General features: G+C 39.4%; 1 long non-coding RNA gene across 1 annotated transcript; it reads right to left on the bottom strand.

The window, feature by feature from the left end:
• Positions 1 to 80,377: 80,377 nt before the first annotated feature.
• On the bottom strand, positions 80,378 to 140,298 carry LOC134476236 (uncharacterized). The gene is made up of 3 exons (XR_010047808.1): positions 140,005 to 140,298; positions 81,093 to 81,158; positions 80,378 to 80,483 (listed from the first exon to the last, which is right to left on the bottom strand). It is a non-coding gene; the product is annotated as an uncharacterized LOC134476236 (long non-coding RNA).
• Positions 140,299 to 144,179: the final 3,881 nt, after the last annotated feature.

The raw sequence follows: 144,179 nt of genomic DNA, 5'->3' as shown, positions 1-144,179 counted from the left end.
AAGCAGAAATTATCATGAGGTATCTACAAGAAATGGTAAACTCCTACTTCAGAGCTGCTAAACTCCTACTTCAACTCCTGTTGGAGGGGAGCTGCTGAGTTCAGTCTTTTATCCTTGGCACAATGCCTGGCATCTATGAGGTCTCAATAATTACTTTAGAACTGGGCTGGGGATTTAGCTCAGCAGCATAAGCACCTGCCTTGCAAGCAGGCGGTTGTGAGTTCGATCCTTGGTACCGATAAAAATGAAAAACACACAAAAAAATTACTTTAGAACTAATGAATAAATAACTTAGGCCTAACCTATTCCTTCTGTGCTCTGACACAGGGCTGACACTACCCCACTGACAAACTTTAAGCACCACAAAGATACCCACTGACATGGTGGGATTCACAGGACAGCAAGAGGTTGGGCTAAAAGTGCAGGATTTGGTAGAGAAAGCCCAATGCCTAACACAGGCAACAAATACAAGAGGCATGTTGTAGTCAGGGGTTACAAGGAGAGTAATTACATATAGGACACAGAATTTATGATACTATTTTATGATAGTCACCCAGACTAAAATACAAGGAAGTGCAAGAAATCTATTCACAACACTAAAAATAGAAAATGCAGCTGAGAGCCTAGGTCCCACAGTAATGTCTTGCACAAGTTCAGCTGAAGACCCAGAGCCCATGACAATGCCTCCCATAAGTTCAACTGGAGGCCTAGAGCCTACAACAATGACTCATGGAAGTCTTCACTGGGAAGTCCCAAAGGTCAGTGGTGGAAGCTAGAAAGTCTATGCCAGTGAGGAGAAGGATCTGTGCCAGTAGAGCCAAGAAGTGGCACTCAAGATAAGGACCAGAACTCCCTTGAAAAGTACCATGATGAGAACAGTTTAGTGCACATCAGGAGGCCGTCATGGCAAGCTTCTCCTGGAGATTAAACAGCACACATCTTCCCCTCTGGAGCCAGGAATTGAAGCTCATTTTAAGGACTGGAGCTCCTCTAAAGTGAATCACAGCCACTCTTCCAAGTTCCAAGGTCCTCTGATGATAATGGCTGAATTCCTATCAGAGAGCTAGCCAAGACAAGCTCCTCCAGGAGAAAAAATGGCTCCAAACAGCGACACCCAGGAGAACCCACAACGTCCAGCTCTTCCTCTCCACATCTCTTTTTATGCTGGCAACTTTCCTCAGGTGGGCCATCTACACTGAGTACCATGCTGAATTAATTCAGCTGGTGTTAAGTTGACCACCAGTTTTTAATCCATAACAAGGCACTAGCCACTTTTTAAGGGTACAGAAAAAGCACAGGAAACTTGTGAATTTCTGCAGGGAAGACCATGAACAAATGGAGGAAACAGTGATGAGGAGCTCCAGTTAAAAAGCAAACCGTGAACATTTACTGACAGAGAAGCTGACTGCTGCAACTGACTGTGGTGAAATATCTGAATGAGGAAACAAAGAAATTCAGACAGGACTCAGAGACACATGTCCTCATTCTTAGGAAGAGGAGTTGGAAGCTGAGGCCAGACCTACAATGTTTATTGGTTATAGAGTTCTTCTTTATTACCTGGCTTACATTAACTGAAAGGTGGATTTTACAGAAAGCGTTTAGTAACAACAGTCCAGTTGACTGAGTGTCAGAGAATACTCTTAATGCATTGTGCAACTGAATTCACAATTCAAAGGCCACAGGTTTCTTCACATTTCTTCCTGGCACCCAGTCAGTGCCTAAGTGGGCACAGGGTGTTCATCTCATAGCCCCACTGTGCCCTGTTGCTCTTTGAAAGCATTCCTTCACTGTCACAATGTGTTTGTTCTTTTTCTCCCTCTATTTTAAAAATGAGCTTTGGGACTTTTCACTCTAGGAAAACTTTCTGAAACTTTATTATTTAAATTGTTTATATTTAGGAGAATATTTTGATCATTTGACACACATCACATAACAATGCACAATGATCAAATGAAGACAGCTTTTCCATCTCTAAGTATTTCTAAACTTTTTATTAACATGTGATAAATGTACGTATATGTGAAGTACATTGTTATATTCCAATACATGTACACAATATGTGGAGCATATTAGGGTGACTGCACTTTAAAATAGCATATTATGCATTTTAGTAATAACTACAAGAGAAGGATTCGAAAAGACAAAGATAGAAATGTTAATCAGCCAGATGGGATCCTGTGGAAGTAGGTCAACAAAACAGAAGCAAGATGCAATTGTAAGCTACACCGCTCTGCAGGAGGAACCACCAGGAGGTGTAAGCAACACACTCCATCACCAGTCTGACCTTCTCCACTTTCCTCTACCTGCTCCTAAATCAGCAGCACAGCAGCCTCTGAAAGGCAGCCCTTGCTAGGTTTGTCCTCACAGCTCCCCCATACACAGGATATGGAGCATACTTAGAGATTTTTCATCCACTCTTGTGTCTTTCCAGGTGTCTACAGGCAAGATGTCTGACAACAAAAAGTCAACAACAATGTTCTCTACTGTTTCATTGTATGACCATGGTGGCACAGAGGATGAAAAGTTACTCAGAGTTGAAGTTCAGTTTGAACACCTAACAGTTTTCTTGGAGCATCACTCCAGCAGCGAATTTGTTAACATCCTGATTACCCGGAATATCACTTGGGAAGGTGTCATTTCAACCAATTGATTCTTGCACTGAATAAATTTGATAAATTTTTTGTTTTTATATTTCCTGTTATATTATCTTATAAAAATTAATGAGGGCTGGGGATATAGCTAAGTGGCATGGTGCCTGTCTAATAAGCATGAGGTCATGAGTTCAATTTCCAGTACATCCCCCTGCCAAAAGAAGAAAAAAACATATGATTTTTGGTCATCCTCTGATTAAATAGACTGGTAGGTGTCAAATTCTAAGAGGCCTAGAGGGACTGCTTCACCAGGGTTGAAGAACACAAGGAATGGAGCAAACATGCCTCAGAGTAGCTTGCTTTCTAATCTGCTGCCTGTTGTCATGCAGATCTTCCCTAACCCTGACCGTGCATTCCAGAAGCTCTGTGCTGTTATCCCACTCATTCCCATCACTCTTCTGGCCAGAGTCTCCCCTCACGCCACCTCCAAAGAATATCAGATCCTACCTGCTCTCCTAACAAGCTGGCTGCCAATAAAGTCTCTTCAATGTGCAGGAGTGCAAAATCATCCTCTCATTGAATTTGTCTTTCCTTATGGGCTGTGAGGAAAGAGACCTGGCATTCTCATTCCCACACTACAAGAATATAGACTGGAGTCCAAAGACTCTGCCAGTAGTTCTGCCCAATCTGAGAACCCTCTTTTGTAGCTTTTGGCATTCTTGGGACCTAACAGACTGTGTTGTTTGGATTGCTTTGTTGTTTGCTTGACTCTGCATTAAAGCAGTAAGTTTCTATTCCCACCCCACTACATACACCCTCCCTACCCTATTTCTCCCATCTTATACCCCTACCCTATGTGAGTAATGAACAAACAAAAACTACCAGTACCATATTTACTTCGTAACCCATTATCTGAATCAGTTCCCTTCATTTTCCAACTTAAGTGACTTTTCATAACACTGTTTTCCAAAAAATCCCACCTTTTACCATGTCTTTGATCTTGACTCTTTTCTGGGAGTTCTGAGTTCTAGACTCTCTTACGTCAAACTTGACTGATCTTAGTGGCAATGGTCTGACAACCTGCAGATCCCTCTCATGTGATGGGTTTTCATGTCCTGCAGGCAGTCCAAGTAACCCCCACGGCATATAGCTGTTCCAAAGGCCCCAGAAGTTCATGTGACTGGAACTTCTACTAGGGGTCAACATCTTCTAAGAGGACAACATATTTTCAAAAGCTCTGCTTCAGTCTTAAACCCTTCTAATGAATAAAAAGAATGAGATCACAAATATGTCACTTGAATTATTGTCATAGATAAGAATCTTCAGTAAAAACATAACTGCCCAGGAGAGAGGATGTTGGTCTTTTACTAATGAAATTTGTGTCTTCTTTTAATGAGCTAATAAAGCATTGTTTCTTATATATTGATTCACATCCTGCCTCAAAGTTTAAAGAATACTTCAAAGAAGCTTACAAGGATGCATCCAGTATATCTTGAAGAAATAATTTTAAATTAATAACACCAATGTTGCAAATAAAAGGCAAATGTGAAAACTTGACATAAAGTGTAAACAGAGTTTGCAGAGCATACACAGGGAAATTCTATGCACTTGATTAATGAGTTTCAAAGTTCACAAGAATCACAGTGTGGAAAAGGACAAGAAAAATCCTTTACAAAAATGACAAAAACCATAGAATGGGCATCTTTGCGATTGAAAAGATTATATCAGAAAATACTCATAAAGTACTAAGGTAGTTTCTTTATAAAGATAGTATACATTCAGCAAACGTTGGTTCATGTTAAAAATACACGGATGTTCTGATACTGATGCCAGAGGGAATGTAATCTTCAGATTCTCCCTAAAAGCATCAGCAGTATGTTGAATAATTCTTCCCAGCTTCCCAGGAAATAGATCAGTGAACTCCAAGGAGTCATTTCTTATGATGTCCTCAAGAAGCCCAGGTGCACTGCTCTACACTGTACTTCAAGGAAAATTCTCCTGGATCCCAAGAAAATCTCCTGGATCCAAGCCCTCTGATAGCCTCATCTATGTATTTTGAAGCTTTGCTATTAGAAACATACATAGTCAGAAATGTGGCCCTTTAAATGAATAAACCACTTTGTCAAGATGAAATAGCTGTTTATCTCTTTTGATTTATTTTGGATCTTAAATTTATGTTGTCTGTTTTATTCATGGCACACTTTAAAAATTTTTTTTAATTTTATGGAAAAAGATAAAACCAAATTTCATAACAAAGTATTAGGAGAAGAACAATAGTTAATACATTACATGTTGTTATCTTTAATATAGTCATTCAGGAACAAGATACAGGCAGAAAATTTTCTCTAATTGACATTAGCAAAAACCCCCCTTTTAATGAACAAAGACACACTAACAGCACAGCCCACTTCTATTTTTCCCTTTTCTCTGCTGTCCTTTCTCCATTCACCCTTCCCTGGTTCCTTTTTACTTTTGAACAATTTCTTCCCACTTCGTATCTATCATACATTTTAGATCTTATTTACACTTTCATTTTCTCACACAAGGAAGATAATACAGTGTATATGTGTGAGCTTGATTTATTTCACTTATTAGTATGGTCTCAAGTTGTGTCCACTTACCTATAAAATTCTCAAGCTTATCCTTCTTTATGTCTTAGCAGCCTTTCACTGTATAAAAATACCACAGAGTTTTAATTCATTCCTTAGTTGATGAGCATTTGGGATATTTGCACTTTTCAAAAATTAGTGCCAGTACACTATATAGTTCTGTATCCTTTCACTGTATTTATAAAAATTTAAAACAATATGCATCCATGTCTCCACTCGTACTTTTGCTGTCATATTTACTTCCATAAATGTTATAAAACTCGCAATATATTGACATTATTTTTGTTTGAAAATCAAATATCTTTTCATGATATTTGAATAAGAAAATGAATTTCTTTTACATTTACTCATATAATTAGGATTTCTGGGGCTTCTTCATTCCCTTGAATATGTCCAAACTTTTACCAAGTACTATGTCACTTCCTTCTCCATTAACATTATTTTTAAAACACTTTTTGTAATGAAGTTCTGCTATAGATTAAAAACTCCTCTCCTCCTCCTAATCCTTCTCCTCTTTCACCTACTCCTTTTCCTCCTTCTCCTCCTTCTCATTTTTCTCCTTCATTTGTTTTCCCTTCCTCTTCTTTTTCCTTTTGATAACAGGGTGTCATTCTGTTCACCAGGTTGCCTTCAAATTCTATGGATCAGATAATCCTTCTGTCTCAGCCTCCCAAGTAGCTGGGACTACAGTGTGTACCACAGAACCTAGCTTTTTTGTGGTGAATTCTTTTAAGGGGTCTATTTCTAAGAATGTTTTCCCTTTATCATCAGTTTTGAAAAATATTTTTTGCTGGCATGACATGTATTCGTTTTCTTTTAATACTTTAAAAGTGTTCTCTATTTCCTTCTCACTTGTGTTGCTTCTGATAAGAACCTACAGTCATTCTCATATTATTTCTCTGTACCCATTATGTCCTGGTTAGTTAGCTGCTTTTAGAGTTTTCATAATCAGTGGTTTTTAGTAATTCAACAGTGATGGAATTTAGTATAATTTTTTTCATGCTTTCTTTGTTTAGGATTTTTTGAGATTTTTTTAGAACTCTTTATTTAGAGTTCTCAAAATTTGGAAAATTTCAAGGGATTGTCTTTTCCAATATCTCTGATCTTTACGTCCATTTTTCTTCTCCAAATACATGCATATTATGTTAACTGAAGCTATCCAAAAGTTAACTAAATTTTTTCAGTCTTTTTCTTCCTATTTTATTTCAGATAGTTACTGTTGCTACATTTGCAAGTTCGTGAATATTTTATTCTCTGGCATCCAGTCTCTCGGTCACCCGGTCCAATGTATTTTGCACTTCATGCACTTTTGCTCTTCTAATACATTCTGTCATTACTTCTTATGTCCACTTTTTCTTCTAGCTTATTGAACATAAGTGACATAAAAATAACTGTTTATGCTTCATGGTAACCCTATCATCTGTGTTTTTCTGCAGCAGATTTTATGGATTGATTTTCTTCTCATTTATGAGTCATACTTTCCTGCTTATTTCCATGACTAGTAATTGACAGTGCAAGTCAAATGTCATAAATTTTGCTTCATTTGCTGGATATTTTTGTTTCTTTATAAATAATCTTGAAGTCTAACTTGATAAACAGTTATATACACATAGTTTGACCTTTTCATATCTTACTGTTCAGTTTTGGTACTTCAGAACAAAATTTAGGTTAGAGCGAAATGCCCCCCATTGTAAGACAAAATAGTTCTGAACACTGTACATTATATACCCGCTGAATTATGAGGTTTTCCATTCTGGATGGTAATAACACAAAAAATTCTTCTCCTTGTAGGAGTCCTGAGATATTTCTAATTATTCAGATCTCTCAGTTCAAAACTTTGGATATTTTACCCACAAACGCATGCTGACCAATCATTACTAAAGGCCAGGGAGATGAAGTACAAATGGCCAGAGTCTATTCCTCTCCTCTCCTGTCTTCTCCTCTCCTCTTCTTTCCTCTTTTCTCTTTTCCTCTTCTTTTTCTTCCCATACTCTGCTCTTTGAACTCCAGTTGCCTGCCCTCTATTAACTCCTACAAACTCTTAACACAACCCAAATTTCCCCTTTCAATACCACAGTGTGGAAAGTCTCTTTAGACAGCAAGTGGGAGGCAATTACATGATTCATCTAGTTTGTTTCCTTTGTCTCAGAGTATTAAAAAATGCCCAAATTTTAGTTGCATTTTTTTTAGTTGCAAGATTAACCCTACACTAAGTTGTTACAAAGTGAGAAGCCAACCAAGCAGACATACAGGACAAGAGACCTTCAAGGTCAGAGAGCATAAGGATGTGAGCTTGAGGCACTGTCATGGCCTGTCATAGCAATGAAAATACAGGTTTCAGTTTAAGCCATCACATTCTTCCCCTACACTCCATTGCTTTTACTTCCCCAGTGGGCCACCTCCTCTCACACCTTTACACTTTTGACCTTGCTACACACTCTGCCTGGAGTGTGCTTCTTCTTTCTTCTTAACTAACTGGGCACCTCTCTAAAGTTCAGGTACAAAATTAGCTGCTCAGAAAATCCTGAGTACCTCCACTCTTTCCCTCTGGGCTTGGTGAGGTTTTTCCAAAGCAGCAGGAACTTAATGTAGAAAAGAAAATAATAAGCAAAGACCGTTAAGGAAAATTTATTTTGTAGTTTAGTTCAGCTCATGTGAAAATCTGGCATGATACTGAGATGCAAATCACTAAAAGGATTGTGAACTGCAGAGATGTTTTTCATAGGATCAGAGTTCAGAGAGATGTTTTTCATAGGATCAGAGTCCAGTGTGTACTTAGCAGCCTCAGTATGGAGCAGTGGCTCAAAGGATGCAATGACATTTGAAATGCTGGGCATAGGAAACACACACAGGCAAAATATCATATAGTTATACATAATAAAATGGCCCACTGCCTGGTGCCATAGATAGACCAATGCACGCAAAAGCTCCTCTGACAACCCCCTTTAATAGGCATCACCTTGAGTCCCAGGAGCTGAACAAGTGCAAATTGAACCCCAGCACATAAGGAAACTTTGGAACATCGTTCCAGCCAGTCAGATCACGCATCACATCCCAAATCACCAAAGGATGCACAGGAGGTCCCCACAGGCCTAACTGGGCCACACCTAGCAAGCTCCAAGCAGTTAGTAGTTGTCAGTCAGCACCAGGAGTCCAAAGTGGGCCAGATGATTCCCAAAACATGGGGGAAACTTTGGAACATCACTCAAAACCTAGAAATATAGGGGCTGGGGATTTAGCTCAGCGGCATAAGCGCCTGCCCTGCAAGCAGGCAGTCGTGAGTTCGATCCCTGGTACTGATAAAAAGGAAAAAGACAAAAAAAAAAAAAAAAAAACAGGAAATATAGGAAAATGACAAAACAAAAGAGCAAAATGCAATCTCAAACTTCCAATCCAACCCAAGCAAGTCTAGGAGTCATGGACACAGAAGAAAATGTAAGCCACACACCTGAAATGATAACAACTGAAATAAAGAAACAAATCCAGGAAGCTATAAAAGAACTCAGATCAGAAATAATCTCCTAGGTAAAAGAAGAAATGATAAATGTAATGAAAGAAATATCGAACACACCTAAAGAACATAGTTAAAAAATTAGAGGAACAATACAAAAGATGGAAACCCTGAATGAACAATATAAGAAACAAACAATGCATGAAGCAGATTCAAAGAGATATACAGGGAATCAAAAATTCCCTAGAAAGTTGGCAAAACCACCTCAACAAAAGTGAAGATAATCGAATTTCAGACATTGAAGACAGGATTGCAGCTAGTGAACAGGAAAGGAAAGATCTTTCAAAAATGACAAGGAATCAGGAAATAACAATTCAACAGCTGTAAGATGATGCAAAGAAAAACAACATAAGATTGATAGGGATAAATGAAAAAGAAGGTGATAACACAAATGAGAGCAAGAGGCTATTTACAGAAGTGATAGCTGAAAATTTCCCAAACATGACAATAGAAACCGACATAGAGATCTGTGAAGCATATAGAAATCCAAATAACCATAACCAAAATAAAACAACACCCACACATGTAATAATCACCATCCCAGAAATCCAACATAAGGACAAAATATTAAAAGCTGCTAGACAGAAGAGAAGATCACCTATAAAGGAAAGCCTATCAGAATCACACCACACTTCTCAACACAAACAATGAAGTCAAGAAGAGCATGGAATGAAATATTTCAGACGCTAAAGGAAAACAACTTCCAATCCAGACTGATGTACCCTGCAAAACTGTCCTTCAAAATGTATGGAGAAATAAGATACTTCCATCACAAAAATAGCTAAAAAACTTCATGACCTCCAAACCAACCCTGCAAAGAATACTGAAAGACATTCTACATAGACATAGGGAAAAGCCACTAAACAAGGCATTAAACAGACTGGAAAGGTAAATAATCAACAGCAGAAAGATAACATATCAAAAGTAAACCAATATATATCAGTTATAATCATTAATTTAAATGGCTTCAATTCACCAATTAAAAGAAACAGAATGGCATAATGTATCAAGAAACAGCATCCAATTATATGCTGTACACAGAAAACCCATCTAACGCAAAATGAAACTCATAGACTGAAAGTCAAAGGATGGAAAACAATACTCCATGCAACAGGATTCCCCCAAAAAATCAGGAGTAGATATTCTGTTTGCAGACAATATGAACTTAAACCAAGCATGATCCAAAGAGATAAAGAAAGTTACTACATACCAGTTAGGGGAAAACTTCAAGAGGAAGAAATAACAATCTTAAACATATATGCACCAAATTTGGGAGCACCAAGCTATACAAAACAAATATTAACAGAAATGAAAAATCAAATAAGCAATAACACAATTATAACAGAAGGCCTTAAAATGCCATTGACACAAAGGGACAGATCAACTTGACAGAAAATCAGCCAAGAAATAACAGAACTGAATCACACTTGTGAACAAATGGACTTGGTGGATGCATACAGAATGTTCCACCCAACAACATCAGAATATACATTCTTCTTAGCAGCACTTGGAAAAATAGACCATATATTAACCCACAGAACATGCTTAAGTAAATGTAAAAAATTGAAATTATCCCATGCATGTTATTGGATCATAGTGCCATGAAAGTAGAAATTAATGACAAAAGAAACTTCAAAACCCCACAAACACATGGAAATTGAATAATATACAATTTTGAATAATATACACAATTTTGAATAATATACAAAATTGAATAATATACACAATCATTTGGTCACAGAGGAAATTAAAGAAGAAATTAAACAATATCTACAAGCAAACAAACACAAATACATTTTACCAGAACCTGTGGGAAGCAATGAGAACAGTCCTCCCAGCAAAATTTATTGTGGTGAATTCCCACATCAGGAAAACAGAATGAACACAAATAAACAACCTGAAGCTACACCTCAAACATCTAGGAAAAGAAGAGCAAGTCAAGCACAAAGCCAAAAAAACAGGGAGGAAATTATAAAAGAGCAGAAATCAATGCAATAGAGACTAAGAAAACAATGCAAAGAATCAATGAATCAAAGAGTTGGTTCTTTGAAAGAATAAATAAAATTGATAAATCCCTAGACAATTTAATTTTAAAAAATAAATAAAAAACTCAAATTCATGCAATAAGGAATGAAAAGAGTGAAATTACTACAGATCCTGTGGAAATACAGAAGATCATCAATACCTGTTTCAAAAACCTCTACTCTCATAGGTTAGATATCACAGAAGAAATGGACAGATTCCTAGAAATATATGAATTTCCAAACCTGGGTCAAGAAAATGTAAAACTGCTGAATGACCCAATTTCAATTAATGAAATTGAAAATGTAATTAAACCCTTACCAACAAAGAACATCCCAGATCCAGATGGATTCACTGCAGAATTCTACAAGAAATTCAAAGAAGATTTAATGTCAACACTCCTCAAATTTGTTAATGAAATTGAAAAGGAAACAATTCTCCCTAACTCATTCCTGGAAGCAAACATTACTCTCATAACAAAGCCTGAGGAAGAGCCAACCAAAAAATAGAACTGTACGCCAATCTCCCTAATAAATATAGATGCAAAAATTCTCAACAAAATATTAGCAAACAGAATGCAGCAAATCATCAAGAAGATTATACACCATGAGCAAGTGGGATTCATCCCAGGCATGCAGGGATGGTTCAACATATGCAAATCAATAAATGTAATCCTCCATATCAATAGAGCCAAAAACAAGAACCACATGATCATTACTATAGATGCAGAAAAACCTTTCGATAAGGTCCAACATTCATTCATGATAAGAACCTTACAGAAAATTGGAATATATGATCTTTACCTCAATATGATAAAAACCATCTATGAGAAACCAACAGCCAGCATCATATTAAATTGCCAAAAACTGAAAGCCTTTATCCTAAAATCAGGAACAAGACAAGGATATCCACTATTACCACTCCTATTCAGCATAGTGCTGGAAATACTACCCAGAGCAATTAGACAAGAGACAGAAATAAAAGTAATAAGTATAAGAAAAGAAGAAGTTAAATTATCATTATTTGCATATTATGACATGATACTCTACATAAAAGACCCCCAAAACTCCATTGAAAGACTCCTAGATATAATAAATAAATTCAGTAATGTAGCTGGATACAAAGTCAACACTCAAAAATCAATAGCATTCCTATACACTAACAACAAATTCACTAAGAGAGAAATAAGAGAAATCATATCCTTCACAATAGCATCCCCCAAAATGAAATACTTAGGAATCAATCTAACAAAAGAAGTAAAAGATCTATGCAGGAAAAATTTTAATACCCTGGAAAAGAAATCAAAGAGGACCTTTGCAAATGGAAAGACATCCCTTGTTCATGGATAGAAAGAACAAACATTGTGAAAATGGCCATTCTCCCAAAATTGTTATACAGATTCAATGCAATCCCAATCAAAATACCACTAGCATACCTCTCAGATCTAGAGAAATCACTCCTTAAATTCATCTGGAACCAGAAGAGACCTAGAGTAGCTTAGGCAATTCTAAGCAACAAAGGCAAGGCAGGAGGCATCACAATCCCTGACTTGAAGTTATACTACAAAGCTACTGTAATAAAATCAGCACGGTACTGGAATAAAAACAGACCTGAAGATCAATGGAACAGATTGGAAGATACAACTACAACTATAAGCACACTCTGCCACTTTATCTTTGATAAAGCGGCCAAACATGTCCACTGGAAGAATGATAGGCTCTTTAACAAATGGTGCTGGGAAAATTGGCTCTCCATATGATGAAAACTAAAACCAGACCCATGCCTATCACCATGTACTAAACTAAAGTCAAAATGGATCAAAGATCTAAATATTAAAATAGAAACACTAAATCTGTTGGAAGACAAAGTAGGTAGAAATCTTGAAGACATACTGGTAGGCAGAGAATTCATGAACAAGAATCAAACACATGCAAAACATTTCATGGAATCAATAACTGGGATCATGTTCTATTAGAGTTTCTGCATGTCAAAAGAAATCTCCAGCATAGTGAAAAGAAAACCCCAAAATTGGGGAAAAAATCTTTGTGAACTGTCCCTCAGACAAATGACTTCTGTCTAGAATATATAAAGAATTTTAAAATATCAGATCCCCAAAATTCAAAGACTCATTCCTAAAACTCATCTGAAATGAATAAATAGTCCTCAGATGAACAAATGCAAATGACAAATAAATATATGAAAAATGTTCAGCATCATTGGTCACTAGAGACATAGAAATTAAAACAACACTGAGGTTCCCTCTCACTCCAGAAAGAATGGCCAGGATCAAAAAAACTACCAACAACAAATGCTGGAGGAGCTGCAGGGTAAAAAGGAAGTCTCCTGCACTGTTGGTGGGAGTGTAGACTCGTGAAACCGCTGTGGAGGTCACTCTGGAGATACCTAGAAAGCTGGGATTTGAAGCCCCATTTGACCCAGCTATTCCACCTCTGGGCATATTCCCAGAAGAACTGAAAACATCATACCACAGTGATATATGTGCACCCATGTTTACAGCAGCACAATTTGTAATAGCCAAATCTTGAAAACAACCTAAGTTTCCAACAACTGAGGAATGGATAAAAAAAGTTGTGGTGTTTTTGTACAATGGAGTACTGCTCAGCTATAAAGAACGATCACATTGAGATATTTATAAGTAAATGGATGCAAATCGAGACCATACTCATAAGTGAAATAAATCAAACTCATATGTATAAATACCACATAGTCTCCCTAGTGTACAAAATGGTAAGAGTGCATAAGATACAAAAAACTCAGTAAACACAGTGAAAGGATAAGAATCTGCTTCAAGGGAAAAAATAATATCTAAGGGAAAATGAAAAAGTGAGGGAAAAGAAAAAATATCTAAAATTATATCAACACACTTAAGATAACTAAGATGATTATGCTATAAATTCTATAAATTTTTGGAACAAAACAGTTAACACTCATAGGATTGGGAGAATTGTGCATATTATTGAATGATGATCTGAGGAACTCTCAAAGATCATTATGTAAAATAGCAACCCTAGCTATGCTCCTACCACCTTGTTTGGAAGGCATATATTGTCAATGTTTGGGGCTCTTTGCTGTTGTTATTTATTTGTCTTTTTTGTTTCATGTTTTTCCAGGAATTTGTTTTGTTCTGTTTTTCCCTCTAATACAGAAAGGATAGGTATACACGTAGAGACTCATGCATGTGTAGAACTTTTCCTAAACAGTTTATGAGAATCGATTATATAATGCATGATGAAATGAACAGCTACTTTGAAGAAAAAGAGACACTAAGGCATCCAGTGCTGATTCCATAGCATCATGATGTGAAACCCAGCAATACTATTATTCTTTGTTCTGAGTGATTTTAGCCTGTTTTGTATTGTTTAATTTCAACATACATGAAGGTACGGACAGCTATTTTGAAGAGAATGTGAGACATTATGGCAGCCATTGTTGATTTCTCTATTGTCTGGTCTTAAAGACCTAAAATGCCTTATCATTTTGTTCTAATCAGTTTAATACTATTTTGTTTTCTATGAATTCATTGTGTGTGAAGATATGGACAACTATTTAGAAGAAAACAAAGATAATATGATAGACAGTGAAGATCGCCTGTTGTCTTGCTTTCAAATCTGTGGCTCTTACATTGTTTTCCTCTGACGTGTTTTGTTCTGTTTAATTTTACCTTCTTTAAAACAAAATTTTAAAAAACATTTTAAAATTTAAAAAAATAAAAAATCTAGGCAGCACCTCATCTCAATCCCTGCTCTTATGACAGGTCAACTAAAACGACTAGGAAACTACCTGACAATGTTGAAAGGAACATTAAAATTAAATGCCTTTTTTCTTTCTTTTTGTTATGAAGAAACTAAGACATCACTGCAGGAAAGTAAATGCTGTATGACTTGGTGCAAATTCTTACACATGCACACACTCACAGCATACAAATGTGGGAAAGAAGAGTCATGGGCGTGAGCTCAGTGTGCAGACAGATCATTTGCACATCCAATTAGGTGAGAGAAGAAATCAAAAAATCCAATTACTTCATCTCTGGTATCCTAAGTTGTTATTTCCTTCCTTACCTATTTTCAGAATAAAACCCACTCTGACCGCCTCTGTAATACAGTACTTTGGTGTGGGTATGAGAGGTTGTACAATTTGCATCTACAACTCCTCACTCACATTCTAAATTGGAGTCCTGTCTTCCTTCAAGAGCATGATATGCCTGAAAGTTAGATATCTTCTCAAATGAAAAAACAATTGTCAGAGATGGTTACATTGTCCTTATTTCAATAATAGTCAGGTGGGATCTTAAAACACTTAATTTGCCAAGTGTTTGTTTATGGTCCTAATTGGTACATCACTGTGCCAATATGACTAAAATAAATCAGCAATAAACAAGTAAAGCCAGTATTTTTTAAAACTTCCTTAATGAATTAAACAAATCTGTGTGCGATCAGGGGTGAAACTGGATGGACGCCCAATTCACATTTGTAGTTTGATTCCAACTCCTAAAACCTGGGTACTAATCAGCTCCCAAACGGCAGGCAGAAGTGACAACTGACCCTTTAGGATGGGGATAAACATAATCAGAGGCCTTGTTACTTCTCCATAATTTAACAGCCATTAGCCATGCTATAAACATGGCCACCAGAGGAATCCTTTGACTATATGAAGACCACATTTTTCACTCAAAAGACTCAATGCTGATGTAACATACAAGATATATCTGGCATCCAATTGAAGGCTTAATAAAAAGTAGATGAAAACAATAATTTTATAAACACACAAATTGAAATATAAATACATATTTTTTAAAAAATGTGTTAGCATAATATGTAATATGACACGGAGGGACCTCTACTGTAAGTCTTCCACTTTCACTGCAAAGGCAGTGTCTGTCACCAAAATGACTTCTCTTCCAACAATGTAGGCCTAGGTTAAAAGAAATTGATCTATCAATGGGATCTACTATATTACCAGACTATAGGAGAAAAGCATCTTAGCAGAGAAGAAACAAAAAGAAATAGAAGCTACTGAGAATGACAAAATGTATGTACCAACATCTATGGCAAACGTTATAATGAATGAGAAAATCAGACATTTCCTTCAGCTGGAAAATGACAAAAGTTGCCATGATTACTATTAGTGCTTCACATAGAGATCCCTGCCTATGTCTTAAGAAACTTATACACAAGAATTGTGAGGACAAAGTGTCAAATTGTTAATATCTGCAGGTGACATGCTCATTACCAATAAACTAGGGTTTTTTAAGAAACTTCCTAAATACAAAATGACTTACAAAAAAATAACTTTTTTTCTACACAAGCAATAATTAACTGGAGAATACAATTTTAGGGAAAAGTCACTTCTAAAATTTATAAAATGTTTAGAAATTAACAAGTTATATAGCAAAATTTCTATTTTTTAATACAGAAATATTTTTAAACTCTGACAAGAAATATAAAAGATCTTTGTTGTCTAGATAATGCCAAAGCAAGGGTACGGAAAATGCTGATGGTAAGATAAAGAGGAGTAGCTATTAGAAAGTTATCAGATTAAACAAGCAGTGTTGCTTCGGGGATAGATCCCCGACTGCTTCACAACAGCTTGCCAGAAGACAGAACTGGTAAGAATCCACACCATGACGCTGTTTGCAATCTGAGAAGCCCTAAGCAATCTATGTGTCCACTCACGCCCAGGTATCATAAAGCACATCCCAGGCAGAGCACACCGTGACAAACAGAGAAAGAACTGGAGATCCACTCTGCAGCACGACAGACCTCTAAAACACAGAGCTCAGTAGAAAAAATTAGAATACATTCCACAGCCTAATTTACATAAATTAGGAAACATGCTCATAAACAATAACATGGATTTTACAGCAATGCATTCTGAAAATCAGATATAATATAATAAAATACTTTATATGGTCCCAGTAAGGGACCATACAGAGAAGGCAAAGGAAGTAAGGAATGGAGGGAGGAGAATACCAAATTGGAGTCCAGCCTGGACTACCTGGAGATGCCCCATCTCATACTAAACAATAATAATAATAATAATAGATAGATAGATCCTAGTTTCTATTCCCAACGCTGCCAGTGACAGAGGAGGAGGAAGGGGGATGAATGAATACATGAATAACTGGGTGAGGGGATGGAGCATCTCTTAATTCTCTGACACTCACTGACACAGCAGGCACCGAGGAGCATAAACACAGCAGACCTCCACATCTGAGGTTAGCATATATCCTCTTGCTGCCTCTGTCCATGCGAGGATATGTTTTAGTTACCAAATCAATATATTGAGTATATCAGATTTCTTCCTAAATAAAAAAAGTACTTTCATTTCCTTTTATATTTCAGAGAAAAAGAATCAAGTTCATGTACTTCTCAAGAATGTTTTCAGCTTTTTAAAAAATGTATGCATTCAGTAGTATTTTATCCTGCTTTGAAAATGTATGATGGCTACAAAAAGAATTATAGATTGCTTGAAAAGAGGAAGAGAATAAGGGAAGAGAAGGAACGGATAAAGGGACCTACAGCAAGGTAGTGAAAATCAAAACTAAAATTAGAAATTGTATCATTTCCTCATCAAATTTAAAAAGCCTACACTGAAGTGTACAGCTGGGTGGAAAATCATTTGCTGAATTTGCCTGTGACTTGGACAGCCCAGTGTAACATGGATTCGGAAGCACATGTTTTCCGAGACTCAGCCTTTGGGAGATCCTTCTTTTCTTCCCTGCTGTATGATCAGTGCACACGTTCACGGATTTGGGGAGACACTTTCAGAACTGGCTGCCTGGCCAGTCCATCTGCGTGGCTCTACTCCCATCTACTGATAAAAGGCTGCTACTTCTCCTGCAGCTCTCAGGCAGCCCTGGGCACCCAGCATGCCCTGTCCTGCATCCACTCAGGCTGGAAGGTGAGGATTTGCTGGCAGCAAATTGGTCCTTCCCTCAGGTCAGTGTGTGTGTGTGTGTGTGTGTGTGTGTGTGTGTGTGTGTGTGTGTTTCAAGAATAATTAACAATATTCTGGCTTACTGCTGGGATGAATTACTGATTTCTTATTATTTGTTTTACTTTTGACAATCAAAGAAATGACAATTATCACTTGAAGCTGTTTCTTCTTTCTTTCTTTCTTTTCCTAAGGGGGTGTGAGTTTAATTAGGAAAGAATATCACACATCTTGTGGTAGTATTCAGAGCACATCTTAATCTAAATGTGTTATCTAACAGATTTTTTTTCTTTCTTTTCCTCACCAAGGATCATCTTTCACTGTCTAAAGACAGACCTAGTAGCAAATGTTGCTTAGAAAGTGGTCAGGATCCTTCTTGGGCAGGATTATCCAGCTAAGAACGGTGGTAAATGGACTTCCCATTGTGTTTTTGAGTGCTGGAGTAAGATTTAAGATTTGGTTCAAGAGATATCTCCACTGAATCACTTAGAAGTACTTATTTGATCAAATAGCAATCATCTGAGAAATTACAGCAACTTTTAATTGTGTTTCCTTGAGTATTTCCCTTGCCCCACAAATCAAAAAATAAGACAATCTGTTGTTTTTATTGTGGTTGTTGTTTTGTTTTGGGAGGGACTGTGGATTAAACTCACGTCGTTGTGCATGTTAGACAAGTATGCTACCACTGAGCTACATCCCCAGCCCAACAAGTCACTTTGTAGTTTTCTCTGCAAGATTAGTTTACTCTAAAAGAAATTAAATGTCAGTTTTATCTTCATTCATCACCACTCTTTAACCCAAGTCGATGCCTCACCTCCACTGATTGCCGCTCCATCAAACACTGACTTGAAAAGCTGACACCAAGCTTCCCCATGCAGCCTGGTTGGTTAGGAACTAGGTTGTCCCACCTACAGCCTCAGAGCAAAAGGGACAGCATAGATACTCCAAAGAGTATCTCTTTATGGACAAAGGTCCAGGAAAGAAGTCAGTGGTCATTACCATGAAGCTAAAGAGACCATATACTCTTTGGATATTATTGGTCCATAAAATATCTGGAGGTTTATATCAGAAAACAAAGATCTCATGTGTTGAATGTCAAACTGGATTAATTGTCCAGGCATTTCCTAAAATTACATATTATCTGGACTGCCCAGCATGGCAAGGGACAGAGAACCCTTTGGGGAAAATAAAGAAAAGCCTAGTAAACAACTTGGGTAAAGTAAGGTGTAATTCCCAGATTCCCCATTATAAAGCTGTGTGGCTCATTCAAATACAAACACTGGGTCACATCCCAAGCTAAATGAACTTCACAAGTTCAATTCTAAGAACATACAAAAGGGAAGGGGAGAATTTGGAGAGAAAGAATGCTGATGCCATTTCATTCAGAAAGTGACTGTCCCAGAGGAAGAAAGTGCTACAATAAAGGATTCTGTCATTCCCAACTCAGATGTCAGGACTTTCATACATCAAGACCTACTCGCCGAAAGTTGATAGCTTTTCCTGAAGCCCAGCTAAAGAAATAATGGTTTACTACAAGACAGGAAGAAAAATACGTTGTGCTGGATTTATGGGCACTTTATGTGTTGGCCTCAAAAGTAGCAATTCCCTGAAGGATTTAGGATGAGTGACTTGGTGGACTTTTCACTATTTATTCTGACATTAGAACCCAGCGCCATCCAACTGACTTCACTTCTACATTTAATCTTTCTGAGCCCAGCCTTTCTCTTCACCAGACACAGATCATAGAAGTACATTTCTGTTAAGGAAATTAGGAGAGGGAACCCACATAGAGCCTGACAAACACTGGGTGTCATTCACTCTTTTCCAAAGACAATCAGGAGACCTGGATGCAGATCAGGACTCTGTTAGCATGAAGAGTCTGCTTGCCCACCATCTGAGCCGGGGTCTTCTTGGGTAAAACTAGGTGATTGCATTTAATGGGCTCAAACTTCCAATGTTGTCCCCTTGCTTGACCTGAGAAGTCAGTCATCTGTTCTCTCACTTTTCAGATCACGTGTGAGATTCTTTGTTATAAGAATATCAAAGTTGATATAAGCAGCCTTTCATACCCTGCAGCTTTTCAAAAAACTATTGCAGAGTCCCCCCAGAAGAAGTTTAAAGCCCATGTATTTGTTGAAGCCTTGCTTTGTGCCAGGTACAAAGCCTTTTGCTAATTCTCACACCACTCATTGAAGGAAGAATTATTTTTATCCCCAGTCACATGGGTGGGGAAACTGAGGTGGAAAGTCTTTAAAAAAATGTGACTGTAGACTTCTTAACTTGGACAGTGAAGGGGCTGGAATTAAATATATTTTTTTAACTAATTTGACATAAGAATTTTCCCTGGGTTAAAATATCCAGCAAATCCACTTTTTCATTTTCTCATTCATAGGCTAAGAATGGTCAGACCTTTAATGCTACCTGATAATTAAGAGTAAATTAAAAGGTTTCTGGTTCCAGATGATGGAACAAATGCATTCAGTGACCGTCTTGTTTTTAAATATTCCCATTGGAAATGCCATAAGCAATATGAAAGTAAATACATCCAACACTTCAAATATGTTAAGAATATAAGGGTGGAATGGTAACACAGTCAGATAACATAGATAATTTAAGTTTAAAATTAAAACCAGGGGCTGGGGATTTAGCTCAGCAGCATAAGCACCTGCCTTGTAAGCAGGCAGTCATGAGTTCGATCCCTGGTACTGATAAAAATGTAAAAGAAAAAAAAAATTAAAACTAGAGAACGAAAATGCGATTAGTTGAGTGAGATACTTATTTTTCTAATTTTAGAATGGTGCTGCCAATGTCTTAATAAATACACACAGAGGATACTGTAGAGAATATGGAACTAATTTTCTTGACATGTAGAAACTCAAGGGACAGAAGGAAAGAGGATCCTGGGGAGGATTGGTGAATCAGTGCCCTCTCTTCAGCACTGAGATTTGTCTGTTCAATTTCTAGGCAATGGAATCGAGGCTCGTCACCTGCAAGAAGAGATTGCACCCTGAAAACAAGTGACTGACTGACCAAGAACGAAAGTGTGCTCTAGGGTAGATGATGCATCTCTACTCATATTGCAACATGGAGGGTGATGGGAGAGGGGGAGTGGCCAACCTGAACACCCCAAAGAGAAGCCAGGGCTTTGTCATACTGGCTTGTGCTATGGGCTGAATGTTTATTCCTTCACAACATTCATATGTTGAAACCAAACCTTCATTGTTATAGCAACATCCCTGGAAGGTGATTAGATTTTGTTTTTACTTTTCCAATTGTTTATTGGCACAATTTAGTTATACATATTGATCACATTCATCATAATTTGTACCTGTACATAATATATCTCGATTCTTCTTTGTTTCTCCATTCCTTTCTACTCTCTCTACATTTCTTTTATTTCTTTTTGTAATTTTTATTTTAAAGAGAATAAACCAAGCAAAACAAAACAGAATAACACCAATCAAAACAAAAGTGTAAATGATACAGAACTTCAAAACAAGATAACAGGAAATCAACAATGGTTACCATAATGCCTCTTGTTGTCTTCAAAATAACTACCCAGACAGAATAAAAATCAAACAAAAAAGAACAACAGAATCAATTAAAAACAAAACAATGAATGCAATAAAGGACTCTAAAACAAGATAAGAGTAAATCTGAAGCGGTTGCCATAATATATCTTGTTATCTTTGAAATAGCTTCCCATGCCATTGGATATAACAAAATGAAACAAGACAAAACAGAATAAAACCCAACCCAACAAAACAATGCAAATGATTCCAAACTTCAAAACAAGACAATAGGGAATCGACAATGGCTACCACCTTCAGAAGGAGAGTCTCAGAGAGGTTACATTGTGTACTGTTATCCTCTGAATAGATGGTCAGACACCAGCTTTAGGCCTGCAAGCTCTATGAACCACTAAACACTACCACGATTGAGCTGTATTTTACCTCAATAGCTATCATCGCAGCTTGTGTTTTTCCAGATCAGCTGGCAGCTTATGGTTAGGGCACTGGTGGGCACACTGGAAGGGACTGGCGTCTGGTTCTCCCCCAGTGGCCACACATGGCACAGACTTGCAGGGAGGGCTTGCTTCTTATTGATTTCCTGTTCTCCTCCCCCACAGTTCATGAATGAGGCAGACTCACAGGAAAAGGCTGGAGTCTGGCTCTCCCCCAGTGACCTGCACATGGTGCCGACTCATTTTTTATTTTTTACTCCAGGGAATTGAACTCATAACCTCTCACTTGCTGGGCAGGTGCTTGTGCCACTAAGCTAAACTCCTAGCCCCGAGGTGTAGTGTCCTACAAACAGGGAGTCCAGTTGTGCAACGTGAGGTGACAAGAAGGCACCATTCACAGGAGTGAACCCTCACTAGACACCAAGTCATCTGGCATCTTGATTTTAGGCTTCCCAGCCCCTGTAAAGTTGAGTAATAAATGCTGTCATTTGCAAATGACCCATTCTAAAGGTTTTTTACAGCAGCCTGAATATACTAAAACATCCATGTACAGATAGAGAAATGTTCAATATCACACGAAAAATGAGCCAGCTAACTACACCCAACAATTTATTTTTCGATCATATGCAGGAAAATTCAGCCAAGAAAAAAGTTAAAATGAACAAATATGGTTGCCCCAAGGGAAGATGATGTCAAGAAATAGAAGATAGCTCTCTATATCCCCACAAAAAGCCCCAGTTTGCGAAATCCGTTAAAATAAAAATAGGAACATTCAGGAATGAAATGAGTCCTTGGGAATTAAAAATATCATGGTTGAACTTAACAAAAGGATTGGAATATAAAATCAAAATAATCTGTATAGTATGGTACTTTATCACAAAGGGGAAAATTAAAAATGTAGGCAATCAATCCATGAAGCCCAATAGCCACCTCCTTTAAAAACTGGAAAGGAAGAAATTTACAAAGACTTAATTTTAACTTATCAAAGAAACATGAAACTTCTGATTGAATGCTTCCATTGACTTTTAAATATGATTTTTAAAGTATAAAGAAATATCAGGATTCCAGTATAAAGAAACTGTCTTTAAAGTTATTAAAGACATGGAAAAAAATCAATTTATTTACAAAGAAATGAGAATCAGATTGGCATCAGAATTATCATCAAAAACATAACTGCTAAGAAATAATGGAGTCACGTCTTAAGACGTACAAGGACATTATGTTAAATCTATATTCACTCAAACTATCAGTAAACAATGATCATTTTAATAAAGGCATTTTTAGATAGGCAGGAAATATAAAACTGTTTTTTAAATTACTTGAAAATACACTACAAAAAAGTGAGACATACACATAATGAGAGAAAACAGAGAATAACAAAATTACAGGAGCTAACTTAGGATAAAATAAATGAACTCCTGGCATCAATGCTATGCAGTAAGCTGGGAATCCATCCAAGGAAAACGGAAGTCATAGAGCACTGGGAAAAAACCTTTCAAAAAGTGATCGCACTCAACCATATGATTCAACAGCTTAAAGTAATACAAAATATAATAGAGAGGGCACAGTTCTTGTCTCAGTGAAGAAAAAAAATTATATGCTTCAGTAAACTAAAAACAATACATAAAAGGAAGTACTCAAATACAAGGTATTTTGAAAGCACGTACATCGTAGATAAGCAAGAGTCATTTCAGTGATTCAGAATGCCAGAAATACAAATTCAAATTGAATTCTGTTGCCAATTTTATCTGTTCACTTAGTTCTTATGATGATGCTTAGCTCCAAGCAATGACCAGGATGGTATTTTGTTCCTAAGTGAAAGGTGAAAGAAATTCAGAGACACCCAGACACTCAGGCATATGACAATCAAGCTTAGACTGTGTTCTTGACACCATCAACACTGCAAACTAAATATTATGCCTAAAGTCCCTTCTGAATTTAAATTAGTGCATGTACTTAGTTTTTATGTAGAATGTTCTTCTACAATTAGAGTTATCATTCATTTCCTACAACTCTTGTTGGACAACAGAGATTTAAATTTATCATTGTTTTCAACATAAAGTTGTTTCCAGCAGAGTTTACTGACAAAAATTTTTGAATATGTGAAATATTATTTTAAAGTGGGTTATGCGATGTGGAAATAACAGCCCCAAGTAAGTAACAATGGAAATGTCATTGGTTCGAGGTCTGATTGGTTGGAATTTGTGTCTAAACTTCTGTTCTGTTTCTGGCCAGATTCTAAATTTATGACCAGGTCCTTCTTTCTGTCACTCTGGTCCTGTGTGCCTTGGTCCCCAGCCCTGCCACATCTAGCTGCCTCCTCATATTCTCCTCATTTGGTGTTTGTTCCCATGTCTTCCTTTGACTTTTCAGTAGAATATAATCAAGAATTATATTTTAAACTCTTCATTCTTTGAGTAGTTTCATACCCACAATTATAAATTTTAATTGTGTTCCCAAAAATGTAAGTGAACAATTGAATACATAAATGAACCAAGCCTCTACGCTAAGTTGTACATCCACAATAATTTTTAGATTTCAAAATAGCTTAAATGTTTTAGAAAATTTATAGAAATTACAGAGTTCCTATGTACCTTATACCCAGTGACCCTTATTGTTAACCTCTTCCATTACTATAACACATTTAATATCTTAACTAGCCAATGATGATACTTTATTATTAGGTACAATCCACACTTAAGTCCAACTTCTTTAGCTTTTACCTGAAATCTATTTTCTGGCTTAGGGTACCACCAAGAAGCCCAATTACATTTAGTCAATGTCTCTTGCAGGTTCACTTGAATGTGACTGCTTCACAAGACTTATTTTAGAGACCTTGCAAGTTTAAGGAGCACTAGTTAGGGATTCAGTTGCCTCCTCAAGTAGAATTTGTGTACTGCTTTCCTTATAATTAGATGGAAGTTGTCAGTTTGCGAGGAGGACCACAAAGCTAAAACAACACTCTCCTCACATCGTGTCTATGGTACACACTGTCAACATAATTTAAAACCACCTGTATTGCTATTTGATGTTGACTTTGAAGTAGCATTTTCCTTAATGTAGATTTTTCCCTTTATGTACTGCACTCTTGGAAGGGAAGTCGCTACGTACAGGTTAAATACCCTGTATAAGTTGATTTTCTTTTCCACCGAGTCAGTGGCTATTAATACCAATTTTCCTGTATAGGTTCAAATGACACTGGAAATGTAAACAATCTGATCTCACAATCGCAGGCTGGAAACAATGTGGGACAACTAGAAGATAAGTACCCTTGGGGTGAAAAATAGCCCCAGTTCTCAGTCACCATAGGTGACTTCACTGACACTCTGAGGCCACTGGTGCCATTTGACCTCCAAAACATGGTCAGATGACAATCCACATGTGAAAAATGTGATCCCTTCCTTGAAGAGCCTCTGTCATGCATGCATTGGTTTAACAACAGCACCAGTCTCTGTCCTGCAACTATTTCCACTTTCTGGGAGTGGACAGGCCAGGGCTGAGCAGAGAGCAGCAGCAGAAAGATCCCTGAATAGAGAATCCTGACTTCATCCTTAAATGTCAAGCTCAGCACCTTTCACTGCATTGCAATAACTCAGGTCATCTGTCATAGGATTATCATAAGCAATAACTCAGATAACACAATCTGCTTCACAAACATGAATATCAGGGTAACACTAAAGTACCAAGGTGGAGCTATCCAGCAAAACACCATGAGGTGTTGTTGAGCACAATGAGATACTTGGTCATTACCAACATATCATGACATTTTCCTGTTTCCTGGAACCAACTGGCCCAAGAATTCAGAACACTCAGTAAACTTGTACCTTGGGATCAAAATCCTAGAGCTAAGATGTTAGTTCATTTGAATGCATCAAGGCACCTCTAAGCTAAAGCCGATCACAAAGTTCAACTAGAAAGGCCAGAGGTGATCTTACAAGCCCTTTGGCTCCTCTGTGTGACCGTCCCACAATGAACAGATATGGAGGGCTTCCCTTCTCCTGATCCAACAACCAATCCTAACCATCCCAGAGTGAGTCCCAGAGAAAGGCACTCTGAACGGTGTTAGGAAGCTGGCTCCAGGGTGGTCTTCATCCTGCTGGAGAGAAGTTCTCCAGACTCACCATCTCATTAACTAACATAGTTGTAAAATCTTGTGTCAATTCAACAAAAACATTTTTGGAGGGAAGCAGTATTGAAATCAGTTTATATATAAAATTCCTCAGAAAGATACTTGCCCTCTTCCTCTGTGGCATTCTCCTGACCCCCACTGTGGTTTCTGCTCACCCACTGTTCTTGAATACTTTTAGCCATTCTTCAAACAGCCATGCTTTGCTGCGTCACCATAACTTACACAGAATAACCAGATGTCTTTTCAGCCATTTGTCTGAAATTCAGGAATATTTTTTGAAGGGCAATGACAAGCAACATGTTTCAGAATTTCATTTAGCACATTGAGTTAAAACAGTGAGAACCAGAGGTCCAATTGTCCTGCAAGATAACCCAAGGGAAATGGAGAAAAGCAAAATATGCTGAGGACTTACTGAGTGCTGCGTACTGAAATAAACACTTTGTAGGTTATCCCTTCATTTGCTTGAAAAACCATTGATGGACATAATGGTATGCAAAAATACTCCTTTAAAATCTTAGGCAATTCCTTGAGGTAAGTTACACTCTCTGGGATAAGCATAGGCCATTTTAGGAAGTAAAAACTGGAGGAAAAACTAAGATATAGAGAATAATTCAAAGTAAGCAAAGCATAGGAACAAGATGCAACCTGGCCAGGCAATCAGAAGTAGAGAGAGGGTAAAAGCAAAAGTCCATCTATTTTTAAATACGTGAGTGTATGATATGATTGAACAACTTATAGCTGATCTATGACACTTGATTGACTTTGCATTGCCACTTCAATACAAAAACGTTGGTATATTTTTATATTGTGCTCAGTTTTTCTTTTATCTACAATTAGCAGAGCACTAATTAAATACATATATATAAACCAATTTGTATACATTTTCATATTCAATTTCATAGCTGCCTCTATGAGAGCAACAAAAAAGCATAAGATACTGTTTTCAATTTTGTGTCAACCACGTTGGGGCTTTGGAGACTACTGCATTTCACTCATTTATTCCTAAATTCAAATGTGAATAGGGATAATACTAAGTCCACTTTACAGAGGGAAAAACATACTTCACATTGTGAGCCCCACAGCCTGGTCACACACGGAGAGACCAGAGGACGAGACCAAGCTCCAGACACTCAGGCTCCCAGAAGTGATTACAGATGCTGTGCAAGGCCGGACTAGCCACCTTGAGAAGCAGGGAGGTCCCTGTCACCTGTAACCTCCAATCGTGTTAAGCGTGGCAGGAGAAAAGATCCGCATGCTATAGCAGAGTCGTAGCGCCCTAAGGAAGAAGTCTAGAAGCAATAGCTTCTCAAGTCCTTTACAGTGTTCCAGTTTATCTGATTATCAGTCACAGCGACCACGAATGCTATTCACAGCATTCCAGTTTTCTCTTCCTTCTGGGCACGTGGAAGGTAGGTGTGACATATGTCTAGTTTATGCCATGAAATATAACCCAAGTGCTATGTGTCACTTAGGGACAAGGACTTCAGAGTGAGACTCAACTCACCTTGCTCCACCTCCACTGCTGAGTGGTCATGATGGTGAGACTTGAGATGGGACCTCCTTCAGCTTTGGTCTCAGTAATTCAGTGAGCAAAAGCCCCTGCTCATGAGTGGTGTGATAGTTTATGGATTGTGTCAAATTGAGTAACAAATGGCCAACTAAATTGGATCAGCATATTTCTGGTATGAAAGACCCACCTGAATAATAGAATAATATAATCACTAGTCACTAGAAAAATATAAAAGGGAAATGAAGAAGTTAGTCTTTCTGCTTCTTCAGAGGCATTCCAGTCTTCACCTTGGACAGTGTCTCCTGCTCCAGTACAGACTCTTTAGCATCCAGCATAGACCCTTCAGCCTCCCATTATGGACCCTCAGGCCTCCTGTTATGGGCTCACACAGCATGGTCCAGTGGGGTCCAGGTCTTCAACCGGATATTTCAGATGTCCAGCATGCAGACAGACCTTTCCCACTCATCCACATCTCACTCTGTGGGCAGCCATTGTAAGCCAATCTTTTAAATTCTTATAGACTTGTATATCATGCATTAAATGTTTCCACTGTGAAGACTGACTGGTACAAGTGAATGTGTAATATAAGCATGAGTTAAACTTTGGGGTTTTAAGCAAGTATAATTGGGATTTTTGTTACATCAGCCCAACCCAGTGTTAGCTGATTGATGCACGGGTATTTTAGCTCTGAAATTTTCAGACAACTTACATAGTTAACAATCCATACTGCTGAATTTAAAGGTAGGGCAGGCTCTGCCAGCAAGTTCAGAAGACATACACCAGTGACACAGACCAAAGGAAACTCTCCCTAAATTGAGGAGTGAGATATGAGAAGACAGCAATGTAGCAGAGGGAGAATGTGTCCATTCGAGAAGTGCAGTTACCACTTGAAATAACCTGGGCACGAAATCTAGTAATTTACTACTGCAACATTCTCTTATCTCCCAAGAGGAAAGTACAGCACTTACTTTCCAGAAAAATATTGACCTTTTCTATCACAGACAGAGGAGCAGCAATTTAACTATGATTCCTGTAGCTCATCCCCCAGGACATGAGCCATGCAAGGGAGAATATTGATTTCTATCTTTTTAAAAAATAAACTTGCTAAAATAAGCACCATGGTAATGGTTTCATTTGGTTTGCTCTTGTTTTTAATGTGGGAGCAGGTTACATTTTTTTAAAAATAGACAGTGAATTATGGAATTAGAGTGATGTAAAAGGGATGGAAATGTTCAAGCTTTCAGACAGAAAACTCCCCAAGAATAACATATCACCACTGTACTTTGTATTGTGGGATGTGTGATGCTTTAAATATAAATGCAATTTAGTCTCTCTTAATCAACTTCAGATCTGCATCTCTGGACCATTCTAGCAAGGCAGAAGTTTTACTGGGAAAGCGGTCATCTGGGGGCTCTTTCCACGTGTCTGGTCCTACCGGCCCATTTATTTGTGTGTTCTCAAATGCACAGTCAGCCACAAGGGCAACAGAGTCCAAGATTGTTGTGGCAGAAGAACTCAAGCTAAATGGTTGCAGCCACTGGACAGAGTTCACAACAGGAGCATCTAAATGGGATCAATCCCTAACCACTTCATTTGTGCGTACCGTTTCTAGTAAAATCTGGGCTCCAACACTCGAGTTGCTTTCTGCCATCCCTCGACTCTTATGCTTCACTAGATTTTATTTTGGTTCACCCAAGCAAAAAATACAACAGTCACCAGACCACAAAATAATTAATTGGAATCCTTGAGACAGTTTAAGTGGTTGCTTGCTTACTTTTAACGTCTGTTCTCCAGCAAATGTCTGCACGTTCTATGTTGGAGCCCTATTACATAGCAGGTGAATCTCTTATACATTTGATCGATTTCAGACAAAACCAAGGAGTGCTTGGCTATCCCACAATTTTAGGAAGTATGTTCTATCACAAGTAGCTTCACCTTAAGATCCACGGGGTTCAACTGCAACATAACCATTCCCATCACCAGGCTAAAACTACTGCATAGAATTTACACTGTCTGTATATTTAAAGATGCTGCTACATCAGCCCCCTACTTAGATGAAAAAGTTGAGGACAGAGGGAAGCCACATGGAGACCATATAACTGCTTTATCCTAGAAAACAGGAGTATTTCATTCCACGGGGATTTTTATGTAATACAATTGTTTTCTTAAAGTGTAGGCTTGATCCAGTTTGGAGGCTCTTACAACTCCAAGCTTATTAATTTATTTTCGAGAGTTGCTGCTCTAGTCCACATCTCAATGACTTCCTTTATTAGAGTCCCAGGTCCCAGGACCAGCACCAGGCAGTGGACAACAGGCAACAGTCACTGTACCCTAGAGCCCACAAAGTCTTCAAGCCAAGCTAATCCTACAGAGCCCACATGAACTAGCTCTCCAGAGGGTTCTGCTTGGCAGCCTCCTTATTATGAGTAACAAAGAGCTTTCTTCATCTGAGGGTCAGTGTGTCATACCTTGCCATCCAGAGAACCATTCACATAATATAAAACACCACGAGGAACCAGGTAGATACATCTCTTCATGCCATCCTCTCCTGCATGACAAACTCTGGACACACAAGTCCATCCCAGCCCCACTGCCATTTGGGTATTCTTGACCAATTACAGTAGAAGGATTCAAAATTGCTTTCTGGGAACCAGCTAATCCACCTAAGTAAACACTAACCATATGCTACAACCATTCAAATTAATGACTTCCAATTACAGTAGTAACTTCAACCTTCAGTCTAGGGGCTTGTGGAAATTGTATCATTTTCCACCGACTTTATTATGTGCATTTCCATCCACCTCTTTAAAGTCAGTACATAGCACGACTCCTATCATAAGGCAGCAGCTCAATAAATGCATGCTGAATGAATGAACTGCAAGATAAGCAATTGAAAATCCTAGCCATTCATTTAGAGATTCAGTGCATGTATAACGGCTGTGGCTGCCCACTCTGTTCCAGGTGCTTGAGTTTCATAAATTACAATCACACTGTTACTTTCTTGTCTAAGAGGTTACTAGCAATGTGTGAGTTATTAATTAGTCCTTCACAGTAGGCCATTTGATGATTTCATTCAAAATGCTCTGAAGTACAAGGCTGACTTCGTGCATGAAGCATTTTGTGACTTCCCCAGCCGAGAAGATCATCCTTTCTCACGTCTCCACAGTAAACATCATTGTATTACTTCCATTTGCTGACTTTGGGTTCTCTAGGAGCCGGGACCATCTCCACTGCATCTTCATATCCCATATTCCTAGAAGCGTGTGGCTTAGGACTTGGCATTCTGGTGGAATGAATGGAAAATTAAAAAATGAAGAACTTTCCCATGTCCTCCTACCTGATAGAGTCTGAGAGAAGGTATGACTGGAGGAGAGAGAAAACTATTGTTAATGAGTTGTGGGAAGGGACACCTGGTAATCATAGCATTCTGGGAGACCGAGCCAAGAACATTGCAAGTTTCATCCAGCCTGAGCAGTTTAGCAATTGAACCAGACCCTGTCTCAAAACAAAAAGTAGAAAAGTCTGGGAATGGAGCTCAGTGCCAAGGCCCCCGTTCAGTACTCAGTGCTGAGAATAGAAGCATTTGTCTCATATTTGAGCAGGTATCAGAATTCACTTGGACTCATTAAGGCACGGTGCCGGGTTCCCGGCCTTTTCTCTGACTCTGAGGCCTAGAAGAAACCCGATATTGAGGTTTTTCTCACAAGTTCCCAGGTGATGCTGATGCTGCAGATCTACGGATCACGCTGTGAGAAATTCGGGTCTGAAAGAATTCGGTGCAAATTTCTTGATGTCAAGCCACTTTCAGCACGTGCTTACATGCAGAAAATAAAAAGAAAAACCTTGAGACCATGGACGATAGCAAACTTATTTAAAATATTCCACAATCAATGCAGTGGAGAAAATGAATCAGGGTGGGGGTCTCATTAACATCCTTCAAAAAGAGGAGAATAACTCCTGACACACTCGGTGATCTGTTAGGGGTCAAACTGTAAATTGACTGGACAGGTAAGGAAAAATGTGTGTGTTCCCAAATAGCTTCTAAAAATGTCCTTGCCTTTGTTCATAATGGGCCCAAACGGAATACAACCAAATTTCCAACAATACCAAAGTCATTCAATTAAGTACATATTCTTGCAAAGGAATATCGCACCTTAATTAAACAAAAAAAAAAAAAAAAAAAAAAAGAACTACATCCAAATGCAGCAGTGATGCATCGATGAATCTCACAAATGTGTAAAAGAAGTCAGACAGAGCGGTATGCATTCCACTTAGGTCTATTTATACAAAGTTTAATGACAGCCAAAATTAATCTAACCTAGGGGTCAAGATAGTTACTTTGGGAGAACACAGAAGGAAAATAATTGCAAGAGGACCCTGGGGAAGCTTCTCAGATGCTGTCATCTCCAGGTCTGGGCGGGAGTGGGGGTGGCTAAGCATGCTGGCTAGTAGTCTTGCATTTCTCTGCCTGTATAACATAGTTCACGATACAGATTTTTCTGTTAAAGGAAAAGAGATTTTTTTTAATATAGATGGAATGAAAAATAGAAGTGAAGCTTAAATTCATGAGTGAATTCGCTGGATGGAAGCTGGCAGAGGACCCTCTTTCAAAAGAGATGGTGGCAAGTGTGTCCAAGAACCGGAGGAACAGGGATCATTCCAGATGGCTTCTTCCAGGTCAGTCTGACAGGCCCCGCAATGATACCCCAGGTCACCTTAGGAGCATGATGTCTAAGCTAATCCTTTACACCACAATCATACAACTGGAACATGCCACAGAGATTATCGAAGTGTGGACGATTTTATAGCAATATTTCTTAGCACCTGCACAGGATTTGTTTCTGTTGAAAGATGGTGAGGGGCAAGAGGGGCCAATATGGGTCTTGGTATAATGTCTTTCCTCTAGAAATATTTCTCATTGGATTGTTCAGGAGCGCAAAGATTTACTTTGGTCTAACCTCAAAAGAGAATGCATTTGTAAACTGCATTGTTTTCATAGATATTCACAAACTGCAAGGGAACTTGAGCAACCCAGAGCTGTTGATGCCTACCTCCTTCTCGGCACATGGGGACTGTTTGTCCCAAATATTTCTGTAAGAAAAAAAAAAAAAAACAGCCCACCAGCTCTATGGGCCACTGTAGACATCTGGCTGGCTCGAATGCCAGCCTCCTGACTGCTCTATCATGGTAAATGGTCCTAATGGCACCACTAGAACCCTTCCCTTTGTACACTTCATAAAGCTGTATGTAAGTGCAGGTGAAGGCAGCCATAAATATAAAAGCCACCAGAATGGAATGGCCTTTGATTCTTGTTTATCACAAGCTAATTAAAACACGAGCTGAACATAACTCAGTTCTTTAATGGAGTTTACCAGATGTGTTATAACTAGACCTCTGCTCCGTATGAAGTCCGTGGATAATAACTATAATTTTTTATTTAGTGCAGCAGCTTGCAATAGTGGAGGGTGTGTCTGTTCTTTGATGACAAGGCCCACATTTTAAAGAGCGGGAAGGAGGATGGTTAACCACCGAGAACATGTTCTCTGGGCACTGAGTCTATGATTAATAGAAGTCCTGTCCAGCAGTGAATTCCTGGATGCCTTGAATACAATCATTGCACACAGTACCAGGGACACATTTTCCCTGCAAGTATAATTACTGATTTTAAAAGTCACCTTTCATCCCAAGGAGGCCCAGTGCTCTTGAAAGCATTAGAGAGCCATTACAAATTACACTTAGAGTAATAGCTTCAACCATTCAGCCGTCTCTTAAGGAACACTTTGGCTGCCAAGAGCAAGAAAGGTCAGCCATGCTAGGCTCTTCTTCCTTAGTCGGGAAACCACATGGTCTTTTTCCAGTGCAGTGGCCCTGCTGAATGGCCAAGGAATGCTAAGGATCTGGAATTGGCCATAGACTAATACAGACAGTGCCTAGCACCGTGCCACAATTTAAATGGGCACCGTGATGCACAGTTCTACAATGCTATTCGTGCGCCAGGAGGGAATTAGCTCAGCCTCCTGAAGCAATACAGCAGCCCTCAAATGCCAGTCTCTGTGTTAGAATATGTAAGAGCGGCTGAGCACTGGGCTCATTCCCTTTGGATAATTCTACTTGCATGCCGCGCAGGCAACAGAAACCCAGAATTCCTAAAATGGGACATGTCAAAGTCTCAGGAAAATCACCCACAGCTTTGTTTGGCAAATATTGAAACCCCATTTTCATCCTTGATTTCCCTTTCTTTCCCCATACTCACCTATTTCCCAAATCTGCCAATCTTCCCTTTTCTTCTGACCAAACCTTCTGTTATGTCCCCTATAGTTAAAATTATTGTTGTCTCATCCCCGAAAATAAGGGTTCTCAGAATAGTTCCAATTGTTTAATTTAGAGCCAACCACCAAAGCAAAACAAACCAAAACCTGTAAGTCGATTAAGCCCCAACTCTCTTTCCTATATGGTTCAAAGACAGCGAACTACTAAATTTCAGTAATATTTTTAATATGACTTTTAAGGATTAATAAAATATTCTGTATTCTATTATCATTTGTATCTAATTAACACTGGCTAGAAGAATAAGTTTTCTGACACCAACACACTATTAAAAATGGACCATCATTTAAACACTTCCCTCACACCCACAATCGTGATGATAAAACTTGACTTCCCTCACAAAGATGTAAGCAATGGTAGGGTGGATTCTGAAGGTGATTTATTAATATTAAATATATGATGTAAATTTATTAAAGGCATTTTTAAAGTTGAGCCACAATTATACTAAATCTCACCCAATGATAAAATTCCTAACACTTTCTTTTTATGGGATTATGAGACTGTTGGTGCACATGCACACGCGCACACACACAAACACACATGTATCCCTGATACCAACCTGGTGAGCCATAGAAAGCTTGACAATCTGAGCCTCCTTTCTTACTCCATCTTTGTATTATGGGCTTGCACCTTGTCTGTCCCAATTCAGATCTCAGTACCCATAAGGTCTTTGGAAAATCCATTCTCTTACACATAAAATAGTGGGAATTAATATTGAATTCTAGCTGAATTCAATAATCTTAAATTCCATGGTGTCTGATTTTATAATTGGTATATTTCTATAATCAACTCACATTGTGTCATTTTTGGAACAAGAGGTGAAACACGAAGCTGATGAATTTGTAACAGACAACAACGTATATGCTAGAATTCCGTTCCACAATATTATCTTTGTTTATGTTAAACTTTAACTTAATCATTTGTCAAACAACACAGAGTTCTAAAATCTAAATACTTAAACTATCCATCATTTTCTTTTCTCTTTTCTGAGATAAAAATTATTCTTTCCTCCCAGTAGGCTCAGACTTGTGTGTGTCTTCAAAAGGAATGTGTGAGAATGGAGAGAGAGAACAAAGTGTGGCTTGAGTTTTTCCCAAGCCCACAATCTGGCAGTGAAGTCAAAACTCTCCCACAAGCAGAATCTTTGCTACAGGCACGTGGGCTGTCTCTCCACATCTTTTATCTCCATCAGGATATCAGAAGGATGTTTAAATGTCTGTCTAATGATGTCTGTATTCCCCAAGCTTGGCACACAACAGTGCTCAAGATATGTTAGTAAACAAGTCAGAGAATAAGTGAATGAAGCATGTCATAGGAACACAAGCAAAATCCTCACACTCACACTGATCATGGAAACACCCTCACCGATTGAATTGGCCACTAGTTTGCTGCAAGTATGCAGGGAGAATAAAAATTGATCCGAATCTTCTAGTTTGATTCATATGTTAATGTAGAAGAACTAGGATTGAACAATCACATATGTTGTCTGCAAAACATCTCATCATTGTGAAAATCAACTTTGACTTTAAGCTTTAGCTTAAAATTTAGCTGAAACTTGGCCACACCCAGGTGCTTTAGCTGGTATGGATTTAGAGACTGGATTATTTTTCTAAAATATTCTCTAATATTTCTTCTGAGCCTTCTTAGATCACCTCATGACTCCAGCTATTGGAAAGAAATTGTTTAACCCACAGGTTGTGAAAAACATCATCTTATATAATCATTTGTCTCTCTGGGAAAAAGTCTTGCCAGCAGTCTAAGGGTTAAGCAGTATTCCTGTCATGTTTGCCCTGAACTTACCCAGTTAAATTGCACCAGCATGGGTCTCCATAATTATCTAATTGTTAGTGTTGTGCCTTTATGTAATTTATGATGTAGCATTAAAGTCTGACCCCGGGTTTGAAATGAAGTGCAGTAGTGCTGACATCCAAGCTCAAATTAGTAGGTAAGCACCCAATTAACGATTATGCTTCTGAGCTTTCATTTCCATCTGACCACGCTGCTACGCTAATCAGTTTTTCAAGCCTTTCACCTTCTCCATAACTAACAAGTATTTTTCCTGCTTTTTATATCTCTGGATGCCCTGTGTCCCCATAAATGTCTCTCCAAGACTGCTGCTTTTGTAACTACTGCTCAGAATGACTGTCCAGCCACTGTCCAGCTCTGATGCCCTTTGTTGGCAAAGCCAAAAGCTAGATTAATGGGTTTCTATTTCCCTCCTCTGAAAAGAGATCATCTCTGCAGGATACTTAGATTCTGTTGATGGCTTACATAGGCTGCTAGAATCACTCAAAGGGATGAATGAAGCCACTGGAATGTTTAACGTATGCTCTCAGGCAAGAGTTTGCCAAACTCACCATCATCCTCCTGACAGCTGTAGAAAGAAGAAATCAAGCACTGGAAGAGGAAAAATCAGGCTCAGTCCAATTTACTATTCCAAATTCACACTTCCTTCACTCTTCTCACACACATTCTGGACAACTCTGCCCTTTTTCCCACCCATCTGTATCTCTCTCTCTCTAAACAGCACCAACTAAGCGTAAAATATTAGAACACTGTTAGAGACCCAAAGCATTATTACTTTGACCTCAGTGTCTGCACAAGAAAGACTCTTAAAAAGTTGCATGTAAATGCTCAAATGAGTATTTTATGGGGAAATAATTGGGTAATTACCACACATGGCTATGATTTTTGTACTAGAACCCGTCTCCTGTCTTCCAAATCATTGTTATTTCTAGGACCTTTGGATTCCTAGGTTGCTAAGCGTTTTCTAGGCCCTCCTCCTAGTCAGATAAGAGCTTTAGAATTTATTCACAACCACCTTCCAAAACCACAAAATCAGAAGTACATTGAGAACTCCCAAACTATTTTCCCTAACCTGACCCCTAATAAATACCTGCACTGGTCTCATACTCCAGGTTCAACTTATGTACGTGACTGACTTTCTCCCTGTCCCCTCCCCCCCCCCAACAAAGTATCACTAAGAACCTTAGTGCCAAATTTTATTCTCATTTTCTTATTCTAAAAACACATATTCGTTACTCCCATAGAAAAAGCATATATGGAAAATAGACCTCTTCTAGTGGTGAGGTTTAACCCTTTCACCACTATGATACCATCTGAAAACATGTTTGAAACAAACAGTATGGAAACCTTTGTCGTCAGAGACCCTAGAACCACCAGGGTCCTTGGAAGTAAAGACTGAATTCTGTGTTTCCTTTCTTGTTTTGTTGTCCCATGTGCTGTCGTGTTTACTGAGCACAAAGATGGCTTTTATTAATCTTTTGAAGGAAGGAGAAAGAAGCATCTTTTTCTCAATTTGTGGACTTTCCAGCACCGGAGCCTGCTAAATTGGAGAGCTGGAATAAGGTCTCCAATCTCTGATTCTCACTCATTCCTCTTCCCGCTAAATTGTGTGTTTCACTTTAAATGTTTCCTATCACAGAGGTAGGTCGCACAGTCACACACTGACACTTGAGAAGGGCCTCTGGCGGTGACGTTAAGAATGATAACAGTCTTTTGGTCTTTTTATCGGTACCAGGGATAGACCAGACGACTGCCTGCTTGCAAGCCAGGCACTTGTGCTAAATCTCCAGCCCCTAAAAACACACACACACACAAAAGATTGATAACAGTAACAATAAGAGAAATCCTGTTGAATTTGGACTGAAAAGAACACACTAATATTCCAACATTTTAAAGTATATTACAAGCCAAATTATTGTGAAATGCCACAGTGCTATGCACTTTTAATGCCAGTTAACTCTTTATTATGTAAATAAATGAGAGGCTCTCATCTACCCCAATGACATTACATTAGCATATTTTCACCTTTGATTAGAATTTGATTAGAATTGCTTATGGTATACAGACATTTCAATGTGTGAAATAACCAGATTCTCTCAACAATTCAAGACTCCATATTACCACCTATAAGTTAGGAATAATCATAATTTTATTGCACAGTTTGAGGATTAAGGACATAATGCAGATAATACTTATGAGATCACAAGTATACAGTGATTACTCAACAAACACAAGTGATTTTTGTTGACCTCTGAGTCAATAAATAAGTGGTTCTCAGTCCTGCAATTCAAAAATGCTTTTCTACTAATAAAATTTTTAAAAAGTTAAAAGAACAGAAAATATTTTTTCTAAAAATAACTTCAAGAAGGCCACAGATATATGTTCTATGTTCATGGACTGGAAGAATTAATATTGTAAACTGATAATATTCTCAAAACACAGATTCAATGCAATCTCTAATAAAATTTCGGTTACATTTTTCACATAAACATAAAAATAACACTAACATTCATGTGGAACTATAAAAGACCCTGATTAGACAAAATAACCCTGAGCAAAAACAAAACAAAATAAAGAAGCTAGAGGTACAATCTTAAAATATATTATAAAATATGCTTTTAAATTATAATAATCAAAACAGCACGATGCTAACATAAAGACAGACATACAGACCAATTTAACAGAATAGAAATCCCAGAAATAAGCCCATGATAAATAACAAAGGATCAGCTGATTTTTGACAGATTTCCAAGAAACATAAAATGTTAGTCTCTTTAATAAATGATATTGCAACAACTAAATGTCCATGTACAGGAAAATAAAATTAGATCCCTACCTCACATCATAGGCAAAATTCAACTCGAAATGAATTAACATTTTAAACAAAGACCTACAACATAAATCTTCCAGAAGAAAATGCAGAGGTTGAGCTCCATGGCAGTGGCCTGGCAATTATTTTTTATTATAACACCAAATGCACCAGCAAACCAAAATAAAATAGACCTGTTGGATTGAGTCAAACTAAAAGCTTCTGTACAACAAAATTCAATCAACACAGTTAAGAGAAAGCCTACAGAATAAGAGAAATATTTACAAACCCTACCCCTAGGAGGTTAATAGCCAAAGTATATAAGGAAATCAGTAACGCTATGGACTGAAAATAAGTAAGCTGATTTAAAAGTAGGAAAATTACATGAACAGGTGTTTTTCAAAAGAAGACATACAAATGTCCAATAGTTTTATGAAAAATGTTCAATATCACTGATATCAGAGAAATGAAAAAAATAATCCATGATAAAATATCATCTCGTATTGGTCAGAATGGCTACTATCAAAAAGACAAAAAGATAAGTGTTCATAAGTATATGACTAGAAAACAATTTTGTATACTTTTGGTGAAAACATAAATTAGTACAATCATTATGGCAACCAATATGGAAACTCCTCCAAAACTGAAAAATACTTACTTTTGGATCTGGCAATGTCATTACTGAGTATATATCCAAAGTAAATTTATCAAAAAGATACATGCACTCCCATGTTCACTGCAGTACTATTTACAATAGCTAGATGATAAAATCCATGTAAGTGTTTCTCACTGGATGAACAGATAAGACCACCTTCTATTTTCAATAACATGGAAGAACCAGAAGGAATTTATATTAAAAAAAAATAAGTCAGACACCTAAAATCAAATACTGTATAACCTTATCTATCTGTAGATTCTAAAAATGTTGCACTCATAAAAGTATGATAAAAAGTGTTAGAACGTAGGGCATGGGAGATCTTCTAAAGATCAAACAGTTAATTGGATAGGAAAAATAAATTCTAGAAACCCACTTATAGCATGGTGATCATTGACAATAACAATGTATAATATTTGGAAAAACATTAGGAGTGTAGCTATTAAGTTTATGACTATAAAATTTACACTCATGTAAATTAATAGATATATTATCTAGTTCAATGGACTCCTTTCACAATGTGTATGTATTTAAAAATATTATATCGTACACAATAAATATTACACTTTTTGCCAATTAAAAACTGAAATAATTTCAAGTCTTGTACTCAGGAGTTTCTAGTCAAGGATTTATAGTTGATTTTCCATAAAATTCTGAAGGTGATCTTTGTTTTTCTAGATTAAGAAATTGCTTACCTGATTAACCCTTAAAAGCAAAATAAGGATGCCATTCTCAACTTTCAAGTGTTTTATAAATAAAAGGGCATTGATTTTGTTTATTGCAAAGCATACATGTCAAAGGTAACAACAGAAGAGATGAAATAGGCAAAGGAATTTCCATTTCTCCAGACTGAGTTTACAGGAATCTTTCCATTTTGGCAACCTTCATTGCTATATATGGTTTAACTCACATTTTCCTGACTCCTGAAACTAAAGGCAAACAAACATTTATGAGGGCAAAGACCTCCAACAATAAGGGTAATAATATTCCCAGGTGCCCGTCTACCATATAATACTACAGAGTAAGCGTATCAGTCTGACCCTGAGATTTGATTGGTCCAAGAAGCAGAACCACTCCTGATGATTTAAATAAGAAATGTATTTCTGAGATGAAACATGAAGTGAGAAGAGAATGAAGGTGAAGTCACTGCCTCTGTATTGGGTACCAAGATGTCAATCACCACTAGCGACAACCTCGGTAGGAAATAGTGAAGGAAAGGGTGTGACAATGATGAACCGGACCCCCACAGAGATAAGAGAGAATATACAAACACAGCCTATACCCTACACCTGTCTTTTCATCTCCTCTAACCTAAAACACATAGCTGATAAGAAAAAGTTGACATTGTCTGCCATTGAGTGGCACCAGGAAAAAGCCTATAGAAGCCAGAACTGCCATGAGCCATGCTACACCAGTTAGGTGAGCCAGCACCTCAGTGACACCGCAGTAGCTGGCACCCACCCACCCCATCTACCCCAATCTTAGGAGCATAAAATCAACCACTGTTTTACTTCTACTTTCTCATATCCCACACACATTTCTCCTATGGCCAACACAAACCTGAAATGAGACAAAGGAGTGAATTCTGGGAAATGTAGTTCCATATTAGCTAAATTTGTGCAGTACAGGGAGCACCAAAAAACAAGATTCAGTGATGAAACCATGCTTCCTTGTATGCTGGGCAACTGACACTTGGCAGAGCCTGCATCTTTACCCAGATATGCTCTCATAATTTACAACAGCTGCTTGTCCCAAATTCCAACATCCCTTGCTCCTGTCCCCTGTTGACCTGTGTTGGGCTCACCTGACAACGTATAACATCTTATGTCCTTTATTTCTATGGTCAGAAGAACAGTTTGAGCAAATGACCTCCGGTGCTCATGACTTTGCTGCCCCTTTTTTCCAGCTCCCGAATTACCAAGGAAGGACGTCCTAATGGAGAGGGTAATTTAATCTGAATTGCTCTTTAATCCCGGGGCATTTCTTGATTGCCTGCCTGTCAAAAGAAAGTGTGTTTTTTCAGCTGCATGGTCTATTGGCTTTCATTAATCTAGCATGTTTTAATATCCATTAGTGAGCATTAATCTAAAAGGATGGATTTTGGGCAGAGATCCCATTCCTCTTGTCTTTTCTAATTTTCTATCATCAGAGGGAGTTTACTTTTTCCCCTATGAAGCTCCAAAATAGATCAAATGAGCCAAAGAGTATTTGTCTCTTTTTCCATTGATAGTCGGCTATGTGGCATCCCGGCAGCAGTTAAAGTCTCTTCTTGGTTTCTTCACAGATCCTTCTCCAAAGATCACACTATAGATCATGCATCCTGTCCTTCACATTGACTACCAGCACCTTGCTTATTTGCATACAATCATATATAAAATGAAGCTACAAATTACTGTGTGTTAATTATATTCCATAATCTGCACTTCCCTCCTACACCATAGAGCTGGACAATGAATGGAATCATAAAATCCAGGTAACAGAGACAGCCCTGGAGTCTGAAATCACTCTGCAGTATGGAATAATCAAAATGTAATAATCAAAACCAGAGTGAGTCCAAGACAAAAAGACAAAAGCATTTCCCTGAATGTCTGACCACTGGCAGAACATGATTGATTTGCATTTCATCTGTATATTGCCTAGGACAAGCTACAGCTTTGCAATCTCGAGGAGGGGGAAATAGCCGTTCTTTTATGATGAAGGTTCAATTTCAAGGGTGGAAAACACATTCAGAAAACGTTGATTCTGATGTGATGTTGAGGTGGAAGTCATCTATCCAATATGCCCAAATTTACCGTACCCAAGAAACTCCAATGCCACTTATTCAGTCTTCAACTCTGGATACAAGAATTTAAGAAATTTTTTCACTGTGACAGAGTTGTCCATATTTACATTCACTTTAAAGGCGATTTAATTTGGCTTTACAGAGGCACCAGTGGAGGGTTTTCCAAACTTCACACCAAACCTCATGCCCATTGCTTAGATCTAGAATGTCACCAAAAGGTTTATATGTTCAAAGGTGTGGTTTTGAAGGTAAGTGGTTCACAAAGGTGTTAGGTGCATCACAGCTGCATGTGCCGGTAGGAGAAGAGATCTGGTCAGGAGAGGTGGTCACACGGGGCACGATCCAAAGGATATGTCTCTCCCTGGTCCCTTCCTTTGCGCTCTACTTCCTGGCCACCAAAATGTGAGCAGCTTTCATCCACCAAATCCTTCCACCAGGTCTTGCTGCTTGGAGCCAGCTGATCATACGCAGTGAATTCTGTAAAAATCATGAACCAAAGTGGACCTCTCCTCCTTTACATTGTGGTTATCAAATGTTTTGTCCCAATGAAGAAGAAATTCAGTAAGACATCCCACATCTATTTGCAAACACGTATGTTGCCTCAAGTGACTTTCTTCTTCACTCCAAGATAAATTTCTTGCTCCTTCTTCTTAACTTTGGAGCCCAAAACAACAATACTGATGAGTAAATCAAGAGGAGAAACCTGAAACTAATCAGCAGGATTCTTACCCACAGGTGGAGGAGCTATTTACTTCTGACCAACGGTATCTAACCAAATGGGATCATGGAATTCAAGGCCTCAATTTTACAGGGTTTCTAATTTTTCAAAGAAATCAGAAATCTAAAAGTTCCTATGAAATATTCTAGATCCAAAAATAAAATTAAAATACATTAAACCCCACGCAAGTCAGTATGATACATTTCAGGCAGAAGTACATAAACTCTCAGTTTGGGGGTCTCATTTATATGATCATGGTGAAAAGGCTGAGTCCCTACAAATCATCTGTGTTATTCTGAATCTACAATTTACTTTCATTTGAAGGCAGTGGAGAGAGGGAAAAGCAGGTAGAAACAACTGCCATGTTGGGTTCAATCTGTGTGTGTGTGTGTATGTGTATGGATTAGAGAGAAAGGGAGAGGCCTAAAAAATACCTGGAGAAGGTCTTTAAGCCAGAGCAAAATGAGACTAGGTAAAAACTTAGAGCCACAGGAAAAAAAATGAGCAACAGTGCACATGGTAACTGTGGGCAAATAGCACAGATTAATTTTCTTTACTGGTTAATTTCATTAAAAGACAACTGATTGTTTAAAGCAAGCACATATATGTATGTATTCCTATATACATATAAAATACATTCATACAGTTTTTAGATGTAAAGATATATGATAACAATACAAAAGGTGAGAAAGAAATAAAATCATACCATTATAAGGGCCTAATATTTAAATTAAATAGTACAATAATAACATTAAATAAGATGTGGCAAGTAATGTCACATATAGTAATCCAAAAATAAGAAAAGAGAAAACAAAACAAAAGAAGAAATAAAATCCAATTGAGAATAAAGAATATTTAGATATTAAAGAATGTTTGATAACATCAAGAAAGGAAGAAAAGGAATAAAAAGTAAATGCATGATTAAAAACCAAATAGCAAAATATTAAACTAAGCCCAATCACATGAAAACTTACATGAAACTAAATAGACTATGTAAACAGTTTCTCCCTGGAAAAGAGTTTCTGACAATTGAAAAATAAAAATTTTTAAATCCTAAAACCCACCTATGAGTTATCTTCTAGAAAAGAATTTTAAATATAAAGCCACACTTAGAGCTAAAGAAAACGGGGGCTGTAACCCAAATCCTACTGCTGCACGTAAGCAAACAGATGTGACTAAACGAGTATCAGACCAAATAAGCCTTGAGATAAAGAGTATTACCAAGTATTACCAGGTATTACCAAGTAATACCAAGTATTACCAAGAGTATTACCAAGATTTAAAAGGAGGGGCATTGTGTGATAAGTGAGCCCATTCCTCAAGAGGATATAACAGTTCTAAATGAGGACATAACACATCTAATAACAGTTTACACACACATGAAGCAGCAGCTGAAGAACCACAATAGGTCCATAATTCTAATGGAGGTTGTAACAGTAATGATCTTGTTAGTCATGAGTCTCCAGACAAACACAATCAGTGGAATATATGGAAAATGTTACTATGACAATTTGCATACACAATTAGAGTCTAAGAAGTACCATGATCTATCCTCTGCAATCTGCAAGCCCAAGAAAGTCAATGGCGTAGTTCTAGTATGAACTGAGAAGCACAGAGTTAAGAGTGTAAGCCACAGTCTAATTCCAAAGGCCCCAAACCCAGACTCACCTTTGTCTAACAGTGGAATAGATGGATGATTCACTCCATCTCAGCAGAAAGACTGAATTCACCTTTCCTCTATAGGTTTCATTTGTTTACCCTCTCAATGAGCAGGATGGTACCCAACAACTCTACAACTAACTAAGGAGCATGGTTCTTCTTTACTTTGGCTACCCAATCAAATGTTATTTTCTTCACAGATATACTCAGAAATGTTTTACCATGACTCTGCACATACTGTAACCAGCCAAAGTTGACCCACAAATTTAACTGTCACAGATGCAGATTATCTGAAAATAATAGGCACAACATCACTTTGTTCAGGAAAGATATTCCAAATATTTAACAACAGATGATACATGGCTTCTGAGAAATCAGGTAAGACACTGGCCATAACGCAAGAGAAAAATGTCGAAATCCTTAGCCTTAAAAGCATCAGTGCTTTAGAAGGTGGGCCACAGATGCCCCAGGTGTAGGAGCTTGCAATAATGCATCTTTTCCAATGGGTATACCAACTATCAATAGTGTTCCACAAGTTCAGCAAAGGAGAATTATTACCAACTCTTTTAAAAAAGAGAAAACACCATGTCCATCCTTTTCGAGAAAGTATTTTGTTTAGCTAAAAGTTTCTGGAAAACAAGATCTGGGATTCATCCATGAAGCTCACACAGGTTGGCTTTAAAAAAGCTTCCCTGTAATATAGAAATATCATAATATCAATTCAGTGAGAGGGAGTATAAATGACTCCCTTCTTTTCTCTTGGTTCAGGAGCCAACCTTTAGCAACATCTCCATCTGCATTCAAAGAATGACACTGCAGAACTTGAGTTCTTTCAACACGACAGTTAAGGCCCAAACTAAGCAAAACATATTGGAATGCTGGCATCTTCTGTTGAACAAGTTGCATATAAAATGCTGCTGAAAAGCAGCATATGTTTTTGATAACTGTAAAACACATTATATTTAAGAACCAGGAAGGAATGTAAATGCCGAATATTAATGCACTGAAGCCTCATTTAAACTAAAATTTGATTTTGATGTAATTTTTCTCAAAACATGATAACACTTTTCAGGGTCTCTTTTGTGAAAGTTGAAAAGATAAGAAGTAGTCATGTTTCGTTTTAGTGTCTCTGGGTCTGTGTTTCCAGTCCATCAACAAGGATTAGGATACTAGCACTTTGTTTTGGATGGGGAACTGAGTTTCAAAAGGTGTGAATCCAAGATGCAAGGCAGAGTGTGACAGGCTGGACTGCTAGCCATCGATCCACAGTGAGCTGTAGAGACCCAGCCTGATGCTCGGCACATGCGTTCTCTTAGTTCATCAACCTGCAAAGGAATAAGATGTAACCATACCTCAGGGCAGTTGATGAATGCAGAAAGGAAGGTGTGTGTCTGCATCTGCATGGCTTCCTCCCACCTCCTGTTTGTCATGGGCCAAAGTTTGTCCTGTACACAGCCAGCTGCTTAGCTTTCTGGGATGCATTATCCAGTCCTCCAGTGGCCACTCTGGGATTCACACTCCACGTCCTTTGCCTGTTATTTTTTCAGTGCCAATAATGGAGAGGTATGGGAGGGAGATCTGGAAACATGTCTGACCTTTAGCTCTAATGCATCCCAGTGCCTTCCAATCTCATGACCCAGTGGAGACACAACCCCAACAGCAGCACAGCATCATGGGATCCTGAAAACCTGACCACAGGCAAGGTACTTCTGGCAGTCACCATGGTGTGAAGGTGAGCACGTGGGTGCAAAGGAAGCAAGGTAAAGGCTGTGGGTGAGGAGTATGGACCGAGGAAGAAGGAAAAGGTGTCTCCTCAGAGACACACATGGGGATCCTGGGAAGAGTTCATATAATGAGCTAAAAATCTAATCTCCCAAAATTAGAAAGTATACAATGCTGGGTTTGTCACCAAATGTTTCTGAGTTAGGTTCTCCATCTTACACTGGTTTATAACCATTGGTCTACAGATATCACACCAGTGTCGCCCTTGGCATACCATCGCATGAATCACTGGATCAAACATTAGTCATCTGCATTCACTAGAGCATGAGCATTGACATCCAGTGAACCTCACATTGATTAATAAATAATACTGCCTGCAACTCACTGCCTGATAAGTTAAAAGCTTAGAAACAAAGTCACCATAGTCCAAAAAGCACAGCATTCCCTACAAACACCATGGCAACATGGCAATACACAGATATGATCAGAAATGCCATGGGTACGCCTGGCAAGTACTTGTCATTCTGTCCCCCAACACATATCAGCCCCTCAGGGCTCTAGAACTCAGCTCAAGGACAAGTTGCCTCTTTTTTTCTTTCCATTTTTGCAAGGACAAAGCTGACAGAAACACAGATGTGTTTAGATGTGTGTAGATGTTTAAAGAGCCCAGATGTCAGGCAGAGCCTTCAGCCTGACCATGAAGGATAGACTCTGTAAGAGCATCCACTATACAGATGGGCCCTCAAATTAGTACTGGAGCAGCAAGTCCTCAGGCTCCGAGGAAAGACACGTCCGGGGCTCTGCCTCTGCCACCAGCGGAGGAGCAGGGGCATCCATCACAGTAAGTACCACAAGGAGCACCACCTCTGATGCCTCTTCATCGGGCTGCCGGCAAATGAGGCACTAGATTAGGGCTGACATGGCCATAACACAAACCGAGGTTTGCCGCGTGTAATTAATTGGAACTTCGCCAGCTTGACAAATTGGGATGATGAATCTATCTTGTATGAATAGGGAAAAAATGCATAATCAGTCAAAGATTTAGTTAAGACAGCTTTTCTCTGACTCCCTGCCACAGCCAAATCCATTAGAGTAAGGAAACGTCACTTGAAAAGAGGGAATGTCCTTCATATGATCAATTTATAACTTTTTGTTCTTGAATTTATGGGTGAAGTCAACTCAGATTTGCTTGACTTGAAGAGGAGAAGGGGCTTCTCTTGTGAGAAGTTTAAAACATAATTCGTCTCTCGTGTCCTTTAGTTCAATTGGAAATATGGGTAAATAGACTTTGGGAGGATTTTATTATTATTAATGCTTTAAGGCATTTCATACAAGTTGAACCAGGAAAACTATCTGGCCTTTACGGATGTGGCATTATACTAAATGAAAGAAGGACATAAGAGCTTCCTCAGGAACTGGCCCCTGACCCCTCTGTTCTGCAGATCGCCTTCTTGCAGGAGGTGGGTAAGATGCTTCTATTTTTAACTGGCAGGGACAACAATTTTAATCTGTTCTACATTCTAGTTGGATCTGCTTGAGAAGTGAAATGTATCAATTAGGTGATTTTCGAGCTAATTCGACAAATGATAAAAAAGATAAATTAGCTCTCCCATTTAGAAAGTCTCTTGAATTATTGACCAGATTAATAAGCTAGTTACTTGACCAGAAGAGAAGACACTGCTTCCAAGAAGAAGAGTCACTACGCTAGGTTTCACCATGACCTCTAGGTATTAATTTGTTTATGGTCCTTACATCAACGGACTATTTAAATTAAATCTCTGCATCAATAATACTTATCCTTTCTTCTAAATAAGGAAATGATTTTGGTTAGTTGTTTATTTGTTCTTTGGAAGCTATCTCCAGCATTCTGATGCAAAACTTTGCAAGCATGAATGACAGTGGTCTGTATTTCAATCTGCAGATGATTCCTCTTCATTGGACAGAAAGCAACTGCTAAGACAGTGCTTAGACACAAGCGATATTAATGACAGGCCCTTAGCCTTGGTCCAACAGAAGTTGGACACAATCACTAAAACTGTCCCTGAAGCAGGCCTTTCTGGGGTATCCAACAGCTCTGTGCCCTGTGCATGAGTCTCTTGAAATGGGAGTTTATGTGGACAAGGGTTTGCAGCTCATTCAGGGGAAAGCACACTGAGGTTATTCAAACAAGCATCAAGAAAAAGGACTGAAAAGCAAAATCAGTCTGAGCTGCGTCAAGACCAAGGTTAGGGCAAAAGGACAGTGGCAGAGAGTTTCTAAACCTGTCACTTTTTCCTCACCGCTGCATCAGTAGAAATGTCCTATAAAAAATGCATCCTGGAAATATGTTAAATACCACTTTGGAAATGGACGGTGCTGTCCTGCAATTTGAATCACACCTTAACTTCAAGTGGCAAAATGCCTTTCCTTGATACTCATAAAAACTTTTATTGTTCAGTGAAACTTAAAAACTAGAAAAAGGAGGAGGAGTTGTTGCCACGTGCTCCATTTCCCCTTTGTGGGTGTCTTTTTACAGCTTTTTCAAAGGCTGCAGAGACAGCCATAGGCGTACTGTTTTACAGGGTATGGGAGAGAGATGATCCCGCGGGAGACTGCGAAGTTACAATTAACAAAGAGTACGATGTTTTGCTGGAGGCACCGGAATTTACACTTATGAAGATTATCACTAAGCAGATCACAGCCATTGTTAATAAAATTTCACTTTGCCTTGTTTAAAATCTCTACTTCTTAAAAAAATGTATAATAGTGTTGCAAAAGGACTGTGATCTTTTTATTTTTCCACCTTTTTCTCCCCTTAAATTTTTGCCCAAGCTAACCGCATCTTTCCAGCCATCACAAGTTAGGAAAATCCTACTCTAGGATAGGGCATTACACTTTTAATCAATGTATGATCATGTATCATCTCATTTTATCCTATCACCATATAGCAAGAACTGTTTTCTAAACAGGGCTCAGCAAACTTAAAATATCCAGTTTTTTGTAGCCAAGATTCTCAGATTCCAAAATGTGATGGCCCTTTCTTTATACTACAGATAACTACATTCTCATGGTAATTATTACACTGTTGTACAATTTTTAAATTTAGAGATAATATAATAAAAATAGTTCTCTGCATGTCAAGAACCTCACTTGGCTTTACCTTAGTTAATGTCACAGCAGCATCTCTACCAAACAAGTATTATCATCTCCCAATGACAGATAGGGACACTGATGCTGGGAGACTAAAAGAAATATAGCAAAGATTCGGACCAAGTCTATTCATATGTGGCTTCTTGCCACCAGGCACTGGTGACATTGACAATGCATTTCCAGATCATGTTCCTTATGATCTTACTTCCCAAAAAATCTCATGTGTTCAAACTTCGGGCTTTTGGAAGGAGACTGGATCATGGAAGCATTCAAAATCCACTGCTGAGTTTATAGCTAAATGTGCTTGTAGGAAGTTGGGTCTAGTTCACAAAGCTGGGTCATAAGGGATGATCTTGAAGGGTCCCCTGTTCCCTCATTCTCTGTTGGGGCTGCCATGGGTGGAGTAGATTTCTTCCATGGGGCCCCTCTGCCTTGTACTTCTGTCTTGGAATCAATCAACCCTGGGCTGAATTCGCTGAAATTGTAAGCCAAAATAAACCTCTGCTCCTTTAATTGAGAATGTCAGATATTTTGTTCCAGGTATGGAAGGGCTAATACATCAGCTTTCTTTGTCAAAAGATACTTATAACCCTTGTTCTTTTTCCATTCTCAAACCACACAAGAAACCTAAGTGATGCCCAAGTAGCCTGTTCCTTAATCAGTTGCCAGGATCATGGAATTGGCAACCAGTTCCACAATCTGAGAGGTGCTTCCATTACTGTTCAGGCTTCTATACATCCAGTGACCATGTTATGAGCAGCCGATGTATGCCAGGAACATGAGAGGCCCTGGGGACAAGAAGACATCCAATTCTTCCCCCAGTGGACTTGAAATTTAGTGGAACACACATATAGAAAACATACTGACAATTAAACAGCAGATTAGAACAGGTCCACTGCTATCTTTTCAAGTGCAGTTCTCCTGAAAGAGATGTGTTAAAACAAAGATTTCCTTAAAAGGGAGAGATAGGGAGGGGCCAGGTGACAGGGAGGCTTTTCCTTCAAATCATGAAGCGATTTCTGGATTAGAACTGGAAGTTCCTGGATTAGAACACTAGAAAGATGTGGGTGTGAACCCCAGTTCATACGATGAATATAATCTAGAACATTTTCAAGCCACTCCTGTGTCATGTATTAAACAAGGAAAAGAATGAGAAGGAGACACATCCACCATGCCTCTGCCTGAGCCCTTAGACCTGGCAGGCTCTGGGCTGTATCACACTGCCTGCTTTCCTCTCAGACCAAACCACTTGTCACCTGAGAATCTGGAATTGGAGCCTTACAGGTGCATCTGTCAGCTGTGAGTGGATGCATTTCTAGATTATACAGACTCAGTCTCCAGGGCCACCATTGGTGGGCAGCTCGAATGGGAAGATTTGTAGTAGGAAAGAAGGTAAGAGACTGTCTTTGTCTAGCATCAGTTCACTTGTGGCTATAATTGGGTTCTAAGTGGTATATGAGGTATGATCAAAATAGTCAGTAAAAGTTTAACTTTGGAAAAAGGTTGTTAGAGTAGAAGGTACATTGCCATTAACCTTCCCCAAAATACTTCTTCCAGCTTTGAACACATTTATGCTATCATTCTTGGCACCTTCTGAAGCAGTTCTAGAAATCCTTTTTTTGGCTTTCCAAGATATAATAAAAAATACAGGGCCTGCTGCAGCTAAGTGTCATCCAATGGAAATTTAGGCTCATAAAAGCATGACAGTGTGTAGTCCACTTTATTCACCGGGCCTGGGATTGTGGAACTTCTGGCTCCTACTTAAAGTCAAAATAAACATGAAAGGAGGCCACTGTGAATTGATTTGAACATGAGGGCAGCCACAACAGTGCAACTAAACACATCCATGAAAAGAGGGGGAGTAATCTTGAGGGGGATTAATTGCAATGTGTCTTGTACTGTGATAATTTTTACACTGGAACATTTGCTGTTTTTTGATCAAAATTCACGTATGTGCGTTTGTATCCTGAAATAAATTTTCAATCTAACCCTCCTTAGATGAGCTTCTTGTGCTTGTAAATATTTTATCCTGATTAGATCCTCAACAAAGAGTAATAATGACAGTGATGACCCCAAGATGACTCCAGCATTAATGACAATGACAATAATACCACCAATGCTCTTTCATGCATTAGCCCTTTCCCAGGTAAAGCTACTGAGGAAGCACAGTGCTAATCAGAAGGCCCCTGTAGCAGTAAGACAGATGCGCATCCTCGAAGCTTGCTGCTCAGTGTGTGGTTCATGGAGCAGCCATGCCAGCACGACTTGCCAACTTTTCACAATTGAAGCCTCCCAGACTGAGCTAATCTGCATCTTTTTTTCACAAGGGCCCCAATTACTCTCAAGTACATGAAATGCACAAAATAAGCTGGGGGGACAGTACTATTTCCACACTCCCAGGACAGTCTCAGAGAGGCGATGAGGTCTCCATTCTACCTCACACACAGCTCCATACACCCTCCTAAACCTAGAGTTCATGAAGGAGGACAGTGTCCTGGCCAAAAGAAAGCTGTCTGTCCTGAAGAAAAGCTGGACCGGACCTCTCAGGTGCCATTCATTGGCTGTCTGATCTCAGACAAATTGCATAGACCAGCTAATTTGCAGTTTTTAACGTCCACTTCTCAGATCATAAACCCTCAAAAGATTCTGTCCAGACATCAATTAAATCTGTCTACTAAATATGTGCTGCAGGCTTTTCAATCCTCACCATTCTAAACAATAATAGAGGAAACTTCCAAAGTACAAGGAAAACTAATTTAAAATCATGGAGCTTTCAACTGCCACAGGCCTGATTTTCAGTAAAACAGAAGCAACCACCTGTGCCGAGGTTTTAGTGACACAATAAAGAATTTTAGTTATGGATTTCACAGAGTTAGCATGAGAATGCATATGCTTATTTACTTACACATTCATTCAATCACTCTTTCAAGGAATTTTACTAGCCACTCTCTTCTGACAGACAAAAGAAGGAGGGAGGTTTCAAGTCTTCCTGTGCAGATGAGTTATGAGGTAAATGTCAAATCTATGCTAACTACTTGGTTTCTTTCCAAGAATTTAATTGATTTGCAGTGGACAAGAAAGTGCAATGTGTGGATTAAAAGTAAGAAAATGAGCTGTGTCCTGGCTACAGATTCTGGTGGCAACTTATATCATATGAGCTTGCTTAAGGCATAAATCCTTCCAAGTATGAATTCTGTCATTTACAAAATGGGGCTAGCACCTGCTTTGCAGACTTACTCAACGGGTTAGGGGAAATGTCCCCTGTGATTATTATCATTCTATACAAGAAATCACATACCTGTTAATACCTCCCCAGACCGAACTAATCTGCATCTTCTTTTTCACCAGAGCCCCAGGTGACTCTCAAGTACATGAAATGCTTATATCATATGAAGATTCCCAGAAGCCTCCCAAAGATGGACCAGATTACTCACCTCCAGCATCCTCGGAGAAAACTGGGTGTAGGTCAGTGACTGCACAGTCACATGAAATAGCGCTGTTATCCCCCACCCACATTTTAGAAGCCCAGAGAGGCATCAAAGAATGATGCAGAACAGGGATGTGATGAAAAGCTCATTCTGGATCAACATAGAAGGTGACTGAATTCTACCCCATCACGGTACAAACTGAAGCAGAATACACATTTGGACCTCTTTATGTACAGGATCCGTTTTCATGGATTCCACCAGCCACAGATTGCAAATATTCCAGGAAAAACTGTGTCTGTGTGAACATGTACATTATAACCTAAACAAGACAGTATGATAACTATTTACACAGCTTTAGCATTGTATGAGGTATTGTAAGTAACCTAGAGATGAAATAAAGTTATGTGGGAGGACCTTCACAGGTTATATTCAAATGGAATACATTTTACATAAAGGACTTGAGTATCTGCAAATTTTGTTATCTGTAGATGTACATAAAACCAACCCCCTGCAGACAGCAATGGGCGATTACATTTAAATTCCCTAATACTCCATTCCCAGCAGGAAAATGAAGATAACAATTCCTCTTATCTTTCATGCTAGTGTAAGAATTAAATGACCTAATGCTTGTGAATGTCTTAGCACAGTGCCTGAATATTACCTGGCTTACATAGCAATAGCAATTGTCAGCATCTTTGGGTACAAACATACCTGTTCATGTCCCCGTGAAACACTGGATTTGCAACCAGGAACAAATATATTGATTCATAAGCTACTTTATTTCAGAAAGAATTCAAAACAGTTCATCCAATTACCTTGATTTCCTCAAGCATACAATGGGACTGCTTTGAATATTAGATGAGAAGACATACAGAGAGATAATTGTTGATATTTTCCTTTTCACTCCCAGGTCTATTCTCTGCTCTGCTCTGGGCCTCGGTGAGGTCAGAAGTCACATCCGGGCTCCTTGTTGGCTGGCTTCCTCTGGATTTGGTCAATGGGAAGCCCGCAGGCCACAGAGGGTGGTAAGAGCCAGGGAGGGGTTTTTCTCCTTGCCACTGGCCTCCCTGCTTCAGCACAGCACCTCTGAAACCAGAGCATCCTTTGTTCTTACAGCTTTGGCAGGCCTCTCTGAGCCAGAGCTCCAGTTCACATCAGGTTTTATAACACTGTTTCCTCCATTTTCTACTTGAGCAGTGGGAGCTGCTTCCTGTTGTTACCGACCATGGTTTGCTTCAATATCTCTTTTTTGGTCCTTTAGAACTGTCCATTCTTCTTCAGGTAGTTTCTTCTTGAAAGCGTCTTCATTCTAAGTCCTGTCTGAATTGTTTCCTGCCTGGACTCTGTATGTATCAGAATACAGGGCAGAGAAATGATGCTCAGTGGTGCCCTCTATGGGCAGCCACCTCTTGGGAACTACTTTCCAACTCCGTTAGAGAGGACTGGTAGACAAACCCAAAAGCATAAAAACTCATATACTGTGTGGAGCACACTAAATAATTTCCGTAGAGTATGAGTTAATAAAAACAGTGTCTAAGTTGGTGAACAGTGAGTCCCAGTCTCAGAGGGCAATGGAGGAGAACTTGGGGGTGATCTTATCATGTCAACCAATATTAGTAGCCATGGTACTAGCTAAAAGGGGGACTCCTCTAGTTGCTTCTCAAAGCATCGACCTGAGTAGCACAGGGAAAAGAAGGCTAGGATTGGAAACTTGCCACCAGGAAGACCATAGTATGATTGCATCATCTGGAAATGAGTTGATCTAATGGTGAGCTGTGTTCCAAAAAGCCTTCGATTCTTCACCTCAAAGCATTCACTGACCTTGAGGCAGTTTATCTTCAATATTACCTGTTACCTGAAACTGTTTCTGCTTTTAGGAGTTAGCTTTTCCCTAGACTTCTTTGGGTGAGGGTCACCTTCGTGATGTGCCAAGCATCTTTCACTTACCTCCTCTTCCTGTATCTACCCCAGAAGATCTCCCTTTTGGAAAGGCATTTGGGATTTCAAGATGTTGACCTGATTCTGCATTTGCTGAAAGTATTTCTCTTAATCTATGCAGCCAGAAAATCACAAGCTTGCGAGACACTCAGTCCTCCATGGTTGCATTTTGTCTTTCTACTTCCATTTTGTTCATCTAGGTTGAGATGGGGTTTCACGTTTCAAAATGTTGATTTTAGGGAAAATGTGGCTAGAATGACCCATGCATAAGGAATATTCATGCAAGCACTAGTTCAGTTATTAACTAGATATGGGAGAATGGAGCTCTTTGGGAACTTGCGAATTTCTTTTATGTTTATTATTTGTTTAAAAATGGTTTTAAAATGCCCCCAATAAAAATAAGCCATGGAAATGTGAGGTATGGTTTGAAATTTTCATTTGCATATACTTAATTACTAAGAAGTATAGGGAAATTTGTACAACAGTATGTGCTCACAGGATAATTTAATTCTTTCTTGAAGATGTAGTGTTACCCTTTTAAATTAAAATCTGGGCATTAAATAATTTCTATGTATGTAGAGAATTCAATTTAAATTTACAATTTTGGGAAACTATTTGGTGATAACCAGAAAGGTCAAAAATAATTTCTTGGCAAATGACAAAACATGATGTTTCTTTCTCTGGTTTGCAGAGTAAGCTGGGGAGAGACATGGAAGCAGTGTAACTATAGGGTGTTGCTGTGAGGTCCTGCTGTAAGAGAAAAGAAAAATATTCATCAGCATCTTAATTTTGAAGCTGAACAATATCACAAGTACATCAGATTTAAAAGACTCCTTCTTCCCCCACATCCATTTGGATTTGAAATAAGGCAGTTTATGATCAGAATTCTTTTGGCTCAAATTCTATTATTTGCACTATAAATTCCAAATGCTATTGCAAGTTTATATGGCAATAAAAATTATACTTTAAGAAGCACAGCAATGGACTTTGGCTCAGAACACAGACTTCTCAGACCCTAATTTAAGAAAAAAAATAGAAAAATAAAACCTATGATGATGACAATGTTCATTTTCATATTATCTATTATATGGGAAGCCCGGAGAAAATTTATGAGCCTACCAATAAGAGATTAATAAGTAAAATCTAGAACAAAAACCTCAAAAGAATGGCCCAAGGACATGAACATGTAACAGCATGGAATATCTGGACTATGCAAAGTTCATCTAAAAAAGCAGAATACAAAATTATATGTTCACTCTGAAAGGCTATGATCTGCTCTTACAAGAGAACATGCAAAAATGAAAACCACTAAATTCTATTGATGATATTAGAGGTAATATATTTTATAAAAAGAAAATCATTTCTTCTTACTATGAAATTGCTCTTTACAGCTGGAAACAGAAGGTTGACTCAAGAAGAAAAGACTCAGTTCTCTGACAGAGCTCTGTGAAGCTGGGAAGGAAACAAATGAACATTTTCTTTTCTGTCTTGATGGGGGATCAACTACTCAACCAGGGAATTTATTGTTCAGTGCAACGTGAATTCAGGAAAAGCGTCTTGCTGGGCTGCAGCCGGGGGCGTGGACTAGAACTGGAGAAGCAGACATTGGCCTGCCAAGGCCTCACCAGCCCCAGCTCAATAGGAACACAATATCAAAGTTCTAAACAAAAACCAGATGGCGCAGCACTTATATAACCCTAAATCTAATCCTCAGCCTCATCATGACCTACAAGTTCTGTTTTTAAAACTTGAACATTTGTTCATCATGGATTTTTGCATTTATTTTTATTCCTTAAAACATCTTAGCAAAATGTTTGTCTTAATGAAGGAGATTTTTTACTCCTCATTAAATGACATGCCCACCCAGGGCCAATGCTCCCTCTCTGTTCCTGCCTGCCTATGACAGTGGTTGAAATTTCTCTACCCAAACCTCCCCTCAGCAGAGGCCTGCAGCCCAGTATACTCTCTGGATGGCTCCTTTCATTCTGTGTAGTAACAGGTGAGCCCTTGGTAAGAATTCTCATGCCAGAGTGGTTATATTCCTCAGATGACCAGTGAGTAATAAACACGTTAAACTTTTGCACAGAGAGACACTAGAATTAGGAAGTAGCTATCAGGAGAGCTTCCAGAGCCCTGGGGGGTGAGGAGTGTGGGGGGAGAATGGACCAGAGTCAATATATGGAAGTAATCAAAATATAGACATAAATTTTACTTAAAAATGTATTATAGTAAAACACATTTCCATTAGTCTCCCTCAAAACACTCCTCCCCACTCCAAACACCGTAGCTCCTCCTTCTTGCTTCTTTCTGAAGCAGATCTTGAGGTCGTCTTTCATGAAAGTCTTTAGAAGATAAAACTACCAATACAGTGACTCCTGTGGCCAAGTGCCATCCAACAGAAAGGCTCGTAGAAACATTACCGGTGTCCTCATGCACCTTATTGCTAGATGTAACCTAGTGAGACTCCTGGTGCTTCCCCAAAGTCCAAAAGACCATGAACGGTAAACACGTTCTGTCAATTTGAGACATCAGGGCAGCCGCAGCAGTGTCACTAAAGATGTGCATGAAAGAGGACTTTCAGGAATGCTGCAAAGAGTGGTGAGAACGATAGGATACATTTATTCAGGGCAAAGTGGAGTATTCTGAGGGGGACTACCTTTCACCGTAATAATTTTTTAAAGTTAAACTTTTACCATGTTTTCAGATCACATTGAATGCATCATTTTCACAGCCTTTCCCAGGGTAAGTCAAGCCCCTGTTCTCCCTCTGACTTCCTTTAGGGTGAAAACAAGCCACCAGCCATGGCACACTCTGGACACAGAGGGCTTTTGCATGGAAGAGACGGGGCCCCCATGGAAAGCTTGATGACGTGAGGCTGTGTTGGTTTCTCTGCTCCATTCCAATGTTTTCACCACGCGTGAGGCTCCGCCAGCCCTGTGCACCCAGCTCTGTGTCCCACGGCCCAAACACACTGCCACCTCTTGACTTAGCTCTACCTGCAATCCCCACATGCGCCACTGATGTCCTGACACACATTGTCACAGCCTGTCAGAGGGGAGGATGATAAATGATGCTCTCTTGGTTTTATTCAAAATATGCTTCCCATTAAAGATAAATGTCACTTGTGCCTCAAGCCATCTGAAGTACATTTGTTTTCATATTAATGGAAACATATGTGTCATTCTCTCTTCTCTCTGCCCTTTGCCTCTGCCCCTCCATTCTTCTCCACCTGCTTCCCCCTCACCCCTCATTCCCTACCTTAGCCTCGATATTTCTTTCTAAAATATGACTGAACACATAATAGGAATTTTGGAATGTGCTGTGCACAAATGGGCGGACGAAGCCCTGTAATGTGAGAAGCCGACATCTCCCGCAATGTGAACCTCTCCACTGTGGCCCCGAGGAGACTCTTTCTCCTTTCCTCTGAGCTCTCTTCTGAGCACCACCCCCGCCCCCACCCCAGGTTACTGGGTTAATCACATCTTCTTCCTCCAGGAAGGAATGGAGGCTGCTCTGCATTTCACATGCCGCCCAATGGCAGATGGGAGCCTTAAGTCACTGGCAGGTCACTCCTGCTCAGCCCTGGATACCCAGGAAAAGCAGCACCTGAGTTTAATTACCAAGCTGACAGAGAGTTCTGGGAATGCCCAGTCTGGGGGCCATCTTTCGCACGGCTCCCTTATTTGGTGGCTTGATTAACATATCTGTCAAATACATTTTTAAAGCAATCCTAGATACTCTTGGTTGTTCATTAAAGGCCTAAAAGCTGCAACCAAGGCAATGACTTTCACCTTTCAATTTTCATTCTTTATTTCATCTGCAAAAAATCTGCCTTTGAAGAAATATCTGAGTAATTCAAACTGTCTGATTCATCCGTGAATAGCTGACTTTATAAAGTCCCACTGGACTGGTTTTGCAAATTCTCCAGATTTCTCTCGGCATATACACAAAACCCAACAGAGTGCCTATTTGCAAGATTATGCCAGAGTCTAGTAAAGAATTACATAAAAAATAAAGACTTCTAATAACAGGAATTCTACAAATTTAGTATTTCTTCATAATGGGGGACATTAGACACATTCAAGGGCCACAGAGAAGACACTGACATAGAATTTAATGGTTTTGTAGGTCTAAACCCGCTAATTCATATTTAAATTTATAATTTAATTTTGCTTTTGTTTTCATATAAACTCTGCAATAAAGGAGATATTTTTTGTGACTCTATAGGTGATGGTATTTTGTCTAAGTGACTTATCAGGGTCACGCTTAAGGGATAATATCTTAAGGAAGTTAAAACAAATGCTCCTTCCCCAATATGTTTCACCTATTACATTTCCATTCACCTTCACACACCCTCCAACCGGAAATCCCACTGTTCATGCACTGTCTGACCCCCTGTGTGACTCCAGGAGGCAGCAATTATCTAGAATATAAAGTGTGTTTCCTGCCACAAAGCAACCTTTCTTCCACCATCCCTCATGATTCAAATCAAGCTTTGGACCCAAATCAGGCGTAGAACCAACCATAAACAACTTATCTCTGTTTTTGTGTCTTCGTATGGTACTCCACTAAACCAGAAGAAACAAGTATATATAACTTAGTAGTGGAATCACTTGAATGTGCAGTCTGGTTAACCTGAGTTTAAATATTAGCTATGCTGCTTTATAGTCATGATTTTGACCAATTTATCCATACTTGCTAAGCCTCAGTTTCCCCATCATCAATTTTGGCTGACAATAATTATCATATCTTATCAGACTTTCCTGGATCTCAGTCTAACAGCCCTGTTTAGGAATATAATAATAAATAAACGGTAATCCATTCTAGATCACATCCTTTGCTTTTCCCTTGTGAATCGTCCATTCTCAACAAGCACAGCCAAGTATGGGCCATACTGCAGCAATGATCTTGTTGTAAATGAAGCATTAAATATGAATGAGTACAGCTGTCCCAAGGTCCCAGGAGCTTACTATGTCCTTCCCCATTTGGGAGGTTTGCCTGGCATCCTTACTGTTAGTACAAGAGAATCCTATAGACTTGACACAAAACAAACAACAGAGATTCCAATGGCTTCAGGCCCCAAGGAAAAACCCATCCAGCTTAAGGTAACCTGCTCAAGTCCTTTCTACATGATTTAACACATCTGATAGTTTGCCATGTCTACCCAGGCATGGGGCTGTGTTTTATTACTGGCTATTGAAAATAATTAGTTGGTGACCCAGAAAACTGATATATAAAATCCTTTTAATCACCAGTATGGCTTTCAATTATACAGCATAAACGAATTAACCTTTTTACTGCTGAGATTTGATTTATGGAATTTATCTACACTACCATTATGAGCAGAGATAAAAGGTATATTATCTGAGGTGTTAGCATTAACAGTAAAGAACTGCCTTTTCTCATTGTGCAGACGTAAGTGGTTATAGCAGCCTGCTGCTAGGTCTCTAAAGATTCATTGGGTTCCAGCTACCATTCACTAGCGCTCAACTGAGAACTTACTGTGTGTCTGTGTAACTTTGTAACTCCACAGAGTGAAGGCCAAACATGTTAGCATGGCCCCTCTCAAACAAGACCCTAACCCAAACTTTTCCAGCTGCCTTTCCTAAAATTGCAGCTCAGCATAGAACTAATCACAAAAGCTCAGAGTCATAAGCAGGGCTAAAAACAAAAAAGATACAGGTATAGTGAGGGCAGGATTAGGAGCTCTGATGTATATAAAAATAGAAGTGAACTTGAGCTCCAAGCTGCAAAATTTGTAGACATTAACAATGTAAGAAAAGATTTTGAGAGATTTTTTGTTAGTTTCTCTTAAACCACATTACTTAAGAAAAAAAAGGAGGAAAAGCTTTAATGTAGCTTGCAGAACTATGTTAAACACAAAGAAAGGAAAATCAAGGGATGAGGACATAAATGCTAAAATATGATTAACTCCAAAACACATAAGCTCAGTGTCTCACTCAAACACTTCTTCTAGGTAACTCAACAATTAGAAGATTCCATGGCAAAATAAAATTGATCAATGACTCAATTCCCAGTTATAACAGATCAATTGCTCTAGTCCATAACTCTACACATCCCCCTGAATACTTAAATCTAGATATAGAGGATACCAGGGTGTGAGTCTATATGAACTTGAGAGAGCTGTGGGCTCAGGGATTTTCTAGACTTGTCCTGAGAAAACCAAGTGGATCTCACAGATTCATTTTTCTCCAAGAAAAGAAACTCCAAAAAGTTTTCCTTCTGGAGGAGAAGAAAGTGTATACTTTAACTAGAGGTATCTGCTTGTATTTGTTCTATCTATAAGTGTCCCACATCCCACTTGTAAGGAAAAACATACCATGCAAGTCTAAATAGATGGACCCCACTGGGCTCCTTTATTCCGCAGATGAGACAGGTCAAGGTCATCAGCTGGTGAGTGCCAGCCCTTCCTGCCAGGCTTCCACAGCTTTGGCATGGGCAGTCTCAGAATGACGAGCAGCAGTCTAAGTGATGTTCTTGGCTTACTGGCTGTTCACTTTGTGGACTCCATGTATTTCTCATTGTCAGAGATATATTCTCCCTAAATATCAGTTCCCCATCATCCCTGAGCTGAAAAGGAAGTGGTACCTCTTAAGCAACTTCTTGGCTTATCATGATGTCTATTCTACTACTGATCAAAGAAAGAAAAAGGGGACTTCTCTCCAGTCCATGAACCCATAGTTTTCTCCATTTACTTGTAAGGAACTCCATGTCTACTAACTGTGCCAATGCTGGCTGGCAGAATGACTAAAAGCAGAGACTTGGAAGTTTGATGCCAACCTGACACAAATTCAAACCTCAATGCTGCCTTTTCCTAGCTCTATGGCTTTATACAAATTCCTACACCCGTAAACCCCAGTTTACCTAACTAAAGTATAAACAACAAATGGGTCTATCTTGCTGTTGTGAAGTTCTAATGAGATGAGGAAGACAAACCATTTACCTTACCAGAGTGTTTAGTAGGTAGTTAGCTCTCAACATGTTTTTGCTATCCTTGCTGCTATGCAAGTCACCCCTTATAATTTGACAGCCATTAATAATGACATCAAAGGAGATGATTCAAGTAATTTTAAGACACAGGCATTCTGTGGTATCTGTGGGGGAATGGACTCCAGCACCCCCATCAGATACCTAAATCCGAGATGCTCAAATTCTTTATTTAAAAAGTGGCATAGTATTTGCATTTGATGTGCATACACACATCTTTGTATATCATTTAAATGGTCTCAAATCATTTATCATGCCTAATAAAATGTAAATGCTATGTAAATTACTGTTATGCCATATTGTTTAGGGAATGATAAGGAAAAATCTGAACAGTGTAAGGTCAATGCAGACACAATCTTTATAAATTCTCTAAACCTATAGTTCGTGGTACCTGTGGATGTGGAACCACAGATGCAGCACCTGCAAATACAGGGGACCGAGCATATTGTACAACACTAGGGCAGTAAAACATCAGTGGCACCACATAATCCAGTCAGCATCTCACTCCTCTCGCAAATCATCATTTGTTCAGCAGGGGAAATTATGAACTGTCTGGAAATAATACAGTAAAGACCATCAATGACAATGACAGCATAAAGAGTCTAATAGAGACTCGGCGATGAATTTGGGATCTTCTTTTTCTACTAAAACCTATTTATTACAGAAAATTCTGGAACCACTTTACCATAAGTGGACATCATTTAGTGCTCAATTACAATGAAATTCCACTGGAAGTATATATTAAATGCAGAACATCTACATTAATACCAGGAGAATTTGGTAAGATTGATGTTCGTGCAATGAATACCAGATGAATATTAAGTACCTCTCTTAAACCTTCCACATTTCTGGGTTCAGGTACTGCCATTCCTTTGCTTCTATCATCTGCATTTCAGAAGATTTTTAAAGAGACAACAGTTAGATTCCCAGTCCACTTTTATTTACTCATAATCTACCTTAAAGCTACATGACCCTCGAAGATTGATTCATCAACACACGTTGTATAATATTAAAATCACAGCGATTCCATCTCTATCACCAAAAGCCATTCATTTCCCAAAGGGCTATAGATCTCCATAATAGGGAAATTTGTAAAAAGGGGTAATTTCAGACTAAGCACTGAAAGGACATTTTAATAGCCCCAACATGGATTGAATTTAGTGGAGCAAGAAAGCTCAGTTAAAGAATTAGAAGCTACCCTGTTCAAATGAGAGGATGTTAATGACTCAGACGTGGGCGATGAGCTCCTGTTAACATACTATTTCAACCCAGGTTACTTGAGCTGGGAATGAATTTCTCCTGGGGTCATTTTTTAGGCTAATCAAGAAAAATTAAGCTCTTTCTATGTAGGAATATGTGCAAATATGAAGCTAAATTCCCATTATAAAATTTGGGATTATAAAAAGTAAATGAGAGGCATTTTTACCTAGCTATTCATCATAGTACCTTCCCAGTCAAGAGCCTGGGGTACATTACATTAACAAGGTGGAGGTTCATTTGGCTCCCTACTAGAGCATCTTACTGTAAGCCACAGCTTAACCACTTGCCAACTACAAAAGCCCTCTGACCTCCTATTCAACTTCAGCAAAATAGTAATAATAACCTCATGAACTTGCCATGAAGATTAAAATAGGTGCACCACGTAGGGACTTTAAATGTGCATCTTTCTCAAAGGAACCATGGCCAAACTGCCTGAGCCTTTTTTCTGCTCTGCCTCATATTGCAGTCACCTACTCTACTGCTCAGAAGCTGCTCTAGACCCAGTCACTACCATGAGCTGGAATCTTTCTCTCTAGTTTGAGGGAGTCAGATCCATTTAACATGTGATGTACTAACATAGACCGTCAATTTCACTGGACGGGTAGACACCTCAAAAACTGGCCTGGATTATTTGGTAAGGGTGATTGGCATTTGAGTCTGCAAACTGAATGGGAAACACCCTCCTTGAATGTGGGGTGCACTGTCCAGCAGGCTAGGAAAGGGCCTGGAAGGAATGAAAAAGCAGGAGAAAACCTCTCCATGCACAAGCTCGATCCTTCCCAAACTGGTATACTTTATGCTGCTGCTGCTACCCTTGAACATTAGATTCCAGATTCTTCAGTCTGTGAAAGTAGACTTGCACCAGGGTCATCCAAGACTTCAGCTTCAGAATTGTATCATCAGTTCTTATTCTGAATCTCCCGAGTTCTTGGGATGAACAACTACTGGTTTCCTTGGTTCTCCAACTTGCAGATGACCATTATGGGGCTATTCAGTTTCTGATATTGTAAGATAGTCTTACAGATCTCCCCTCACAACTTAATATACCAACAGATACACACACAGAGAGAGAGAGAGAGAGAGAGAGAGAGAGAGAGAGAGAGAGAGAGAAGATATATATATATATATATATATATATATATATAGAGAGAGAGAGAGAGAGAGAGAGAGAGAGAGAGAGAAGACATACTATTAGTTCTTTTCTTCTGGAGAACTCTAACTAATACACCATGTAACTCCTAACTGGGCCTCTCTCCTAGCTGTGCTGACCCACCTGTCCTTGACTGACCAACCCTTAATTTAAGCCTCCAACACCAGTACCTAGATAGAGATTCATGACCCAAGTGCCCACTGGCCAAGAATGCTCAAATTGCAAAGTTAGAGGAAACCCTAAAGTAAATCTTTGCATGTGGAAAAATCCTATCTATGCTCTGGAAAATGGTTGGTAGGATCATTTAGAGCAGAGATTACAAAATGACAAGCTGAGAGCCACTATAACTCTCACACACAGAGTGGCTAAATGATCTGCTGCCTGTGTGTCACAATCTGGTTGAGCTCAGATGAAGCTGCATGTAGATGGGGTCTAAGTCCCAGGCCTACAGGTCTTCCCACTCCTGACTGTGGTCACCTTCTGGCCCACTTCATTTACTAATGTGACTTAAAACACCCAAAAGTCCCTGAAAGCTAGGGCGCTCTAACCTCTGACATAATCACACAAAGGTACATTTGACACTGACGTGTACTTTCACTGAAGGATGCTGCACACAAAAGATTGAAGCACGGCATCCTAGATGGAAAGCAATGGTTGTAAAAATATGGTCCCAGACCTTTAGCATCAGACACATCTAGGCATTTGACAGCCCCCACTCCAAGCCTAAGAGTCAGAAGCTCTAGAGCTGGGGGCTCAGCAGTGTGTCCTAACAAGCCCCACAGATAATTCTAATGTATCTGGGACTGAAAACCACCAGAATAAAGACAAATCAACACACACAAAGAACCCACCCTTCCTGCCAAAGCCACATTCACTGAGCTAGATCTGCTTGTACTTTCCAGGGTGTCCCTGAAGCTTAGATGTTGGACACTTGGTTACTTCCCAAATATTAATCTCTGCATAATCCTCCTAGCACAGTGAAACAAAATGAAGCCACATCCACAGAAATGTGACAAGGGAAAACCTCAGTGCTAAAAAATGAAATATGTGTCAAGTCCCCAAAGAAGTTCATTACCTGAAGGACACATTATCCCTTCTCTTCCTATGAGTCAGCACAGCCAGTAATCATTCCTAATTGGTTTAAAGCTTAGTATGAAATATTAGGATGCCACGGTATGTGATGACACAGCTGTATTCCTGAGGGGCTGCAGAGACGAATCTGTGCCCTGCAGAGACAGGTGGAGACAAAGGGAGCAGGTGGAAATGGGTTTTAAATACACTATAACTTAAAAAATAATGGGGTGCTTTTTCCCTGCAGGTTTCTGGTGCCTCATCACTAATTAAATATTGAAACTACAAAAGGAAAAATAAAGTTTTGTGGCTGTTTGGATTTGGGACATAAACGTAAATATTTTGTATCATTAACTGCAGTTTCATTTGAAAAACACACGTCTGGTCTCAGAGCACTGAGTTGTAGCCATACAAGCTGAGAGGAAGGGATATTTAAGTGAATATTAACAGTTAAAAGATGATGCATGCTTACTTTAGGCCATAGGGGCTTCTGAGTTGTGCATTCCTTTGGAGTATTTTTTTCAAGTTTAGAACACTGATGAGGCTTTTAAATAAAATAGTGATTGCCTGAGATAAGGATTGCAATAAAAATCATATCACACAGAGTAAAGAGCCCGTTGCCAAATACTGAAAATTCAATAGACAAATCCCTTGGAATTCTTGGGTGATTCGCAAGAGAGAGCAGTAGTTGAATCATTTATGGTCTCAATCCTCCACATTTGTAATGATGGGGTACTTGCAACCTCAGGCATGAATTCTGGGTCTTGGCTTCAGATAAGTTAGTTTACAAGTCTATGAGAAGCTTCTAGAACCACAAATTCATAGGTATTTAGAGTTGGGACCATGAAGTCCAACTTGACTGAGGTCCAGCTCTGATTGGCTGTGCTCAGTCTCTCTGTGTATTTCATGCTGAATCTCTGAGGAGAGCAAAGATGAGGAAAGGGCACTGACCATATGGAGCGGTTAGTGGTAGAAGGAATGGGAATTTGATTTTCTCTTTTTTTACCCAAAATAGAATCTCAGGTTCTCTTCTGCTTAAAAGATAGCGACAGAAAGTATCTTCCCCTTTCCCTCTATGTGACACACTAACAGCCTGACTTGAACCTCTTCATCTGTCAAATGTCTTGCCTGACTCCTTTCTGAGGTTTTGGTTAAGGAAACATCAATACTGAGAAAGATATTCCAGGTGAATAATCCTACTGGATAAGCCTACTGGATAATGCGAATACTTTGTTAAATAGAAGGCAGTAGAGGTTAGTGGGCAGACCCCGTGCCTGGCAGCCAGACATCCCTGAAAATGAACACAGAACTTTAGTGTAGGGCATACAGCAATTAACACGAAGAATGTTTGTGTGGACTAAAGAGACAAAATCCCTGGCATGCATCAGTACTCAACAAGCATTGGCTCCTCCCTTCACCAAACATTATGAAATAAGTGAACCTAACCTGGCAAAGTAAGCTGATCTTCAAACAGGACCGTGAAATTTGCACATTCCCTGGCTTCTATGGCAGGCCCTTTCCCCCCATAATCCAGATGCCATATGTTAGGAAAGAAAACCGAGTCCACAGCATTGGTCCAGGGCCCTTAAGATGGAGTCAGGAGGCCTTGTTAACAAGCTCCAGGCACATCTGCAGCAGAGTTTCAGAGCTGCCTATGCAAATCTCATGGGTAATCCTGAAATGTTGGACTGGACTGAGCCAAACTACAGCTTCTAGAAGAAAATTCACTAGCATTTTGTAACTTTGTGAAACCATCCCTGTTGTTTCCTGAGACTATGCCCAATCACTTTCATACACAACATTTTGGTTTTTTTCTGTACCAATCACAACTCTTGACAAATATAAGAGATGTAATTAATAAGCTTCCTGACAGTGGAAGCTACAAAAATAGTCACCATCTTGTACAACTTTGGAGCATATTTCCAAGATTGCTTCAATTAGGCATCTTTTGGGTTGTAATCCTAATAAGCCCCAAGTAAATGTCATTCTTTGCTTTCAATTAGGTTGATTTTCTGTCAGTGAAGACTCAGCTCCAGCCCCTGCCTGCATCTTCAGAGTTGGCTCACTGGTAGAAGCCAACAGGAAAAAACTACGTAGGCAGAAACTTCAGGGACGTCCCAAACACTTTCCTGTCTTTTCTAGAAAGACAGCACAGATTGAGTTCTGGGGGAAACTGGTGGAAGAAGTGAAGGGAATGCAAAGAAAATCATTTGGGGTCTTTTAAAAGAAAGCAGTATTTGTACTGCCACGGCTCTTGGACTTGGTTGTTTTCTGGTGAAGAAAGGTATCACCTTAGAAGAGTCAAAAGAAGCCAGGTTTTCACAAATTAAGTTTAAAGGAGAGGCGGGAAAAAATCCATGAGACTCGCCCTCCATCTTGCACCCTAGGGTTGCCCAGATGGCAAGAAATAAGAGCTAAGATCCATTCAGGAAAAAAAAAAAATGTGGGTATGTATAGATGTTTCTCTGCAGCAAAGGAACTGGGAAACAAGAATCCTGAGAGAATTATTGAGCAAATGTCCTGGCGTTAGAACTTCTCAGGACTCTTTAAGTTTGATTCTCATCACCAGAAGAAGGAAACTCTCAGAAGGAAGCTACCATCATGACATGCACTAGGTAATAAAAAAAATCTTACTATTAGTGATGATTGTGATTCCCATGAAGTTTAGGCCCTTCTGCTGGGGTTAAGGATAATGGGATGTAGGTAACAAGTAGGCCATGGAGGGTGCAGTTCTTTAGAAATGAAGCCCTTTTCAAATGAAGAAAGCAAAATTTAATGGCCAAATCCATAGGGAATATTAAAAGACAAATTTAAAAGGCAAAGATTAAAGGGCAACATAAGGAATCATAGTGTTTACCAGTCTTCAGAGAGGTACAGTAGCTTGTCTGAGGTCACTCAACTGGAAATGGAAGAACCAAAACTTAATTCCATGTATGAATTAGATTTTTACCATTAAAATGAAATATGTAATACCTGCTAGTTATGAAGAAGAGAGGTTTCTTTAGGTCAAAGTACAAATGGCACATAGCAGGTTCTGTAGTAAAGACATCGCTTTGGACCCAGGCTTGCATCAGCCCATGGCATGGCAAATGTGTCACGAGAGCACAGAAGCAAGCAAATGATGACAGCTGCAAGCAGGAGCAGAAAGGACAGGAGCAGTCAGGCTTGCTCTGTTTTGAAAAACCCTTTGGAGAGAATGCAAGGGATCTAAAGAGAGCTCCATTCATGAGAGTACTTCCCAATGACCCGGAGACCTCCCGGGAGGCTCTGCCTCCCCCGGGTTCCACCACCGCCCAGTATCTCTACTCTCAGACTGAGCCTTCAATCACATTGCATTCATGGGGAGTCACCCAAGTCACCAAGCCATCACACGCCAGGTGTGCTTGGCTCCAGACTCTGTGTTCTTTCTTTTCTCCTAACTGCTCCCAAAAAACAGAGCCTAAAGCTAGAACTTTTGCACATTCAACACACTTTCAACAATAGAATTGTAAACATCTCCCCTTCCTTTTTAGCCATCAGTTGGCATTATTTGTTTTGGGGAAAGAACAACAAAACATGATAGAGTACATAGCACAAAGACTGTCAAGAACATCTCATCTGTGTGCGAGACACACTCCCTGTAGCCAGCAAACAAGGATGAAGATCAACTCCGAGGGGAAGGAAACTCCCAGCCTACTAGATGTCCGGTATGAGTTCGGATTCTCTAAAATCACAGGCTGAATTTTAGAAACAACAGAGGTTAACAGCAGAATACATTTACTGAAACAAAGAAAGCTTCTTTCCGGGAGAGAGACAGAAGGGGTCCCAAGTGGATCACCAAAGACTCTGTCTTTTCTAGGGACTTTTATAGAGCAAAACCACAAGGTGAGATGGGTCCCAAGTGAGGAAAAATTGAAACTTGCAAGGTGGGCATAAGGTGGAACAAAACTGTGGTCAACCAATAAGATTAATTGCTCAGGTAACATTGATTAAATCTAACTCAGTTGCCTATAACAGTAGGACCTGGGGAGAAAAATGTTTTTCTTTACACTGGCTGTCTTCTCCCTTACTTCATTTACTGAGTCACACTCCCTAAAAAAGTTCCACATTCAAATTAGCCATTCACACAAGTCATTCACACATCACCACACTCGTGATACCTGCCCTTTATGTGGAACTGTGCAGTACATGTTCCCACGCACGCGCACACACACATTAAGAATGTGGCTGATCTCTGTATCTCCTCATGGGTCTTCCCTGGAGCAATTTTTCCCTGATTGCAAAGTCTGTGATCCCAATAAGATGGGGAGGTGAAAGCTGTTGCCCACATGCAGATGCACTTAAGGAATATAATCAGAGAGACTGAGGACATTGATTAAATCACACAACTAGTAAATGACGGACAGAGCCAGTATTTTAACCTCAATATGTCCATTACCATAACACAGCTCTTTCCCATGTGCTGTTCTCTATTTCCCTCCATCTCTTTTAATGCCCCTCCTCCATTCTATCTCTCTATTATCCTTCTTTATTTTTAGTAATTCTCCCTTCTAACTGTAATTCTTTTAAGGAAAATGCCAGCCTATGCACAAATCCAGTTCTAAAATTCTTTTTAAAAGGCCAAAAGTCAAACTATTCTCATAAGAGTTAGAAATTCCATGTAAGTTAAAAATTATGTGGCCTATACCTAATGCTGACTTTCATTATCCAACAAAACATCCATTTATGGAAAAAAAAAGAACCATCTGAACCCCTTCTTCAGAAACTGCTCATGGTCTGGTGTCTGTTCTAAATATTCAAACTAAATTCCTTGAACCAACTCTCTGTTTCTTTTTTTTTTTCCTCCATTTAATCCAAATTTCAATTTGGCCAGGCAGAAAAGGGCAGGTCTGTATCTTTCTTTGATGATTTCTTTGTGTCTTTCAAAGTCTGGTAACTTATCAAATGTTCCCTTAGTTTCTTGGCTAAGCTAAACTTTTAGCACATTCAAATATGCAACAATAATCACCTATAAATCATACTTTTACTCCTAAATTTCTTTAATTTTATATAGATTAATGTCTATGGAAATTAGTACTTCTAATTTATCCAGTTTAGGAACATTTGTAGTAAACATATGCCTTTTTTGTAAGCTTTTAATATTTTAGAGTATAAAATATATGTAATATATACATCCATATGTGTGTTATGAGGCGTAATGAAACTAATATGTACAAACTCACCTCCAGAGTAAGAACAAAGGAAACACCAAACTAGTACCATTATCCAGCCAGTCCAGATAATACATAAGCACTGTACTGTTCCATATTGCTTTTGTTAATTAACAAAATAATATATAATTATACTTTTATTTTGATCTTTACAAAAATAACAGCATACTGTAGTTAATTTCTAAACTAATTTCTCACTACTGTTTCTAAGCTTATTCAACTTTGATTCATGATACTACTGTTTGGTTAATAGTATTCCAAAGTATGATAACCTCTAATTGTGTTTAGTTATCATATTGATGATGGACATTTAAACTGCTTTCAGTATTTTTCAACTTTGGATTAGTTGACTATGATCATTTTTGTACATTTTCTGGTTGAAAAAAGTTCCTGGGGTATGTTTAAGAGGAGAATATGTATCTACATATTCAATCTTTATAATAATGACAAATTTATTTTCCAAAACAATTATCCCAGATCATACTTTGAAGAATAGATTTAATCATTTTACATCCTCTCCAAATTCATATTTTCTGGTTTTTAAAAATTTTCTTCACATACATAGTATATTATAACACTTAGTGCTTTTTCATTGCGTTGACTGCTGATGAAATTGAGTTCTCTGTGTTTATTTTCTATTTGTGTTCCCTGTTTTATGACATATTTGATCTCATCTTTTTCAATAGGCCCATGAAGTTTATCTGTCTACAGCATGTCTGCTTTGGAGAATTGTCTTTCTCCCACGCTGTGCCTCTGAGTAGATGGTCAGTCACAGGGCCCTGTGCTTATTTTTCTCTGGACCACAGGAATCAGTAAAGGAAGCAGCCACTCAGACAATGAAACCCACCTGCTTCATGATATCATTCTCAGTAATTGCACAAAGAAGCCCATCCCAGTGTATTTCCCTGGAACAAATGAAAAACCAAAGAAGTTCTTTTGTAGTGAACTATATGAGGATCTCTGTAACCAGCCTCTATGGATAAATGAAGTAAACATAAGCCCCAAACAACTAACATGGTCCACAAACAGAAAGAATCAGAACAAGAGCCAGAGAGGGTGAGAAAAAAATTGATGACAGTAATGGAATTCCTAGATCTCACTGTGCCTTAAGAAAGATTTTACTTATCAGTAGGATGAAATGTTAAGTTTTATATGTTACTACTTTCTTCACAACTAACATAAAGCAAAGCTATTTCCACTAAAAATCACAAAAAATAGTTTAAAACTTTTCATGCTTCTAATTAAGAAGCACAAGGAAAACACTAGCATAAAGGTTGCAATAATGCTGATAATTCTAGGGTATTTTTAAACTACACAAAGCACTTTTACATAAATAATTTACTTTGATTCTCTTTGTAGTTTTGTGAGTTTGGTGAGTAGGTATATTACCATCCACATTTCAGAAACAAAATTCAGTATTTGAGTCTTGAATCTAGGATTTCTGTTCTTTATTGACTATTTTTCCCAACACTCTCAGAACTATTCAGATAAATTAAAGAGCACTCAATTTACTTTACAGCTACAGAGCATGAAGAGTATTTGGGAGAATAGAAGTGAGTGAATAACATATTTGTTGAGAAATTTTCAGCCAGTGTCTAATCTAACTGATATTCTTTAATTGAATTTTGTCCAAGTCCATCTACCTGGAAAATGTCAGAGAAACTAAAACATTTGGCTCTCAAACTTGAAGAAAACATACCTCCACATCTCCTGGTATCTACTGGAAAACCAACTCCCAGGGATATTTCAGCACAGTTATTAGAAAGATTATGAACTCCTCATGGTAGAAGCTGTTCAGTGTGCATGTAATGACTCATCACCAGTAGGCAACATGAAGAAGTATGGGGAGAAAGAACCTTCAGAGAACAACAGGCCATATTCTCTAGAAGCTAATATGCCAAGCTCACGCTGCAGGACAGGAGACCTTACTGAATTACACATTCCATAGACTGTACAGCCAGAGAGCTAAAATTATAACTGATAATCACTTTGGAGGAAAAAGTAGATCTGAGCCACCACTAACACAACACTGAGAAGCTGCCACAATCAACAATTAAAAGTGCTTCATCAAAGAAGCAATGTTCCAAAGCAAAGGCAAAGAACATAAACAAATAGAACATAAAGAAAAGCAATAGGCAGCTAATACAGAAGAGGATCTGAACTAAGATGGAATTTGTTTAGCTGTATTTGACCAAGAATTTCAGTATTTTCTTCACGAAGATTTACTCACAGGTATGCATGTAGACGTATATTTCTTTGATAATTTAACTTGTAGGAAAATTTGTATTCATTAGTGCTTTTTAATTCTTTTTATTAATGCATATTAATGTTCCATATTAATGAGATTTAGTGTAATATTTCCATACCTGGGTACAGTGAGCATTGATCAATTCCAGGCATTTTTCTTTTACTCTGACACCTCACTACACCTACCACCACACCCGGCACCTTTTCCAGTCTCCATTAATTACTGTTTCTATTTTCAAGTCTTTGTTCTGAATCATTTTGTTGAATCAGTTAGCTCCAGACTGAAAATTCTCCTCACATACTTTCTACAGTTAGATCTCTGAGTCCAACAGACACCAAGGAAGCACTGAAGCCAGCATTCTGATAACTAGATGGGCTGGATAGACAAGCTGTTCATTTCCACATGATGCTTTGAGTGGGTCATGCATGAAATCACCAAAGCAATATGTCCAGAAAAGCATAGTATCAGTCCAAAATAAAAATCATTGCCTTTCCGTGTAAGGTTAGTGATGGGTACTTCAAAGCCAACTGAAGTAGGGTTAAGCTGAAACGGTCAGACGCTCAGTGCCTTTTGTGCTCATTTATTCCAGGAAATCTCCTAAGAATGTCTAATCTGCTCTATGGCAGTGATGAGTATTCAGTTTTTATTCTTTATTATTTTATATGCATCAATAACAGTGTGAGACAGAGAAGGATCAGAAGAGTTCACATGTACAGCTGTTTATGTTGAAAGTATTCAGAAGCGTGGCAGACTTCAAGTTGACTTATAATGGACATTTTTTCCTCATTTACTAATAAAACTGTCAGTGTTAACTCAGTCAGGAGACAACTTTTCTCTGTCTCTCTTGCCGAGGTGTGACCACGGGGTGACTAGGTTCTGGCAATGAGAGGGAAGTGAAATTATTATATAATTCCTCAAGAACCATCATGTTAAAGGGCAAGTTTGAGTTTTTCTTCCTACTTCTGGGATGTGGCATGGACGATGTGTCAGAGCATAACATGCAGCATGATATTATAAGTGGATATACAACTTTCTTCTTGGAATAGAGGAGTGAGAACTATTACAAAGGGTGAGCACAGATCTGGAAGTCAATAGGGTGTCTGAAAACTTACTCAGCTACACATCATCCCTGTGTTAATCACCTCTGTACCCTGCTATATGAGACATAAACTTCAGAGTTTGCTCTGCTTTCTACTGCACAGAGACTAAACCAAACATAATTTATTCAAGCAATGTAAATTTTATCTAGGATGGAAGAAAAGAAATAGAAATAAAAATAAGTCAAATTGGGTGAATATATTTTACTTTCCTTCTGTAGGGTTGCTCTACACCAAAGGCCTTTGGCATCATCTAACTGATAATTTCAATAGAATCTAAAATCATACCTCATCATCCTATTAATGACAGCTCTTAATCTGCAATGTTCTAGCAGAAGCAAAGATACATAGTTAAGGATTCATCATCTTTTGCTGCCTGGATCCACATAGCTTTGGGTACTTATAAGATCATTCATTCATCTTCTATCATCGTCAGAATTGTTGTAACTTATTTTTTAATTTCATTTAAAGAAAGACTAAACAAAACAGAAAACAGGTAGAAATGATACATACTTTCAAAGAAAAAATAAACAGTGAGAAATCACTGGCTGTTTATATATTGTCCTATTACAAACTGTTGTTCAAGATACAAAAGTGGAACATATATAAAGTGGGGATTCAAACAGCAAGACTGCAAACAGTTCTGTTCAACTATCCAACAAAAACTTAGTAATATGGTTATCAATCCTATATACTTAAACATACATGCAGTTATCCATATCTTCATTCATTTTGAGAATGAACAAACCAAAGCAGGCTAAAATCACTCTGAACAAAGAATAGTATTGCTGGATTTCACATTATGACACGGGATCAGCACTGGGGACTGTAGTGTCTTTTTTTTCTTCAAAGTATTTGTTCATTTTATCATGTGTCATAAGATCAGTTCTCCTAAACTGTTTATATAGGTTTTATGAATTCATGAGTCTTAACATGTATTTCTATCCTTTCTATGTTAGAGGGAGAAACAAAACAAAACAGGACAAAACAAAACATATTCCTCTAAACACATAAACTGAAAAAGACATATAAAACCACTGTACAAGTTCTATCATGATTACTATGTTGTCTCTTGTTATCTTCAATAGAATTGGCTATATCATCAAACATAGTATAATTGAATATATCAGTACATAAAAGTATTAATAAAAACACAACTTTGTAGATAGTGTAAAACTACAAAAACAAGTATGTCATCTTCAGTGTAGCTGCCTATACTCTCAGACTTGATACTCTCAATCATAACAGTTTTTAATAAAATCTGTTGATACTAAACAGCAATCAAACAAACCAGATTTAACTAAGATCAGTCATGATAAAACAGTATAGGTTATACAGGGCTCGAGATTAAGTTAATAGGAAATTAAAAATGATTACTGGGCTATAGCCTGATATTTTGGGGATAGCTGTCTGTGCCCTCAGATCTAGTGCATATAGATGAGCTGAGACAGAATAAATTCTACCTAAGCAAAACAGCGCAAGTAATATGGATTTTAATTCCTGTTACACTATTAACAATATCTTCTGCCTTTTTAAAGACTATTTCTCCCCTTTTACTCCCCCCAGGGTGCACTGTGCATTTATGGGTCTCACCAACACTCTCGGTTTTAAATTGGGTTGGCGGGCAACCTGCTATTCACCAAAGTGATTCCAAACCTTCTCCCCCCTGGACTTGACCTCTAGTTGTATTCCTTTATCTACTAAAGCCAGTTTTTCCAACCTATCCACAAACACTGGTCTAGTTGCCCCTATTACTCTCTGGTTTCCTGTTACATAGAACATTGTTTTCTCATATTTGATTTTCGGTCCATAAACACTTTTTCAGGTTAATCATATTTCCTATAAAGAGTATCTCAGTGGACCCTACCTCCTGATCTACTCTGTCTGTGATTCTCTTTTTTTTTATTTAGTGTATCAAGGCCACCTATATTAGAGATTATAGGCAACCTTCTCTGCTTCATTTCTGTTGGGCTCTTTTTCTGCCATTAGTTGTCTGTTTGTCTTCTTCATTTTGCTTTCTGCTCCATTCATTGAGGCCTCTCTGCCACTGTTCCTGGAATCCTGGTACTTTTCTCTCTCTCTAGAATGTCCTGTAGTATTCTCTGTAGAGTTGGATTGGTGGTCACGAATTCCACCAGTTCTTCTTTGTCTGGGAAGCATCTTGTTTCTCCATTAACTTCTAAAGATAGTTTTTCAGGGTACATCAATCTGGGATGGAGGTTATTTTCTTTCAGGACTTGGAATACTTTGCCCCCAGCTCTTCTTGATTTGATGGTCTGTGTCAAGAAGTATGCTGTGATTTTGATGGGTTTTCCTTTGTAAGTAATCTGTTTCTTGTCTCTGACAGCTTTTAATATTCTGTTCCTATATTGCATTTCTGGGAGCTTGATTATTATATGTCTAGGTGTAGCTCTGTTTTGGTTGTAGGTGGCTGGAGTTCTGTATGCCTCATACATTTGAATATCATTCCCTTTTCCTGTTTGGGAAGTTTTCCTTAATTATTTCTGTGAATAGCCTTTGTAGTTCCTTTGTTTGTCCCCCTGCTTCTTCATTCACATTCTTTTTTCTTAAGTTATAGATCGTCTTGTTGCCTTTGTATTGTTACTCCTTGTTTCCTTGTTATTTTTAGGAAATTTTTTCCTTTCATGATCCCACATTGCAAACTTGTCCTCCAGTTTGGATAATCTATCCTTAGTTTCTTTCAAGCAGTTTTGCCAGCTTTCAATGGAGTTTTGATTTCCTGCTAATCTCTTTGAACCTGCTTCATGTATTGTATATTTTCTTTTTATTTTTCCTCAGACAATTCTATCCTTTTTTGTGTTCCTCTATTCTTCCATATGTATCTTCTTGAGAGGTGCTTAGCATGTCTTTTATTAATCTACTTATATCTTGCTTTACTTGGTTAAATATTTCACTTTTGAACTCATCTATAAGGTCCCAAAGATATGTCTTTATGTCCACTGATGCCATGTCTGATACTGCGTATTTGCTGCCCTCAATCACTTTTGTATTTGCCTCTCCTGGATCAATGTTCTCAGGGTTGGGGGCTGGGGACTTTTTCTTGTTGCTTCCTCTTCTCATTTTTTTTGTTCCTTCCATACAGGTGTATAGAGGAGGCCCCAGTCTCTTTCTTTGTTGGCTACAGTTCTTCTGAAGCATGTTGGCTAGGTGATCCTGCCCCTTCCAGTGTGCTATTGTGGTACAAACCAGGGGCAGCGAATCTGGCCCCTCTCCTCCGGATCAGTCAACCTGCTGAGGCCTTCACTGTGTTAGCATGCACCGCATGTAGGGAATTGGTTTAGGACAATTTAATGGGTCTCAGCCAGGGGCATGACCCAGGCCAAGCACACCTCACCAGTCTTGTCTGGGAAGGGAACAATTGACTGAATCCACTGCTGTTCCTTGTTCTTGTGAGTCCTGCCCGGTTTCAAGATGTCGTCCTGTAGGAATGATAGATACCCTTTTCTGTGGAAGGGTTTTATTTCCAGCATTCACCACAGGTCAATGCAGGTTCCCTGTCAACTTGGCTCTCCATTGGGCCCACCAACCCTAACCTCAGTGCAGCTGTGGTTCCAGTGAGTCAAAACATTGAGAATTCAGGCAGCTGGGTAAGTCACAGCCGCGTGAGTTCGGGCACTGCAGCGGGAGAACCAAACCTTTAGTAGCACCAGGACTGCATGTTTGATTGGTTCTTCTCACCTTAGTTTCTTTCTGGGTCAAGAGGACCCATGTCTCTCTGTCCAGGACTCCCAACGCTGTTTTATTTTGGCATCTAAATTGATTATCTCAGAGAGCCTCTGTAATCTACTCTTATCTATCTGCCATCTTTACTGGAACTCCCCAGAATCCTTGTAACTTATAACCACAGAAATCATTCTCAACATGGCAATAATTATTTATTACTTTCTGACAGGACTCATCACAAAGCTACAGTAATTCAAACAGTATGGTACTAGCAAAAAGACACACATATAATCTAGAGGATTAAAAAGCCCAGTTATAAACCCTATTATACATGATCAAGTGACCTTTGGCCAGGATGCTAGGGTCATTCAATAAGGAAAGGACAGTCTTTTCAACACATTTCCAGGGAAATGCATATCTATATACAAAAGAATTAAACTAGACTCATACTATTTGCAAAAACTAACTTACCAGATATAAAACCTAATTGTAAGAGCTGAAACCACAAAATTCTGCCATAAGAGCATAAAATTTCAATTTACTGAATTTATGATGATTTCTTGGATATGACAGCAAAAGCACTGGGAATAAAAGAGAATATAAATAAATTTGACTTCACCAAAACTTAAAACTTTCATAAATCAAAAAATACTAGCAGAATGAAAATAGATACCTAATGGGAAAAATATCTGCTATCAAATATATAAGGGATTTATATTCATAATATATATAGAACCCTTACAACTAAAAAGCTCTGTAACTTGACTTTTAAATAAACACAAAATTTAAATAGAGTTCAGCTAAGAAGGTACACAAATCACTCACAGAATACATATAGTAGACATCACTGATCATTAAAGAAACAAAAAACAATACCATGCGACTTCACTCCCATAAAGAAAATTATTACACAAAACAGAAGTATGAGATAGGAGACATTCCTCAAAAAATTCTACTTTTTGATGTATACCTAGAAGAAATAGAAGCACACACTTTCACAGCAGCTGAAAGGTAGAAGAAATCCAAATATCTATCAAAAGTAAATGGATTTCTAAAAATATGGTATGTATTAGGAGAAAATATTATTTACTCTTTAAAAAGAATGGACTTCTAGTGCATGCAACAACACAGATAAAATTTGAGGACATTACATGAAATAAATAAGTCAGTTGAGAAAAGGCAAATATTTTATTCCACTTCTCGGAGGTATTTAGAGCTGTCAAGCTCACAGGCTCCCAGAGCCTAGGAGTGAGGGACAAAGAATAAGGGGTTAGTGTTTAATGGATACAGAGTTTCAACTGGGAAAGACAAAACCATCCTAGTAGATGGTAGTGTCCCACAGCAATGTGAATGAATTTAATGCCACAGAACCATACCCTTAAAAATGGTTAGGGATGGTAAATTTTGTCACTGTGTAGATTGTATCACAATAAAATAAATCAAATTACAGCAAACTTAATAGGAACACCCCCACAGGACAACTATATCATAATCTCTAGAACCTGTTAATATAATGCTTTCTGTAGCAAAAGGAACTTTACAGATGTGATGAAAGCAAAATGGACAGACTGAGTCAGTCATCTTAGAGGGACCAACATGATCACAAGGTCTTTTGGAAGAGGGAGCTGGGCAGCTGGGTCCAAGGCAGAGATGGCACGGTGGGAGGGTGTGGCAAGCTAAAGCTGCTTGACCACGGCTGCTGAATAATGAAGAAAGAGGGGTGAGGGGCCGGAAAGAAGAGCATAGCCCCCCAGGTCATGCCCCCAGGGTTCAACCTCCACCAACCAAGACGATCTTCTAACGTCACATTCAGCTATGCACTCATCAAAGGGCTAACCCATTCATCCCCAGAATAGACCCCCCATGATCCAGTCACCTTCCAAAATCCCCATCTCTGAACACAAGAGACTTCTGAGAGACAGTTTAGATACAAACCATAACAGCTCTGTAGATGCCCTGGCTCTAGAATTCTGACTTTTAGAACTGTATGAGAATAAATTTGTGTTGTTTTAGGCTATTAGATTCATATTAATTTGTTACAGCAATGATAGAAAACAATAAATTAAACAGTTCCTGCTTTTCAAACACTCACATGGGCTGGAACTAAGGAAGCCGAATTCTATTCTTACATAGAGCTAAGTTGAACTTCTAAAGAGTGTAATTATATTTACTTCTGTTGCCCTTCTTAATTGTCGTGACTATATTTTGCTCAAGTGGTCCTGCTCTATCTCATCTTTTTAATTTTCCCTTTGCTTCCTGACCAAAGATACATTATATGTTCAAAGATCCCTATGCACCTGGTAAAGGAACAAGCTAGTATAATCTGTGGCCCTCAGTGCCTTCTCCTGATGCATGGTCTATGTTAGTGTTCTGTCTTTCTCTTCAATCCCTCCAGACCAGTGACATATGATCTTGCCCTTACTGGCCTGTGCCAGATCCTATAGCTGGGACCACCTTGTACAGATACTATGAGAGTTCCTTTCCATGGCTCCATCTGCAACTATTTTTTCTGAGGTTTTAGTGACCTGTGGTCAATCAATACCAAATGAAAAATTCCAAAAATAAGCATTTCATAAGTATTCAGTTGTAAACCATTTTCAGAGCATAATAAAAGCCTCACAGCTCTGACTTTCTCCCACACTGAAATCATCCTTTTAACCACTACATCAATGTGCTCTTAGTAGCCATCTGTTATTAGACTGACTGCGGCACTATTATAGTACCTATGTACAAATAACTTTTATTTTACTTAATAATGGCTCCAACATGCAAGAGTAATTATACTGTCAATTCATATACACCATGAGAAGCTATAAAATGTTTCCTTTAAATAACAAAGGCAAAGTTCTCAACTTAATAGGGAAAGAAAATAAATTGTATCCTGAGATTGCTAAGATCTATGACAATATAATCTTTTCATAAAATTATAAAGAAAGAAAAAAAAATTTATGTTAGTTTTTGTCACACTCCAAAATGCAAAAGTTACAGCCACTATGCTTTATAAGCACTTAGTGTTATGGATTAAGAACTGGTGGTCAACGTAACACCAGCTAGATTACATCAGCATAGCGCTGGAGCATAGATGTCCCTTCTACCTGAGGAAAGTTGCCAGCATAAATAGAGACATGGAGAAGGAGAAACTATTGCATTGAGGCATTTCATTATGGGTTCTCCTACAAGTTGCCATTTGAGCTGTTGGTTCTCCTAGAGAAGCTCTGGTCCTCACATCCAGCATTGCTTCCTGGCTCCAGAGGGGAAGATGTGTGCCACTTGGTCTCCAGGATGAACTCAGCATGCTGGCTTCCTGGCATGTACTCGACTTCCTGGCATGTACTCGAGCTCAGGGCCTTCATGTCGCTGAGAATGTCTGTGGTGCTTTACAGGACAGCCCTAGTCTTTGTTGTGAGTGTAGCTCCAGCATAGAACCATCAACCTACCAGCACAGCTCCATCACCCCACTGGCATGGACTTTCTGGCTTCCACCACTGACCTTTGGGCCTTCCCGGCATGGATCTGTAAAAGAGACTGGTGTGAGTCCTTCTTGTGGGCTCTAGACCTCTAGTTGAACTCATGGGAGGCACTGTCATGAGCTGAGTTTTCATCTGGACTCATGTGGGACATTGCTGTGGGATTCAGGCCCTTGGCTAAATATTCTATGTCTTTAGTGTTGTGGATAGATTTCCTGCATTTTCTTGTGTTAACTCTGGGTGGCCATCATAAAAATATTATAAATACCATGTCCTAAGTTTAATTGTTCTCTGTGCAACCCATGACTACAACAGTTAGCTTGGAAAAAGCATGAAATCATAAGGTTTAGTACTATCTACAAGTTCAAGTATTCACTGAACACCTTGGAAGCTCTCACCCACAGAAAAGGAGAAACTGCTATGCCTGAAATCCTATTCTACAAGTAAAAAATATCCAATCTTTTGGAAATAGTTAAGTCTGACATGAGTTCAGCCTATCTTTATCCAGGTTTCCATCAACTGAAAGACTTCTAAGAAGGCATCACAACTACCTAACCCAGCCTCTGACTTATGGCTATGCCCATTTATTTATAGCCCTGTGCTCCGTCACACACTTGGATAATACAGGATTGGGGTGAGAGCTGATGTCACTTACCAAAGGTCCTATCATGGTATCCCACGGAATTCTCCACAGACAACCACAGATGTACTCAGCTGCTGCCTAAGCATCAGATAGGAAGACAAGAATGAGAGAGAATAAGGTTGTGGAAGAGACAGGCTTACGGAAAAGACGTATTTCCATCTCAGTCCACCAGATGATTCGTGAGGGGACTAAGGAAGCCCCTAAAAAAGGAGAAAGCAATCATGGAGTTGAGGTAGGGTCTTTGTGAGAGCTTATGGGCGAGTTTGTTTACTTCTTTTGAAGGTTTTGATCTAAACATTCATCATAATTATCCTCTTCTCTCCATTTTTATCATCATTACTCTTGTCTACTTCACATTCACTTCTGATGAGATGCCTTAATATTCTAAAAACCTACCACTTGTTCTTTCCATATCCTGTCTGACCAGTTCTAACCTCCCTAAACCTATCCTCCTTTCTTAGTACTTTAACAATATAATTCCATTGTCTTTGGACTTCCATTGTTTTAGTTTATAAGTCAAGTATCAGATATATAATTGCTCTTTTACAGGTAATGTACATTTTTCTTTTTGTCTGTGATTATTAGCAGTTCTCTTATGATGTTGGTTTACAATAAAATGCTCTGACGTCCTATTTATACTTATTAACATTTTATAATTTCCATGAATTTATAGATTCACATCAGTCACCAGGTCCAAAAAAACACCCAATCACTGACTCTTAAATATTGCTTTTGTTTGATTCATTATCATTTCCCTCTGGAATTCTACTAAGTTATCTATACTGACTGATTCCCACGTTTCTCTAACACTCCTTCCTGTATTTTCTATCCTTTCCTCTGTGTATTTTAGCATTCACATATTCTAGTGTTCTGTCTTGTAGCTCACTAACAATTCTTACAGTTATGTCACAATTACTGTTACTGGTATTTTATTTTCCACTTTTAGAACTGCTCATTTACTTTATAGCTCAAAACCTGTGGCACAGTCTCTATATTTTCAGCTCCCTTCTCCATATTCTAAAGTATAAATATCAGTTAATTTAAAAGTCTTATTAACTAATATCTATAGCTGAATCATTTGTGGAACTGTCCTCATGGATGATTTTTCCCTTGGTTTTCACTCACATGGTCCTGTGGTTTGGTATACCTATTGTTTATTAATTTAATAGCTACTATTTCCAAAACTTCTGAATACCCTAGATCAGCGATGGTGAACCTTTTCAATAGTAGAAACATCCTGCAGCAGCTCATGTGCCATAGTTCCACCACCCCCACCCTAGAAGATGTTATTTTCCTCCATGGATCATCTTCTCCTCTCTCTTCCAGGCAGAGAGAGTAACAGCTGATCATCTTAATCAGAGATTGTGCTTTATCAAGTCCGTGTTGCACTAAAGGTTAGGGTTCAATCTGATTCCTCTTTCATTTTTCTGAGGCATAACCTTCCCAGGTTTTCTCCTGAGAATCTGATGCATTTGCTGGATCCTGTCACCACTCTAACAGTGAATTCTGAGCTCTAACTTTTGTCTCTGGAGACAATGAAGCTTGCTGAAAACCCTGCTGAGGATGCCTATTTAGGTATTTTTGTTTCCTACTCTACATAGCAACAGAATTTAACTACTTGAGGAGAATCCTGGTTGCATGCTTGAGACCTCGATACAAGCTCTATTTGTTCCTCTTTTCTTATTAGTACAAATCCTGCATATTCTACCTCTCACTCTGCCCAGAACAAGTATTGGACACATCTTAAAAAGAAGAAATCAGTTCACTTTTTTAGAATTACCTTTGCCTTAGCAATTGGCTGCTGCCTTGAAACAAATGATTTATAAATTTTATCTGGAAGGTGTGTGTTAGAAGATGATAGCATTAGAGGTTTGAATCTCATAACCAAGGTCATGACATTAGAAGCTGAATCAATGAAAGGTGATTTGGTCAAGGGATTCTGTCCTCACAAATGGGATAATGCCCTTATAAAAGAGACTCAGGGAGCTAGATAACCCCTTCCACCATTCTAGAACACAGAAAGAAGGCTTCATCTATGAGAAAGTGGGCCACATCACTAGTCATTGAATATGAAGACACCTTGATCTTAGATTTCCCATCCTCCAGAAGTGTAAGAAATGGATTTCTGTTGTGTATTAGCTATTCAGTTTTCATTTCTTTTGTTCTATTTAGTTCTTTTTTTTTTTTGTGGCATCTTTTTACAAGAACCTGAATTGACTAAGATATTGAACTTTTTCAGTTTTTCTCTATAGAAACATTATCCACCACCAGCAACTCGATCTCAACAAGAAAAAATATTCTCTATATGTACCTTTTCTAAAACTCATAAATCTGTAAATAGAACGATGTTCCTCCTTCACATTTTCAAATCACTCTTGTTAGCCTAACAGTAAAACATGAAATCACTAAGCTCCCTGACTCTGCACAGCTGCCTCTACCTTCCAGCCTGATTTGCATTTCCTGCACCATCTCATGCCCATGGCACTGGGGCTGGCCTGATTTCCATCTTCTGTACACACATGCTCTCCCCTCTCTGGGGTGAGTTTGTTGAAAAGGGTTTCCAGAGAGAAAAGCAGTGCTCTCAATCTGGCCCTTCAGCTTAGGGGAGGGGAAAGGAAAATCCCTTTATTTTCTAACTGCCCAATCTAAAAATATATTAATCTCTTTGAATGTCAATGCCTCATCTACAAAATGAGGGATAAAAATCAAACTTTTGTAAGTAAATTAGGCTTTGCATATATAGGACACTAGGCTTCTCTCCTTTACTCAAAAGCAAATCAACCAAGAAGCAACATCCCCATTAGGAAGTGTGGCTTTGGTTTCTATGGCAGGGTTCCATTTCCCATGGCTCACTCTGCAGCCGTGTGGCTTCTGCAGCTAGATATGTTTTGAGACATGGCTATTCCACATGAACAATTCCATCTTGACAAGCACCATGCCCCAATTTAAGGCCAACAAGATACCCCTTTTATGAGTCATTATTTCTTGAAGAAAGAAGAACAGAAAATCCTTAGACACAAGAATGTCTTATATTTTTAAAATATCCTAATGCTTGACTAACTATAGTATGCTTCTAATGGCTTTTTCTTCTCATGTTTTATATCCGCTATGAGGCTCTATTGTTCGAACATCACTTCAAGTAAAATTGTGGCAGCAAAAAAACATAACATCATTGGATCATTTCAATCCAACTGAGAATTTTAGACTTAATCCTTTAGGGCACTCTTGTCTGGTAAGGTTTAATTTATATTAAATTTTCTAAAAGGAAAGGCAGAATAGTCAAAGCTAACGAGTGAGACAGACATGAGTCTGTCTTTCATAAATTAATAAGCATCACCGACTGCCTTTCTTGACCCCTTAAACTCTGTGAAATTAATATAAGCAGACAACTAAGGTCTGTTTGGCCCCCTCAGCGCCCTGCAAGTTCACTTAAGCAATCCAAGTTTCCTTAAAGTTTTATAAGCCAGCTTTTAGAGCTGGTCCTTTGTACTTATTACTGGTGACAGTGTGCATTGCAGCAGCCAATGAACCTCACTGACTTACGACCCCAATATGGCCAAGTACTATTATCAAGGGAAATATCAGAGTCAATGCTTATATATTACACTGAGGTCCTGACTCCTGAAAAAGCCCCCTATAGACCCTTCCAAATATGTCAGTGAAATAAACAGCTAATACTGCACGACAGTCCACTGATAACAATCAGAGAGTGCTGTTCCTCTAACCAATTTGCAGCCACCCTGACCCTTCCAAAGGTACAATACAGTTCCAAAAGAGAGTAAAAGAAAAAAAGAGCTTTCATGTCCCCAGCTCCTTCTGCAGTGGAATGACAGTGATTCTCACTTTCCGCAATGAAAATCACAGGTAACTTTGCTAGAAGGAGTAGGCAATACCATGCAGTCTTGCGCCACGATGAATGGGCTTGCATTATTAAGCAGAAAGTGGAAATGGTCACTAGTACCATGTGTTCTCTATGCAGCACCCATGGCTGAGCTTTCATCTGCAGCCAGTATTCACCAGAGAAAGGCTGGCTCTCAGCCACCTTTTACCCACTGAAATTAATAATGTCGCTGCTTCAATCAGAACATCTCATACATATAAAATCACCAGCTCTGCATTCTGAGTTTTATGTAACTTTAAACATTTTCCTATTTCTGTCATGCTTAGGTTTTTTTATTACTTAGATGCTCTGCCAGGTATCGAAGAATAATCTGTAATTATTGTAGTCATCAGAGCATATTTTTTAAGGCCTTTTTCCTCCTAGAGGTGGTTGAAGAACTAAGACATTTTCTTATAAAAAATTTAGCATGTAAGATTCTTATATGTGAAGACTATATCCTCTTCATTCCAGGCAATAACTTCTGCTATCTTCTGACACTAGGATTTTCTCTTTTACTATTTTTGATTTTCATTCTCTTATTAATCACTGCACTAAACCATGCATATTTCCACCTGGTAGAGTGCCACTTTCTGAAGTTTGGTAGCCTGCAAGAACAGTGCTTGTAAACTTCAGCCTCTGGCTGTTAACGTTCAAACAATCTCAGCCCCAAATCCAGTCCAAAATTCAGACTTGCCTAGGGGTACTCTGTACCAATTTAACTTTTTATTTGGGATAAGACACTATTTGATTGTTCTAGAAGAAACTAGTTTTGTTCAGTTCAACAACTGCCTTTCCTTAGGCTTTCTCTCAAGGAATGATGGCCTGTAAGTACAGATGATGGCACCTGGGGATGGAAGACGGGCTCACTCCCGTGGAAAGGAGGCACATCTGCCACTGGATCTGTGAAGGGATAGATAGCATCCGTCTCAAAGTGTCCAAATATAACAGCCGAAAAAGGTGAATTCTTTGGACACCCCCACAAACTACGACTGGGAAGGCTTTAAAGGTCAAGACTTAGAAGGCTCTCAACAGCCAACGAAAGCTGGTAGAGAGAAAAGAGGAAGATCAAGAGTAAAACACAGAGTTATACATAGTGCCCAAAGCCACGGAAATTATTCCTAGTGATGGCTAAATCTGAACATGAAAGTCAAATTGGATGAGGGCAGAGAACAGCTCAAGCAAAGCAGAAGTACCTTCATTACACAGCATAGAATCAGACTTCTTAGCAGCAGATTCCACATCCATGGATCCCACCAACTTCAGACAGAAAATACACAGAAAAATATAAATAACTAAAAATAACAATACAGTAATATGCATAGAGAACAATACAGCATTACATCTCTTTATAAGTAACTAGAAATGATTTAAGGTAAATGCAAGGATGAGCATAAGTCCCATGTCATCTTACAGAAGAGGGTTGGGTTCCAGTGGAATTTGGTATCCTCAGCTTTCTGGGAACCAATAACTCCCCCAATATTAAGGGACAGCTGCTAAGGGCATCTTATTACTATCAAAATATCTCCAGGAAGGAAGAGACTTAAAATGTTGTCACAAAAGCAGCCTCACCTATACAAGGAAGACACAGTGTTACTAAGTATGGTCAAGATCATTCTAAATCACAAGACAGGTAAGCCTAAGATAAGTACTATTGTCCATGGACAAGCCCTGATTGTCCATTAAGATAATCCGGTGGGTGCAAAGAGAGGACTTTTGAAAAATATTATACCAGAGCCTCCCTGAAAACCAGGTGAGACATATGTGAGTGTGTAACACAACTGCTGGTACTTTGAAATGTTCTAGAGGATTCTAATGTGGCTAAGAGCCACTAACAATGTGATCCTGCTTTAAAGGAAAAGGAAGCTAAGGAGATCTTCAGTCAATTATATTGAAAGCATAGGAAAAATAATAGTATCACTGCCACCCTACTCTGCCTGACACATGCCTGGAAGTTTTTGGTTCAACCTATATCCAACCTACGTGCTTTTCACCAGGGAAAACAATGCATTTGTAAAATCACATACACTCTGAAAACACATAATTCATGTGTGCTTCTGCAGAATGGGTACTAAAATAGCATAAACCAAATCATGTTTGTTGAATTTATTGAAGTCTCCTTCCAGATTTGTAACAGCTTCTACGTCCCTCCTCCACAAAATACAAGTCAAAAGTAAGGAGGATTCAGCCCCTAGATTGTGGTAGAAGAAATAAACACTTCACACACCCCCTGCCTTTATTTTTACACTTTTTTTTCTTTTTTTTTATAGGTACAGGGGACCAAACTCACGACCACCTGCTTGTAAGGCAGGTGCTTATGCTGCTGAGCTAAATTCCCAGTCCCCTCACCCCTGCCTTTAGATGTGGTTCTTCCTCTAAGCCTGTTAAACTCCTTCATCTCGTCTGCCCCTCCCTTCTCTCACTGAGAAGTTCCTAGTTACATTTCTGCAACCACAGTAAATGATACCAGAACCACGATGACAGACCACACTTCTACACATAAATTACTTTGTGTACAACTCCACATTAAGCATTTTGCAGATACCATCTTGTTTAAAGCTCATAATGGTGCATGGTCGCCTTTGGGCCATTTCCAGGTAAGGGGAAAGATATGTAAAGCAAGAACCCGGGCCCAGGAGGCTCCTTCCAAGCTCTTTACTACATCAACTGCCTCTTTAGAGACTGAAACCTGATTGTCTTTGCAACATCCATCCTGTCCCTGTCAACAGCTCAGAAATGCCATTTCGTTCCTGTATGTTCCTACCTGCTCTACATTGTATTTCCAATGGCACTGGAATACTTTTTGTTTAAACTTTCACATTCACAAGATTGTGAACTACATGGGTGGGTGAGCATGTTATTTTATTCATATTTGTTTATCCAGCAGCCAGCAGGGGGGCCGGCACATAAAACAGGGTCTCAGTAGCTACAGAGTGAGGGAATGTATAAGTGATAAGAAATTCAATCTCCAGGAAGAATTCTTTTACTCTAAAAATCTAAACACTCTATTTATCACAGACGGCCAATACTCATGCCTACATTTTTTCTTTGCCTCCTAATTCTGATAAAGTAAATACTATTTTTTTTCTTCAAGGAATTCCCCACATACACTTTTTTCTGCTCTGAAATAAGAGTAGATGTCTGTGGATGCCTCTGGGACCTGGAAGGACATCAGTCACTTTGCCAGCTGGAGTCCCAGTACTTTCCTTAGAGGAAGCTTTATGCTGCTTCCTCCTCCTCGCAGGATAGGCGAGGGGCTGGGCCAAGTTAAGAATTCATCCCCACCACAAGGATTTGGTGCTATTCTACTGGAAAAAGAAAGTAAACCAAAGGGTCCTTGGGCTCTTTCCCCTCTAAATTCAGGAAGGAGTAAGGAAACCTCCATTAAGACAGTTCACAGCAGAGCAAGTACTAATCTCTAATCTCTCAAATATGAGGCCCTGAAGGTTTCACCTAAACTGTCAAAGGCAAAGAAAGGAAGCCATAAGCACAGACTTTTGTCTCAAAATTACTTAACACTGCAAAAGAAGAACAGGCATACTTCAAAGTTTCCTTGATCAGAAGAGATTTACAAAGCAGGAGAGTCTCTTGGGAAAGTTTTGAGGAAACCGGCATTTTTAAGCATTAAAATCATATGCTTTAAAATATGTGATTATCATACATTAACATTAATAATATCTGAGTGATATTTTATTCTAGACAAAAATCTGTCAACTTCCCAGATCAAAGGCCAAAAACAATGGAGTCACCAGCTTCCTCCACCAAGCACAGAATAAGCCGGTACTGGGTGGGCACCCGTGAGGTCCCCCTATACAGGAGTGTGGCACCCCATGATCTACTCACCTTCCAAAAGCCCCATGTCTGAATCCATGAGACCTTGAGGGGGCATTTTAGATCTAAAACCCCATAGATGGTTTCCTTTACTCCAAAAACAACTTTCCACTCACCTTCACCTCTTGTACCTCATGATGATATAGCTGCTTATTCTTGTGTATGTTTCCTCCACTAAATGTGATCTTGTGAAGGTGGGGACCCAGCCTACCACAGTATCAGCAGTGCCATAGAAGACAGTGAGGCAAAAGACACAGACATTTGGCAGAAGTCCTAGCGAAAAGTAACAGTCGTTTGAATCATAGTGACAATGGAGGTGGGAAACAAAGTCGACTCGCTCATCCAAAGAGTAATACAAAGAAAAGACCCAACGACTACTTAGAGCATTGGGTCAAAACCATGGCACCATTTCTTGTGGGGAAGACTAGAGAGAAATCCAACTTATAGGACAAATGCAAGAGCTTATGTCAAAACATATTAAGATTGAAATTCCTATAGACTCTCTCTCTGAGCAAGTGGTTATCTATACTAATACAGATTCTGAACTTCACGCTAGCATGGTCAAGGTTGGAAATATGAACTGAATTTAAGAGTCATTATGTCTAGAAGATATATAAAGCCAATTGGACAGAGCAAGCAATTAATAAATTATACAGTAGACAGACATGAAGACCAAGGTCTGCTCCTGGGAAATTCCCATCCAATCAAAGAGTGTGTCATTAAGACTAATTCATACACGTGAAGCATTCAATAAACAAAATACAGGCTGGGGATTTAGCCCAGCGGCATAAACCCCTGACTGGCAAGCATAAGGCGGTGAGCTTGATCTCTGGTACAAATAAATAAATAAACAAAATATATGAAATTTCTATGCAGATATAAATTTTTCATTGTGTAAATTTTTATTCCATATCTTTTTGTGTTACTATCTTATTTATTAACATATTCCCCTTGAATTACAATTAATATTGGCTTCCACATCTTTCGCAAAGAGAGAACACTTTATCAGTAAACTTTTTGATTTATTTGTTATAGTTTAATCACAAAAGCATCTTTCTGCATACTGATACCTAAATTTATAGACATGAATAGGCAGCCATAGGATTTTCCAGCATCATCAGTCAACATTCCTTATCAAACTACTCTCTTGCATACAACTGCATTTGCTCTCACATTCCTCAAAAGCAGCATAAAGCCACTACCTATGGAATTGTATTTGCTTCACCTCCTTTTTTGGATTCATACATATGTCCTGATTGTATACTTCAGTTTGAATAGCAAGATCTTACCAAAGTCATATTTTGTCAGCTTTCTCCATAGACCAAGTTTTATCTGCAGCAGAGTTTATTTAAAAGTGACATATTCTCACTGGTCTCATTAAATTAAAAAAAAAAATCCATGGAGTCTGCAGAAGTCTTACCAGGTGACTTACACAGGTTCTCTGCAGAAGACACTTCCTCTTCTAGTTGGGAAAAGGGAACTCATTTCATCAGTCCCACAATGATTAATTCATATTGAGAAGAATCTACCTTGTCTTATCTTTACAGATTTATGGTTCAGAGACTGAAGAACCATTGTTCCAGTTTGAATGTCCACCACACAGCTCCTCTCCATGTAACAATAACATCTGGAGACTAATGAGCATATCTAGGTTGGAGTGAGGGCAATTTGTTATTTTTTGGTATCTTTATTATGCTGAATACCAACACCAGGTTTAAAAGTACACATTAAGTAGCTAAAACTCAGGCCAATATTAAAAGGTAGTCATAGCTCATCAGTTGGAAAAGGATTGATTAAACTTGAATTAAATTTGAATATTGTGCACACATTTAAATTACTTAGGTCTCTTGGCACCCAGATTGTTTTTTCTCCATACCATTTTCCACTGGAAAACAACTAGTATTCCTCACTCCATGTCTACAACAGAACACGGGCAAGATGAATTGGGAACATTTTGTATTAGAAAGTAGAAAAGCACTTTAACACTAATAGGATTGCATCCAAAAGACACGAAAGCCAGCTTGTAAGATTATCTGCTGGCCAAAGAAGGTACAATTTCATCATAAGAATGATCAGTTCAGTGGGTTGAAACCTATCTGACTCTATGAGTTCATGGTGAATTGTCTTTTAATTTGCTGTTCAGCTTTAGAGGATGCTATATCCCTAACTCATTGTCTTAAAAAATGGGAAATAAAATAAGGAAATCAAGTATCTGTCCAACCTTTCTTTATGAATGTTACATGAAAGCAATCTAATAGTTTGTGAGGGGAAGTGTCATTTTAGGGAGCTACTGAAGCTGGTTAAAAAATTCAAATGATGAAATTAGAATATCATTCTTCAACCTAATGAACTAATGAATCTGGGCAACGATCACCAACAAGATGCTGAAAGAGAGAGAAACAGAGACAGACAGACAGACAGACAGTAGAACCATCAGTTTATAGAATACTGGTTTCCTAGAATGTGTTAAAGGCACCACAAGAATACCATCAACAAATTTAGACTTAGAATATTGTAGCAAAGCTACTCAAAGTGAGAAGGACTGAAGAACAATGGCCTAGATCTAATGACCTATTATAGAAGTTAAGAACAAGCCTTTGGAGTATTATGGACATTTAACATTGTAATTTACCATCCAAGTCCTATGTTAAGCGTTGTCTCCCTGCACACCTGTTGAGGCCATGCCAACTCATGTCTAACTCATGATGAATTACACATGCTCTGCACTATTAGTCAAAAACAAAGGACCTATGAAAACTTACGTTAGTTTCAGGGCAATTTGTCAACAGTGACCAAAACGTGTAATATGTCTGAAAATTATTTCTTCTATGTGAATATAATTTAGTGTCAGAAAACAGATCACCTTTTGCCAAGGTATGGGGTCAGGGTGGGAGAAAAGAACAATCAGTTACTGGGAGGCATGAAGGAACTTTTGGGGTACAAATAGATTCAATATGTTGACCATGGGAATAATTCCACACCTCTATACGTATGTCAAATTCATCAAATTTTATTCTTGAATACATGCAGTTTATTATATTTAAATTGTACCATGAAGAGCTGAAAACTTTTTAAAACAAAATTTTACATCTCTATGCTTCTGTTTAAAATGTGTAAAACTGTAAAAACCATCACTTGCACATTAGCAAGAGAAAAACTGAATAATTTATAAAAGGAATAACTCTTCTTCTACAGATGCTAAGTGTGTGATCACCGGGCCACTGAGTGAACATTTCCCACAAAGGACAAATCTTCCGAGGAATTGTAAGACACAGAAAGTGGCCATGTTTGGCAGCGCCTGGGAACAAGACAGAGATGCCAGGTGAACTATAAAGGAAATCTGACGATTTTATTGTGTTCTTCACATCCAGGTATGGGCTAGAACATCAGGAGAGTACACAAGGACTTCAGACATAAGAGAAGCAGGCCGTTTCCCTTGCTGGCTTCTCAGGAGAAACAGTGGGACCAAGGCAGCAGACTAGTAAACAGCTGCTTTGGAAGGACACGTGTCATCCTAACGAGGTGATCATCTTGGGTAAGATGTATTTGAACAGCACTGATTCCCAGCCCATGAATGTGAGGCATCTTTCCATTTTTCTCCATGTTGCTGAATTCAATTTACTAGCATTTTTTTTTAGGACTCTACAGTTACGTTCCTCAAGGATGTTGCTTATCCATTTTCTTTTATAGCTATATCCTCGCCTGGCTTGCTATCAAATTAAAATTTTTCAAAATCACACAGTTCTTACAGAAGAAATGTGTAACTACTGATACTTGTTTCAAAATATTCACTGGGAGAGGGAGGCGGAGTGACAAGTATCAGTAAAACAAAATTGGACATGAGTCATCACTGCTGAAAGCTGAGGATTGATTCATGGAGCTTCATTATACTCTTCTGCCTCTTGGGAAGCTTTCAAACTTTTCTTAATAAAAAGCATAAAGAAGCCAGGCAGGGTGGTGCACATCTGTAATCACAGCATTCTGGAAGGCTGAGGCAGGAGGTTCTCAAGTGCAAGCCCAGACTAGACAACTTAGCAAGATCCTATTTCAAAGCAATAAATAAGAAAGACCTCAGTATGTAGCTTAGTCCAAAGGCCTTGGTTTGAATTCCCAGTATCACAAAAGTGTGTAAAGAAATTTGATGTACACCAGTTGCCTGGGCAGGATTCCACATTACGATGCAGTAGGTAATGAGTAAAAAGAACTGTCCAGCCAGCACACTCCCATTAGGTTGTCCTGAGAGTGTCTACAAAGACACTCTTGGAGCGACCAGAAGTAGCAGCAGTAACACAGAGACAACCTGGAATGACAGCATCGAAGGACCAGCAGCAAAACTGCACATTCTTAGTGAGAGATGCCTGCACTAGGACCTTGACATATAATGTTAGCTGAAGGCTGAGCTTCCTTCAGCAAGAATGAAGGGACCTTGTCCTGCTGTTTCAGCAGGAAAAATCTGTCACTAGGCACACACATTATCCTTGAGACAGACAGGCAGAGAAGTGCAGATTTTAGTTCAGGTATAAGTACAGATACAGGTTTTGAGATAGATGAATATAGATGATTAACTATTTTTAAAAGATTATTTTCATTAAAATAAAAAGAAAGATCATTTGCCATTAGTAGCAAAATGTACTGACTTACGAGTAGGTCTTCAGAACCAGAGAGACCTAAATGTGAGCCAGCAACTAACTGTATGTCATGAGTAGGTTCTGAGAAGCTCTTTTCCTTGTTTGAGAATCGCATCTATTTTGAAGAATTCCTGTGAGGATAAAATGACATGGTGCCGGTAAAGCCTTTTGCACATACCAAATGCTCAAAGGAAAATCCTCCATTCACAGCAGCTGATAATGCTCTTCTCATTCACAACGGGAGGAGTATGAGCTTATTAAGAAGCAGAATTGATCTTGGCTGAGGGAAGAAGGATTGTGTAAGTGCTATAGTTAAGACAGGCATTAATATCATAAGTCCAGGTGAAAACAGGGCTCCATACCTTGGTCCCCTCAAGACCTGCTAGCTCATCTCCAACTTAGCAAGGATGTGTGAGGCAGCCTTCACCCCCTGCTACTCAAGAAAAAGAAGGCCCCTCCCCATGGAGCTTACAAGAGCACAACTAGATAAGAAAATATGATCTGATCTTTGGGAAAGTGAACTTTAAAAAAAAACACACGGAAAAACAGCCACTCTCAATTTTCTTACTCAAATCAAAATGTTAGTTTTCAGCATTAACCTCTGTTCACCCAAAAGTTTCTACAGATTAAGAAAAAGTAGCAACGAGCAATCATCTAAATCTTTCAGTTACTGGATCCCAAAGATTAAATATTCCTGAACACTTTCATTTGCAAATGAGCAACTGTGATAAACCACAGAAGGACAAGAAACACTTCCAGCATCTCTAGAAACTGTCATAATTAATTTTCTGTTAAAATTTAAAAAAAAAGAGTAGAAGCTCACCATTGTTAGGAGGACCTTCTCTTGATAATAGAATGACCTTGGCATTTCATGACTACTTTATAGTTATTACCAAGCTAACTATTACAATTTATCATATAACAATAATAATAAACAGAAATTGAAATGGAGCTAACACACACAGAGACTGAACAGCTTTATCGCCTAATTCTTTTTCCTGCCTCCAAAATACTAATAATGCTTTAGATTTAATGCTTGGTCTCGAAAATGTTAAGTATTTGACACATGCTAATGCATGTTTGCTAACAAGAGCAGACAATAAACTGAATGAATATACAGAAGCCAATTAATTTAACAGAAAAACTCGAAAATATTAATTGCTAGAATATGCTGGCAGTTGCAGCCTGTCCAGATGCCCACTGCACAGACTGACTTTCTCCTACCAGGAGACTGTTAGTTGACTGAGTCACATGTTTTGATATAAAAGCAGGAACACTCCACCTGCACACTCCCTGGACAGTCCTCCTTCTTCCCAACCTGCTGCCCAGTGGCCATACCCGGGGAACCCAGCAGGAGGAGCAAATGGTGGATGAGGTGCTGGAAGGGAGCAGAAACCTACTCCCCTTAAGCCTGGTATATTTTCAGTCCTCCAATTCTCCCTTCCAGCGTGGCCACGTGGGCGGAAGAAAGAACAACCCAGGCAGATGAAGGGTGGAGTCAGACTCCTGCAGGGGTCCCTTTGTGGGGAGTCCCAGAACTCAGTGCAGCTTCCTACATGGAAGAACAAACCCAGCCCTGCCTTCTTTTGTCCTGTCTTTGCTCAAATTCACCTTTGATGGAGGCCTCTGCTCTCAACTTCATGCTAAAGTCTCGTCAAATCTAATCTATAAAACAAGGAAATGAAAAACAAACATTAAGCGTGAAACCTCACTCAACTAAACCGTTATAGTTTATTTAACTTAACAAGCAACATATTTTCATGAGAAAAAGCAGACAATATATTGAAGACACTTGAGAGAATCAAAGGACCTTCGAGTAGAAGGGTTGTATCTGATTTCTTAACTTCCAATTGAACTTGTTTCTCACTGGAGAAAGAAAAATTTTATTGAAGCACACAGAATTTCAAAATCTATGGAAACTTCAAAATCTGCCAACCGTCTGGTCTACAACTAGTAAGAGAAAAAGAGGAAAGGACAGCATTGTGTGTGTGGAGTCCTGCGCTAGCTGCACCACTTCCAGACACAGGCTGGTGATGGCCATCCCTTCTCCCCACCCAACTGTCTAAGTCACAGAGTTTCATGCAAGACCCCATATGGTTCTGCTCCTTTGGTAGAGACTTCAGGAATGCAACAACCGCTTGCTGTACAGCTCTGCTCTGAATTGTGGCTTCCTTGTCTGGAAAGCAGTACAGTCCCCATACTTGGAAAGGATTGGATGAAATGTCATAAGGAGAAGCACGGAGCACAGAGGCTGGCATCCTGCAGAAGGTCCATCCATGGTTATAATGACCCCTCCCTCTCTTAAACAGAACATCCTATTTGATCCCACTCTTAACTATGATGTCGAGTGGGTTTTTTTAAAAAATACTATTATTCATCTATATTCTTAGCTGACAATGTGGGAGTTAATATTTCCCTGCCTTACAAGACTACTGTAAAATCCAAATGACGCAATGTGTGACGGCACTTTATAAGCCACAGATTATTGTACTCGAGCTAATTGGCATTCATTAAATTTCAGAACGCAAAGAAACAAAGCAAACAAGTAGAGGACAGTCTGTGAAAATGTAATGGCCCTCATGACACATCTCAACAATACAACGGGAAAATAGAACACAATTATTGTCTTTACAGATTAAGTATATCTTCCATGTGCGACTGTACTGACCTTTTAGAATCAGATACTCCATTAATACAAAGTGCTTCTTTATCTGTGAAGGTTGCAACATTTGAAAATCATTTCTTAAACAATCCTCCTCTAAAGAATAAATCTGAGGCAAGCTCAGAGATAATCAGTTGTTGGGTATGAAACATCACCTCTCATTCCTTGAGAGTTCATGATGAGATTTTGAATCTGACCTGCTAAAGAAAAACTAGTCCTTAATCCTGGACCTGATTGAAGACTACACAAGCTCTCTCTTTTTCAGTCACATTTCACTTCATCAGAGCAACATTGAGACTCAAGAACTTGATGTGTTTTTTTTTTTTTACTGTCTTCTTGCCCTCATGAAAATTTTCTCTCAAATCTATGTGGATCCCCGCTCCGCCCTGTTTCTTCTATAGTTAGGAAGAAGAGGCTGTTCTTCCTTAGAAGAATGGGGAAAATCTCTTTGATGCTCACATTTTCATCTGTGATTCAGAAACCTCCCTGCCCTCAAGAGTAATTTTAAATTCAAAGAGAAACTTGTTTGATAGGGTAGTGCCTGCCTCAGTGTGTGTGTTGGGGGAGGGAGACACTTTTCTAAAATGATCAAACAGGGTTATAAAGCCACTGTAATTAGAAAATTCAACATGCTGTCCAAGTGTTGCTAGCTCTGAATTTCCAACCTTAACAGAGCTGTGTCTTCATGGTTTTATAAAATTACCCACTTTAAATCATATATGCTGCCTTGATAACTCTGTCAGCCTGATCAGTGGAACTAGTTGTACCACTACTATGCTTCTGCCCAGCAAAGCCTGCTAAATGGAAGTTGCAATCCAGAAATTTACTGCCCACTTAAAGGAGGAATGACAGGGTGACAGAGCCAAACTCCTGATCATTCAGGGCAAAATCTGACAAGGAAGTAAGGCAAGGTGCTGGAGTCTGACACCTAGACAGGTACACACACTTCTTCCTCAGAGGGAGCCAGGCTCAGTCTGTACAACACCCCTCCCAATGCCTTGGCAAAGCCCAAACTGTCTCTGCCAACCATAAGGCCAGACAACAGGAACTAGAAGAGAGGATACTGGTGAGGAAAGCTTTGCTTATGGGACACACCGCAGAAGCTCAATTCCAAGGACAAATAGCATGTAACTTCCCATAGGAGGACTAAGGATGTCTCACACTGGGCACTCCAAAGAAGCAATGCTCATTCCAACTCAGAGCTTATAAATGAAAAACAAAGAAGTTGACAAATTCAGGAGCTCAGTTGGAACAGGAGCTAGGCACAGTGGTGCATTCCTGTAATCCAAGCACTTGGGACACTAAAGAAGGAGGATCATGTGAGTGTGAGGCACGTGGGGCTACATAGTGAGTTGAAGGGCAGCTTGGGCTAGAAAGATACTGCCTTGAAAAAACAAACAGAAGAACACCAGAACACATCTGCATACCTGGAGCCCCACTGGTGCCTGGATCTCAAGAGAGGAATTATACGGTGGATAATGGAATTATCATGGCATTAGCAATTGGGCACCAAACCTTTGTTGGCACCACACTGGTGGGGTGGGATGTAGTTTACCGTCTGGAGGAAAAATTAGAAAGCCTCAAAAGGACCAAAGTAAGCATATGGCTCCTAGGACAACGAAATGGACAACTTCAATGTCCTTCAAAGCAGAGTGCTATTTACTATTTAGAAAGCGTGTTTCACATTAAGGCTGAGGCACTCAGGATGCTTCCTAAGTCCCATATGGGTTCCCACTGAACACTCCCTCCACTTTCCCAATGGGGACAGCTCTAGTGCCATCGGCTGGCTTCACTCTCAGCCAGGCTCCAGTGAGGAGACAATGGGACATTACATTTCCTGTAGCTCCTCAGGAGAAGACTGTGTAGGTATCTGCAGTGGGTTGAATAATTTGGGCTCCCCAAGTTCAAATGCTGAAATCCTAGCCATCCCCAAAGTGACGTGTTAGGAAATGAGGTCTTTGGGGGTGGGACAGAATAAGATCAGGAGAGCAGAGCTCTCACAATGGATTAGTTCCTTAACCAAAGGCCCCATACTACACAACCTTAATTGCGAAAGCTGTAAGCTAACTCTGTCTGTCCTAAATTCCAAAAGACAGTTACATTTTGTAACTGACATTAAAAAGAAAACGATTGGAAAACCTGAAACCTTTATTTTTTTTATATAACCTGGAACGACTTCTGTCATTGATACACACTGCATTAGCAACAGGTATCATGCAATAACTTTATTGACCTTCCTTCACTCAGAGCACAATTTATCCATGTCACTGGAGTGATAAAATGTGTAAGTTACAATTGTTTGTGATCATATGGAATCAGCTATAATATTTTCATTTGTTACCAATGTATGTTTGCAATACAAACTAGTTACATTTGTTTTATGTAGTGTTAAGGGACATGTTTATAAAATTCCAACACACATTTGAGTTGCTCAAAAGAACACGAAACTTATAAATAAATATTACCCCCTTAATTTAAGGAGGCTTTTTAGCGCCTGCTTTTTTAATTAAGAAAGAATAATTGCTAGCTCTTCATTTCCTCTGTGTTGTTCCTGTTTAAGTAAATGTAATTTTGATGTTTTCATTTAAAAATAGCATGCATTGAGTATACGTGGGTTTATAAAGCTATTTCTGTGTACTAAGCTGTGTCTCCATGTGTTCATCCGGCACCACTCACAGCTGAGTGAAGTAAGTTTAGCTAATGTTACTGCAAGTTACTTCCATGTGGTAGGATATTGTAGGTACTTTTGTCTTTGTAGTGCCTTTTGCACTACTCAAAAATTTTAAAATAATGATCCATTAAATGTAGGCATAATAGTCATCATTTTCAAATATGAGAAAAATGAAAAATAAAACTAAGGCGCCAAGAGCTCTTTCACCTTTTCTGCCCCAAGAAGCTGTGGTAAGAAGACAGTAGCCTGCTTCATCACAACCCAGTGCACATACCACACCACTCAGCCGCTTGGAGCATAAAATTTAGAGACTCTTAGTACAGTCACAGGACCATCCTTCCATTTTCACAATCAAATTTAGAATATTTTTCATCATATCCATACCCTGACCTGTTAGCCTTTTCTGACTATCTCTGTATATTTGCATTTCTGAACATTTCATATAAATGAAGTAATATTAAAAGAATAAAATAATATTAAAAGCGATAAATCCGCAGCCTGTACAAGAGAACCTTTCCCAGATCCTGAGCAAGCTGACATCCTGGCCTTAGCTTTCCAGCTTCCGGGATTGTGAGCTATCTTTTGCTTAAAATCCACTCCATCTATGGCATTTAATTACAGCAGCCTGAACTCAGGCAGAATCAAAGCCCTTCCAGGGCAGAGACCACCTCACCCAGCATGGAGAGCCCTGAGGAACAACAGCTACATGCAGCCGCAGCCCAGCTGGGGAAGGACTACATGGCCAAGTGACATCTCTCTGCCCTGCACTCTTCCTGAGGATACCCTGGGAACCTGGATGGGCTGGCAAAGAGAGGTCAGGGGAGTTCTGCACAGGAGCCTGACACGCGCCCATGAAGATCTCTAGATCCCGCGTAGGGAAGTGTCCTGGGGCGCTGTCTACCCTAAAACATTCAGCATGCCAGAATGAGCCAGAGGAGATGTGAGCCATAGCAATGTGAGCAGAGCTGAGCGGGAAAAATACAGATACCGTGCAGTAGAACCTAAACCCCACAGACGCTCATGATTGTGTAATTGATGGCTAAAATGTAGGTAAACATAAAGCCTTTCTCCAGAGTGTAAAACACTTTCATTTATAACCAGTCCCACATTGAAATATTTCTGGAAGTGATCCATTCGTATCTTGTTCCTGGGGATGGATAGTTCAGAAAAAAATATGAATCCAAATCTCTAACCAAAAAAAACTAAATACAATAAATAAAACATGGACCCATGAGGAAGGCCTGATGCTGCCAGAGAACTGGCCCATTACCGTTTGGCCTAGGGGGGCCTGGTCTCACAGGGAAGTCCTTGGAGTCTAGTGAAGACACAGCCTGGAGGGTGTACTAATGAGATAGCAGCAGATGAGTGCTCCGGGTGGGAGGCCCGGGAAACCTGTCTGCAGCTTCTCACTGCCTCTGGACACCAGGCTGGAAGCATCCAAGATCACATTTCAATTTTAGAACCACACTCCCTCACGGGGCCCAGCATCTTTCTCCCCGCCACAGCATCAGCCCAGCAGTCTTCTGGCAGATTCCACTACTAGCCTTGCTCTGCAGCTTGCATGCAAGAACCCCCTTCCTACAAGTCCGTGCTCCTGACCCCGCATATTTTCTTACATCTCTGTCTCCCAGAAGGATTAAAAGGGATGCGCTGCTCTAACATCCATTTCTGTCTCCCACGAGCACTTGCACCCCATTTGTAGCGGCCGCTGATATGCATCTCCATTCGATTTTCCTTACCCAGCTTAAAATCTTCTCATTCTAATTACCGTTTCTGTTTTCTTCTATTTCTCCCTCGAGATGTCTCAATTAGTGTACTTTTTCATGCCGCCTGTCACCTCTGAGCTGCAAAGGTGGGTTTAACTCCAACAGAAACCACGCAGAAAATAAATGAGGAGCCGTTCTGGGAGGCCAGGCCGAAGGTGGAGTTACTTTACAAAGTAGCGCACCTTTAATTGATGATAAATGAACAGGAAAGTAGCCTTATTAATACAGCAGCCCCGATGCTGCTGGCATGTGGTGTCCTCCCATTACTCAAAGGTGCAGAAGAAACAGCCTGGCTCAGTCCTGGGTGAGGAACTCGCACTCCGAGACAGACAGAGAGAGCCAGAGAGTGCACCAAGGCTAATTAACATAGTGCTGGTCAAAGTCAGAAATTAACTGGCTCTTTAAGACCACAGCTAAAAGTGCCATTTGTCTTCCCCATAATTACACTTAGAGGTAATTATACCCACAGAATTCAGCAAGTCAAATGAAGGTAGGACTTTCTCCCCATCACATAACTCTTTTCATTCCAATCTTGTCAAAAGACTAAACAAAAATAAAGGTGTCTGCCACGGTATATTTCTTCCATTAATGAGCGCTTTGTTGTCCTAAGACTTCTCTGGAAAGCTGCCATCAATCGTGCGGTGCTTATTTCTGGGCTCCTCTGGGAAGCCAGAGTCCTTATCTGAACCTCTCAGAGTTTAGAAGCACACCGAAAACACATTGGGCTCAAAAGCATTTGCCAGCCATTACTACCTGCTTGAGTTTACCAAGGCATGTGTCAAGGACAAAGAGTGGGGAAGTCAATTTCCCGTTTTCTTCATGGCAATCGTAAGTAGATCTCACCTTCACATCCTATCTAACAGAAGCCAGCCCATGACCCTTCCTATCCCCTTAACTCTCTTCTATTACCGATGTCTTTCTACAGCCCTCTGGGAAGCAAAGAAACAGAAAGGGGTGTACAGAGGCCCATCTGTTAGCCTCAGACTAGCTGACAACAGTGCATGTGTCTTGGATCCAAGACGCCAGCCCAGGCCTCATTAGCAGCAGTCTGGCTCTGCAGCCCCAGCACCACAGACAGGGCTATGGAGAGGGGTCACGCTCTCCACCGGCATGGGCAGGACAAGAGAGCCTCTTTAGGGTTCTACTGCTCTTTGGGGGATCCAGCAAGATTCTCAACTAGCCCAGTAAATTAGTCCCTCGAGAATTCCAAGGGGATGGCCTCCAGTGGCAAATTCTCTGAAGAGATTAGGAATGAGCCAAGACAGTATTTGGGGTCCCCATTCCCTTGGCTGCTTCATTCCCTTTTCGGTCCCCATTGACAGGATATCTCCCTCCTGCCCACCCTCTCTCCCTCCCACGCCTGCCCAGGTCCTCTTTGGGCTCTCTCGTATCTTTGCAAATTGTGTCAATTGATAGTGAAGTTTCTACTAGAAACCTGATCAATTTGGATTTGTCTAAATTCTCACCCACACTAAAGTGAGCCCAGGAAGCCATCTGACAGATCTAAGGTGCTTTCTTCTCATGAGTGGTGGCTAAAGGCCTCCGACTTCCATCTCAGTGACTCCGATGAGGAAATGCAAAATTAAAAAGTAAACATCTCTAGTCGCACATTTACTGAGTAATTATTGATACAGCTCTCTCATGAAGTAATTTGGCAATACATACAAGACAAATAAAAGGACTGACTGTGAAACTTTCATGAGCAGATAATCTTCAATTCAGAAAAATGTTCAGTACAGTATAATAATATTACTCCAAACAGCAGCGACAAAGAGAAAGCAACCTAGGTATTTAAAACTGGAGAATGTTCAAGTTATTAGGTGGTGCATTCACTCGATGGATTTTTATGTGACCATTAAAAAAGGTGGTTATCACTGAGACTACGCAAAACCTGAACAACTGGTTTCAGGATGAGGTTCTTAAAGATTAGAATACAAATCAGAAAAATGGTCACCAGAGTCACACTAAAATACTTATGGTCTCAACTTAATAGGTGGGAATATGGTTGACATTTTCCAAATTTTCTCCACTGCATTTATACTCATGAAAAATATATGTGCATATGAATCTAAAATTCTAAAAACATGTAACTCTTGCGAATGTAATTCTTAAATAGCTGTAAAACCAGTCTAAACTGAGGAGCTCAGTTAACAGATCTGTCTCTGAACTTGGTTACTAAACCCTGCCGTGTACCTACTCTGCCATTGATCAGCTGGGGGACCAGTGGAAAACTCTGAGATTTAATTCACTATTTTAAAAATGACCTTTTCCCATGGGAAGGTGCCATGGTTCCTTTCCCTGATTCTGCTTTGCCTCCCAAGCCAGCCTCCCAGGCACCTTCCTGAAACTTCTTTCCTCCAGACTGCCCATGCGACACTGGGACCTACCAGGACTCTGTCCTTTGTTTCCTTTTGTGATTTCCACCTCCACAAACAACGCCTCTGTCAGGAGCCCTCTCTCTGGCTATGTGAACTTGAGCCCCAAATTTCCAGCAGGTCCCTACCTTCCTGCCCTCAGCACCCTCAAAATCTGAAATAGTATTCCCTTGCCTGGGTGGAAGACTGCTTTCTCTGCCTGATGCCAGGGCGCACCACTGTCCCCTTTCTCATGCCATGTCAGAAGCCTGCAATGCCACCGGGTTCTGACCCCACCACCCTCTAACATGGCATGCTGAGCAGTCACAGCCTATCTGTCCCTCACTGACCCAATCATCCCCCAGCGGTCTCCAGAGGAAGCCTTTCTAGAGTACAAATCCACACCATTCACCAGCCAGCAGCACTGGGTGTCTGTCTCCAGATCGCCTGAGGGGAAACCCAAGGTCAGGGCAACACGTTTCCCAGGCTGCACCTCATGTGCCCAACACTCCCCAACAGGTACCTGCATAGTTCTCAGGGGCTCTGGATGCTGACACCCTCACTTTGGTCAGCTCTCATCAGCGTGTTTCACTTGGTCTTTTCCCTAGTGATAAGGTCACCCCAGATATCAAAGACAACACTATAGAGACCCTGGGGGTCCTGCCTCCCAATAAAACCCAACACTCCAACTTCTGTCTCCATTGTACACCACGCCCCCTTCCTTCCTACCTCACCTGTCAAGTAATCTGTCAATGTAGAAAAGTCCTCCCCAACAGCTAAGGAGGCTTAGTCCTTCCCTTTAATCATCATGGGTCCTGGATGCCTTGGGCCAGGTCCCTTGGCAAGGAAGCTGGGCTCCATGGGCTCAGATGCTAGGCCTAGAGCCTGGGGCAGAGGAAGAAAAGATCTGGAATGCTCAGGTCCCACAACTGGCTGATTCCACATAGGTCTTGATCAATGTCATTCCACTTATAACCCTCATTTGTCTGTCGATTGACCCTATTCTGCTTTTGTAGTACACATAATGCTCCGCATATCATTGTTGTTCATCACTGTTTCCAATGCAGAGCATATGGTGGAATGCAGCTAGTTGTTCATGAATAAATATACACCTTTCTCTGAAAATAATATGCTCTCCCTAGCCGCAAGGCCTTACCTCCCTTGTTTCCTCTCCCTGACACTCCTTTATTCCCAAAACCACTCAAGGGACTTCATTCTTCTTAGCACAGATCAACCATTATTCCTTAGGGACCCTTCCTGCTCTTACTCCACAAGCAAGATTCTCGAGGCCTCCTCTACAATCTGTCACTTGATTTGTGTCTAGATTGTGGGACTTCATAGAGTTTAGCTCTAGCCTAAAACACACTGTGAACTTTGGTCAGTGTGTCTCATTAGGGTGTTCTTAGGACCTCAGGTATCACTCAGTAACCAACACCAAGCCCTCGGTAAACATTTGTCCAAGGTCTTAATAGATGACTAAGACCAGGAAGCTCCATTTTTCTGCCTGTAGAGTGCTAGGGACATTATTAACTTCCCACATCACATTACCAAGCAACAGCGAATTGGTTCCCATTTCAGAACCTGCATTGTTTAAACCAACAATCAGTGCCTTAAAAATATCGATCCTCCTAAAGAATTCACTCTCCCCCTACAAGCTTATTTACAGAGTACAAATCTTTCCTTTGTAGAGGATGCCAAAGGAAATGTCAACCTCAGCCTGTCAACTTTTCAGATTACAGATTAATGAGGTCCTAAAACACCACAGCTTAATTACATCCGTCCTCCGTCAGTACACTTCCTTAGGAAGGGACTGACACCCACCTGCAGCACTCAGTTTGTCTCGTGGAAAAAGAGTGGGCTTTGCAACAAGACAGATCTGGGTTCATATCTGCATGGCTTTGCCCAGGTTACTTAACCTCTCTGCGCCTGTTTGTCATCTATAAAACAGAGCTGATAAGACCCACTTCCAACAGGTAGAAAATAGAGTAAAGACATTTGCTCATCTGTGAAGTACCTGACACAGAAATAGGAACTAGGAATACTAATAAATTTGGTTCCCATCATTTCCTTTCTTGTGTTAACCTCTTTTCCTTCTAGAAAAGAGCAGGCCTGTGCCAGGGGTTCCAGTTCCAGCACCATGCACATAATGGGCCCTCCCATGTTATCACCAGATGCTCACCAGTACCCCTGGCCTCTGCCCACTAAAACTTACCAGCATCTCCTTCCCTGGTTTTGCCAAAAGCTTCTTGGGAGGAAAAAATACCCCCCACCACCAGCTGAGAATCACTAGCTATTCATCTTCAAAAAGACTTTTCCCAGATCACATTCCCAACCCAAGAGTTGTTTCACGGTTACTTTGAATCTGGTAAGGTCACTCAGTGTAACTTCAGACCCAGAGCATTTTACTCCCAAGTGTCACCATGTCACCGTCACCTGTCTCATTTAACAGTGGATCATTTTTAAGTCCTCCCTGCTGAGAGGAAAGAGTCAGAAGCTCCCTCCTGACCTGTTCTGGATTCCCAGGGTCAAGAACAAAGCCCGTCCATGGGAAGGGCTCACAAGCAGCCGAATGTCAAGATCGAAGGGAGCAGCCCTGGATTCCTCATTCGACACTGAAAAAGTAACAGAAGCCATTTGGCTAAAAACAGTACCATCACCAAAAGTCACTTTATAAATTATAACAAGTAGAGTAAGACCAGCACCACCAGACCCAATCAGCCAGAAAGTCCACACTGGGGCTGCCCAGGCTGCAAGAGGAAGGACAAGTACAACGGTCAGGTGAGCCCCAGACCTGACCTTCTGAACCTCAATCCTAAAAGACAGTGGGGAAAGAACAAGAGCTTGGAATTAGCTGTGAGTTCAAATTCAGAGTCTGCTACTTTCTAGAAGTATGTCCCACAGCAAGTGATTAAATTTCTCAGTGCCTCCTCTGTCCCATCTGTAAAATGGGACAGTAAAGCAGGACTCACCTTTTAGGGTGTTCCCAAGGGTTAGACCTGCGGTCACCTCTGGTGTAAGTGTCAGGTTCCATCTCAGGAGAAGGCATCAGGAGTGTGCTTTGAAGACTGAGTATGAGGGAAACATCAGGTGAAAGGGAGTGGGGTGTGTTTGCTTCAGCAGCCCTTCAGGGGCCACCTTCCTGTTCTGCCCTCTGCTGAGAGGCAGGGGGGCGCCTCCCCCATACAACACCCAGCCCCACAAGGATACCCAGTGAGCATGTGGGCAGTAAGTGACCCTCCTCCTGCTCAAAGTGCAGGCCAAAGTCAGAGGATCGAGGGGCACAGTGGTGTACCTTGAGAGCACCAACAAGCACAGTCCATGTTACAGCTTTGCAAGGGTCATTAGAGCGACTGCAGGACGTCCTTCCCAACCTACTGCATGTGTTCCTGACATTAGCTGAGGATAGACCCTTGGCCAAAACCACGCTTGTGACATTACTGTGGTCAAAACTCATCTCCAAATTAACTCTGGGTGAAAGTCAGAGGAAGTGCCACGCCCGTTAAAACCGCTCACATATTGTCACGCAGTAATACTACTGGGGGGAACTTACTTAGGTGGAGATCAGACACTCACACAGAAATCTGTGAATAAGACTGGCTTTCATCTCAGCATTATTTATCAAATGAACCATTTGAACAACATTGGAAGCTGTATGGTGCCTGGGGTTAGAACACTACTTTTTGAAAAATGCCACTGCAACTCCATGTCTTGGTATGTTTTGCACAATTATAACAGAATACAGTGTACAGAGGTACAGACCCGTAAACCCAGCACTCTGAGAGGCTGAATCACAAATTTGAGTGTGAGCAAATTAGCAAGATCCTGACTCAGAATAAAAAACTAAAGAGGCACACCCTCACAACTCCTTAAAGGTTCTAGCTCTTAACACTGCTGCCCTTGGGATTGACCCATAAATGGGGCTAAACCACTAAGGAAGACTGTAGTTATAGTAGCACTTAGTTATAGCAGTGCTTTATAAAGTTAGATGCCCAAAAATACTGCAAACTAGAATATAAGATGTCTCAAATTAGGTACTTCCTTGCACTTTCAAATGAAGAAAGCAGTCTATTATCAATGACTTCCCTCAGGAGCAGCAGCACTTTGTGCCCAAAAATGCAGGCTCTAGGGCTGGGGGCATAGTTTAGAGGCAGAGCGCTCACCTGCGATGCCCAAGACCCAGAGTTTAAGCACTGAGAAAAAAAAATACAAGTTCCTGAGCCAAACTGCAAAAGTCAAACTCTGATTCCACCAGCTTTGTGTGGATGGAACTAGTGCTTTCCTTCTTCTGTGTCTCAGTTTCCTGTTAAGCATGGGATTACTAGTCATCCTTGCTTCCCCGAGGGTTGGTCAGGGAGCCACTAGGGCACTAGTTGGAGATAACACCTGGGAACTAGTGAGTGCCTGCAAACAGAACCTACGTTTTAAATCACTGTTAGTGGTGAGATTTCTGGTCATTTTAACATTGTGCTTTATTCTTCCAGATATTTTCTACAGGATACTGTATGATTTTTATCATCAAATGAAAGTGAAATAATTTTTTTAATCCATTTCAGTCATTAAAAGGAATTCAATGAAGTCATTAAAACTACTTTGCCATAATCAACACAACATCTGCTACTTCCAGGACTGAATCAAATAAAATACAGTCAACTCTCGATTCTACACAAGGCATGTTCATTTATCTGCTGCTAGTTGCGCTTTCCTGTTTTTACTGGCCTCATTAAGCAATGGCTATAACATCATATGTTACTGCTCTATCTAACGTCTGTTTACCCTCTCTCACAGCCAACAGCTCAGCCGGAGCCTTGTAAACCAGCTCTCTTAATGATCAAGCCAGTCAAGGAAGGTGAGAAGCAGAAGCCTGCAGCTCTACTCAGAGAGGAGACACAGCACCACCGTGGATAGAACAGAGGACCCAGTGTGATGCTGTGGGGTCCTTTAATCCTCTGTGAAGGAGCCACGCGGGGTCCCTGTCTGCCTGGCCATATGTAACGGTGGGGCAGAGAAAGGCCTTATTTCAATGCAATTGAAGACAAAAAAGATTTTGAAGAACAGCTGAGCCCACAGTCTATAAAGAAGGTCCACACTCTGTGTGTGAGCTTATATAATGCATGTGTTGTTATGTGCAATCTCCAATGAGCTTCAGGATCTGTTCTCTACTCCTCTTCATTAAATACACTGGTCCCCAGCTCATGGTGGAGACCCAGAGGAGGCTGTTGCTTTTTACTCCAGAGCCCATGAGAGTGGATTTAACACTCAAAATGCTAAAACACTGCTCACAAGAAGGCCTTGCTGGAATCTTTGCTCCTCTCCCTTTCTAGGTGCTCTGCTCCTGGGCATGATTCCATGAGCTGTGTCTCTCCATCTATCTCTCTTTGTAAGAAGATGCCCCCACACTCTGACCAGCAGAGTCTTCTCAGGACCAGGGCACAGGGAGAAGTTCGAGGCTCTGTGCATCAAACACATCATTCATGTTCTTCTTGGAGCTGTTGGGTAGCACTGTGGTCTTCCTTATAATCTTCTTGTGATTTTTTAACCTTATTTGTCCACTCAAGTGGCTGCAAAGACATCTAAATTAGTAAAGCACACTTCCAGGTGTGTCTGAATGGGTCACCAGGGCGTGACCATGAGGACTATATCTGGTTCCTGAGCATTTTCACTCTGGCTTATCTTGGCTCTCTGCTTCACAAAGGCTTTACTCCACCATGAAGTCTCTAGCTGGGAGCCAGCCAACCAATGAGACCTTGAAAAATGTGAGCAAAAAAACTTTCTTCCCCTAAGATGACTTTCTCAGGGGATTTGGGGGTCACTAATACACTTCTCCGACTGCGGCAGCCTGGTAAATGCTCACCAGCAATGCTGGGCAGTAGCTTCTCCTCTGGACCAAAATAGTCAGTAGAAAAACAACTTAGGAAGGGGCATTGTCCCTGAAGATTGATAAAATTCATTGGAAATTTGGCTCCTGCATTTCCTCATCGGTCCTGCATGCCAAACTACTCATCTGAACAAAGGGAAAGAATTCTGTCTCAGTTTTCTCCACTGCAACTGAGTACAATGCTACCAGTACGCACCTGAGAGCTCGGGGCTTAGCCCACTGCAGACATTCGGGACAAATGTATATTTCATCTCCTTTTTCTCATGGCCTGTTTTTCACTATGATGTTCCATTTGAAAGTGCTTTTGTTATTAAAATAACTGGCTGCAAATAACATAAATTTCCAGGAACTTAAACAAAAGGCTTGTCTCCCCTAACAAAAAAATCCGGGGTGCGTCTGCTGTTGGAGCCAGGGTCTTTTCACCTCACTCTCATGGCCCTAGAATGACCTTGTGTATTCCAGGCATCACATCTGCTGTCAAAGCAAGCAAAAGAAGTTGGTGGTGGTTTTCTACATCTAATTTAATAAGAAGAAAAAAAAATTTCCCCAACAGCAGACTTTCTCTTATATTAACTTAACCAGCTCTGTGTCATACGCTCATTGCCTACACTAAGAGAAAGTAGGAAATCTTGAAATTCTCCCGTTTCTCCGGTCTCTTTAGTGGAAGAGGAGAAGAGGGGGTAGTGCTGGGCATGGCTGCCAGGCAGGTAACCTGCAAGGACTTCCCAGAGTGTTGGAAATGTCCAGGTTGTAATTACCCTTGTGCAAATGTGACGCTAGAAAACAGCAAGAAGTAATGAATTCATTGCAAAGCCAGACGCAAGAGCTGCACAGTGTTTTCTGGGCAGAATCTCCTGGTGGGGGTGGGGAGGGTGACTTGGACCATGACTAGGGCCATGGACTCCCAGAAGGCTGGGCTCGGTGTCCCCAGAGAGTACGCCTGGCGACCACCAGGGGGCGCGAGAGCTGTTTCAGCCAAGACCAGTTGGAGCCTGTACAATTGCCAGTATCCCTGACTTCCCAGGGACACACAAGTCTTCCTAAATCCGGTTAACAAGCCCATCTGCCAGGACCTGTGACGAGATCCCGCGGGCTTGGAACACGCTGCGTTGCTCGTTTATGCTTTGGGTGTTTTGGTAAACCATAAAGGCTCGGAAACCGGCCTAAAGCGGGGATCATAGAGGGGCTCCACAGGCCCGCGACCCCCTCCCCCCCTCCCTCCGAGGCACCCGGAGCTGCAGCGGCCGCGCTCTGCTGCGTCCCTCTGCGCACGCCAAGCGCGATGCAGCCTCTGCGGACGGCCCGCGGCTTTCCTGCAAGGCGCCTGCGTTTCCAGCAGGCTCAGCTCCCTGCAGAGGCAGCTCGTTAGCTCCCACCGCCAGGCAGCTCTCCTCTCAGGTCTAGCTGCTATTTTAGCGAGCAGGGAGGACCTCGGCAGTAATAAACTTACACAGAGCACCACGCTAATTCTGATGCGCAGGCAAGCTCCCAACTCTTAGGGTTTGCATAAAGCCACCAAGCCAGCGTGAAAAGGACCTAATTACTACGTGAATTACAAAAGCAAATAAATAAATAAAATAAAGCACAGATGCGAGGTGTGCCGAAATGTCTATCAGTGCCTAGTAAATGGCCACAATTGGGAGAAATGTTGTAACGACCTGCTGGGGCCAAAAAACTGGCTCAGGCGCGGTCCCAACCCCAAAAGCGCTGTCACCAATTGCGCCAATCCCCCGCCTCCTCCTCCGCTCCCTATATTCTATTGAAAGAGCTAGGAAATAGTCCACAGGCTGCTACTTAATAGTCTTGTACTTTTGAACCGCAATTATCCACAACAAGCGCCACCCACAGACTCTGCGGGAATGTGTTCATGGCTAATCAATTCGATTGATCACTGCTGATTAAGTAAAAACCTGCTTTCTAAACAGCTCCTCCCTCCATGGTGTTTTGTGCAGGCTGCTAGCAAACAGGAGGCTAATTGGGGCTTTTAATTGAAGTCCGAGCGTTAGCAAAAGATGTATGTTAGGGGAAGAATGAGGGCCAGCGATGTGGGCGTGATGCCAGGCTCCCCCAGAGTGGCAGGACTGAAGCCCACGCGCTCCCACTATGATGACCTCCCAGTCTCCTTCCGTCCCTCCAATGCGGAAGTGGCTGTGGCCAGGTCAGGTGAGGACACGCAGATGGAAATAATACAGATGATGGGAATGTTCAGGTCTCATCAGTGCTGTTAAACTGATCGGCTCCATTCAGCACCTTGCAAACCGAGATGGGAAATCAATGGTTGGCAGGCGGTTAGGTGCCCAAGTGACCATAACGTATTTTTGTTATCTCCTTACAGAGAATAATGATCTCAACCGCCTTGAGTGCCCTAAATCTAAGCAAAATACAGACCAAAAATCCAATCCAACCTGGGGTGCAGCACAAAGAAGACCAAGGCGATTATTAGTTGCTGCCCATAAAGAGAAGCATCTGTCTTGCCCACGGCTAAGGTTTTCCCAAAAGCGCTGCCTCTGGATGTGAAAACTCAAACCCTACAGTGCTGCAAACTGAGCCAGCAGGCAGGTAAATCACCCCTCCTCCCACCTGATACTGCAAAGTCAAGGCTTCTCTGCGTGGGAGCTGAGTCTGCCCTCAGGAGAAAAGTCTGGCCTTTCCTGGGTCCCACATCCCCCTGCTGCAACATTCTCTATGCCTCGTGGAGCTATCTATGGCAGAGATAACCCATTCTCACTATTTCTCATTAGGTTTGGTATTTCTGTCTTTTATGTCTGCCAAGCTGGGGAATTCTCACTGATGGAGGAGACCCAAAAGGGGCCCTTCTATGTCCTGCCTAACTTAGACAAAGCCCCAATGAATAGAAACCATATTATATATAAACCATTACATTATATATATATTGCCTGCAGTTACATATGAAATTTCTGCATGAGCAAATACTCAAAGCCTCAGAAATGATGATAGTTGCTCTGAAAGGGTAACCAAGGGATACTGAAATCTTTTAAGAAGGATACATACGCTTTTTTATTATCAATCACTTTGCTATTTTGCTCTTTAGGGATTCAGAGCCCCAAAAGATATAAACTGCTATTTTATATTCTGGAGGTAGAACTAGTTTTATGTATCTCAAAAAAGAAAAGACATCGAGAGACACTGAAAATGTTCATCAGTTGTTTCCCCACTTACACTGTGCTTGTGGTCTTGCAAGCCCCTATCCTGGGTTGTTAAATCTCTCTCTCTCTCTCTCTCTCTCTCTGTGTGTGTGTGTGTGTGTGTGTGTGTGTGTGTGTGTGTCCTGGTCTCATAAAGGAACGTAACCCTGGGTATGACCATTTGACAGACAAGTGGCAGATGCTCTCTTCCCACTGGATAATGAACATCAAAAATTGGGAACACAGAAAATGTGAAAGTCCATGATCACAGTGCCCAAAACACCACTGCCTGACTGAAAACTCTTATGGCTAGTTTGAAATCTGAAGTAGCAACCCCCAGAGTTCTGCAGGAAAGAAAAACTTTTAATAGGACCAGGCTGCATCAAAGCATCCCGTAATTAGGTACAAATTTGGCTCATGGTTCAAAAGTTGATGCAGAGTACATGGGCTGACCTTCTGGAGCCCCAGAATGGTTCTTTCACATTTGTGGTTGCAGAGTGACCTCTAGTGTTAAAAGGGAAAGTTTTGTTTTGTTTTGTTTTGCTTGTTTTTAATGACATCAAACATTAACATCTTTCATCTAGCCTAACTACGTAAAGTGTAGGATATGACATGCCTTTAAGGAACCAAGGGGAAGTCCCTAGAAAATTATAATCAGATGCAGATGTGAACTGTTTGGTCTGTATTCAAACTATCATTAGTTATAGAATGTTCTAAAACTTCTGTCATGGAAGTTTCCAAAAAGTTTACACAGTTATGGTCTATCTATATTTGCTTTCCATTTTATTGACGATTTTTCTTAATGTATTAAGATTGTGTGAAAAGATAATTTTTTGAAGTGTGTGCCTCATGGAGCTCCCTGGCTTATGCACAAATCCCTCATTATTCCTCTTAAGCTGAATGGGCACCTCTTAATAAGGAAAAGTGACCACACCAAAACCTCAAGCTAGGGGGTTATTTTCTTTTAATTCTTTGAAAATAAAAGTAGGGGAACCACAGAGGAGCTCTTTGGGGCTAGAGCCAAGTTCATGGGGATGACTTGTTGGCTCCGTTTTTATGGGACTTGGCAGGGAATGAGCAGGATTCAGGGTTTGCTGTGCACCAGTTGAGCTGAACAGGAGTTCACAGTCCCAGTGCAACACAAAAACACAAGGTCCTTGTTCCAAAATCAAGAAAGAAAGTGCCATTAAATAGACTAAGATGTCAGGACATTTCCTGCCTTCTGTGTTCTTGTTCAATCAAAGTGGCAATGTTTGCTATTTAATGCATCCTAAATTAAGAAAAATTAGATCTTATATCTTTGTCACAAATGTAACCATTCATCTTACCGTTGTGCAGTGCCATCTTACAAGGCAAGAGAAAGGCATTTAGCCCAAAGTTACAGAACTCATAGCTTATTACATACTGCTATGGTTGGAGACAAGAAGCCTTCCAAAGACCCGTGTGTGAAATGTTTGGTCCCCATATGATACCCGCGGCAGGTGGTAGAACCCTTATGAGGAGGGACCTAGTAAAGAGTTTTAGGGCACTAGAATGTACCCTCAAAAGAGGCTGTGACGTTAATTTAATCTTGGTTCATCAGCTTGAATGGATTAAGAAACACCTAGCAGATTAGTGGAGCACAGTTCTGGGTATATCAGCCATGAACAACATGTAAGTCAGCAAGCTGAGCGGGGAAGACCCAACTCAGATGTGTAGGTGGCACCAATCAATAGGCTTGTATCCTTGATAGGCAATCGGGGGAAAGAAGAAGGAAGTGCCACCATTTTGGAAGAGCTCCAGTTTTCACCACAGCCTCTAGACATGAGTCTCCAGTTTCTTCAGCTTTCCAACACAAACTTGTACCTGCAACTGGACAGTGAGCTTCTAGGTCACATTGGCCTGGAGCCGCACTCTTGATCCCTGTCATGGTTTATATCTGTGGCCCCAGGCCTCATGCATTTGCATTGTGCATTTGTGATTGGTTTATTGTCTATTGCTTGGATTGGGGGTGTGAGTGCTATATTGGCCTAGGGGTGGAGCCAGGATGTGATGTAATGGCAGGAAGAAGGCGTGTCTCGCTCTTTTGCCCATTTCTGCCTTGCTGTTTGCAGCCACCATGAACTGCGGCCCCACCATGCCACCTGCCTTGGAGCCAACTGAGTATGGACTGAAACCTCCAAAAACTGTAAGAAATAAACTTTTCCTTTCCCAACTTTGGGCTTCAGGTATTTTGTCTCAGCAACGAGTAAAAAGTAACTAAGACAATCCCTCTTGTTCTATGGCTTCCATCTTCTCGGGCTTCTTGAGCTATTGGAGCACCAACTCTCCAGTGCATTGGGCACAGAGAATTCTCCCATCTCTGATCCTGCAGACAGTCCTCATGAACTCTCCAACCTATGATCCTGTAAGCCTAAAAACCCCCTTGAATAATTATACAAGGCCTTCACCACAAGCCAAAGCAACAGGGCCAACCAGTCATGGGCTGGTGCTCAAAATCTGTAAGCCAAAATAAGGTTTTCCTCATCACAAATTCATTGCCTCAGGTTTCTGCTAAATAACACACATGTGTAATTTTTCTCTATCAGTGGAAACAACTGAATTCAGAGATTCCATAACTGAATAATCACCCTGATCCCTCAATCAGGTCTTTTTTGGAAACACTGCACAATGCTTCTAGAAAAACCCACACACTTGTCACTGGCATCATCTTCCTTGGGTTGCTGGAGGGAACTGCAGGGCCAGAGACAGCTAGAAACACATTGCTTTTTCCAGACAAGTCCTGATTTCAAATATTCTAACCTATGCTGTACATAAGTTCTCTAACACCCGGGAATCATATGCCCAAACTATGAGCTGAAGAAATAAAAGTACGTACACTATGAAAAAGTTAAAAATGCTTTGGAAGCATAAACCGCCAGCCAATTTTCTGCCTTATGTTAGGAAAAAATGGGGGAGTAGCTTGTCTCTATTTTGAAAATATAAAATGCTAAGGCACCATTATTATCTCTATGAATGTAATTTCATAAGCTTTATTTCTGGGGTCTCACTAACCCTAACAGCTGAAAACTTGCCAAAAAAGGAATGAAACAAAGTAAGTATAGAAAGATATAGAAGTAGACAAAGAAATGCCTCCAGCAGGAAGCAACCAATACAAACATATTGGTATGAATCCATCAATTCTATACATATATCAGAATTACATCTAATTATGCTAGCTTTATCTCCTGCTTTTTCTCCTCAGAATGAGATCTTAAACATTTCCTCGTGTATATAAGCAACCTTCCCTTCATTCTCATTGATGGTTGCTCTGGTTACCATGATTTGCTCGGTCAACCCCTTTAGTTGTACATTTCAGTTGTTTATTTTTCCTCCTTCTATATGCAGTATTATAATAACAGTAAACATCCTTGAAGATACTTATCTGAAGATCTATGATTACTTCCCTAACAGATTCCTGAAATGGAGTTGTGGAAGCAAAAGACACTATAATCTTGAAATACCTTTTAATTGTTGATGATGTCATCTTGGTAATATGCACACTTCAAATATGGGTGATCATCAGAGTACAGACAGATTCTGAAAAACAAACTCAGGCAACCATAGGTTCCCACGTCCCTGAGGGCCCTGAAGTGATAGGAGCAGTCTTTGGAGCCATGCCACTTCTAGACTGCTTCCTGCACAGAGCTGCATCCCTGTCTTGGAGACTTTTGTCTTAGAGGGACAAGTGTCTGGAGATCATGTGAGGATATGACACTGATTACATTGCCTCCCTGGGCCAAGGTATAGCTGTAAAATGGGTTTGACTTCAGCTAGGGGGGTGTAGAAAAATTACAATGCGGTAAGACAAAAGCACCATATCCAAATGCATTACCCCTACCCCAAGGAGCCTCTATTAAACTAGGAAACCCACAAGGAGGTTGCTGAAGACCCATCACCTGAAATGCCACTCATGATGCATTTATCTGAATCCCAGCTGAATGACTGGCAGTTATGCTGCCTCTAGCTGAACTGTCAAAACCTATGGCACAGAATGACCAAGAGACTCACAAAACAATCAAAGAGGAATATGAAAGAGAAAACTAGTGACCCCTTCCTTCCTGTGCTTAAGGAAATATCAGCAGCAGGAATGCACAGTTTTGAACTGATTAGCAACAGAATTCAGTAAGAAGACAAAAAACACAAGTCCCAAGCCAGGGATAAGCTGTGTGTAGACAAGAAACACCAAGGACACCATGGTTAGTGGGAGTGGCTTTCTCCTCCAAGTACCACCATAATGCCCTTTCTACTTCCTCTCATGGGTGGAATCACTGGGCCTGAGAACAGACAGCCCTGAAAGTGAGCTGAAAGGGTTAGAAAGATGCTTTAACGTTGGAGCACGCCACCAAGGAGATGCGTCCTGGTTCCAGGAAACGTTATGGTATCTTCACTTCTTCCTAGTGGGCAAAAGCATTTTCAGTTTGGATTTAATCTAACCAAAGAGACATGGAAAGGCGGCCTTCTTAGAGTCAACAATGCTACAAACTGAAACCAGAGCATTTGCCTCAGCATTGTTTATAACCATGAAAAGTTAGAAACAAACTGTGTTGTCCAATAGCAGTCAGCTACGCACAGAACCTACAGGTGATGAAGAAGACTCTGACCTACCATTTCTAAAGCAGGCAAGAGAACGAAATGAACGCATCCTCACAATGCTGTATTATTTACACAAAGCACATGAAAGATTCAGCAGGCTCTCCTGTGACATAAACCAAAATAATATTTCGATTTCTGCCATGAGATCAAAAGCAATCTCTTATTACTTTTTGTTTTCTTATTTTAAAGAGAAAAAATAATGAACATTATGATACAAAATTTCAAAATAATAGATTAACAATGGTTAATATGTTATATATTGTTTATCTTCAAAGTAGTTGCTCAGATTACAATGGGAAATCTTGAAAGACTGATCACACAATATAAGCACAAACCTTTCTTTTTGATGAACTAATGGAAACTAGTATAATTATCTTAGCTATCATATATATATATATAATTTTTAATTTTTCCTTTTCCCTGTCTTTTCTCCTTTCCCCCATCCCAGTTGTTCTTTCCTTTTGTGTACTTTCTTCCCTTTCACAATATCTCTTGTACATTTTGGATTTTATTTACTCTTTCAGTTTCTTACACTAGGGAGACAATATGACATTTACACTGTGAGTCTTATTTCACTTATGAGTGTGGTCTCAAGTTGCATCCATTTACCTACCAAAGTCTGAAGTTCATCTTTCTTTATGAATGACAAGTACTCTCTTGCATAAATATAGCACATCTTTTTTATCCATTCCTCAGTTGTGGACACTTCAGGTATTTCCAAGATTTAGCTATTACAAATTGTGTTGCTATAAACATGGGTGCACATATATCACTGTGTGTGATGTTTGTAATTCTTCTGGGAAAATACCCCGAAGAGCAATAGCTGAGTCAAATGGGATCCCTAATCCTAATTTTCTGAGGAATCTTCACCCTGATTTCCACAGTGGCTGTACCAATCTACACTCCCACCAGCAGCGGAGAGTGTAAATTTACCCCCTCAACATCTCTGTCAGCATTTGTTATTGGTTGATTTCTTAATGACAGCCATTGCTTCTTAAGTGAGATGGAATCTCAGTGTTGTATTAATTTGCATTTATAGTACAACTAATATTGAACATTTTTTCATGTATGTGTCATTTGTATCTCTTTATCTGAGAAATGTATACTCATCTCAGATGCCCATTTTTGGATTGGGTCTTCAATTTGAAGGGTCTGATTTTTTTCAATTCTTTATACGTTCTAGACAGAAGTCCTTCAACTGAGGGACTGTTGGCTAAAAATTGTTCCCATTCTGTGAGTTTTCTTTTCATTCTGTTGGTGCTTTATTGTGCAAAAACTTAACAAAATGAGATTTCAGATAATTATTTGAAGTACTTACTGTGCACTTTGGGTTATGTTTATGAACTCTCTGCCTATGTTGATGTCCTCAAGATTTATAACTTCTTTGTCTCCCAGTAGATTAGTGTTTCTGTTTTAATATTTACATCTTTGGCCCATTTTGACTTTATTTTAGTGCATGGTGATAGATATGGGTCTAGCTTAGATCTTTGGCATGTGGAAAAGCAGTTTTTACATCACTATTTATTAAAGAGATCATTCTTCTTCCAGTGAACATATTTGGCTCTTTTGTCAAAGATAAGGTGGCTGAGTGTGTTTGAAGTTGTGTCTTTGTCTGATAATCTGTTCCACTAATCCTTGGGTCTGCTTTTTGGCAAATACCGTGCTGATTTTATCACAGTAACTTTGTAGTATAATTTCAGGTCAAGGATTGTGATGCTTCCTGCCTTGCCTTTGTTGCTCAGGATTGCCTTTACTATTCTAGGTCTCTTCTCATTCCAAATGAATTTTAAGAATGTTTTCTCTACATGTATGAGATATGTGAATAGTACTTTTATAAGGATTGCATTATATCTGTATTAGTTTTGGGCATATGGCCATTTTCACAATGTTTTTTCTTCCTACCCATGAGTAAGGGATATTTTCCATTTTTGGATATCTTCTTCAAGCTCTTTTTTCACAGTACTGTAATTTTTTTACTTCCTTTCTTTCGGGTTTTTTTTTTTTTTTTGGTCTTTTTCCTTTTTATCGGTACTGGGGATCAAACTCCCGACTGCCTGCTTGCAAGGCAAGCACTTATGCTTCTGAGCTAAATCCCCAGCCCCTAAGTATTTCATTTTTGAGGAGGTGCCATTATGATGGGTGTTGTTTCCCTAATTTCTCTATCAGAGAGTTTGTTGTGTGTGTACAGGAATGTTATTAATTTTTGAGTGTTGATTTTGTATCAAGCTATGCTAGTGAACTTGCTTATTAATTTCTGGAGTCTTTTGGTGAAGTTTTTGTGGTCTTCTAGGTAGAATATGATGTCATCTGCAAACTGATAATTTAACTTCTTCCTTTCTTATCTTTATATTTTTTTCTCTCTCTCTTATCTAATTGCTCTGGACAATGTTTCCATAAACATATTGAATAGGAGTGGTGATGGTAGATATTCTTTTCTTGTTCCTGATTTTAGACTAAAAGCTTTCAGTTTTTGTCCATTTAGTATGCTGTAGGCTGTTGGTTTGTCACAGATGGTTTTTAATCAGATTGAGGTAAATATCTATTCTTATTTTCTATAGAGTTTTTTGTCATGAATGAGTGTTGGACCTTATCAAAAGCTTTTTCTACATCTACTGAGATGGTCATATGATTTTTGTCTTTGGTTCATTGATAAACAAATCAATAAACATAACATACCTTATGTTAAACTATTCCTGCCTTTGGGATGAATCCCACTTGGTCACAGTGCATAATCTTCTTGAAGACTTGCTGCATTCTGTTTGCTAGTATTTTATTAAGCATTTTTGCATCTATGTTCATTAGGGTGATTGACCTTTAGTTCTCTTTTTTGGTTGCGTCTTTCTCTGGCTTTGGTATCAGTGTAATACTTGCCTACAGAACTGAGTTAGGGAGAATTTCTTCTCTTTCAATTTCATTAAAGATTTTGAAGAGTATTGGCATTAAATCTTCTCTAAATTTCTTGTAGAGTTCAGTTATGAACCTATCAGGACCTGGCCTTTTCTTTGTTGGCAAGTTTTTACTTATATCTTGAATTTCATTAACTAATATTAGATTACTCAAAATTTTTATGTCTTCTTGATTCAGCTTTGGTAATTTGTACATTTCTAGGAATCTTTCCATTTCTTCTGTTTTCTATCCTTATGTGACTAAAGATTTTTGAAGTAGGTATTGATGACCTTCTGAATTTCCAGATGATCTGTATTGATTTCACCTTTTCATTTCGCATTGCATGACTTTGAGTTTTTTCTTTCCTTTTTTGGATAAGGTTGGCTAGGGGTTTATCAATTTTATTTATTATTTCACAGAACCAACATGTTGATTCATTAATCCTTTGTATTGTTTTCTTAGTCTCTATTTTGTTAATTTCTTCTTTGATCTTCATAATTTCCTCCTTTGGGCTTTGGGATTGACTTGCTCTTCTTTTTCTAAAAGCTTGAGGTGTAGCACTAGGTTGTTTATTTGTGCTCATTCTGTTTTTCTGATGTAAGAATTCACCACTATAAATTTCCCTTTTCGGGCCTATTTTCATTGCCTTCAACAGGTTCCAATATATTGTATCTGCATTTTCATTGAATTAATTTCTTCTCTCATATCCTCTGTTACCCACTGGTTGTTCAGGATGGTGTTATTTAATTTACAAGTCTTTATGGAGTTTTTCTGGTCTCCTTTGCCATTAATTTCCAATTTCATTGCACTATGGTCAGATAACATGCTTGTGATAACTTCAATTCCTTTGCTTCTGCTAAGGTATATTCTATGGGCTAATGAATGGTCTACTTTACAGAATATCCCATGTGACGCTAAGAAAAATGTGCATTCTGATGTTATTGGATGAATATACTGTATACGTCTACTAAGTCCATTTGTTCACAGGTTTGGTTCAGTTCTTTAATGTCTTTGTGATTTTTTACTCTTGTTGATCTATCTCATGACAGTGGGGTATTAAGATCCACTGTTAAAATCGCATTGTTGCTCATTTGATTTTCCATGTCTATTAATGTGTCTTATATAATTGGGTGCTCCTGTATTTGGTGCATATATATTTATGATTGTTATTTCTTCCTTTTGAATTTTCCCCTAATGAGTATGTCCTTTGAGCATTCTTGGTTTGAATTTCACATTGTCTACAAACAGAATAGTTACGCCTGCTTTTCTCTGGGTTCCTGTTCCAGGGATTATTGTTTTCCATCCTTTCACTTTCAGTCTCTGAATTTCTTTTTGAATTAAACGCATTTATTGCATACCACGTACTGTTGGGTGTTCTTTCTTGAGCCATTCTTCGTCTTTTTTCTTTTTATTGGTGCATTGAGTCCATTTCCATTGATATTTATAGCTGGCATATATTAGATCATCTTTGTCATGGTATTTCTGATGTTATTTCTTACTTTTCCCTGCTGTTTAATTGTTTGCTTTACATGGCAGTTTCTTTCTGATGTTGTTCTTGGAATTGTGGTCATTTTTATCTCTATCTACAATATCTTTTAATACTCTTTGTAGGGTTGGTTTGGCGGTCATGAATTTCTTCATTTGTTCTCTGTCATGGAAGTATCTTATTTTTCTGTTAATTTTGAAAGATAGTTTTGCAGGTACATCAATCTGGGTTGGAAATTGTTTTCTTTCAGGACTTGAAATATTTCACTCCAAGCTTTTCTTGACTTGAGGGTTTGTGTCAAGAAGTTGACTGTGATTCTAAAGGGCTTTCCATTAAAAGTGACCTGTTTCTTTTCTCTAACACTTTTCAATATTGTTTTTTGTGCTGAATTTCTGGGACCTTGGTTATTATGAGTCTGGGTGTAGATTTATTTTTGTTATGGATATTCGGAGTTCTGTTGCTTACCTATCTGAAGGTCAGATTTTCATCCCATGTCTGAGAAATTTTTACTTCTGCAAATAGTCTTTTTATATCATTTGTGTTGACTCTTTTTTCTTTGACATCAGTCTTATGTTTTTCTTTGCATTGTCCTATAGCTGTTATTTCCTGATCCCTTATCATTTTTAAGAAAGCTTTCCTTTGGCAATTGCAAGTTGCAATCCTGTATTCAAGGTCTGAAAGTCTATCTTCAGTCTAATTCAAGTGATTTTGCCAGCTTTCAATAGAATTTTTAATTTCCTGGGTATCTCTTTGAATCTGTTTCAGGCATTCCCATTCTTTCCTATGTTGTTCATTCAAGTTTTCCATTGTTTTCCTATGCTCCTCTGTTTCTTTTGGCATGTCTACTCTAGATATGCTGAGCAATTCCTTTATTATGGCTGTCATTTCTTTTTTTTCCTGAGAGATCATTTCTGACTCTATTTCCTCTATAGCCTCATGGATTTCTTTCTTTACTTCAGTTTCTATCATTTCAGAAAATTCAAGTGTTCATCTTCCATTTTTCCCTGTGTTTCCATTATGGTGTGTGTTTAACTGTCTTCTCAAAGCCTCATGCAGTCATGGAAGTGGTTGAATCTAGTGTTTGTGACTGGTTCATTGTGTAGTGCTGGGATTGTCGGTGTGAATGCTGTACCCAGGGGCAGGTAGCTGGCACACAATATAAGGGAAGAAACAAGGCATGGTTTTCTCTTTTGCCTTTTGGCTCTTGTGACTTCTGGGACCTGCAGCAGCCACCATGTTACCCATCAGCCATGCCACCCAGCCTTCTAGCCAGTGGAATATGGATTGAAACCTCCAAAAACCATAAGCTAAATACATCTTTCTATCATTTTGGAGATCAAGTATTTTGTCTCAGTAATGAGAGAAAAGTCACCAAGACAGTTGCTGTCTCAGACTTTTTCAGGGGGATGGTGGAGGTCTGGGATTGCATTTTGCTTACGCATCTCAGCATTTTTTATTTCAAAAATTTTTATTTTCTGTGTTAATCTTTGTGAGTTTTTGTAATAAGTATCTATATCTCTAGTACCAAGCCTCTCTGGGAAAAGTCTGATCTTCAGGGATGTCTTCTGTGAGTAGAAAGTTCTTGGTTTATGCTTGTCCCAAGATCTTACCTTTCCAATTAACTAAGAATGGGATGTCTGTATCTGTTTGGCCCAGTCCCCAGTACTTTGGTGTTGGGATGTGTTGAGGTTATTACCCCACAGCTTCCCAGTATTGTTACAGAATGGAAAACAACTGATTACAGCAGATGTGACACCCTAGCTAAAATAATAAAATTAGCAATAACAATAGCATCAAGCACAGTTTAGAAACTGACAAATTGTGGTAACTATTAATTTTGTACCTTAGAACATAAAAGCAAAATCTGTAGTTATATAACAGAACCATTAGTAAATTAGGATCTTGTATGCAAAATGTTTCCCTTTGGTAGAGCGGTTCTACCCTGCGGTGGGGCAATCTAAGAAAGTGTATAAAACAAAAATAGCTGGAAAGGAAGTAGAAGCAAGCCTGGAGGAAAAACGATGATCATACTAGCTTTGCGAAACTAGAAAAGAGGGTAGAAAAAAATAATGAAATAACAATCAAGGGATTACTTGAATTTGGCGTCTGAGTTTAGGGGGTGGGGTTAGTTTTCTGTGGCTAGAGTTCTCTGCAGCTGTTTAGAAAAGACATAAAAATAGAGAAAAAAAGGAAAACAAAGATAAAAACAAAAATAAAATACAGATTTTTTTTAAAAAAAAAAAAAAAGAGCAGCCCCACCCATCTGCTTCTATTCCGTGTGTTTTTGTCCCAAAGCACAATGCTGGTTCACCTAACTTTCCAACTGTTGACTTGTATCTCAGACTTTTCCATTCTGCTAGTCTCACCTGTCCAATATGTGCACCCTAGTCAGGATCCTACTGTGTTGTGCGGTCCCACTAATATAGGAGGAGGGGCCACTCACTGGATTCCTCCAGCAGGGCCATTGGCTTTTATTTTAGTTCATTTGTATTGTCTGCAATTTTGATTACACTTGAATGAATAAAGAAACTATGGTTGTTTCTGTTTGTTTTGCTCTGCAGAGAATTCCAGGAGCCAAGTCACTGACCTGGCAGCTACCACAGGTCAGAGCACTGAACTGTATCACAAGAAGGCTATTAATAAGTAATTAGTGGCCAAAATTTCTCAGAACACTTTGGAAGAAAGTAATGCTCTTTGCAAGCTCCACAAAAATAACCTTAGATATGGAACTTTGATCAAATTCAAGCACAAATTCACACAATGAATGGTATGAAATCACGTGGAAAAGAATTCACAAAGGCCAGGTCAGGGGAAACAGGGACACACATGAACCTTACTTATTTTGAGATGAATGTAAGTAAAATCTCAGAGAGAATCTTGACACTGTTATTAAGATTCTAGTGTGCAATGCTGGAATCCTTGAAATGTGGGCACCACAAGCTTTGGGCATTCCGGATAACAGACTACCATACAGGCAGCTGTGGCTTTGAAAGCCAAGTGATGTGCAACGCAGTTGATGTTTGTCTCCTGCTCTTCCCCCTTAGAATGAGATCTTGAGTCCTGGACATAAGCAATCTTTCCTTCATCGCTACCAGTGGTTGCTCTGGTTACCATGACTTGCTCAGGCAGTCCGTTCCAGTTGTACATTACAGTTGTTCAGGGCTCCCTATAGTCTACTGCTTCAGCAAAAGCTCTCTCTTATTCACATACCACATAACGGAATTTTTATCAATGATGGAGTACCTATGAGATTTCGTTCCTAATGACATTGCAGCCATCAATGTTATATGTAAGTAACTCTGTGATACTGGCACAATGAAATCACTAAAGACTTGTTCTCAGGAAAAGTCTCCACTAGGAAACACACACACACACACACACTGTATTATGCTATACAAAATATTTTCATTATATGAAGATTCTGTATCAATATAGATTTTCTCTTACCTCTGTTTTCTATTTCTGGAAAGGTTCAGATTTGGCCAATGGTTTTGTATTCATTTCAACAGCCCTATGGAAATAGAGGCTCCCCCAGGGACCCAGACTTCTCAATCTCAGGGTGGTGTGCAAGGCATGTTCCTAAAGCGCCTCCTCTGGGTGTCTTTTATCTCTCTCTATTCTCCCAGAGACCAGAGTCCTGCCAGAGGAATGCAACAAAATAACATAACACAAAATTACTAACTGAAAAGGAAGGGGCCAGGCAAGGAAAAGGGAACATCTCGCAGATGAAAATAGTCTTCATCAAGTTGTTGAAAAGAAAATGGGGGATGAGTTTCTCAGTTATGACATAAACCTCCACAGAATTTCCCAGACCATGGAACAAAACAGATGTTACTGCAACTTCTGACTAAGATGCTATAATCTTTGTTCCCAAAACTATTTATGCCTCTTTAACAAACAGGGAAACCAGATCATACTTACTTGACCTGTTAGGGACCCTTTAGTGTGAAGGGCTGCGTTAAAGCCCCAATCTCTAGTCCGTAACACCTGGTTGCTCAGTAGCCACACAGAGAAAGGCAACCTCCAGAAACAGGTCCATTTATTTCACCCAATTCAGTGAACTTTTGGCTGAGAACAGTATTGGTTTTATTAAGTGATTTCTTTTTATGAGTTGCAAATAGTAGGCACTTGACCTGAAGCCTCAGTGAGACTCACAGATTTGAATAGATTTATCATCCTGCTCCCTGGGTTTTGTATGTTGCAGTGACCCGTTAACTGATTCTCTGACCTTTAGCAGGCCACTTAACCTCCTTTCCTGAGTTTCTTCATACATAATAAAATTCCTCTCCATCTAGTTACACAGGAGCCACATGGCATATGTGCAGAGCTGCTCTCAGACATTGGCATTCTAAACTCCACTGAAAACCCGACCAAAATGCAGGTTCCATCCCTCCGAATTCATCATTTTGTAAGTCTTGGTGAGGCCTTAAATACTGCACTTCAATAATAAATATCCCATAATATATGTGAACAACTGTTCAAATATTCTCACAAAAATATTAAAATTTTAAAACTAGTGACCTGTGCTTTCTTTTTAGGACAACATTCCATCCACCAACAAATTTGCCAACAAATATCAACTGGTAACAATGGACTAGAGAGAGCCTTATAAGCTGCTTCTACCTTAAGGATGACAAAAGCCAATTTTGATAGGAAGTCATGAGTCTGAAAAACAGTTGGCGTCCCACAACTGCTGAAGAAATGAGCATTCTTTCTCCTCTGATACTGTGTTTCTTCATTTCCATATTACTTCACTCAAAAATACTAATTACTTATCATCAGCAAAGGCAAGTTGAAGAGATTCCCTGGATGTGAGCAAGGTGGGTTTATACTCCACAGGTCACAAAAATGCTGTCACAAAAGTCTGATGCAGTTTTCAGCTGCAGGTTACAAAGTTGACTCAAAACATTCATCTAATTACACGGTCAGTAGCAACACCCAGGCTGAAGTTACTCAGATTTTATATTTCATCATAACTCCCTTTTTCGGTCATAAGAACATCCACCCAGAAGATGATTCAAAAAGCCAGAAAATGGTGATCTTGGGAGTGGGAGGGGGGACCCATCGCCAGTCTGGGTGTTCCTGCCTTATCACCTCCTTCCTGGTACCCTCAATTCACGCAAGGTTGAGACCAGAGGGTGGCACTCTAACTCCTGGTATCATTGTCATGTGGAAAGAAACAACGACCAAGTAAATGAGACACACATGGCACCAACAGTTCCCACTTACCCACAAGGATAGATTGCAAGACCCTCAAAGGTCATCTGAACCACAGGCTGTTTAGACCCTTATACACTGTTCTTTCCCATCCACCCTGCAGCTTTGCCATGTAGTATCAATCTGTCCTTCCATGTTTCATACCTGGTGCCTCCTTTCCTTCAACACTCTTGTGCTTTGGGGACACCGGTAAGTAAAATACAAGTCATCTGAACACAAGCAGCGAGAAACAGGGACAGTGTACTTGATACCCTAAAGGCCACATGGGTGGTACTATATAGCTTGAATCTGAAGTGTCCTCCCAGAGCACATGTGTTAAAGGATTAGTCTCTAGCTGTGCAGTATTGGAAGATGTGGAAATAGAAGAGGCAGAGGAAGCTAGGTCTTTGTGGATACGCCCTGATAAGGGGAGCCTGGCTCCTTCTGTGTCCTGTCTTTTGTTTCAGTAATGAGATGAGAAGCTTCCTCCACTATCACTGCCACCACCATATGCTATATCACAACAGATCCAAAACAGCAGGGTCAACCAACTATGGACTAAATGCTCCAAAACCGTAAGCCAAAATAAACCTTTCTTCTTTATAAGTTGATTATATTAGGTATTTTGATTCAGTAGTAGAAATGCAGCTAACCCATGCAGGTATCCTATACTACTTAGACAGGGGGGAAAGCTTGGTTGTGGAACAAAGGGAAGACATAGACTTTGCCTATTTGAAGGCCAGTTGTTCCTGGTCATTTGGCTGGGGATGGTCACAAGGAAGCCAGAGAGATATCGTCCAAAGCCCATCTCCATACTTCTCCCAGACTACACAGTGATTGGTGCCCAGAATGTTTATTAGATGCAGGTGGTGGTCATTCTGAGGTTCACAATGGCTCTGTAATTGCCCTGAAACTCAGGGTAGCCATTTTCTAGAAGAAAAGTGCATGGCACACCATCTATCACTCTGAACCCTCTTTCCTCTTCTGGAAAGAACAAGACCAGATAATTCCTTATCTAAAACTCTCCTTTTTCTAAAGAGCATTCCAGGCTAACCTATTTGAGTTCCATGTAACAATGGATCTGTTTTGTGCCAAAGGAAATCTCTCTGTCAGGAACCACCAAAGTGTTACTTATGAGAAAAAATAAAACATGCTACTCAGAACTCTCTGGTTGTCCCAGTAGCTGCCCACTAACATGTGGTAGGCTGAGGCATAAAGATCTCAAGTTTGAGCTTAGCCAGAGTAATTTAGTGACTCAGTAGGACCCTGAATCAAAATAAAAAATAAGAAATACTAGGGATGTAGCTCACTGTGAAGGTCCTGGGTTGAATCCCAGACACTCAAAAAAGAAAAAAACCCCAATAACAAAAACAACCTCCACTAGCCCTAGACCAATGAAGAAGTTGCAGAAAACATAAATTTTATGTGACTATCCTGCTCCACCCAAAGATAAGAGCTTTCCCAATAAAAGTTAAAGTAGGGAATGCTTCCAAAGGTAAAAAATTGAAAAGTGCATCTCTAAATATCTCCTAAAACTTTGTATTCCTTCAACTTTTCCTTCTCAAAATGAATAAATTTCACCTACCACCCTTTTTTTCCAGTTTACAGAATCAAAAGAAAAAAGGCAAGGATGACACATCTCTGGCGTATCCCTCAGTCTGCTTCTAGTCCCAGGATTGGGGATTTTTCTAATAGATACCCACTGTGTGTCGCTCTGCTTAGATCACAAATACATGATCACACAATCAGAGTAAATTGTGGGTCTGTTTCTAATTAATTAATGTGTGTGTGTGTGTGTGTGTGTGTGTGTGTGTGTGTGTGTGATCTGTGATGGGCATTAAACTCAGTGCCTCACACATCTCACACGTTAAAAGCACAGGCTCTAGCACAGAGCTACATCCCCACTCCCTTTGGAGCAAGGCAGCATCTTGTCCGCATGGTGTCCTGAAATACTACTTCATATCTGAGATGGCAAAAACCAATCAACCTCATTTACTACGTTAGCAAATTCTCTGCTAATCCTGGACCTTGAAATTTTCTTATTCTTTAGGTACTCATTTCTTTTTCTTTTTCAGATTCTTCCACAACAGCATTTTGATCACACTGGCATCACATTCTTTCATCCTTTCCATAAAAGAATCTTTCCCAAACAGAGGCAAACCATATGCAGCACCTGAAGTCTAAACTCTTTGAAAACTCTTTAAAAGCATAAGGAAAATTACAAGGCAAATGACAAATCTGAAAACAATATTTTAACATAGCTAACAAATATTGAATACACATACAGTTCTTACAACTCTCTAAAGACAACAAACATCTCTAATAAACATAAAAATAAATTCACACACAAAAGTGAGGATATTTAACAACTACATGAAAAAATACACATCAATAACTTTTTAAAACACAGTTAAGACAAATAAGCATCTTAACCTATCAAGTTGACATAAATTTAATCCCATACCCAGTATTTCTTCATTGTATTATTTAACTCTTTTGTGTCATGGTACGTATTTCCTTAATCTTTTAGTTTCTAAGTATATGCTTTAAATATTTAATCATTTATCCTTCCTGCACATTCCCATATTGTGTTTTTATCTTTTTTCAGCACTGGGGAATTGAACCACCTTGTACATACTGAGCTAACACTCCATCACTGAGCTACGTATTCAGTCTATCATACTTTCTTTCTTTGGTTTATATTTGCTTGATATTTTCTTTATTTTTTGTTATTCAATTATTTTGGTTTTGGGTGTCTCCTAAATACAACACAACACTAGGTTGTTTATGCATTTATTCTATTGTGAATACATTTCGTTTTTGGTTAGTTTAATTCATTTACACATCTTTATACGCTATTATAGAGAGAAGTATTCATTGCACTTTACACTGTATTTTTCATTTAATGTACCTGTGCATATTTTTCCTTTTTTCTTAATTCTTCGTGAAAAAAGCTAACCACATTTGTCTGTTACATTAAATGTCACATATTTTATTCTTATCTATGTATATTTCTTTTCCTTATTAATTTACCCATATTTTATAACTTGCCTTAAACAATCATGTATTTTCTCATTCTCTCACTTCGTTCTCACTCTCAGAATGACACATGGTCACTGTGATGTTGTTGTCATCTAGGACATTCATCTGGGTGGGTGCAGATTTCTTTCCCTTGTTTTCTTTTATGTAAAACTGGTTTGTTAAAAATAATAAACTGGCAGTGCTTGGTGGACTCTGGAGTTCTAAGCAAGCAAGTGGGCGCCATCAGTTCCGGTGGTTGGGTGGCCTGGCATAAGTGCCCCGCGCACTTTCCCTCAAGTCCAACTAGTTTGGGAATCCTCGCTCAGCCCCAGAGAGGGAACTTTGTGGCTTCCCGATGCACTGGACAAGCTTAGCACTTCCTGGGCATCCTGAGCGGGCCTGCAGCAGCCTCCCCACTCCCGGCAGTGCCTGGCGGACTCTGGAGTTCTAAGCAAGCAAATGGGTACCATCGGTTCCAGTGGCTGGATGGCCTGTGTAAGTCCCCCGCATACTTTCCCCTGAGTCCAACTAGTTTGGAAACACTCGCTCAGCCCCAGAGAGGGAACTTTGTGGTTTCCTGGTGCTCTGGACCAACACAGCGCATGCCAGGCATCCTGAGCGGGCCTGCAGCAGCCTCCCTGCTCCCAGCCATGCTTGACATACTATGGAGTTCTGAGCAGACAAGCGGGCACAATCGGTTCCACAGGCTGGGCAGCCTGGCATAAGTACCCTGAGCACTTTAACCCAAGTCCAGCTAGTTTGAGATCCTCGCTCAGCCTGAAGAGGGAACTTTATGACTTCGCTGTGCACTGGACCAGCACCGGCGGGTCCTGGGTGGGCTTAGGGCGGCCTCCTGACTCTGCCTGTGCTTGGCACACTCTGCAGGCACCATCAGTTCCGGGGGCTGGGCTTGGGTCGGCCTGCCCCACCCACAGTGACATTCTCTCAATCCAAGGAATTGGGTGGTCAGAGACCCAGGAGCTGAGGGCATAGAAGAGGATCTCCAACAAACCCTGGGGAAGCCATGGAATAACACTTGAAACCCAGAAATATAGGAAAATGACAAAACGAAAGACCAAATTACAATCTCAAACCTCCAGCCAATCCAAAGAAACCTTAGGAGCGATGTACATAGAAGAAAATATATGCCATACACCTGAAATATGGGACATAACAGCAACTTAAATAAAGAAGCAACTCAAGGAATCTTTAAAGCAACTCAAACTAGAAATAATTTCCCAGGTAAAGAAAGAAACAATAAAAGAAATGAAAGAGATCCTGAACATATCTAAAGAAGACACAGTTAAAAAAATTGGAGGAACTAAACAAAAAGAATCCCTGGATGAGCAATATAAGAAACAAACAGAATACATAATGCAGATGCACAGAGATATACAGGAAATCAAAAATTCCATTGAAAGCTGTAAAAACTACCTCAATGAAAGTGAAGATAGAATTTCAGACCTCGAAGACAAGATTGCAGCTATTGAACAGGAACGGAAAGATCTTTTAAAAATAACAAGGAATCAGGAACTAACAATTCAACAACTGCAAGATGACACAAAAAAAAAAACATAAGATTTATAGGGATTAATGAAAAAGAAGGGAACAACATAAAGGATGTCAAGACAATATTTAGAGAAGTAATAGCTGAAAAATTTCCCAAACATGAGATCGGAAACCAACATCAGGATCACCAAAGCATATAGAACTCCAAATAGTCATAAACAAAATAGAACTACACCAGACATATAATAATCACCATCCCAGAAATCCAACGTAAGAAATAGAATATTAAAAGCTGTCAGAGAGAAAAGACAGACCACTCATAAAGGAAAACCTATCAGAATCACAGCAGACTTCTCAGCACAAACAATAAAGTCAAGAAGAGCATGGAGGGAAGTATTCTAGATCCTAAAGGAAAATGATTTCCAACCTAGACTGATGTACCCTGGAAAACTATCCTTCAAAATCAATGGTGAAATAAGATACTCCTATGACAAAGAACAACTGAAGAACTTCATTATCACCAAGCCAACCCTGCAAAGAATATTAAAAGCCAGCAGGAAAAAAACCACTAAGCAAAGCATACAATTAAACAGAATGAAAAGATAAAGATGCAACAGCAGAAAGATAACATGTCAACAATAAACCAACATATAATAGTTATAACCATTAATGGTCTCAATGCACCAATTAAAAGAAACAGACTGGCAGAATGGATCAAGAAACAAAATCCAACCTTATGCTCTCTACAAGAAACCCATCTAACCCAAAAGGATACTCACAGACTGAAAGTCAAAGGATGGAAAACAATACTGCACACAACAGGAACCCAAAACAAAAAGTGGAGTAGCCATTCTGTTTGCAGACAATGTGAACTTTAAACCAATAATGATAAGAGATAAAAAAGGTCATTACATACTGCTTAGGGGAAAACTTCAAGAGGAAGAGATAACTATCTTAAATATATATGCACCAAATTCCAGAGCAACCAGTTATATAAAACAAGTATTAACAGAAATGAAAAACCAAATTATCAGTAACACAATTATAACAGGAGACCTTAGCACACCATTGACACCAAAGGACAGGTCAACCAGACAGAAAATCAGCAAAGAAATAAAAGAACTGAATCATACCTGTGAATAAATGGACTTCATAGACATATACAGAGTGTTCCATCCAACAACATCAGAATACACATTCTTCTCAGCAGTACATGGGTCATTCTCAAAAACAGACCATATACTGGCTCATAGGACATATTTAAATAAATGCAAAAGAGTTGAAATTATCACTTGCATGTTATTGGATCACAGTACCATGAAATTAGAAATTAATGATAAAAGATACTGCAAAAACTGATAAACACATGGAAACTGAATAACACACTTTTGAGTAATCAGTGGGTCACAGGGGAAATTAAAAAAGAAATTAAACAATACCTACAGGCAAACAAAAATACAAATACAACTTACTGGAATCTGTGGGATGCAATGAAAGCCATACTCAGAGGAAAATTGATTGCACTGAGTTCCCACATCAGGAAAAAAGAACAAATACAAATAAATAACCTGAGGTTACACCTCAAAAATCTAGTAAAGGAAGAGCAAGTCAAACCCAAAGCCAAAAGAAGAGAGGAAATTATAAAAATCAGAGCAAAAATCAATGCAATAGAGACTAAGAAAACAATCCAAAAATCAGTGAATCAAAGACTTGATTCTTTGAAAGAATAAATAAAATTGATAAGCCCCTGGCCTATCTTATTTTTAAAAAGGGAAGAAAAAGCTCAAATTCATGCAATAAAAAATGAATAAGGTGAAATCACTACAGACTCTATAGAAATACAGAAGATCATCAACACCTGTTTCAAAACCCTCTACTCTCAAAGGTTTGATAACACAGAAGAAATACATTCCTAGAAGTACCAAAAAGCTAGGTCAAGAAGATGTAAAACTGTTGAATAACCCAATTTCTATTAATGAAATTGAAAACGTAATTAAGTCCTTACCTACAAAGAAGAGCCCAGGCCCAGACAGATTCACTGCAGAATTCTACAGGAAATACAAAGAAGACTTAATGCCGACACTCCTCAAACTCTTCAATGAAATTGAAAGGGAAGCAATCCTTCCTAAGTCATTCCTGGAAGCAAATATTACTCTAGTACCAAAACCTGAGAAAGACCCAACTAAAAAATAGAACTATAGACCAGTCTCCCTAATGAACACAGATGCAAAAATCCTCAATAAAATATTGGCAAATAGGATGCAGCAAATCATCAAGAAGATTATACACCATGACCAAGTGGGATTCATCTCAGGCATGCAGGGATGGTTCAACATATGTAAATCAATAAATGTAATCCACCATAGTCAATAAAGTCAAAAGTAAGAATCACATGATCATTTTGATAGATGCAGAAAAAGCCTTTGATGAGGTCCAACATTCATTTATGATAAGAACTTCACAGAAAATTGGAATAAATGGTCTTTACCTCAATACAATAAAAGGCATCTACGACAAACCTACAGCCAGTATCATATTAAATGGCAAAAAATTGAAGGCCTTTACTTTAAAATCAGGCACAAGACAGGGATGTCCCTTCTCACCACTCCTATTTAATATAGTACTGGAAATACTATCCAGAGCAATTAGAAAAGAGAGAGAAATAAAATGGGGAAAGATAGGAAAAGAATAAATTAAATTATCATTGTCTGCAGAAGACATGATACTCTACATAGAAGACCCCCAAAATTCCATTGAAAGACTCTTAGATATAATAAATAAATTCAGTAATGTAGCTGGATACAAAGTCGATACACAAAAATCAATAGCATTCCTATACACTAACAACAAAATCACAGAGAAATAAGAGAAGCCACACCCTTCATACTAGCAACCAAAAAATGAAATATTTAGGAATTACTCTCACAAAAGAAGTGAAAGACCTATACAAGGAAAATTATAATACAATGAAAAAAGAAACTGAAGGCAATCTCAGAAAATGGAAAGACATCCCTTGCTCATGGAAGTAAGAATAACTATTGTGAAAATGGCCACTCTCCCAAAACTGTTATACAGACGCAATGAAATCCCAATAAAAATAACATGAACATACCTCATAGATCTAGAGAAATCACTCATAAATTCATCTGGAACCAGAAGAGACCTAGAATACTGTCATGGTTTATGTCTGTGTCCCCCAGACCTCATGAGTTTGCATTGTGTATTTGTGATTGGCTCATTGCCTAGTGCTTGGATTGATGGTGTCAGTGCTCCACCCACATAGGGGTGGAGCCAGGATGTGATGTAATGGCAGGAAAAAGGTATGTCTTTCTCTTTGCTGGTTCCTGCTTTCTGTTGGCAGCTGCCATGAACTGCGGTCCAGCCATGCCAGCCTGCCTTGGAGCCAACTGAGTATGGACTGAAACCTCCAAAAACTGTAAGAAATAAACCTTTCCTTTCCCAACTTTGAGCTTCAGGTATTTTATCTCAGCGACGAGTAAAAAGTAACTAAGACAAATACCAAAGACAACTAAGCTGCAAAGGCAAGGCAGGAGGCATCACAATTCCTGACTTGAAGTTATACTACAAAGCAACTGTAGTAAAATCAGCATGGTACTGGAATCAAAACAGAGCTGAAGATCAATGGAATAGATTAGAAGATGCAACCACAAATACAAACACACTCAACCACCTTAACTTTGATAAAGGGGCAAAACATGTTCCCTGGAAGAACGACAATCTCTTTAATAAATGGTGTTGGAAAAACTGGCTCTCCATATGCCGAAAACTAAAGCTAGACCCACGCCTATCACCATGTACTAAATTAAAATCTAAATGGATCAAAGATCTGAATATTAAAACAGAAACACTACATCTATTGGAAGACAAATTGGGTAAAAACCTTGAAGATATAGGTTTAAGTAGAGAATTCATGAACAGGACTCAATCCGCACGGGAAATACTTCCCAGAATCAATAACTGGGATCACCTCTATTAAAAAGTTTCTGCATGTCAAAAGAAATCTCCAGCATAGTGAAAAAAAAACCCACAAACTGGGAAAAAATCTTAGTGAACTCTCCCTCAGACAAAGGAATTCTGTCTAAAACATATAAAGAATTTTTTAAAAATCACACCCCCAAAATTCGAAGATTCAATCCAAAAATGGGCATCTGAGATGAATACACAATTCTCAGATGAAGAAATACAAATGGAAAATAAATACATGAAAAAAATGTTCATCATCATTACTCATTAAAGAAATGCAAATTAAAACCACACTAAGATTCCATCTCACTCCTGAAAGAATGGCCAGGATCCAGAAAAACATCAACAACAAATGCTGGAGAGGCTGTGGGGAAAAAAGGAACTCTCCTGTACTGTAGGTGGGAGTGTAGACTGGTACAACCATTGTGGAGGTCAGTCTGGAGATTTTTCAAAAACCTGGGATTGGAAGTCCCATTTGATCCAGCTATTCCACTTCTAGGCATATTCCCAGAAACCTGAAAACATCATACCACAGTGTTATATGTGCACCCATGTTTATAGCAGCACAGTTTGTAATAGCCAGATCTTGGAAACAACCTAAGTGTCCATCAGGAATGTATAAAAAAGTTGTGGTATTTTTATACAATGGAGTACTACTCAGCTATAAAGAATCATCACATTGAGATATTTATAAATAAATGGGTGCAGCTTGAGATCGTACTCATAAGCGAAATAAATCAAACTCACATGTATAAATACTGGTTTCCCTAGTGTAAGAAATCATAAGAATACATAAAAGTATGTGGTAATCATGATTCCCCATTATATTGTTTTGAAGCCTTATAATGTTTTCATTCATTGGAATGGTTTTCATTAATTGGAATGGCTTTATTCTGGGGTGTTTGATTTTATTGTCTATATTGTCTATTTTGAAGAAAACAAGACATTATAATATCTAGTGCTGATTTAATATCATCTTGTTTTGAAGTACCATCAAGCTGTTGTTCTTCTGTCTCCATTGGTTTTATCATGTTGTATCTTATTGGATTTTATTATATGTGATAGTATAAACAATTTTTATAGACAAGGAGATAATATAGAAACCATTGTTCATTTTCTGTTAGTTGGTTCTAAATACCCTGTAATACTTTTACCCTTTTGAATGCTTTTACACTGTCTTGATATGTTTGATGCTATAATACATGAAGTTATACTCAAATATTTCAAGGAAAGAGATACTATGGTAACTACTGTTACATTGGGTTATCCTGTGGTGAAACACTATGTTGCTTAAATTGTTCTGTTCTGACCTGTGTTGCTATTTCCTCTTTCATCTTAATCACTCCTTTTTTATATATTTTTAATAAAATAAAACCTCATTGGATAGATTAAATAGCAGGTTGTCTAAAGCAAAACAGCAATAATGCATTGGAAATTAGATGAGAGGAGATTATCCATAATACAGCATAAATGAGTATAAAGATGAAAATTTAAAAGACATGAAAGGAAGAAACAGCACAGAAAAATGACAATGAGATTATTTTCATTGTGCTAATAAGAAATGAGCCTGCCACACTTATAATTCTATATCTACCTATATTCTCACTCAAGAAAAAGATGAAATGAGATTCCTCCAGTCAGAATTCATCTCTACAGATCCTTACTGAAGGAAAATAAAAACGTTGTTTCTCAGTAAAAACAAATAGACAAACAAGACTCATAAGAAAACAATGATATGCAAAAGCAATGACAGGTCAAAAGAAAAAAAATCAACTTAGCCAGGGCTGACGCTCAGTGATACAGCATTTACCTAGCATATATGAGGCCCTGGGTTCCATCTCCAGCCCTAGAATAGTAACAAGATTGAGTTTTTTCTTTTGACTTGTCATTTGGTTTTCTGATGATGATGATGATGATGTGACAGCTAATATGAGTTATCTCAAGCAATAAGACATTAAAAATCCTCAAAAGTATAAAGTGGAAGATTGGAGAAGCATGAACAAATTTGAGACATTGACAGTCTTTGATCTTCTCAGAACAATAATTGCTCTTAGATTTCTTAAGTCAAATAGGCTTAGAGTGCAAATTTAAGAGCAGAAAATAAAACACATAACCAAGCAAGTAGGTGGGAAAGAAAAATTGTAAATATTCAGCATTGAATAGAAAACAAGGAGATATTTCAAACAAAGCACAATATACAGATAAAATAAATGTGACAGAAGAAATACATCTAAACAAATTAACAATAAATGTAAATGGATCAAACTCTCCAGTTAAAGATCTTATTTTGATTGGATTTTATTAATTCAACTGTATGTATATCTACTAAATCTACATATGTAGACATTAATAAAATCCAAACAGTATTTGATAAAAAAAAAACTTTTAATAGTATTGTCAAATTTTGCATAATTTAAAACATATGAACACTAGTTTAGGATTGCTTGTGGCCATTAGCATATGAAGCCATGAAACATGTAAGGTATTTCATATCAATTTTAAGACTTGCAGTAATTTCTGAGGAAGAATGGAGGGGAAGTGATGGTGGGGGGACAGGGACAAATATTAATTTTACCTGTACCTGTAAAGTTTCAACTCCATAAAAAAGCAAACAAGAAGCAAAATGTTACAATAAGTTAATGTACACAGGACAAGTTCATTACAGTAGAGGATTTTTTAATATGTCATACTGAAAAAATAAAAATAAATTCAATAGCTGAATAAAGCAAAATAGTATTATAAAATAATATGAATTTTGTTGTTGTTAAAGTGTTTTCATGTCGGGAAAACATATAAAAATAACCCTTAAATTTTTATATGATGACTGTTTTATAAATTAAAAAGTTAATTTGAGAATGATAAAACATTTCCCAGAAACTAAAAATAATTCAGATAAAGAGTCTGCATAAAATAACCATGAGAAGCAATTAATAAACTTTACCATATAGAGTCAGCACCCTTATAGCACAGTGAGATTGTTGACAACAATTAATAAATACCTCAAAATACCTAGTAAAGAGGATTTTTAATGTTCCCAACACAAACAAATGACAAATGTTTGAGTTAATAGATACGCCACTTACTACAGTGGTGATCATCAGAAATTGTACACATGTATTAAAATGTCACATTGTACCCAATAACTACTGCATGTCAATTAAAATAATTATATGTAGATATAGAGAGATTTTTGTTTGTTTGTTTGTTTATTTTTTCGAGGGAGTTTTAGCCTAGTTATACCTTTTCTGTTTCTGGTTCTGGCCAGCAGTGGCAGGTGGCGATGGTGCTATAGCCTTTTTCTTTCTCTTTTTCTTTTTCTTTTTCTTTTTTTCTTTTTCTCTTTCTTTTTTTTTAATGGAGATTGAATCAGTGTCTTCTCACGGAGCAACATCACAGCTTATTTTAATTTTCTAATTTGAGACAGAATCTCATGAAGTTGCCTACATTGAGTTCGAACTTGTGCTCTTTCCACCTCAGTTTCACAGAGTGTTGAAACTATAAGCATGCAAATTTTAAACCCAGGCATCATTCCAAGGGTGAAATTATCTGTAAATCACATTCTATTTTTGCCAGAGTTTTGTCTGGCTTCTATGTGTTGTCCCCATAATGTCCGCTTCTCTCCATTTACCAGGAACCTGCTCCAGTGAAGCGACTTCCACTCCCAACTCCCACTGCAAAGGCAATCACTAGAGGAAAGCAAAAGAATTACAAAGCCAGAAGAGAGGAATCAGCAATCCTGGAGCTCCGTCATCCACTCTGTTCCTTTAGTCTAGTGAAATATTTCATTATTACTGCATAGAAACCTGATCCAATATGGCGCCATGGTTTTAAAGTCAACATTAACCAGCTTGTCGCAAAAGAAAGAAAGAAAATCTAAAAATTAATGTAATCTTCTCAGCATTCCTTGAAAAAAAAAATCCTGTTCACCACCTAAAATGATGCCTCTGTGCAGCCTGAAGTGGCTCAGTGGAGAATTTTATGAATGTGAACTTTGTCTAGTGAGTGTTTGACATGGAGACACCTGTTAGACAACAAGGTCTTGTGGACTGCTGACTTAGAACATTAGCAAAGCTAACTTGCAAAAAGGCATTGTCTTCATGGACCAAAGAATAGGAAACTAGTGATTTATTTCCCTTATATTCCTGATCAGTTATGAGAAGGTTGCTTTCCAGTGGGCTGTGTGTCCACCCAGAGATCTATTCTACTTCCTGTATCCTGGTTTCTTTTGTCAGTGTCTACACCAACCTTTCAGGTATATTACTGCTTCTTTGCATCCTAAAAACACCAAGACCCAAAGCAGAACTCACGTAGCTGCCTCAAAAAGGTGTGGGGAGTTATTTTGGTTTTCACCACTCTTTTTCTCTCTCTTTTCATCTTTCAACAGTCACAAGCTCCTTGAGTCCTCACTAACAATCTTTTGTGGGCATCTCCCTAGTAACAAGGACAACAGGAGAAAAGCCAGTCTGCCACAAACTTTGAGCATGTGGTTTGGGGCAAAGGCAGGTTGTAGCAGCATCATCCTGGATGAATGGCTTCTTAGCTCAGAGATCCTATGCTTGTATTAGAATACAAGTGTGACCACTTTGCACTGCCATATGCAGTAGGTACTGCAAGTATTCCTGACCTCAAGCTCTAGTTAGAAAAGTGTTAGAGAACTTTGCAAAAGGGTTAGACCAAGATTTACTATTTGGTGCCCCTATACCAGATGAAGTAGTCACAGAATTGAGTCATGGATCTCATGGAAGCATTCTTTAAATGGATATATCATATGCAATCCCTTCACATCTAAGCAAATTGCCTTATAAGAACATGGAAAATCCTCTGAGACCATGCAGCCTAGAGAAGCATATAAGAGGGACAGGCACAGAAATACAGAACTGAGGTCATAAACACACCCACATCTGTTATACATATGCCTTGATTATTTTTCTGTACATAGGAAAATAAAGAAAATTATAAACATCTGAATGACCGTGAAAACATGCAGTATCACTCAGGAAAGCACAATAGTTCTAAAAATGCAGAGAAATTCTTTTTTGAGGGACTTGAGGACTGCCTTCAGATGCCACGGGTTATCCTGTCTATACAACAAAAGGTCTTTCCTTGCACAGTTCTAAAAGCTTGTGAAGGAGACAATGGACAGATGAGTGTCAACAAAGGTCTGGATAGCTCGACAGATACAAGAATGAAATAAAGAAGATTATACTTTCAAAAACATAGGAGATGCTAAAGCTGCTGCTGAGAGCGAAGTGGTGGCCACAGTCCCCAGGCACCAACAACGAGCCACGTGGTTAAGAGAAAATCAGTCTTTCCGTTGTTGTCTATGAAATTGGGCACACACAGCATCTTTATATCTAAATATAGTGAAGATTGTTTTTAGAGGAAGTTATGAAGAAGGCATTTGGCAAAAACTCCTACCTGGGTGCTACTCCATTATCAGTGTCCTTTGGCAACAGGGAAGGCAAGACATCATCTGCCACTGGGCATTAGAATTGTAAGCCTTCCCCACGAGCTTTCTGTCACTGTCTGTTAATGATGAAAGTCAGAATGAATGCTTGCCATCAGCGGTCATGTTGATGTAGGACACTCCAGTGCAGGTAATTATGATGATAATGTTGGAGTCACTATGACATCCTATGGACACGCCCCAGTGGTTACACAGCCACCCCCTTCTCTCACCTGTAAGTCTCACACACCTTCGATCTGTAAGAAATTTATGCTCTCAGTTTGCATTGCTTGTTTTATTTTGCTCTGCGTTTTTATTGTTAATTTTAACATACTCCTTCATTATTCATCTATGTTAAAGAATATGTTCAATAAAGAAAGAAAAGGCTCCTGTACATGCAAGCATGCCCACCAATAAGTTGTTTAAGAAATGAAATAAACTTTTTAAGACACTATGTTATGTGTAATTCTGCAGTGGATTTTCATGCAAGAGTTTGTGCTTTAGGGATTTGGAAGAAATAAATTGAGATCTTGGAATAAGCTAGAAATATATTCATTATTTTTCTCAGAAGTCAAATAAGCCAGATATGGAAAGACCAATGCCACATGGTCTCACCCACATAAGGAATCTGAAAAAGTCAAACTCACAGTACCTGAGGGTGAATTGAGAGTTTTCCAGTGACTGCTGAGGAGGGAAGATGGGCAGGGCATTGCTCAAAGAAGTCCACATTTCAGTTAGGAGGAGTAAGTTCAGACCTCTATTGTAAAACATGGTGACTACATATTGTACATGTTTAAACATGTTTTGCATGTTTTAATGCCAGTGATCGATACACTGGGAAATTCCTAAGACAGTAGATTTCTACCACAATAATAAAGTAAACAATGCAATCCATATAACTAATTTGATTTAGCCAGTCTACAATGTACACATATTTCAAAATATCATACAGCACACCATTAAAACATGCAATAAATGTACATTGTTGTCTTCATTTTACAGTTGAGAAAACTTAATCACAGAACACTTCAGTAACCTGCCCTGTCTCACCCAAAGCGAGTGGCAGAGCCAGTTATTGAATTCCACCCAGGCACCTTGATATCTATGCTATTACTGCCATAGCACAATTGCTCTCAGGAAAAACTGGTCAGAGGAGAGAAAAATTACCTGAGAAATGGATCAGTCTCTCAGGAAACATAAGGATGGTTTAATTTAAAATACACCAACAGTTACAAAATATAAGAGAGCAGCACATGCATTAGAAGGTAATGTTTGCTTTATGGCAGGCTTTTTGCAGGGCTAAGGAAATTCTAGTTATTTATTTATTCATAAGTAAATGAACCATTACTTGTAAATGCTTAGATGAAAGAAAACAGAACTGGAGCTCAACCAATCAGAAGCAGCCAACAAACTTATAATTATTCAATGCAGGACTTTCCAGCAAAATCAGCCAATTAGGCAACTTTGTAACTATGACCAATCAAATATTTTCTTTTTAGGATTTCTCCATTCACACCATAAAAACCTGTTCCTTAGACTTTTCCAATTGAGTGTCTGAACCACTTGTGGTTTGCAGCTTTCTGAATCCTTGTTTGCTCAAATAAACTCTTTAAAATTGTATTATACCTCTATATTTCAATATTCAGCACTAATAACTGAGAAATAATGAAGTCCATAAAACACAATAACAAAATATGACTTATGTGCCTTACCTATCACCCCATTAGGCAAAGACACTGAAATTTCATATATTCCACCTGACACTGAAATGACACTCACCTCTTTCCTGCAGCTATGACCCAAGTCTCCACAGAGCCCAGCAGACACCATGCCCAGGCCTCAATATGGCTAAGGACACACAAAGATCTTTTCATTTCTTGTAAAACCAGAAGGAAGAAAACCCACTAACTTTTAGGTGGATGACAAAACCTTAATGCACAATATTCATAATTTCATCATTACATCAACATAGGGTAAAATACAATTTTTCATATTTCTTCTAGCAAAAGGAGCCCATGAAGACACAGGTCTATAGAACCCACAGAAGTCATCATGCATCCCTCCCTCCTGTTCTCATGTTATTTTCTTCATGTTCCAAGCATTTTTGGTCTGTCTAGTCTGGCAGGAGGTTCTAAGCAAGAAAACAAAGAAGCCACTCCTTCTAGAGAGTGCCTATGTGCCCAGCACTGGACAGGAGTCCTCTCATCAGTATCTTGCGTGGAAGGCCAGTGACTCCCCAAGAACATGAACTCATTGGGCCAAGCTGCAATTGGATCATTGATCTGAACAGCAATGAGCCCTGAAAATAATAGTGCCCAGTAGTGGGAGTGGCTCTGTTGATGGATATCTTGACATATCTGGGTATGGATCAAAGCACACTCAAATGCCAACTCAAGAGGAGAACTCCCATTAGCCCAAGTGGCCACCGCACAGTCAAACCCTGGGACACAAGGCAGGCAGTGTAGACAAAGGGCCTTCTCTGGACCTTTGTGAGAGGTGCACACTGTCTCTGCTTCCCACATACACTTTTACTTTCTAACTGTTCTCCTCTGAGCATGCCTAGCTGTTTCCTCATTGCTTTTTCTGCCCAACATCCCTACCGTGACTTGAGACTTCACTTGTGTAATGTCACAGTCTACCAACTGAACACCAAGCCCCAGGTCTTCACACGCACATCAACTCCAAGAGAAGCCTCATCCCGACATCGACTTCCCCCACCCCACACATACCCATCAGAGCGTTCGATCAACCCTACACCGTCCAGCACAGCTAGAAACCAAGACTAATAAATCATTTTCCCCACTCTCAGCCCACAGATGGTAAGTGTGGTTCAATGCAGGTAATTATAAAAAAATGACTTTGGGAGCAAAAAATCAAAACATGGGAGGATGTGTCTAATAGAAAAGGCCTTCCGAGAGATTTGGGAGTTCTAATGACTCCACGGAGCAGGTGAAAGGTCTTGGAGCCTGACAGCAGCAGGGCAGGCTGATTGACAGAATCGATCCCTTCTTCCCTCGGACATCACCTGGCCCTGTATCTGCTCGCCTCCGGGTCCCCTGTGCCAGGCCGTGGGGAGGGAGGCGCGGGCTGAAGTATCGCCTCCTGCTTTAATGTGTTTGCGGAACACAGCCCTCACCAACCCATCAATTACCAGGGCTGTCAGCCAGGAGAAGGTGTTGGGACAGTGACAGGGTTACATAAAAGCCTCAGGGGCTAAATTGAAAGGTTCCCACTGGCTGTGTTAAACCACACTTTATATCCCCACCTCCTGTTCACAGCTATGGCCCTCCAAAGAACAGAGTTTCCTTTTCCTTTTAACTTCTCAAAGATGTTTGTGGTTTTTTCAAGAAGCAGTATGGCTGACAGGTCTTTATTATTCCAGCTGTCACTCATTAAAGAGATCAGCCCTTCCCGAAGCTCTATGCTCACATTCTCTCAGTCTCTCTCTCTCTCTCTCTCTCTCTCTCTCTCTCTCTCTCTCTCTCTCTCTCTCTCTCCCTCTTTCCCTCCCTGTTTCTCTTCCCCCCTCCAAGCTTTGATCCTCCTACTATTCCATAACAGCACCATCTCTCCTAGGCAACATCACCCATCCTCCTACCATAGGTGACAGATAAAAGATCAACCATTCCTCAGATTTCCTCATAACATTTTGTTCACTCGGGAGGAGAATTTCTGGTCATCACTTGGAACTGAAATTTTCACATCAGTTACCACAGAAGTACACATCAGTTTTCCGGTAGAAAATGACTTCATGCCCAAATAGAATTCAATCATGATTCTTCAAGCCTCTTGCAATTTAATGCTTACAACAAATGTTGTTTAGCAAAGTGGTACTACATTCTCTAAAAATGTATAATTACTTGATGACCAAATTAGGCCAGGCATAATCAATTCAAGCAATGAGCAAACTAAGTAATAAGTCAATCAGGCCTTTGATGGAAACTATCCAGACAGCATCATCCAATAACTATTCGCAGAGTGCCCACACTGTTAGGCAATGAATAAGGCATAAGGACACTGAAATAAAAAATGTTCTGGTCCCAACTAACTTAAGGCAGTTACAGTCAAAGTTTCACACCTTTGTAGACAACTTGCATAATTTTTTAACCACAGCCAAGAAGAAGAATTTGTGTAAACACATGAAAGG

The sequence above is a fragment of the Cavia porcellus genome, unplaced genomic scaffold, assembly GCF_034190915.1.
Source record: "Cavia porcellus strain 051 isolate PalLab524CR breed Dunkin Hartley unplaced genomic scaffold, mCavPor4.1 scaffold_6, whole genome shotgun sequence".
Lineage (NCBI taxonomy): Eukaryota > Metazoa > Chordata > Mammalia > Rodentia > Caviidae > Cavia > Cavia porcellus.
This window is presented reverse-complemented; position numbering and strand designations above follow the sequence as displayed.